The sequence below is a fragment of the Schistosoma haematobium genome, chromosome 1 (genome assembly GCF_000699445.3).
Source record: "Schistosoma haematobium chromosome 1, whole genome shotgun sequence".
Taxonomy (NCBI): Eukaryota; Metazoa; Platyhelminthes; class Trematoda; order Strigeidida; family Schistosomatidae; genus Schistosoma; species Schistosoma haematobium.
Genome location: NC_067196.1, coordinates 64,620,998 through 64,730,020, shown reverse-complemented (window position 1 = coordinate 64,730,020; position 109,023 = coordinate 64,620,998). Strand labels below are relative to the sequence as shown.

General features: G+C 32.7%; 2 protein-coding genes across 2 annotated transcripts; one reads left to right on the top strand and one right to left on the bottom strand.

The window, feature by feature from the left end:
- The first annotated feature begins 831 nt into the window (after positions 1-831).
- On the top strand, positions 832-64,214 carry COL4A1_2 (collagen, type IV, alpha). Its single transcript, XM_051209367.1, has 35 exons — positions 832-1,298; positions 5,932-7,667; positions 11,397-11,484; positions 13,109-13,178; positions 19,187-19,261; positions 20,659-20,793; positions 21,252-21,296; positions 21,336-21,398; positions 21,583-21,705; positions 24,697-24,732; positions 27,297-27,359; positions 30,284-30,475; positions 31,554-31,607; positions 32,268-32,330; positions 33,507-33,551; positions 36,221-36,340; positions 37,940-38,153; positions 38,298-38,438; positions 39,206-39,355; positions 40,598-40,776; positions 43,808-44,005; positions 45,224-45,440; positions 48,243-48,413; positions 48,506-48,610; positions 49,009-49,149; positions 49,246-49,554; positions 53,226-53,369; positions 54,355-54,662; positions 54,898-55,138; positions 56,132-56,239; positions 57,158-57,355; positions 58,405-58,509; positions 58,939-59,676; positions 61,617-61,903; positions 63,307-64,214. Exons 3-35 carry the CDS (start codon positions 11,456-11,458, stop codon positions 63,571-63,573), a joined length of 5,334 nt encoding a protein of 1,777 aa, XP_051074821.1. The 5' UTR covers positions 832-1,298; positions 5,932-7,667; positions 11,397-11,455; the 3' UTR covers positions 63,574-64,214.
- Positions 64,215-92,729: 28,515 nt separating this feature from the next.
- On the bottom strand, positions 92,730-96,646 carry MS3_00001862 (uncharacterized protein; the record flags this gene model as incomplete). Its single annotated transcript, XM_051209368.1, has 8 exons — positions 92,730-93,165; positions 95,451-95,570; positions 95,610-95,740; positions 95,794-95,921; positions 95,955-96,126; positions 96,163-96,248; positions 96,282-96,340; positions 96,379-96,646. 8 exons carry the CDS (start codon positions 96,644-96,646, stop codon positions 93,119-93,121), a joined length of 1,011 nt encoding a protein of 336 aa, XP_051074820.1. The 3' UTR covers positions 92,730-93,118.
- Between the last annotated feature and the right edge of the window lie 12,377 nt (positions 96,647-109,023).

Here is a 109,023-nt window from a genome sequence, read left to right as displayed (position 1 = left end):
TTATCCATCAGGATTCACTTACCAATCCATCTCCCTTTACATTTTACTTTCTTTTTTAGTTATTGTTCTTCTCCCACTGATCTCCCTTCTTGTTCTTCTTTTTCTTCTTCACTTACCTCTTTATATTATTTGTTTCACCTTAAATTTTTCCACAAATATTTAATTATAGTTATATTTCTTATTTTTGGATTGTTACATAGTGTTTATTGATTTGTTCATTTTGGAATGAAAGAATATTGATGCTTAATATAACCATTTGTTCAAATTATTCATTTATACAAATAACTAAAAAACTATTAACGGTTGATATTGTTCCGTAGAAACGAAGTTATGTTCCACAGCAACAACAACAACAACAACAGCAACAAAACATACGAACTTTCTTTTAAATTTAAATATTGTTCACTTTAAACAAAATTGTGAAGAGGAAAAAAATGATATATACATTTGAATTTTTAAACTTCCCAGAAAAAAACCCCACTGAATTGATCAATGAATGACTGAATACGAAGTATATAATAAAGGTAGAAATAAAAAGTCAAAAAGATTTATACATAGATGAAACAAAATCTCATCAAAACATTGAAAGAATTAACCATCACCAGCAACAACAACAACGACAGTAAAATCTATGAGATACTTTATTTCTTCATATAATTGACATTTGTATATACATTACTCTAATGTGTCAAATTCACTATCTTGTACATAAATAAAGAATGATAATATTGGCTATTTTTCAATGGTATAACATTGTTTCATTTTTGTCTTTCTATTTATTCATTGAAATAATGATTGAACTGTCATAAGTGGATTTTTATATTTAGTCCAATATCAAGGACAGAGTAAATTGAATATTCCAATCCTTCTTTCTTTCTTTCTTTCTATTTTGTATGCAAACATCTATTTCTTATTGAAAAAGAAGAAAAAGTTAAATATGAAATAAGTAAACAACTGGAAATAAGAATAAATATCATATTGTAAGTAAATATATAAAAGGGATTAGAAGGAATGACAGTGAAAGTATTAAGAATAGTATGAAGTAAAAAACAAAGTGAGAAAGATAAATAAGTGTGCTTTTTATGAATCCTTCTTTTTCCTTCTTCTCCTTTTTCAAATTATTACAAAAACAGTAATATTTCATCCGATATAGTTTACTTTTCAAGACAAATTATGCAAATATGTGAGAACAGATCTATCTAACCGTGTATAGAACATAATTCACTGAAGAAGAAAAAGGGAACAACTAAACATGTGTTGAATAATTCACTGAAAATGATAATTCTACTTGTTGTGAGGTAAGTTCTACTTAAAATGAATTTTGACATAGGAAAAATATCTCTTTCACATATATGTAAATCTATATCAATATGTGTGAAAATTTCTTTATTATTATTATTATTATTACTGGTAAGCTTTTCACCCCTAGACAAATATTTTAAAGTATTAACATTCAAACCAGAACAAAAATTAACATTAGGAAACGTAGTCAATTTGATTTACATAACAGTTATATTCTTCTGTACTTATGATTTATTTCAAGGGTATAAAATTAATTTGTCTAACATGTATATAAACAAATAAAGATATAATTTAATAGTTGAATTCATAAGTCAATTAATGCTAAATTACCATGGAAAACCTGGAATTATTTGGCGGCCCTTTCGTCCTTTCGTGGGACTTCTCAACAGTACGCATCCACGATCCTACCTCACGAGATTCGAACCCAGGACCTAATAGTCTTGCGCACGGACGCTTAAACTCTAGAACACTGAGCCAGTATCCACCGGTGTTAATGTCTAACTTCAACAAATTCACGAAGATGTATCGTTTGCTTTTATTGTTTTTATCAATAAAAAAATAATAAACAGTTTTGAAATCAATCTATTTCTAGAGATTATAATTTAATCCTAACAGTAAATGATGTATCATTATCTAGTGAAATATTGCCATTTGAAACATTTTACTGGCAAATGTTCAGTCATTTACTTCAAAAAAATAATGATAATTTTCATTAATTTGTTGTTTAGACTCATAACTTTAAGAAATAATTGTAAATACAATTGTATAGCTTTATCATGGAAAAGAACATTTTCTCTTCATTTAACTAACTTTTTCTTCTTCAATGATATATTAGATTATTTCTATTACTTGAAGAATTGTTTAGCTCTCTAAAGTTATGATTGATTAAGAATAATATTCAATCGCTAAAATTAGCTACATTTCCTTTGCAAAAAAAACAATGTATTTAGTATATCAGATGGGTTTTGTGGATATTATTGGATATTACTGGATGGCCGTTCAGTGCTTCCAGGTTTTTCATGGTGGTCTAGCTTCAACTGACTCGTGATCTTAACCATTGAAATTATTCAGTATATATTGCGTAAACACTGTAATTTTGTCTTAACACCTAGAATATTATACATTTTAAAATAACAAATTATAAAGGATAGTTTCCAAATATCGATCGGAATACTAAACAGTATAAATTGCTACTAGCTACGTCGAGGATATTAACACAAGAAGTTATTTCATAAATTTTATAATACAGTTTGAATTTATCAAAATATCTCTGAAAAATTCCCATTATTATTAAAACACAATATGAACAAAGAATATTCTTTTCAATGAATTTCTTATCAGTTTCTATAATTATCTCATCTCCATAATATTCGCCAGATTCAAGGCAGTGAGTTAAATCATTTAAAATTGTAATACGTGAATCAAGAATTGTTGTTTGTTATATCACATCGCATCGTTAATGTGAATTGTTAACTTGAATCAGTTTATAAGTGAAATGAATTAGATCAGATATAGTAGATAGGGGTGGATGCTGAATAAATTTCTCAAAAGGTTGTCAAGTGTAATAATAATAACAAGTTTGGGACATAAAAATGAACATTAATCACATTATGTCACCATATTATAAAATTTACTAAAAGGAGCGACTGAACATATTTCTTTTGGATGCAAAGCTCTGGCTTTTGGATCCGAATAGCAATTGCTTCAGTCGTCTGCAAGATTTTCAGTCTGATGGAATTATGTAGACTGCTGTTAACACAATATAGTATTGCGAAATATTTCTCCATGTTGATTGTATTTCTCCTTCTGAATTAAATGGGCTATAATGAAGCTATTAACCGTTTTGACTACACCTTTTCTTAACCACAGTGGGAGGTGCTCATGAGCCCGAATATACAAATTCCTAGATCATCTGCCGATATAACTTGCTACATAGGAGCAGTTGAATTGATGGATACGGAAAGAGGTGGCTAGTCTAAACAATTTATCTTTAAACCTCGGAGTGATCATTAGATATATGGAAAACATTAACTGTAGTTTAACTCCATTGAAAGTTCTTTGGACTGATCTGCTTAATTTCAGTCTTAGCATTTTACTAGGTGCATTGCCTATGAATTGTAAACGTATATACAGAGGCTTCTTATTCACAGTTAGGCATTCTCTATGCTCTCTTTTACTGGTTATGTGTTTATAAATTTCTCAAGCTATCTATTTTCTTTCGGGGTCGTGTATAGTGACTTTGTTTCATCTTCGACTGTATCTAGAGAGCATATGGTCTTGATTCTATGATACAGTGTCTTAATAAAGTTCCTTTTGTATTGCAGAGGAACAAAACTAAGAAAGTTTGTATATTGGCCCGTCCAAGTAGTTTTCTTGTTTATGTTTCTTCTTAGCGACCCGTCTTTTCTCCTCGTAAGTAGAATATCCAGAAAGGATATTCTACCCCCCATTTTCCTTCTCTCATGTGAATCTTATGGACGGGTGAACTGTACTGAATCGCCCGAGTGTTTCTATGAAGTCCGTATGGTCGTTACAAAGGATAAACGTATCGTCCATATATCGTCAATAAAATGAAAACTCGTAGATCTGTTATGCCAGTGGGCCGTTTTCTAGTTTAGGGAGAAAAATGTCAGCCAATATAGGACCTAAGGGTGAATCCGTCGCTACATCATCTATTTATCTATAGATTTCACCATCGAATTTGAAATGTACATTCATAGTACATTTTAGTAGTAATTCCCTGGTGATCTCCACATAGATTGTAGTTTCTACTTCTTGTTCTATAAGTTGTTCAAAAATATATTCTACAGTTTCTCTGAGTGGAAAATTTGTAAACAATGACGTCATGTCAAAGGACACCATCCTTTAGCCTTTCGTGTTTATGTTTTTAATCTTGTCAACGAATTGGAATACATCCTTAATATTATGCTTCACTAGGCGTTTGTGGAGTGGTTTTAAAACGGTTACTAACCCACTTACTACAGTATGATAAGGGGAATATTTTCAATTTATGTATAATGAATACAACAAAAATGATATATATTCTATATGATTGCCAAGGATTATCAACTACACAGCTCACTACCTCAGATTACGAAACGGCCGTCCAGTGCTTCCAGGTTTTCCAGGGTGGTCTAGCTTCAACCGACTCATGATCTTAACCATTGAGATATTTCATTATTGCCAACAATATAAACATAAATAATTTTGCATAAACTCCAGTTATGATTAAATATTTATGACTAATAAAATTTTTATTAGTAATAATATCACAAAAGAGTTCGAGTAGCACTATTTACATCATTCCAGATCTAAATTACTTTTGACATATTTATTAGCATTGCGATTATTATTTATAATGGTAATAATTGAAAATCAAATGTACTTTCTGTACTAAACAGATTAATTAAATGTAATTACTGTTCTAATTACTGTTGAATATATTCGAGGCACCTATCACTTCAAAGCCATACTTTTATTTATTTTGCTTCTTCGATGTACTTATATTTAAAGATCTGATTATAGAAATTAATGGACCACTTTTAACCAATAGATGAGATAATTCAATTCATTATGTTTGTAAGCTTTACAAATATATTTACAAATAAGAATTTGAATTTTGAAACTTAAGCAATTGAGTTCTTATTTTACTGGATATATTAAGCTTTTACTGAGAAACTGTAGCATTTCACTTCGAACTACTGAGTTACAATATATGACTATTGATTTGGCTGTCAATGAAGAAACTAGATGATACAGTTAGCTATTATATATATATATATATATATATATATAGAGAGAGAGAGAGAGAGAGATCTAACGTTGACACAAATTAACAGACAATTAATTAGTTGAACCATACGTTTAATTATATGTTCAAATATCTTACTTATTACCTACTTATGCCTGTTACTCCTCGTGAAGAAGCATAGGTCGCTCACCAGCATTCTCTATCCAACCCTGTCCTGGGCAATCCTTTCCAGATCTTTCCAGTTGTTATTCATCCTTTTCATATCTGATTCCATTTCCCGACGTAATGTGTTCTTTGGCCATCCCCTTTTCCGCTTCCCTTCAAATGTTCAAATAAACCTTACTATAATCTCAATTTGAAGAAGATTTATAACATTGCCAACTGCTTAATTCTATTTCTCGACAATTTCATCATCATCATCATCATCATCATCATCATCATCATCTTCTTCTTCTTCTTCTTCTTATTATTATTATTATTATCATTATTATTATTATTATTATTATTATTATTATTATTATTATTATTATCAGTAATCATTGCACCAAGTAGCATAAAATGGTAAATCTGATTTAGTATTTTCAACTTTAAATTGAAAAGTTATTATGCTTATGTGAATAGAGATTTAAAAGAAAGATTGCAAATGGAACTTATTACTAAACAGTAAATGTTTTAAAATTGGATTGGTACTTTAATTATTTGAAAAAATGTATGATTTAATATAGATGAATTTTAGTCATGTAAATAAGAGATAGTTTGACACGATGACTGTCTAAATGTAAAGCAAGTTGTGTAATTTCATCAATAAAATGTCATTATGTATTTAATGCATTCCATTTAATTCTTTTTGTTTGTTATTTTTATTAAAATGAATACAGGTGAAAAACTAGGATCTGGAATAAGCTCATCCAACAAAAATGTGGTTGACGTACATGGATGACACTTTTATTCTTACGAAAAGATATAAGTTAGATGAACTTCTTAGAAATTGTCCACAGTATATTAGATAACATCAAATTTACTGAAGAGATGGAATCTACCGAACACATATAGTCTTTTCTGGATTATGCGGTTGAAATAAAACAAAATGATTGTTTGGAACTTAATATATTCCGTAAAATAACTGAATTGGAAATTAGCACATGCTATTTCTACACGGGCGACAGTTTCGAAGAATTTGAAAAACAGAGCTCAATAGTTTGTCATTGAATCTAGTGATAGAGAAACTAAAATGCATTAAGTTATATCCACTTTGATGATGAATATTTATCTTAAAAACTTTATAAAAAGAAAGGGAATCAAAAGAATCAGAGAAAAGATACATCAAAAGAACAAGTGAACACGGTGGTGATCTTATATTGCAAAGAAACTTCAGAACATATCCAGAAGGGTTCTAAATCATCACAATATAGGACTATTCTTCTGAACAAACAATACTCTAAACACTAAATTACGAAGAAAGACTCATTAACAAAGAGGGAACAATAAAATAGTGAATATTAGATTAAATGCTGGGAATGTAGTGCTAAATATATGGGTAAGATATCACGAGAGATGAATGTGCGATTGAAGGGAAACACATTTCTGAATTTTCAGAAGATCTGAAAAAACAAGTCAGTGATAGCACTGTATGCAATAGAGTCGGGCCATACCAGTGATTTCAATGGCATAAGAATCCTACAACAAGGTTTTAGTTCTTACAAAGAGAGAATTGTAGTTTAAGTCCTACATATACGAGCAATTCCAAACAATGTTAATAGCAGAGATAAAATGCAATTAGCTGTTTCATGACAACTAATGATTAATAAGTAAATCTGGACTCATTATATTTTACTTCAGTTGATCCATTTATTATTATGTGGACAACAATGATTACTTTCACTTGTTCTAATCAGTTAATTTACTGAATATACAATAAATAACCATCTTGGTCAACACGATAAAAAAAATCTATTTGCCTACTTATCGTCATTTTATGCATGTCGTGACGTTGGATTCATCATCTCTGCTTGAAATTCTTGTGAGAATATCGAAGCGATCTCCACAGAATACACAGATGCCAAAAGAGATTGATCAATCAGAGTCCTAAACATCATTGGTAAGATTCAAGCAACCAATATATATGAATTGAAATTTACCCCACTGCACAAGCTAGTGAGTCACTCCACTCAGTAGCTAAGTGGATAACGTGGCGGGGTCTGAAGCAAAACTGTGGGTTTGAGTACCAGAATGAAAATCATCTCTGGGATACAGGTACATCCAGGTGACGAGTCCCAAACAGGACAAAACTCTTTCTGGATTCCATTGCTAGACACCAACGTACTCTGATCAAGACATTCATCAAATTATTTGATTTATCCGAAAACGCCTGTACAGAGACGATATATAATTAATCATTTTCTCGCTTCATAATTACATACACCAAATGCCTTATACACACAGTAAAAAATCTCACTTTCAACCTTGTTAACTTTGTTGGACCACTTGTTCGGCACATAATTCACCGGTGAACTGTTGATATATATTCGATAATTTTGATATCTGGTTATATTTCCTTGGAAAACCTTGGACCAGATTGCCAATTGAAATGTTGGATTTGCTCAAATTTCAATCGGTGAGATTTTTACAAATATAATTTTCTTTCTTAATTTCCAACTTCTTAGAAAATATCAATGAATTTTATGTACACATAGGTTTTATTTTGATGGCGTACTTCTTAACGTAACTCATATCCAGGACATTACAGTTAGTGAACGCATCAGTCATGTTTGAATTAAGTTTTATCGATACATTAAAATCTACTGGGTTAATAAATTATGTATTATGTGCATGTAGCTAGCTCCCTATAAAGCTCATAAATAGAATCTGTATTATTGGCTTTGAAAAAATGTGATTGAATAAAGTTGGTTTACCATTGTAAACAAAATCTCCCGGCATCACTTGCACGTTTATTTTAAAATCCTATGAAATCAGATCTTTTTATTTGCCTATTTTTATAGCTTTCAAAGTGCTTAGTTGGTTTTCTTTTGTTTCATTCTGCACATCATATCTTCATGTTCGAAGAGCATATCAACTATCGTTTTGTTTTCTCTTTCAATGAACTGGATAATTCAATTCTGGTTTTTCTCTTTTTCTTTTGTTTACTGTTGTGAAGTTTTTCTACTGATATGCTTAACTAGGATGTAAACATGTTATTTTCTCATAAATGAAAGAATATCATCTATTCAACCGATTTTCCTAAACACAGATTTGGAAGAGTTGTCTTTTTTACCGATGTCAATGACAATATTAGTTACAAATAGTAAAAACAAAACCGAAAGATTGAATTATAAGTTTTACTTATAAGGTAGAATTAATAGATAATCTAAAATTGTAGACTAAAATCATCCAAGTTAAATGCACGTATTTTATTAAATGGATCTTTTAATTCTGATCGATTTCTGATCATTTGTAATCAGTGATTAATTGTGTTCATTATTATGTAATTTAATGAAAGAGATAGAGTAAAAGATTTTACTAAGGGAATAAGTAACAAACCCTGTAAAAACAGTAGTTACTATAACAAATAGCTTTTTTTTAAAAATATATAACAGTGCAATATCTAGAATTTTCGAGCAGTATTCCATCCGTTTAATGGTTCAGTGCAGCATATAAAAATGTAATTTCCGCTTAGAACTTGATATGAATTATGTAAAGTTATTTACATATATGTCCTCTTTAAACGCGCTATTGTAGTTCATTCTGATTTGCCCGATGGAAAAAAACAAACAAATAAAGTGAACTTTAGAGCTTGGAATGAAATCACAAGTGAAACTTATGCTCTTAAATGCAGAATCTACTCATTAAATGAACAGAAAAATGCTAGATATTGCACACATATTGGACAATAAGAAGCAGATGAGATGCAAATTCAAAGACATGTTTTGTATCCCCTGAATCTCCATTTCTTATTTTTGAATTACCATTTGGTTTGTTGAACACATATGTGATTACAAGTGTTAGAAGTTAGTTATGTATTGTTTCTTTTTGTTTTTGATAATGAATATGATCAACAGCCAGTTAGTTGTATAACAGTCATATTTTACTTCAATAAATAATCAGAACCTTGTAACAATGTAGACCATTAACTAACATGGTGTTAAATTTATTTACATATTTCGGATTGATATTGATCACAGCTGGGTAGTTTTTCAACTAATTAACTACATAATTAACAAAATTGTTATATGGAACCAAGCCATCAGCTTCAAAAATTGTAACCCCTAGCATAAGAGCCTCATAAATTAAATATTATATTAAATAACAAAGTAATTAGTAATTCACATACAGATTTACAGCTTTAGTAGATTATATCAGACGCCTTTTATTTTCAAATGGCTCCATTATGATTCCAATAGTTCATTTTGAGGATTGTAATCATTAGAACTATTCACTTGAGCAGTACATAAATTTAGTCTGTAATGTTGTCAATCAAGTAAAACTTCATTCCTGACTAAAGTGCATTCAATTCAGAGGAAAAAGCCGAAAATATGGTAGTCATCAACTAAGAACACGAAATGCAATGGATTTGGATAAAATTGATCACGAAATACTTCCTCTTAGTCATAAGTAGCAATGTTATTCAACATGTTTAGCAATATGTATGAAGTAAATTATGAGTTATTCTAATCACCGTATAATTACAGTAGATTTTAGTTGGCTAAATATGTGTTAATCAAATAATTTTCTGGGTTGCCTTATCGTCAAAACACTAAAACACTCTAAATAAGCTTGATATAATGAGAGAAAATTTCGGCTTGACGTATGCACAATATGATCCTGTAAATCTTGATACCTGATCTAGATACGAGTAAGACAATACCTGTGCATTATTTCTGAAGATCGGGATATGATGAGTTTTTCTCATCAAATATCAAATTATTGTACATATGCTATCTTTACTCATGCTATTTATTTAAGTTTAAAAGAACGAAAGTGTTATGAGATCAATCTGAAATTGGAAAGAATAAATGTAGAATAATGGGCTTATGGTAAATGTGATATAATAGTTAACTAACCGTACAAACAGTTCTAAATATAATTTGCTTTAAATTTATGCATTTTTATCGTAGATATTGCATAGAACTATTATATTCGTTTTAGGGATGTCGTTTATTATCTGCTACTTTTTTCTTGTTTGAAATGAAAATATTCAAGCTAGGGTACTGTTGCTGCTAAATTCCGTACGATTGGAAATTAACCTATACCTATGATTTCATACTACTTGACTGAAAAAAGCTAGTAGTACATGTGTTTGAAGAGATGTTTTCGGGTATTTTCATGCTATTTAAACAAACAATATTTATTATTGTTCACCTTGAAATCAGTCTTATTATGTTTACCGATAGAAGTGTTTCAGATTACTTTTTGCCTTATTTTCAATACACTATAAGCCTATACACAACTATCGCATATTGTGTAGGCATATGAGGTCAGACAAAGCAACTGAATTAGGTGGTCGTCATCGTTATTATCATTATTATTACTGTTGTTTTCGTGTACACTCACACAATGGGCTATGGATTAGACAGATGAGAAGAGGACATAAAATCTCTAATGATTGGTAGGGCTATAAAATTTATTTTATGCTGTGTACTAGACAGGCACAATTGTAGCACTTTTCTCTTTTCTTTCTGTCTATTCCAATGTTGTTCCGTATAGGATATTACACAAAGTAATAAACAGTGAATCATAAACCGTAGGTAATCCGAATATACATCTATGTTTATATTTGTTTTTGCAATTGTGACATTTTACAGCATCAAATTTTTAAGTGAAATTCTCCATGAAACTTAGGTGAGTAGTGTTACATCTAACCTATGTGATGGCCTATTCGATGTAGCAGCAAAAGGAGATAGGGAAATACAAACATACATATGTTTCTAGGTCAACTAACGCAAACGGGCACAGATGTAGATAAATGTCAGTTGTACATATGTGTAAGTCGACACATAAACGTACAGAAATATACTCCTACAAGTACACTAGGTAATATATAAAGATATGTATATATATACATATATATCTATAATATAAGTACATGCATGCAAATGTGATTACCATTTTCACAGTATATTAACGATCAGGTCATGGGGATAAAAAGTTAAATCGATTATTTATCAGGTTATATGTGACAAAACTGGAAAAACAGTGACATCTAATTTTAACTGATTATCAATTTCATAGTTTAAAACCACCTCTGAATTATTTCCGTCGCTATAATAATTTTCTTATACAAATATAGAAAATTCAGTCTTGGAATTAATATTACACTTATATATTATTACATTTCACTTTTGTTCAGTTATTGAATATCATCTTTGAGACGATAAATTCAATTATTCTGTGGTCATATGAAGGATAATGTTCAAATTCCATGTACTGTCCAAAGTGTAAGTCGATTTTGCAAATTAATTTGAATATAAATCTTCTATTGCATTATTTCAATCCATGAATTTTTTCGAGTATATATATATATAAAGAGCACATTTCGTTTATTAGATAGGAAGTTAAGTGCCTTCAATTTGTAAAGAAAATCAATATGAAGTATTCAATGAATGCTATGCTCTTGTTATATTAATCAACGATGTGTATTTATAATTAGAAATTTATTTGATTTAACCGTGATAAATGTCAAGGTCATGACAAGGAGCAGAACAAATACTCTAGGCATTTAACAGTTAATCGTCTAATTGATGTATAAATTATCCTTATTTCATTCAGTTACTATCATTAGTTAATATCATAGCATGTACCGTTTTAAAAAAACCAATTAGATTTTCTCCCTTAGATAACTATGTAAATTCGGAGATTTGTAGGTGCATAAAAGTAGATTGTTTCCATTTGTAATTCATTATGATAAACACGATAATAACATGGGTAGAATGTAATTTTAAGGAACATTAATGGTCCAAATGGTACAAATAATTAACTGAAATACCAAACTTTCAAAGTATATGATGTGTGTATTATCTGTTGGTAATCATTAAATAGTTAGCTAACTAATTTACTATTTTTAGACTGCGAAATTTAAACTTTTTAAAAGATTTTGTGTAGATTACAACGATTTGAATTATACTTACAATTTGACTGTTTAAATTAAATCTTAAAAGTGATAACTCTATTGTTCACCACTTGAAAGGTGTACAGTTTGAAACAAAGTATTTGATGTGAAACTTATGTTATATTTTCATTGAATTAATCAGTCTTTTAAAGATTTTGTATATTGTAAAGGTAAATTCCATCAGTAACTGGTGTCAGTTGAAGAGCAAAAAGCGAAGAACAGCAGTAGCATTTCGGTTTAGGTCTTTTTTTGTGAAGAATAGTTGCCATATCATAAATGGTCAAATTTAAGGTATCCAAATCATTATAATACATGGGTTGCGTAGAACAAGCAATAGTGACAATAATGATAATATCAATCATTTGATTTTCTGAGCCAACAAATTGAAGATCTAAACAACACCTACGGGTTAGTATTACTACACTGAATATTTGAAGCTTCACGTTTCAATTCACTGATGTGGCCATTTTACAATCTTCAGTTTGCATTGTTACCATTTAACAGTTAAAGGTGCGTTCAACAATATTTGGGATGTTTAAAATTCCGGTTCAATAGCATCTGTAGCTTGATATATACACTTTTTCTGACATATGATTATTATATGCTGCTCATCAATACTGGGGTAATACAATGAATACTTGTTACAAAAGTACTCTTAATAATTTTTCTACCCTTTCTATAACTACAAAGGTCAATGATTCAAAGACTGAATGTCAGAATATTTTTACTCCAAATATCAGTTCAATTTCAATCAATACCTTTTTTTAAAACACATTGAAAATCTGTACATTTTGATTTATGTTAGCCTACTATTGTCCATTTCATTAAATAGGTTTCTCGGTTTCTTATATATGAAATATATTGAACAATGGATATCCAATTCTCGTATAATATTTTCGGTAACTGCGTTTACACACACTTATTTCTTCATTTTTTTTCTTGCCTACTTTCAGAAACACATTACAACGATTGTTATATTTAGTTGGATTATATCTTGTAGTAATTGTTCAGTCGGTGAGATCTGTAAGTTTTTGTTTGTTATAAGTAGGGTATTATTTATCGCTTTTGATATCAGTGATATAAACAAAAACCTTTTGTATTCATTGAAGAGTTTTTTCAAAACTGGGTCTTGTTTTCCAAGTGGATATTAGACTACCTCATAAGAAACATGATTGCCAAACTGATTTATGCAAAAAAAAGTTATGGAAAAAATTCGGTTCCATCATTTTTAGAAATAACGAAAATTTTTTGAATTAGACCGGAGAAAAAAAACAAACTTGTCTTAAGTTACAACTTTAAGGATCCAATATCATCCAAACAATGTTTCTACATTTTCTCAAATTGTTGTTTTCATTTGTACTGATTTTGACAGTTTACTGATTGATTCGCAAAATCAACGTTAACTCTTTTAAGAGTTCACTAAAAAGAACACTAACGTTTTAGTACAAGGAGAGAGAATACTGCATTCTATCGTATTTGGTCACGTTTATACTAATAACTCTTTGTGAATTCATATTTTTCTTCTTCAGAACACCTACAAATTCTAGAGATATCGTGGATTGGTGGAAGTTAGACATTAACACTGATGGATGTCGACTCGGTGGTCTAGAATAATTGATAAATGTATAAAATTAATACTGTCATTCCATATATTATTATCTAAATAACTAGAATTGTTTCATTTAAATCATGGAAATTACATTATAGGTTAAGTACAAAACAAATCAAGTATAACAATCATTACAATTATACTTCAGGCTCAGTATAATTTTGTTACCACAATAATTTTAGAGAAAATATTTCTGATTGTTGAATTTTGAAAATGTAATAAATTAATTATACAATTAACTAAGACTTGTCTTTAATGCAAACTATAATATCCAACAATCTCCATAAACCTGTATTCTTATTAAGAACTAATTTATAGAAATAATTCTGGAAGGTTTATTATATTGAGAATGCATGTCAGGTTAAATTTAACTATGTTTGGTGTGAGGAAGTTACTCATTAATGGAAGTTAAAGATGGTTGCAAAGCATAACTTATTGATTGAAAATAGAAATATAGGCAGCTCGATGGTGGTTATGTGCCCTCCATGTAACTTATAAGTTCTGCATTCTATACCCGATGGATTCAGACTCTTATCACTAAAGTGAAACGAATCTCTAGTGGACCATAGTTTCAAGCAGTTGTCTAACCAAGTTTACTCTTATGTAAACCATAAAATTCCACTGTTTATACAAACCTCTTTACTAATAATCATACACACATTTTCAGTTGATAGTATTATTATTTAGTGAGGAAATCGGTTTTTTTTAATGCAATAAGTTAATTTTTTGTATTGGTAACGTTTTAAAGTTAACGAATGCTCTTTTTTGATGTTACAGAAGAAACGAAATCAGAAAAAGAAAAGAATATTCTAAATGCCAAAAAACATCCTTAGTTGAAGATACATTATTATTATTAATATGATTATTATTATCTCAAATAATTTAGTTTTATGACACTTTATGTTTAATTGTTTTCAACAGTATGTAGTAAGTATTAAGATTGCTCAATTCAATAACAGGCAACATTGATTGCTTTTGATCCTTGCTCTATTATGTAACTAATCATTTCCATCAAAATGTGTAAATTAGCTGAAATATCTCATACGGTTTCACAGTTCAAAGGTTTAAAATGATTGTGATTACTTAGTATTGCGGTTTGAATTTTATTGAATTGAATATTTCTTAATTTTATCTACTGAACCTACGGTTGTATAAGAACTAGAGGTGAAACTATAATTAATGGACGACCTTTGAGCGACGCTAAAGTGACCTTGAGATTGTCCGCCTAATAACTAGGACCCAATGAGGGTTATAAACCTGTGTAAAGGCTTCGAATTGTGGTTTACATTTGACGTTTAAAGTTAGGAATAATATTTAGGGTTTGCATCACGAACTGACATCGGCTATAATGCCAACACTCTATTTTGCCAAATAGCTGAATGAATTTCTCTCCAAAATCCGAAACCTGTTATCTTATACCTGATTGGTTCGTCCATAAATTATAGTCTCACCCATCGTCTGTTATGTTTATGAATTTTACTGTCACTTAATTAAAATCTGATTTTTTTTCAGTATTATTTCAGTAACTGACTATTTTAATCTTCCATAAGTAACCCATTTTCGGAGTAGCTGGATGTTATAAGTTGACTTAAATAATTATTAGAAATAAATTAGTAATAACATTTAGTCAATTTTAGTCAAAAATGTAAAATATTAAAATAAATATAAATGATTGGAAAGGTAATTAACTCAGTACTTTGAAGTGTTATGGAATTATTTCCAAGATAAATTAGAAAAATGAGGACAACTGATTAATTATAAATCAGCAACAATAATAACAAACATTCTACGGTTCTCAGTAAATGCTCGTCTGGTATTAATTTATGCCGCAAACCAATAATATGAATTTACATTCATTTCCAAAACGAATAAATCTTTCATGAACCTTATCATCAAATTAAAAATGTTGGCTGAAAGCTTTTTATACACAGTTCACAATGATAAAATGAAGTTTTCTTAGAATGTTAACATATGGTATCTTTAAATAATGAAGATATTTGATTGCGCTTATTCATCTTATAGCTAATAATGGAGCTCATAAAACTTTGTTGTATCCATAATCTACTCTACTCAGATGATAGATTCCTGACATATGTTCTAGCATTCAATCAACCAGGAACTTTACGTGTTTATAAAATAACTATTGATAAGATCAACTAGCTTAAGTAAAAATCGTTCCTTTTCTCGTTTGACTTCTAGTTGTATATTGATTCAATTCACTCAATATCATGTTAGATGAAATTTGAAATTTTTATAATTTCACGTTATAACTTAATTTTTAGTATAGGGTTGTGGAGATTGTTCAGTGTTTGATTCAGATCATTAATGGATCAATGTTAGACTACCGCTGAAAGTCCGGAAGCAATGAATGGCTGTTTTTGAGTATAACACTACTCAGTAGTGAGCATCCACAACTTCGCATGCGGGACTCGAACCCAGGACCTTCGGTCTCGCACGTAAACGCCCACCATCTAGACCACTGAACTATCATCCAGCGGTGTTAATCTTTAACTTCAACCAATCCACGATTTTGCGCAAGCATCTTCACATCAGACATTGTTGAATTGTACTGGTCACGGAACCCCAGGAAATTCATCCACTAGTGAGGTGGGGTAATTGAAACTGTCAACATAGTTAACATTTTAGCATTGTTTTGTTAGTAGAAGATGCTTCGTAAAAAACATTGTATATCACTATCTGTTATAATTCTGAAGCAATTACATACACACATAGACGGGAATACAATTCAAAATAAATATGCGTTTATTTAACTTCTTACTTATAGTGAATACGTTTAAATGTCATGATTGTTAGAGTTTATAATTCTGAATGTAAACTTTTGACTGTTATTCTTGTCAAGTTGGAAATTCGAGATATTATATTAACAAAGAAAAAGTATTGAAGAAAAAGGTTAATTTTTTCTCTTGTAAATAAGAAATGGTTAAATTTAGTGCTACTTTTAAGTGTCAAGGCACATGACCTTGACATTATGTTGTAAATCGAATTTCTATTCTGTCGTATAAATAACTTTTTATATTATATTGACGTAATAGATTATTTAAACTAAAGTAAGCTTATAATATTGTGTAAACTAAGTCTTGAAACAAGACTGACGTTAAGATAACAACAATAGAGTCTATCATTCAATAGTTTCAATATGTGTGGTAACTTGACATCAATGTTTATTAACTGTGTTAAACTCTATTAATCTACATTTAGACATCAGATAATCAAATTAATTTAAATAATGAACAATAAGAGATTTTTAATAAAAGATATGGCAATATGGTATTATCTTTAGTCAAAAGGTATTCGGAAAAGTGAATGAAAAATAATAATAGTAATAATTCACTAATGTAGTTGGAAATGTGCATTTTCAAACTATAAATAATGTAATAGTTGAATTCATGAGTCAATTAAAGCTAAACCACTACGGGAAACCATGAGAAACCGTCCTGGGTTCGAATTTCGCGGAGCGGGATCGTAGATACACACTGTTAAGAAGTCCCACAGTATGACGAAACGGCTGTCCAGTGCTTCCAGGTTTTCCATAGTGGTCCAGCTTCAATTGACCCATGAACTGAACTATTAAATTACTATAATATCCATAAAACCCCTCTCTGATTATAAATAATGTATAAATATATGTGCAAAATTAAATATTTTGAAAATAATGTAATCAGGTAATCTCTTTGATAAATTTCGATAATGCAATAAGAAGATGAAGTTCATCGAAATTATGGGATATATTGACTCAATACATTTCGAACAATCTGATCACACATATACTTGTTAACACCACTAACAGTTCTAAAAGACTTCGTCTTTTCACTGCATTATCGAAAAGTAATCAGTTCAATTTATCTTTTTTAAAAGATTATTATCAATTAATAAGTAGAGTGAACATTTTCAAAGTTGATTTACCAATGTTTCATGTTCTGACCATTTGGCATAATATAAACAATGTACAGTTATTGTATTAAGTTTACTCGTTAGATTAAAATGAATGTAATACATTTGAAAGTACACATTTACAAAAGAAGATCTTTAAATTATTTTGAATGGTTTCATGGACAGCAAGGTTTTACTATTCATAATTGTATACATAATGTTTTCGTAAACTAAATTTCCGGTGAATTCCATATAAAAATCAGTTACAGAATAAAATATAAGTCTCGTTACGTATACAGCCTTCTCGTGGCTGGGGTGTTGTTTACGAAATTGAAACGACGAATAGCAAATGTCCGACTCTCCAACAAGGTTGATGGACACAGAGGATCCATCTGAGAGAGTTAGTTGGAAAACCCTAATTCCAAATCAGTGGTGCACATGGACTCCATGATCCTAAGGAAACAAATACTATATAAACCTATTGTTGGTCACTGGCTAGCATGGGACTGCATCTCCAGATGTAACTCCACTGCTTTGTGGATTAGACGTTTAGATCGAAGGCTTGGTGTGTGGCTCTCTACGAGAACCACCTGCTTCGGTGTGGGCACCCGTGCAGTAACATGGCCCACAAACAAATCAAATGACTTGTGTAGCGCATATGTATTCGGTGCCCCTTTGTACCAATATTTATGTGTTCAAATAAATGAACGTTTTTTAGAAAATGCAGTACACAGTAAACAAAACTTCTTCATTTTGAATAAAAGGTCAATGAAATCAAAGTAAATATATTTGAAATACGAAAATTCGATCGGAAAAAACAACCAAATTAGGCATGAAACGATTATGGTTCGAAAAATTATTTCACAAAAAGATTCCTAATTTAATATCTCAGTAAAACAAAACGTTTCAAAAAAAGCTTTGGACTGCAAACCTATAAGTGCACTTATAGTTTTAATGATGCCCACACCGAAGCAGGTGGTTCTCGTAGAGAGCCACACACCAAGCCTTCGATCTAAACGTCTAATCCACAAAGCAGTGGAGTTACATCTGGAGATGCAGTCCCATGCTAGCCAGTGACCAACAATAGGTTTATATAGTATTTGTTTCCTTAGGATCATGGAGTCCATGTGCACCACTGATTTGGAATTAGGGTTTTCCAACTAACTCTCTCAGATGGATCCTCTGTGTCCATCAACCTTGTTGGAGAGTCGGACATTTGCTATTCGTCGTTTCAATTTCGTAAACAACTGCCCAGCCACGAGAATGCAGTGAGTAGGACTTCCTGACATTGTCTGTATACGCGTGTCCATGTGAGAGAATTTGGAGAGAGAGAGAGAGAGCTGACTTTTACCACTCTCGACCGTATCAGGAAATGAGGGGGCTCAATTATTATCATTAATTTATAACATATGCTGCGATAAATGTCTGTAATATGTTACTAATTTAATTGTGACTTGATAAATCACTCTCATAATCTCTACTGTTACAGATGAAAGATATTTAATCCTTTAACTTTTTTTTCTTTTGTTAGCAGTCTGATCTAGATCGATGTGCAATAGTTTGTGCTCCAGAGAAATGTCAATGTGTCGGCCCACAAGGAATACAGGTAAATCTTTATCTACTTAAACATAATTTTGTTTAATAATTTATTTGATCAACTACAAACGTTTTAATAATCAGACTTTGTTAGTAAAATTGTTTAGAGCTATTAAGATTTTATTTCATCATCGTATCCATTAAATAATATTTTTATCCACGTAGTTATTTTCTATAGACATTAAATCCGAATTTAAATGGTAGATTTCATACCAGATTAACACCGAACTCATCTAATAATAGATATATTTTTGTTATATCCCAATGAGTAAAAAGATTATATTTCTGACGTTTCGTGACTTGACATAAGCCACTTATTCAGAGTAAATAAATATTCGATAGGTCCTGGATCCGAATCTCGCGAGGCGGGATCGTGGATACACACTGCTGACGAGCCCCACAGTATGACGAAACGATCGTCCAATGCTTCCAGGCTTTCCACGGTGGTTTAGCTTCGATTGACTGATGAATTCATCTACTAACGTATTGTAATATCTATAATACTCTTCCCTGATTAAAAATATATTTATTATTAACCTTTTACCCAATCCTCAATTTACTTGAAACTATCAAGTTCAACCTTGATATTGATACCTAAAAACCTGACTCATCTGTTAGATATTTAAATAATTTTAGTTATTCCATTGTCTTTATTTGTCTGTTAGATACTATTAAAGGTATAGTATGATATATGGAATGCATCTTTCGTATAAACATTCTTTTAGTACTCCACTGCACAGAAATAAATTTATGACAATTCAGTTGTGATCATCAGTGAATTTTGTTATTGATGACAGTAGGTTAAAATTGTGCTACCGAAACAACTAAAATATCATTGTATATGATTGATGGAATTCGATCAGCATATATGAGAAGATCTTTGACCGATAAGGGATACAGTTCTGGATCTCTGGAAAAACATTAATTTTCACAAGATTTAAGTAACAAACTATTGATAAGTATCAGTTGCAACATAAAGAAAGTTTTTGATGTCCTACTGATTGCCCCCGAAATGAAGAATAGCAATTATAAGTATTTCAAATATAAATTGTTTGGTTCATGGAATGGATTTAAATAAGAATTCTAAACAAATTGTTCCCATGAGTATTAATAATAAGTTGGTTGGATGAGTTTCTTTCTAAATAAGTGAAATGATACTTTCTCAGGTCGTTTCCACCTACTCGATAAGTCATACTGAAAGTGTCTTTAGTTTTCAGTTTTTTCGTTCAATAGTATATATTGGAACAACTATAATCACTTTTTTTAATAAACCTGTCCTAATAACGTCCAGATATTTATGGAAATTATGGTCGAAAATATTCATTGAGTGTTTTTATTACTATTATCCTTACCTAAATCAGAACTAATAAATGATTAATTGTTCTACAAATGTATAACTTTGAACAGGGGCAACCTGGTCCAATAGGTGTACGAGGTTCGGAGGGACCTCCAGGTGATGTAGGTCTTATTGGACTTCGTGGATCACCAGGTGAGAAAGGTGAACAAGGAATTCCCGGTGTATTGGGTCCAAGAGGTGAAAAGGTTTGCATATATATATTATATTAATTTTTTATATGATGAGGAATCTCGCTATTTATAACTTTATATCTGTTACATGAGAAACCTGAAATAACTAATTCTTATTAGATATCTTGTTTTTCGAATTATTAACAATCTTTAGAATCAATAGAGTACTCTTCTTCGGAATTGGTGTATGAGATTATTTAATTTTGAAAATGTCGACAAATAACATTGGTCTGGGTAATTTAAATGTTAAGTAAGTCGATATTAAAGCAGAAAATCCATCTACCTGTAAACGGAAACTGGAAGGTATCCAGCTGTAGCTAACCAAACAATATTTAATGAACATTCAATAATAAAGTTGTTATGGTCTGAAGTTGGTTAATTAGTTATTCACGATTTGTTTCAAGTCTGCTTGCTGAATAAAAGATCTCCATATTTTACCTCGTAACTTCTACAGAATTCTTTCAATTCTACAGGGTTTACCTGGTCAACCGGGTCATCCCGGTAACGATGGTGATCCAGTAAGTGTCTAGTTAAATTAAATGTTATACTTTTTAAAGGGTCATCCTGGTATGCGAGGAGAGAAAGGGGATAAAGGAGATAGTGGATGTGATGGTGAATCGGTAAGATATATAAAAATATATTCTTTACATGTTACATTTTTCATAATTTGGTTCTAATTATTATTTATTGAATTCTGATAAACTAATTAACTCAATCGGATAGAAATTCTCTTTAATACAACAGATTATTGATGAACCCGATTCCAAAGAAAGTACACTATTTATTTATTTATTTTTCGTTTAGGGAGATAATGGTGAGCAAGGTGAACCTGGAGCCCCAGGTATAATAGGCACACCTGGTGAACCAGGAACTAAAGGTCCTAAAGGATACACTGGAGGCTCAAGACAAGGATTAATGGGTGAGAAGGTAATTCATTCACTTTTTCTGAATTAATAAAACGGTTATCTTTATCATTTTGTATTATATAGAACTATTTTAGAAATAAAATTTCATTAGCTAATAAATTTTTGCATCGCATCAACAGTTGATTATACACTACGTGTCAGTACTTCTAAAATGAAGATTGAATTAATAATTGGGCGAATTTTATACAACCAGATCCCTTGATAAATTTAAACAGAGCAAGAACAACAAGGTTTGCAGAATAAAATGAATTCATTCTATTTGACAGTTTCTCATTAGCTGCATATAACCTAAAATAACAATTATTTATTTTGTGAAGTTTAGATAAATGTTCAGCATGTAACCAGAATCATAATATCACTGATTGAAACCATGAGTCAATTGAAGCTAGACCACCATGGAAAACCTGGAAGCACTGGATGGCCGTTTCGTCCCCGTACGGGACTCCTCAGCAATGCGCACCCACGACCCCGCACCCCGCGAGATCCGAGCCCAGGACCAATCAGTCTCACGCCAGGCGCTTAACCAACTAAACCACTGAGCAGGCGTCCAACGGTGTTAATGTCTAACTTCAACCAATCTCCACAAAACCCCTTCTGAGAGCCATAGTAGTCAGAAGAATAGAGATATAAAGTGTATGAATAAACATTGTCAAGGTCGATATGTATTTATACGTTGGGAGGCATTAATTAAGAGGTTATGTAAGGGTGATGAAATTAAGAAGTGATTAGGTAATCATTCAACATGATAAAATAGACAAATATGTGAACATTAGTCAGATTATGTAAGAGAGAAATATCAGAAGAATAATAAAAGGTTGGGTACAGGGTCGAAAAATTGAGATTAGCAAGGGTTAGCAGACAAACGTCCGATCATCATGGCAGGGTAAGACTAATCAAACTTTCCTTCTGTTTACATAGGTCAGGTTGGCAAAGGTTTGATAGCGATCACCTCTTGAAAACGGAGTAAGATAGGTGTTTTTTGTTTGTTGGTTATTTTGAATGCATCACTTACATTCTATTCGTGTCCACTATCGAGATGTCTGAGAATTGCACTTGTAAAGATTTTACTCCCTTTCAGACGTAGGTTCCTATGAACGTATTGAGAAAACCTTGTAGAGACCCTTCTTCTCGTCCTTCCTATGTACTTGCTATGGCAGGTACAAGTGAATTCGTAGATACAATTGAAGGTGACATCAGAAGGGTATTGATCTACCTTTGAATGGTATAAAGAACACCTGGTGTTGTATAGTGAAACTAAATGAGCAGCGGGGAAGGTTCAGTTTATCTCCGCTTTGACTCTATCGGTTCTTCCTGTAATCATATCTCCCTTGAACGGGAGGGGGATGAAAACAGGTTTCTTCCTAACAGTTGGTTGTTCATCATCCCTGGGATATTTTACGTATTTCGCAATAAACTTCTTCGGATATCCACTTTTTAGCCGTGAAAATGTCGGCCAAAATAGGCCCTAGTGGTGATCCCATGGCCAATCCATTGGTTTGTTTGTATGGTTGGTTGTTGAATTGGAAATGCATTCCCTTCATGCAAAGTAGTAATAATTTCCTCAGCTCATTTTCAGGCAAAGAAAGTAATTCAGATTGTTTGTAAATTATATTAATAGTTTCTTTCAATAGTATACTCGTTAATAATGAATATATATCAAAAGATACCATGAATTTATCTGATATATTCAATTGATCCGTTTCTTTGGAAAACTAAACATGTCTTTTAAACTATTGGTCGCCAGTTTTCTATGAATGGGTTATAATAATGTGGCTAGCTACCGAGCCAACTTATGATATAGTGAGTTCATAATAGACATTATGGGTCTGATGAGAAACTGTGGAAAAGAATAAATTCATTTTATTCTGCAAACCTTGTTGTTCTTACTTTGTTTAAGCAAATTAGGTCTTTAATTTAAGAAACTTATAAATTATATATGAAAATGAGTCTTAAAATGTTCCCGAAATTCAACTTAGAAATTTATTGTAATATTTTTTCATCTATTTTCAAAGAGGAACCCCGAATAAACTTGGTGATTAGGAATCTACAGTAAACTGTTTATTTGTTTTAGTATAACTGATAGTTAATTCATCAGTGCTTCCGGATACATTAAAACGAGTGTCGGGAAAGGTCAGGATCTTTACTTTCAACAAATATGGGTGCTCAGAGAAGGCTTATGAGCCTGCAAGTTTTGTATGGAATGATGAGATACTGGTTTTTGGGCCAAAAGTAATGGGTAAGAGAGAGAGACAGAGAAGTTTTTATGGGAGTATTAGCTATGAAATCCTGGAGTCACCACCAGATGAATCCCAGTAGGAGGATTTCCTAATTCTGTTCTCACTGATCAGCAGTCAAAGTCAAAGTTTCGAAAGCTGTTGGATAGCGTTGTAATCTTGATCATAAATGATTTCACCTGGACATCTCAGTTTGCTCTATAATTTTCTTCGCGGGCTGTGCTAGGTAAACTCTCAAGTCTTTGGGCCCCAAAGGGAGTATTATCAAGTACTGGAACTTAGAGTAGTTGATTAAAAGTTACCACCAAGAGCGGAGCTCAAGGTTCAATTCAATAATATACAGGGAAACTCATCCTGTTCGGATACTGTGAGGATTAACAACCTGATGGCTCTATCCTTTTCTCGACTGATGGAAGCTAAGAACCTACAAAGTCTCAGGAACAAATTCAGTGTTCCTAAAGCTACAGACACAATCTTTTGGTACATGTTAATATGTAGTACAAATATGTTAAACAGCTTCTTATTGATTTTCTTTAGTAAAAATTTAACATCATTTTGTTTGCGAAAAAACAAACTGCATTGTCCTATCTTTTTTATTTGTTTTCAAATGTAAATTAGCGAATCATTCTCACAGTTCACGAATGCAATATCCATGTTTACTTATCGTTATTAGTGAATATATATATATATATATATATATATATATATATATATATATATATATATATAATTAAATACTTTTTCTTGCTTATTTATAGGGAGATCCAGGTGACATTGGCGAACCTGGAGAAGATGTAAGTTACTATTACATACTCTGAGTTGTTTGTTTAATGTTAAGTAAACCAATGCTTCTTGTAATATCGCCCTAATGTATTGATATCGTGATGTTAGTTGTGATAACACATTATAATAACGAAACTTACGACAGATACCCTATCTTATTTAGAACTCGCCATTTAGATATATCTGTACTATGAAGAACGATTTCATCACTGAAACTAAGAGATACTTATAGTGACTCTCAAGTGTAATGAGTAATGATCAAGATTTTAAAGCATTGGGCGTTGAGTTTGAGTCTTATGTAAAACATCAATGAATGTATATGGGACTAATGAACTTAAATTGAGCGGTAGGTGTATTAATTTCAACAGTTAGTTACCACCGCATGTAATCAAGATTTAAAGGTATCGTATTGATAATTACTTTTCGATTTTTCTGACAGTTTATGTATGTTATTGTCTTCTTCATCAATGTAAAGTGTTAGTAAATAATTCGTCGATAATTTTACATACAATATGGCCCTCAAATGCCCTGGTACGGCCTAGAGTGGGGAGAGTCCACACACACTCTCTCTCGAAATGCTCTCACATGGCCACGTGCATACGACCACTGTCAGGGGAATCCTACTCACTGCATTCTCGTGGCTGGGCAGTTGTTTACGAAATTGAAACGACGAATAGCAAATGTCCGACTCTCCAACAAGGTTGATGGACACAGAGGATCCATCTGAGAGAGTTAGTTGGAAAACCCTAATTCCAAATCAGTGGTGCACATGGACTCCATGATCCTAAGGAAACAAATACTATATAAACCTATTGTTGGTCACTGGCTAGCATGGGACTGCATCTCCAGATGTAACTCCACTGCTTTGTGGATTAGACGTTTAGATCGAAGGCTTGGTGTGTGGCTCTCTACGAGAACCATCTGCTTCAGTTTTGGCACCTAGGTTGTGATTTGTGTGGTGCATATATATTTGGTGCCTTCTTGTACCAATGTTTATGTGTTTAAATAATAAATAATAATAAATACATACAAGATAAAATTAACGTCATAGAAATACAGCATTTACTGATAGGTTCTATAAATTAACTTCAAACTCTAATCTATGTCATTTAAACACTAAATTATTCCCAAGTACTAATTAATTTGAAAATAAATAATAATTAAATGAACAGTTTAGGAAAATAATAATTTTTCTATTATAATTCTAGTCTGGAATAATAATTTAGATACTAATTTAGATAATAAATCTTGATTTAGTACAGGTTGTGTGTAAGGTTTCATCCTTCTATGGAAATTGTCTTTCTAGATTTTGCGAAGTGATATGTCAAATCTGATGCTAATTGTTACAAAGAAACATTAACTAAATATAGATATACAATTGATAAGACAGTTTGTTCAGACTACTTTCTTATTCATGGGTAATTAATTACAAAACTGTAGATTGCTACCTGTATGAATTACGTAACCAGTGGTAATCAGTTTCATATATATTAATTCTCACTATTCATTAAAATCTCCATATGTTTACTTGATCCACTGGGAAATAGGTCATCAATTTCATCAAATTAAAATCTTTGATAAAATGTACTAAGGTTCCGTTACATTCATCTCTACCTGGTGATTAAAGGTCTAACTTCTTATATACACTGTCAGCCTTTGAAGCCCACTCAGTTAGATTTAAATCTATATGTTTAAAATAAATTCATAGATACACTGAAATGGTTCGGAAGATTAGTAGCTCAGGTGGATGACTTTGATGCGGTTTTTTTCTCAGAGCTGGATGGTTTGGTCGTGGAGCTTTTATCATTTCTCTGGACGACCTCATCAGCACACTTTAGCTAGAAGTGTTTACCTTTTTTTTACGTTGGTTAATTTCATATCCAAATTAATCTACCCATAATTAAATCCACTAGGATGTAAAAACGACTTCCCCTATCCATTTATTTTTCATCTGCTATTATTCTTAAGTGATTGATATCTTAATAAATGAGCGTTTTGCTATTTCTCTTACTGTCCTAAATTAATAATACATCACAGATATTCTAATAATTAAACAGAAACCTAGTTTATTTTACATGATTCCTTACTAAACAATATATAATTTTCGTTAAAAGAAGAATAAAATCTCACCTTTAGATAGTTTTGAAATTAATATGACTTGCTGATAAAATTATTTCTATCTGAAATTAAAAGCTATTTGACATTAGACAGTTCTTCACCTGGTTGTATTTCGGTTATTGATAATCTGAAGTCAGGCGCTGGGTTATAACTAAATGACAAATACATTTGATATATAAATGTCAATAGTAACCAAGAAAATGTTTAAAAATTACATTTGTATTTGTTTACAGTATATAATAGTAATAGCAACGCATCTGATATTCAGAGATCGTCTTTTATTTCAAAGATGCTAACAGAGGGTTAATCAGTCATTTTTGTTAATAACTGATATTGAATGAAATACATTTTTAACGAAATATGTTGTTTAATTAGCGTAAGAGGAATGCGTCATCTGGAATGTCTTCTAGACTTTACATTCATCTACAATATCATTTATTTTTGTTCTCTTATTCAGGGTTTGGCAGGACTTGATGGGGAAGATGGACTTCCTGGTCCACGTGGACCTCAAGGAGAATCAGTAAGTATTTATAGGGAATGGTAATTAAAGCACAGATCATTAGTTAGGCGTGTATATGTAAGTGAATACCATTAATACGACAGCATTTACCCTAAAACATCACTTTGAATTACCATCTATTTTGTACATAACCAGTGTATTTAAAAAAACCATTTTCTCGGTTACACATGGATTTCATCCCATTTTATTTCATTTTTCTCATTATCAAGCGTATTTTCATACTTTCGTCATTTTTCACTCACCTACAAATTGTTGTTTCTGATCAGTCGATTTTATTGGCACTTTTGAATAAGACTGATTAAGTATTATGTAACAATAAATAAGGATTTGCCAACTATGTACGAACAACTTTATATGAGATTCATTCATTTTTTTAAACAGACATGATACTATCCAGGAACTGAGTTTCTGGATAAAGTTATTCACATTATCATCAAGATGAAAACTAGCAAACCAAATATTAAGTAAATTAGCCTTAACTAATAAAAGTTATAAAATAAACAGACTTCAGATTAATCAAATGTTCATAATCTTATCACAAAATTTCCATTATTCATTTATTTCTTATACACGTTTCATATGGAATAAACAATAGTGATAAGAATACTGTAATCATTGAAATAATATCACTTATATTATGGTTTCTTTCTAAAAATGATGTAAATATTTTTCTAAAAGGCTCTTTTAGCCTTATCTGTCCTTGTCTGTTATTTGAATTGACATGTGCCAATTTGACATGACAATATATATACTTGTTCACATTTTGTATTAATAAGTCAAAGTACGTACTGTACAACTATTAGTCATGAAAATAAGACTATCCCTTCATCTTATTCCATTGACATATATTAATATTTGACAACATGGTTTAGTTAAGATGACTTTCTTTACCTAATATCCTATACAATCATATTACACTTATCAAAACTCTATCATAAAACTAATAATATAGTTTTTATCTCGTATATGCTCTTTAGATTATTCATTTCTATAATGCTTCTCGGAAGAAAAAATGAATTATTATATGGTTGTGTATGTATTTTTATAAATCACTGGCTGAATTGTCTCCAGTTGAAATCTTTATAGTATTTAGGATTGTTTCGACTACATTCAAACTACCATTTGTTTAGCGCAAAATATATTGAGCGAAAAGAAGTAACACTCTATTTTATAACTGTGAAAACGGGCATCTTGACAACGAAATTAACAATGATGATGTTACACGTAGAGACATTCATTCAGTTAAATCTTACACTATAATTCTTCGGTGTAGCATATAAATGTTGTGCCGAATTCTCATCGTATTCCACCTAGACTCAAAAGAGTAGGAGAAAAGCAAGTATGTTATTAAAACATTCATCGATTAAGTCACTAATAGTCAGTTGAAGGAAACGTGAGTTTCATGAATGGACTCTGTTGAACATGCTTAGACGATATTGTTGAAAAGCAGTTATAGTGGTAGAAATACATTCATTTTATATCATTATTGTAAGTATTGGTAAGATTTTCGTATTATATTTATGAATTTCCTTCCTCGACTTGATATATACCATATTTTTGTTCTTCATTACATTCCTGATCATATTTTCATTATTTCCATAAATCTATGATTTCCGCAAACCGATTTTGTAACTTTAAAAAAATTTGTAATATGCTAATAATTGGACAGATCTACCAAACTGTAAGGCAATACGTTATTGAGTCTGACCAAAATCCTAACCCATTGTTATAACTTGTGACTTGAGTGTCCTGCTAATGTATGACGTAATGATACCTCTAATTAGAGAGCAGTGGATTATCAACCAGACCAATGACGCATAAAACCCGTACTAGCAGTCTAGAGTCCTTATTGGTCCTGCTTTCCACCTAGCCCAGCCAGTCAAGTCCAGAACACCAATCTCAGCCTCTGTGATATGAATTATTTATTCCAAGCATACTCGGTTTATAAACCAACCAGACAGACCACATCGTACCATAAAATAGGAAACAACAGTTGTACAAGATTTAACCAAATGTGGCTATGAATGAGGGAGGTAGTATTCGACAGACAGGTCATAACTCAAGAATGGTAAATCGTATAATAACAGTTCATAGGTCAAAATAAAGCTTATGATAAGAGAGACAGGAATATGAACAGTTTAGTTATTTAACAATTATATGATAAAAATATACGCATATTATTGGTCCATCAATCGATACCATTCATTATGCTTATCGGGACATAACACCCATATAACTAAAAACTTCTTGTAATGTATTTTAATTAAGTGGTTATTTAATAACTCATTATAATTTGAAGATAATTTCTATCATCTAACGTTAATTCAAAATATAAATTAGCCTCACATTTCATATTTGATATCTAAATGAGGTAGACTTAACGATTCAAACTGCCGATTCATTCAAATGCATAAACATTTCAATTATCAGTTCGTATTGTGTACTAAGTACTTAGATTTTCTATGCTAGGAATTACCATTGATCATTCTCTTTAACCGAATTTCGTTTCTCATCATAAATACAACCATTTGCATTTAAATTTTTTAACAATGTTTTTTTTAGTTTAGTGATCTATTGAGTTAGGTTCAGTTGGAAGGAAACTTCCCCTACCGTTTGAGTACGACTGAAATCAGGTAGTAATAGATCTATTCACAGTTGTGATTCCTCAATAATCAGCACTCATGATAATGGCTTCTTATTCCTCCTTAGATGATATCAGTCTTTATGAGAGGCTATCTTTAAACTCCATCTTGTAAAATTTTTTGACCGCTACGAACACATATTTATCAGTTATCCATCAGTTCATTCACAAATTTGTCAATTCCTCAGCTTTATATCGAACGTCAAAATATTACACACCCATTTTTACTATAAGGATAAAGTATAAATGCAAAAGTTCATATTTATTATATTTTATGTTATAGGGAGCCGTAGGTTTGATGGGAGACATTGGTCCTAAAGGTGAAAGTGGAGTATACAATTATACGAATATAATTCCTGGAGATCGTGGTGAACCAGGTCCTCGAGGACAAGATGGTCAACCATGTGAAGATATGGACCGTGAATATACTGAAGAAGAACTTATCAGTTTTACAAGAGGTCAAGCTGGAGACATAGTAAGTCAGTCAAATACTAGGCATATATGGGTTGCAAATTAATGACTCTAATAAGGTTTAGTGACTAGTTTCCGTAGCACGTTTTCTTTCAATTAGTTTCTCTCTAATTCTTGTATTTATAAGACAATAACTATTAACTGAAAGTTAGGTTACATCATTTTAATTATAAGGTGGTATTCTAGTTTTTCAAAATGTCCGTTTCAGTAAATTCCACATGTGGAGCACTTGTTGCTATTTAATTACAAAAACAAAGTAGTTTAATTTAATAAAATTTTCAAAGGTTTGAATATCAATAGAAGTCCAGGTACACCTAGCTGATGAATCTCAAATTGGTCAAAATATACATCCTGAATGGGATTGCCAGCCACAATCCAAATGTATGTTAAAATATGTAACAGGAAATGAATATCATGGCATTCTTTTAGGGTGAATATACATCAACAAAAAATAATCAAATTCTGATCTTGGATACCAAAAGTTGGGTAATACAAACACTAAAGAACTTCAGTTTTAAAATACGAAATTTATTTGCCCTCAATTTTTTTGGGGGGAATCAACGATGGATGGTATTTTATTGTCTAAGTGTTCCAGAACTTGTTCTTTCAGTGTATTGATTTACTTAAATACATGAACATTGGTAGGAAAGCAAAACGAAGAAGATATGTAGATTGTGCCAACTGCATTTGACAAAGCGTGACTCATTACATATAGTCATACAGAAAACTAAACTAAAGACATATGATGAGTGAAGTAAGCATACACTCATGTAAAAACAGTTAAGGTTATAAATGAGTGATTGACATGGTCTGGGCGTGTGTTGGTAATGTACAAAGAAGAAAAATTAAATGGTCTATTCAAAAACCAGAATAATTGATGTAGGCTTGACTGGAAGTAGATGCTATAACTAAACAACTGATTAGCTAAACGGTCGATAATTTGTAGTCTCGACACCCGAAAAGAGCATCAGCTCTCTTTTAGATCCAGATTGTCTTAAAGCCTTAGCATAGAGCTTCCTACCATTATTTACAAATATATATAAAAACTGTTCATATTGTTTTTAACGTTTGTTTTCATGTAGGGTTCACCAGGACCTAAAGGTGACAGTGGAGAGTCAGGTGATAAGGGTGATATGGTAAGCTCATTTTATTATAATGTTAAGGAAAATACCAATTATTAAAAAAAAACTCTTTCTATAATTTAACTTATAAATCCAATATACTAATAACATGGTCGATTTAAATCAAGTATTTTAGCAACTGAACAGAACCTTAGAATATGGTCCAAATTGTAAGATTCAAAAAGTAAACCCAGAAATTATTTAGAATATAATGTCTCATTCACCTTTTTTGTCATTCATTTATACAGTATTTTTACAACAGAATAAAGAACAGGATGTATGAAGCTAAATCATTTCAAGTAAATAACTAAGGAGATTTACTTGTTACTACGATCTAAAGTGACTAATCATTCCTGCCTATTTGTTGATTAATGAATGATGAGTAAGCCGTAGTCATCCATCGTTCAGACAAACTAGTTAATAACCTGAATTTTCTTTCAATATTACATGATCCTTTACTCAGATAATTGGTAACTAGTTATTTCAAGGAATCGGTTCAGTGAATCAAATCGACACGTCAGTCACCATCCCCGTAGTCGTGTTAGAATCTTATTGAATAAATTACATCATTTTAACAAATAAATTATTGATGAGTTTTTCGAATTACTCTATTATATTTATAAGATAGTTTATATTTCTACTAGATTATTTATATTTTTATAATAAATAAAATAGGGTTTACAAGGTGAAGAAGGACCAATTGGTGAAAAAGGTGAACCTGGTGAACCCGGACTAGATGTAAGTTTATTTAGAGCTATTAATTTATTTAGGAGAAAATGATTGTTAACAAAAATATTACGATATTTGTTGCTTTATACCAATTATTTCATGAGTCAGGAAAGTATCATCTATATTAAGAATAAGACGGTTATAATCAATGGCGTCGGATGGTTACAAATGTATTGAAGTTGAATATTTGATCCATTTAATTCTAACACAGTGGTGAAACGGTTCGATGGACACCACAAGACCATGAGGGTTTTTAGTTTTATTCCTAGTTGAGTTGTGAGTCTTCATTGCTGATTCCCACATTAGGATGAAGCAGCAATTCAGTGTTCACTGACCTTTAATTTTACCACAAATAATACCAGTCCATGATGCGAACCACCCATATGTTAAACTAAATGGTTCTACATCGTCGTGTACATGTAATGATCATATTTTGTAAGCAATCAACTTTAAGTCATGTTCTAAATAGATTACTACCAGTTTATTGTTACGGAAACACTAGTTAACACAAGATTTAATTTCGAAACAACTTAGAAAAAGTAAACGACTGCATTCAAGTTTTTAAGCAAAACTGATAGAAGTCCTACAAGTTAAATAAAAAAGTTCTAAGAAATTTTTATCGTTCATTTATTCATTAAAAAAAAGCTTATTTCATCATAGAGTTATAAAAATTTCGCTGTTTATTGCTTTCTTCAACAATCTAAATTCATAAACTCTTGAATTCAAATTGTCCTTCAATAAATGACCATCCCAAGACATAAAAAGTTGTGTTCATTTGCATTTTCTAGATCTATGATCCTGTGAAAATCCGATCATAAATATTTCATCAGAAGTGTGTTTTTATTTGTTTTCTTAAGAGAAAATGGGTCTAAGAAATAAGATTGTTCTTTGGTTATGTATGAACATGTTATTGAAGATTAATAAAAGCATCATGTATATATCTACGACTTAAATATAGTAAAGAAATAACCAAGTATTATACAATGTGATCTCATAGCGTTTTATAGAGATAATGATTTATTTAAGTAACAAAATTTAAAAATTATAAATCCTAACATTATTTACCCTTAAGGGAAATGGTTAGCATAAATAACACGGTGAATGTTTTTTCTTTTTTGTTTATAGTATATAATCAAATAGTATTATGATAATCCTTCATGTCATTTCTTTCTTTTATGTTACAAGGGTGATCCTGGAGAAGATGGTAATGTGGGACCGATTGGACAACCAGTAGGTGTATTTGTGTATCAGTTAAAAGAAATTATCTACAAAATATATTTCTAGATTCTATTATAAATACTTACAGTTATTGAAATGCTTTAGAAACACAAGAAAAGTTTTCAATTGTATTACTACATATTGTAAAAGATGACAATACAGGATTTTATTTATTTATAGTGATGGAATTAATTCAGTCACTCTTTTGCTAATTTATTCAGAAGTAAACAAACTAACTATTCTATGTACTAGATTGTTTTGTATAATTACAAATAAATATTAATGAAGAATAGTTCCATGAAAATGATCATTTATTTAGGAGTGGCAGGCTTCAAAATGAAATCATAGAGTTCTGACAATAAGCCTAACAGTTTCACTTCACATAAACTGTCAGTCATTGGGATATCATTGATGATGTTGGATGATGATCGTGAAGTTGGGTTCCAGCTTGATGATTTAAATACAACAAGATCATCCCATGACATGAAGGTTATGGATTTAAGTTGGTGTAGGCTCGTGAGTACATATTGTTCTGAGGTCCTAAATTAAGATGAAACAGCTGTAGAGTTCTCATTGGTTTTAATGATTCTTCAAATGATGTCAGTCCATGACAAAAATAATTTTCAAATTAAAGTGATTTTCATCAGATATTGTATAGTTTGATTAATGAGTAAACAGTGTCAGTGCTCGTCACTGTATGAATTGAAAGAAAGTCCTCATATACTTAGTACTAAAACTATGTTGCATTAATTGAGGTGATGGTAAATAGTGAATGTGGTCCATTAGTTGCATTGTTTTTCCTAAATGCATATTAACTTTAACAGATTCTGATCTCCTTGTAGTAACTATAACATTATCCGATTTAACCCTCATATAATACGTGCACCAGTGTTTTTACTTCTTCTTTATGGTTACTATCAATAATTTTTTCTTAACTACTCCTATCATATGGTCTTCATTTCAACTTTCAGATTAACTGTTCACAATTACTTTTTGTGTTTTAGTCACTGAATATTTTCAACTTTTCATACTCTCCTTTCGCATAAGCACTATTCACTTAAAAAGGTGAAGATTTGTGGCTCAGGACTTCCACAAAAGAAGGAATGTTTGAGTGAACATTCAATTTCAGTTCATTTTCTATGATCATAAATTAATCAAAATTGTGTTATAATGATCAGCGTTCGATTGAATCATTCAGTGTTACGTACTGATGTAGTGAATCTATATTTTGACAAGTGGAAATCAGTATAGAGAATCATCAGACCAAACAGGGGAACTAAATGTACTACCTTGAACATAAGAATACTATTTCTTGAAGTTAGATATATCTATGGCTTTTTTCGTTTAGAAGAGATAATAATGATGACTTGTTGGAATTATACGAAACATTTTTAAACTGTAGAATGGTTCCACCATTTTAATTCCACAGTACTTTCCAACCAGATAATAAAGAATGGTATTATTTCGAGATCTAGTCACTGATTTTTTCCAACCACTCATGCGAGTGTTCATCAGAATAAGGTTTTTAGAATAGGGATTGTGTGAATAGCACACTAACTCTAACTCATTTAATGCTTAGCTGTGGAGTTTCTTCCTCTTTCTATGAAATATTTAATAAACAATAAACTTCTTAATTCCCTGGATACTATTGCTATTATTACATTATATTCACACGTTTTCACTGTACTGATTACAATCCACCAATTTATATCATTTCTCCAAATGTATATGGTTAAAATAGATAAATATATATACTAAGTACTATATCTTGTTTATATAACTTTTTAACTTGATTAGGCATTAGTTTTAAAATTCTAAGAATTTCACCACTATTTATGAAGATGTATATATGTGGAGGAGCAGTTGTGATTTACATATACAGCTGATTAAAGGCATACCTAAATGGCTACAAAAGCATATAAATTACAGTAGTTAACCAAAGATTATGTGGATATGTAATTCGCCATTTTCCAACTTTCCAACATTAGATCTGTTTAGCCTGAGCAACAAACAATATAAACTAATTCATTATCAGTTAGTTAATTCAGCACTTACCATCAGAGAATGTAATAAGAAGTGCGTCATTTAACCCTTTTATCCACCTACTCACTATATCATCAGATAATATCGAAATACATTGAGATCAAATCAGTTTGTAATTTCATCAGTATTGATCGTTGATTTAAGTTTGGCCACTATTCAATGTGTTATCTTTAATTCTTCATTTGATTTTGTTTACTTTTCTGAAAAAAACGAGTTTTCCTGGTTTCGTTAAATAATTTTCTGTATAAAATTACCCCTAAGCCCTGTATAATATATCCGAGTTAATGTAAACAAAATTAAAGAGTAACTACCGATAACAATAATAATAATAATATTATTATCATCAATAACTTTCGCAATACATCTGGCACATGAAAAATAAACTGACACAGTAACTATCGCGGTGAAAAAGTGGAGAGCGTGATATACTTATGACAGGTGCCAGTCATAAAACAGTACCTCAAAGGAATAGTTATAGTTAAACAGATATAGATAAGAATTCAAGCTAAAGACAGTTTATCTGTCAGTAACTTTATTTATTTTCATATTGTCTGTTGAAATCCATTTTGTTTTATGTTGTGATAATTTGAAATTTTTAATATTTGTATTATTATTTTGTTTGATCTTGTTTAAAAAAGGGTAATTTAGGTTCTGATGGTCCACCTGGACCAGAAGGTACAATTGGTGATAAAGGTGATCGAGGTCCACATGGTCGTGATGGTTTACAAGGTGATCCAGGCCAAGCTGGAATCCCTGGGGTATGTCCTCGAATCATCTGATTACTTTTAGATTTCTGATTAACTAAACTGATATATAGTAATTATTTTTATCCTCATAATATCAATAAAATTGAAATAAGTTCGAATATACCCGTAAAATAATTCTCAATCAAAAGTCGGAAGCAAGTTGTGTTTGGGAAAACAGTTGCTTTCAGTTACTTTCTTCCTAGAATATATAGTTTTATCAAATACATAAATATACTACAGTCGTTAATATACTGGATTTATAAATATGGAAAATGACCCATTGTGTCATCGAAGAAGAATAAAAACAATTCAACGAAGAGAATCTTCTTTTTGATAATTTCATTTACATAAGCTGAAAAACCGTATTCATAGTTAATTTATTTTCTAAAAATAGAAGTCTATGATAAAATAACTTGATGTGATGTCATGTAACGAGTTGCTTGCAAAAATCAGATATTGAAAGGAAGTTACTTAATTACTGGCTAATGGAAAAATTATTGAAGTGAAGATAATTGTCCACTTGATAGGTTATGGTAGATAGAAAGGGTGGTTAATATTATGGCAAAATGAGGAATTGGAAATACTATTATACACACATAGGTTAGGCTTGAATTAGTCTTTAAATATATAAATGTTATATTTAAAATACTCGTTGTTAAGCTTAGACGAGGCAAAATAATTAAAGAATTAACAGTTGCTATAGTGTTGGTAACTTGGAATTTAATTTGGTGTTTGCGATGATTTGTTTGATCTGAAGACAGTTTTGGATTTTCGACTGGGATCCACTGGGGAACTATCGTGATTTGAAATTTGCATAAAATTAACATCCATGTATACAAGCCTAAACCTATGTACATTCTAACCTTAACAGGTGAATAATGTCTAAAAACTACTGGTTCGTCGTTTTACGACAATTTGTTTGGGTACTTAAACTACCAAGCCTATGACTTGATATGTTACTTACTATGACATGTTCAGCCATAATTGAGAAACTAGCGGTTTAAACATGAAATACACAAATTATTTGTAAGAAAGTAAAAGACCTTCCTGTCTTACTCGTTCTAGTTTCTCTAAAATAGTCTGCAGTTTAACAATTTTACTATAAAATTAAGTCGTCATCATTTCAAATGATTATTCATGTGTTTATTTATTGGACATAGTTAATGACTGTCAATCGTAATTTATGATTTACGATTTTCACAAAGTATGCACAAACAAGAAACATAATATTAAATTTACTTCCAGATTAATCGGTTGTCCAAAATAATTCAGATTTGAGTTGTGAGACATTTCATTTGTGAACCCATATGAAAATAGGTATGTACCCAAGAACAGTGTTTTAAAAACAAATCTTATGTTCAATCATTATACTTTACTCCAATGGATCAGGTGAATTATTAGGTACATATTGAAGTAAAGCGAATGCAGAACATTATTTGAAATTTGAATACATAAATTGTTATTCTAAAATAATCCAATAATTTACTTCTCTGTATTTTTTTCAATCAGTTTTTGATAAGTTGATAAGTGAACTGTTTCTCCTCCAATTTCTTTATTCATCTAAATTGATTGTTTTTCAATTGTGTATCCGTTTATTTCCTTTTTTTTAAGAAAGCTACTTGTCCAATCGAGTTTTTCCCAAAAGGTGATAAAGGTCTCCCAGGTCATCCTGGTGATAAGGGAACTCAAGGAGAACCTGGCTTACCAGGTGATCAGGGAGAAAAAGGTGTCCCAGGCGATGAAGGTCCGAAAGGAGTAAGGGGAAGTCAAGGTAAAATTTGTGAGCCTGGTCCACAAGGTCCTGTAGGTGTTAAGGGTTGGTATGGTAAGTTAGTCTAATGAATTCATCAATGTAAATTTTGCAAATTTCTATGCACAGCTTTACTTGATATTAAGTTATTCATCATAAATGTTAGTGAAGTATATGACTACTGTAAGCTACAATAATTATAAGCTCTTTATTTTACAGGAAAAAATGGGGCACAAGGACAACCTGGAATTGATGGAGATCCAGGACAACCAGGCCAAAGAGGGTTACCTGGAGATGATGGTTTTGGTCATTTAGGTGAAATTGGTGAGGTTGGTGTGGAAGGTTTACGTGGTATTAAAGGTGAGTGAAAAATAACGTCATTACAAGAACTATTTAATAGACGGTAACGTTTTAATCATTTTTTAAAACCTCTGTCTTCATTGAAGTCATCCAAGCTTCAAATCAGAGTGCTTGCTTGATAGGATTACTGAAATTCCTGTTGATAATACTTGACTATTTTGTTTGAAATAATACGTAACTTTTTGTAATTTGCATAAAGTGCTCTATAAAGTTCCATCGAATCCTTTCTATTTTATTTGAGATAAATACTGAATAGTATTATTACTGTACATGCAATATGAGTTCGGTATTAAGGGTTATTTAGTTATTTTCAATGATTCATTAAGAGTAGAGACTGATGAATATAAAGTTGCCTTTACAAATCGGTTAATTACTCAAGCTCATTACACCCAGAAATGGTTATCTAGTGATAAAATGAAAATGAAAGAAGTTCGTTTGAATACAGTTTGGTGGCCAGGACAAATAGATAGATCTTGCAAAGATTTTCTGAATGTAAAGGTCAAGTTTATTTAAGTGAATTCCAATGGCCTCTGATTTATGTAGGTGGTGACACTTGAAAACATAAAAGAAGTTGGACGTGATTCGATATACTATTCTGAATGCTATATTTGCATCAACTTAGCAACCTCTGTCAACTAGATGTTTGAGGATAAAGATTTTTGTTGTTCTACTTTGTCCTTTGCTCAGCCATTTAGGGTAATGTTTCGAGACACTGTAATGAATTTGTCTTGTTGATCTTATTACATAATTGTTATTATGTTACTAAGGTGAATCTGGTGAAGAAGGTGATCCTGGCGAAAAAGGATTTGGTGGAGATAGTAATATCGGTCCAGTTGGTCCTCGTGGTAAACCTGGTGATGATGGAAGCGATGGAGAACCTGGAAAACACGGCGAACCTGGACCTCCAGGTCCAAAAGGTATGCCTTATGATTTATGTTTATCCTGAAAGTTGTTTATTAGTAAAGTAGAAAAATAAAGAACATTTGTCAAATCACGTTGCAAAATGAATTGAAGAATTGTTCTTTTTCAAAGATCTGAAAGTGATCTGAATTATGAATTTCAAATAAACTAGAGAATAGTAGAAAACCAAGAAGTACTAGATAATTGTATTATCCAGGTTTATTAGTTCTAATAGGTGTGGATATATAGCAACACACTGAATATAGTAACTAACATGATAACATTCAATAAATGAATAGGAATTCACTGGTCTACATTTCCAAATTCTGTTAGCTGTGATACAGCGATATCTTTATTCAGGTTCAACAGTGAATGATTATTTTACTCCTGATTTGATAGACTCCACATACTTTAATAGAACTACGGAAAATCAATATGAACTATAGCACTCAATTAGTATTGATCGTATTCGATTATTAATTATCTTAAATTTAATATCATTCACCGAGAAGTGTGGTACTTAATCATAGGAAACAGATGAACCGAAAGGTAATTATATGGAGACATTCTTTCAAGGGAATCATGAAGAAGTATGATAGACAATAATCTAATGATAACATTCCTAATTTTGGTGTTCAGTACAATGGACTAACGGTACAAGATGAACTTACTTTTCCTTTCAAAGTTCACCAAGAATTTCGAGTTTTTGAACCTAATCATTTATAAAAACCTAGTTAAAAAGTTCGATTACCACTAATGACTAAACAACATGTGTTCGGTCTGTGCTTAGTGATCATTTAGTGTTTAAATATATTGTTAGTCACTCGTTTTTCGTTTAGTTCAATTATAAATACCGTGATACTCAGCGACTCGAGTTTAAAAGTCACAGTAATACCAATAACCTCATGAATGAAAATACGCGTTGTTGATAAGTTTAAAGCACCACAACATCTACCTACATTCAAGGAGTTCTGACTATTTTATTTAACTTATTTTTGGATGAACTATTTTCATAACAAGTTTAGTAATTTAAATTTTATACAAGGAAGTAGATGTATATATAAGCAAAAGAGATAGATACATAAGGCAGAATTGTTTAGAAGTCAGAATAATTATTAAAACCATGCACTAAATTATCTACTTAATCTTTAAAAGAAACATAGAATTTAACCATATTGATAAACTGAGGATATTATACTTATCTGTTCAATTAAGTTGATAATAATGATAATCTTCCAATTTTATTTCTTTTCTTCTAGGTGAACCGTTAACTGCTTGTCCTTTGTGTAAAGACGGTGATGCTGGTGCACGTGGAGAAATAGGGGATCCAGGTGAAAATGGTGAAAAAGGAAGTGATGGTATGCCAGGTGATAGAGGTGATATGGGTCGACTAGGTGAAGATGGTTTAATCGGTCTACCGGGAACCAAAGGTGAAAAAGTAAGTTATCTCTTTACACCAACTCATTCCTCTGTAATGTTATAACATCACGAACATCAATTTGATCTATTTTATATCATAATATACTTAGTAAGATGTTGGGTGGTTAAACGAAATCTACTGTAAAGCCTGGATCTATATATTTTATTGATTAGCACTCAGTACTAAAGTGCTTCTTCATTCTTAACACGAAGTGGTACTTCCCCTCCTGAGTGGATGTATATCACTCAGCATCAAAATCAGAGTTGTTGTTGTGCTATTAAATTATTGACTGGCCTATTATGACCATCAATAACAGTATAATTCACAAAAAGAAGCAATTACAACAAATCACATTATCTTATTTCAATGTTATGGATGCAATTGTCAAAATGAAACTAATTCTTTCTCACAGTAAATGAAAAAAAAGGTTTATTATTCTTGAAAAAAAGAAAGAAAACTGGAACATTTCATGTTCCAGTTTTCTTCATTAATTAATAGTCATAATTACATGTAATTCATCATCTTTTTAAAAAAAAGCAAAACAGAAAAACAGATTGAAATGAATCACTGTTGTTTGGATCAAGGAGAAGAAATTCATAATTTACAATCATGATCAGATAAATGTAACGATAGTTTTGTCAATCAAATTACCTACTGCAATAATAATCATAATAATGGAAAACATTTATAATAAAACAAATGGAAGTATAATTTGAAACTTGTAAGAAATTACGACTATAATGAAAATGAAATTTATCGCAAAAGTTTGATAAATTTCTAAGGGTAATGCCTTATGCAAACTGATAACAAATTTTGAGAGCATTCCATAAAATCATCTTGGAAATTATAATCAACTTTTCACTTATAACTAATTTAGTGATGAAACCTTTGAAGATGTTTTGGAGTCTGTATAGTTAGTTACGTCGAGGGTGGTGCAAGGTGACATTGAATGAAGATAATTATGTAGACATCTGTCCTCATTCATAACCTGATTGACTTCACAAGTCTTTTTCAGTCCAATTTCTAGGGATTATTTTTAAAACAATTTATTAAAGAATTTGTAGATCACCAATGTAGGTGATTTATGTGGATGATCGACGGTATAATCGAGTTGGAAGAGGATAGTATAAGTTCATGGATTACGTCAAATTCACAACTCGTGGTCAGTATCTAACGTAGATTACCCTTTCGTGTTATCTGTATACTGTGGCTTCTTTGATGGCTCTATATAACAAACATGATAATAATGGATAACCATATTTATACGAACAGATAAGAGAAATACAATGTATAATTATTACCACGAGAACCAGCCTATGAGGTGCTATTAATTGATCCTCGTTAATCATCCCTGCCCTTGGCGATGGTCGATAAACTGTCTAGAGTTCGATGATCTGTCGCGTAGCGTAGAAAAGGTTCAGCTTGATATTCGATTAGGCTATGGCTCAATGAGATCTTGCTGGCCTTGCAAGTTATGTGTCGATTATGAACAATGATGATACTTCTTCAACCTTATTTAGCTATCTAGAGATTAAATGCTCTCCGCTAAACCGATAACCTTGGTTTCGAGCTCTGGCTGGTTTATGGATGCCCACTTCTGATGAATCGTATATCAAGAGGAAATAGCTCCTCATTGCTTCCTAGTTTTCAATACCTGTCCAACTTTAATCAGTCCTAAATGTAAATGATAGATATCAGTTTAGTTTTTTTTATTTGCTAAATTACGTAAGCATTTTGTATGTACTTAGTATGAATTCAAGAATAATTAACGATGGAAATTTGTTTAATTCTAGTTTGTCATATCCGTAACTACTGCAAAAGTGTATCTTTCCAATCCCACACAAACTGCTAAACAGTAGGCTTGAATTTCTGTTGATAAACAAACTTGTTTTACAATACATGATACCTATAACGTACAAATATATTCACTTATTCAACTATTGTGTGAATGAATAGCATTCAGAAATAAAACATTTATTACTCATTATTATAGATGAGTCATAATAGACATATCATTATTCAGTTTTTATTGACCTTTCCCTTACATATTATAAAATCATGTATTAGAAACTACATAAAATTACATCGTTTTAAGCACTTATCTTACTTTTTACCTAGTGAAATGATTAATGGTTTCCCTATATGTATCACCATTTGTAAGTTAATAAAACTCCAATGTTCGTTAATGCGAAATGCTGTCAGAAGAAGCTATAGTCTTTAGTATTCATCCGTTTATGGTAGTGTTCATATTACTTCTGGCAGATCTGATTGAAAGATTAGTCTGATTCAATAAGATATATATCTACACAAAAGGATGTTATTCTTCAAAAGAACGATGTGGTACATGCCCAGACTGAGTACATGTGTGGTAATTTTGAACATATACAAATAGATTTTAAGTGATTAAAAGTAAACAGTATGAAAATTTTGACCTACGTCCCGTGTTTTCTCTCATGTTTTGTTTTCTAAAATTGATGGTTAAATTTATAAGTTCTATTATTTTTGTCCTCTAGTACTGCATAATGTGTTCCTCTGATGGAAAAAAAAATACAAAGTCGATACTAAGTTAAGTGATCTAATATAGTGATTGAAAGTGACTGAGGAGAATATCTGGGCACAGATTTTGAACCGATTGACTCTTGTTGACCAAATGTGTCTGGATTTTGGAGGCAAGTGAGAGGAAACACATTATCCATCTGTATTGAATATAGTTTCATGTAATAAATTTCATTTTCATTTATTTGCCTAATTGAATCTAAAGACTGCTGTATAGGGTCCGTTGTAGTTCTAATGCTTTATTTTTTTTACATAGAACCACTCTAATAAATGTTTTTTAGTTCTACATGTTTATAGTATATCATTGAACAAATCAACACACGTTTTAAATATTTCATGATTAAAATACTCAAATAAATTGTTTTAAGCTAAAGTTACCTTCATCAATATTGAACAATAATTAATAAAATATCGCTGATGTCAGTAAATGACCAAATTTTAATTTGATGGGCAAAAATTTGATTTTTACAAATATTCACGTATGAAATTGTAGGGTCGTATTGGTGAAGATGGTTTTAATGGTGATCCCGGTGAACCTGGAGAATCTGCTATTGTATCTCGGGTTGTAGAAGATGTTATTCCAGGCGATGAAGGTGATGAAGGTCATGAAGGTAGTATTGGTGATATTGGCGATAGAGGCGATGAAGGAGAACCTGGTCATGTTGGTGATGAGGGTCTTAAAGGACAACAAGTAAGAAACCTTCTCTTCAGTTAATTTACTAAACAAATTGTTTAGATTATGATGACATAATGAACTAATATTGCCGGTAATAATCACTTCTCAAAAGAGTAATCAAAAATGAAAAATTATTTATCTTCACTTTAATAAATATTGTAAACTCTTAACGCACTTTGTAACAATTTCCGAAAAGTAATTCATATTATTCGAAGACATATTTAAAGTTGAATAGTTCACATTGAAGTATTTGGTTGTGATCTGATAATCTTAGCTATAAAAATGAAAATTCATTATTATACTAAAACTGTGATCAAGTATAAATCACACGAAAATACGGTCATTTAAAATTCTTGGATATCTGTATCACGGGTTCGTATGTCAGCAAAATATCGTCAATTTTGTTTGGAAATGGTCAATTGCAAGTAGGTTTGAACTAATACTAATTAAATCAGTTGATAAATAAAGTCTAAGATCTCAAAATGATATGGTTTCGAATAGATGAGTAGAATACCTTGGGTACTACCTGGTAGTTAGGTACTGTTAACTTATGTGCTCCAAGAAGAATGAAACTTGATTTTCGATCTAACTACTACCACATATGAATGTGAAATGTAAAAGAGACGGTAGTTTGCGTAAAACATTACTGATAAATATGTATGAGCTTTAAATAATGGTGCTCAGTGTCTATATGAAGAAAAATGGACTTATTGATCAGAAGTCCCGAATTTTGACCAAATGATCTCAGGTCTAAACTCTGCTTATTCTTTTTTGATTTGGGCGAACTAGTCGTATCACCAGCCATCACGAAAAAAGAATGTACTTTGTAATTCATCAAACTAAATAACAGTAACACTTTGTTGCGTTTTATTCAGACGTTTTATACTCTTATTAACTTCCCCACTATTAAAGAGTATCAAAATAAAATAGAGACATCCATTCACTGCTTATCAATATTCAGTTATTTTCATGTCATTTTCAGTTTGCGACAGAGTCACCCCTATCTGTAAACTTCTTTCTTAGGAAATAGCACTAATCAAATTTTTTCACATCTTAATCGTTGTATTTTACAATCTGTTCTCAGTTGTAGATCAGTTTTCATGTTGTTATTCTATGTTCTGTATACTGACATAGTTTGTATGTCTCATTCGAAAATTTGGTAATTAATTCGGTTCCAATAATTACTTTAAGACTATAGCATAATAACCATTATTTTCTACAAAATCATTACAGGGTACAGATGGTGAACAAGGACCAATTGGTGAAGTTGGAGATGATGGTGACGATGGTGAAACAGGTGAAGATGGTATCGATGTCAAAGGTATGGTTGGTGAATTGGGTGAAAGGGGTGATGAGGGTTCAGTCGGTGAGAAAGGTGAAAAAGGCATAGCTGGAGTGATGACCAACTGTACAATTGATTGGAGACAATTAGTAGCAAAAAATGAATCTGGTAATAGAAAAAAACGATTGAAATTTTTAAATACATCTGTAATTTATAGACAAATTGAGATTTTAACTGGGTTTTTTTAATAACGTTGTTTCAAGCAAATAAAAATCTATTAATGTCATCTGCTTAGAATATTGGCTATATGGTGTTTCAATCTAAGATGCTTACATTTTACTCTGCCTTTCTACAATAAAAAAAGCAAACATAGTTTTCCAGTTTTCCTCCAACACGTATATTTATTGCATTTATTGACCTTTTCAGGTAACCATTCTGTAATTATAGAAACTAACAATAAAATAAGACATCCTATCTAAACTGCTTACGCTTATTAGTGTGAATTCTGTATGGTTATCAATGAAAAGTTATTAATTTAAAGCATTCACAGTGGTTCTTATTAATTCTAGTTTACTCTCGAAAAATAGTTCATTAATGCTCTAAATTCAGTTATTCTTGAAGTCAGGAATCAGTTAACAATAAACATATTAAGATATGACTAAAAAATTCATCAACTTAAGGTCGTTATACTTCGAATCAGCACAAAATTATGTAGTCTGATAAGAATGAGCATAATCGAATAATAAAATCCATGAGATAGTGTTGAAATTCACTATTCAGTGGACGACAGAGAATGAATATATTTCCCCAATTAAAATTGATTTTAAGTTATTCCATTTACGCTCACTATCCCTTAATGAAGGTTGTCACGCAGACCACAGTCAAGTAGTCTCCACCACCTGACACAAATCCATCCCAAAGTCAGTAACTTCAAACAATTATATGTTTTAGTTTGGCCACCAGTGAACATCTTACAACTTACTCCTATGCCGTTCAATATATTAGGTCTAAGTAGATCGTCATTGTACGTGTCCTAGCCATCTAAATTAATGAAATTTAATAGTCTCACCAATCAAGCTATCATCCCTACCCAGCTACCATCTCCTCATCGCAGCATTAACCACTCGTACATGATCTATAGTTTGATTATGCTTGTGGATCAGTCTTTACAACCTATTCATTTGTTGAACATTCGAAGGTCATGTCACATAACCATGAGATAAAGTAAAGAGTACTGATGAACAGTACATTCACTCTTTTGAGGAGGGCAACAAACACCCTGTCTACACCAGAAATTGAGAAAATTAGCAAAATCTGGGTAAGTTTTTTTGTATTCATGTTGAGATCTTGTCAGCCACCAACTTGCCAGGACTGATGAGACTTCCAAAATGTGTAAAATGATCAATTTATACAGAACGGAACCTATTATTTCTTAACTACTAGTTACGATTATGTTCAGAGTTAGAGTTCCCTTCAACTGCAGTAAATATACCAATCTTAATATAGAATCTAAAAGCCAAATTTATCTTGTGTGTGAGGGACGAAATGAAATAGTTCAGTATTAACTGATTCCTAAACAATAATCTTTGGATTCCAGATTTACCTCTTGTCCCAATTCAACTACATGCTGTCTGAAAATCAAGTGATTTGTTATTCCAAAAATAAATTACAAAGTTCCTTATACTTAGCGAGTGAATAAATGTAAAACCATTCATATGATTTCTGTATTATATTTGTACTAATATTTATCGGATTAAAGCACCAAAACATTTATTCCACACGAATACAATTGTACATTGTAGTCTGTTACGGAAAGGTTGACTTTCCATTCTTAACTGTCTGTGCACTTCGACTAAATAACTGCTGACACATTAATCGACTAATAGCGCAATATATTCAGAAGTTGAGATGAAGTGTGTTAGAAACAGTTTATTTGGAACGTTCAGGTGACGCAAAAAGAAAGTGAGAGAATCAATGAATACTAATTAGCAAACAAATATGTATGTAAGGGAGAATAAGTTATTGAACGTTCAAAGCAGTCAATGTTCTAGCTGGTCAGAGAGATAAGTGTTGGCTGAAACCCATGCATTCGATCATACATAATCACTTCTACAAGAATGCATGTACATACAGAAGTATGGGTGAATTATTACGGACTAAAAATGTCCATACGATGAGTAGGTTCACTGAGAGGTATAGTCAATTTGAACATGTACAAGCTTATGGATATGTAGATAGGGTCACTTATAAACCTACTTCACTCAATAATAAACGGTAACTTACATTATTACACTAACATAACGGATATTTCTTGAAAAAAAAGACAACTCAACTTCTCAAAATTTAACAGATTGACATAAATACTTCCATAAAAAAGCAATAAGGCAAGAGATAGTCTGATTTATTAAATAAATTTCAAGTAGTGATAATTGCCTACCATAGTTTCATTTTATTTTTTCCAGACAAAATATTCTCTCGTAATTTCAGCATTTTTTCCTAAAATAAAGACCTAACTTAATTAGAATGGTTACAGTCATGTTTTATCTTAGGGTGGTGAGAGATTTGAGGAATTATTTTGGACATTATTTCAGTTGAACTAAACATCTTGATAAATTGTATTGTGATCTGAAACCTTTAGCTCTTTCTTGTACTCCTTATCCCATAGCCTATTTCGACATTATCACTTATTTTATTCCATTAGATTAGTCATAGGATTAGGAAATCTATAATTTTATTCATTCAAATTTTAAGTTACTTTACACGAATAATCATAAAGCATCACTATCTGCTAAACGATTTCATTTTTCTTTTTAAGTGAGTTGGTTGAAAATAAGTTCTATTCAATTGTATAACAGATTTCATGTTTGTAAGTATGAATATTATGTTCTTTAGAATACTAAATTATCAGATTGATGAATAAAAACAGTTGAGATTTATGAGTACGTTTACTTTGTTTTGGCATTTATTCAGAATTGATTGGCGACCGTGGGGAGAAAGGAGATGATGGTGAGGTTGGTGAAAAAGGCTCCCGAGGCATTGATGGACGAAAAGGCGAAATAGGTCAAACGGCAGCACCATCCGAACGAGGTGAAACTGGTTTTCCAGGTCCTGATGGGGAAAAAGGAGATCCGGGTCCACCAGGTAGGATTCACATGATTTTTATCAATAAAATTCTTGCACTTAGAAATCCAGATCATCATTCCATTAAACTTCCCATTATATATTTAATGTAGGTATTGAAGGTCCTCAAGGACTTCAGGGAGATCCTGGTCAAGTGATTGATGGGATCGAAGGAGATATCGGTGAACAAGGTCCTGAAGGCCCAAAAGGATTTAAGGGTGAGTAATAATATTTCATCATATCATCAATTACAAATCTGGTTTGTTGTAGACTAGTAGATTAAAAATCGACGATATTTTTAAAAGGTGCATATCATTTCCAATTAGTAACTCTTGCTATATTTCTCGTCTTAAAGCGGATTGAAAAAAACAGTGGTAATTTAACTAGACCAATAAATATGAATAATATTATTATATTTCTTTTTGTTATATGTTTTTGAAAGATCTAACTCAAAACTCTTGCTTCTTGTAACCTAGAATAGCCTGTTTTAGGTTTTCAGCATGAAAATACAAAATCAGAGTTATGAAGTACATCGATTTTACCAGTGACATTTTACTTAAGAAGACATTGCAAATACATAAAATATTATAAACCTCCTTTAATAACTCTCTTACAGGGGAAGAAGGCGATGTGGGTGATAATGGTGATTCACCAGAACGTATCAAGGGTGAACGTGGACCCGACGGTGAACCTGGAACTGAAGGAGACGAAGGAGAACCAGGTATTCCTGGACAAAAAGGAGAACCTGGGGCTGAAGGTACGCACTCAAAGTGTTAAGAATATTTTATAATTAGTTACATCAGTGATTAATATGCATGAAGGCCGAACTAACTGTAAATATTATCATTTCAAGCCGGTCAGCAAGGAGAAACTGGTAGCCCTGGAGAAAAGGGAGATTCTGGACCTAAAGGTCTACCTGGCCCTAAAGGAGAACCCAGTTCGGATATGGAGTCGGGTGATCAAGGTCCTAAGGGTGAACCCGGTTTAATGGGATCAGAAGGAGAAAAGGGTGGTGCTGGTGACGTTGCTGAATGCAATGAAGCCGGTTTAATCGGAGATCCTGGACCTGATGGAGCAATGGGAACAATTGGCATTCCAGGTGATGATGGAGAACAAGGAGAAGATGGTGATGTTGGACCGGAAGGAGAACTGGGTCCTGATGGTGAGTTAAATTAATATCTTAACATATTGTTGGGTCTACGTATTATGACTAGTCAAAAAGATATCATAAAAATAATGGCACTAATCTTAGTTAGACATCTGTTAAAAACCAGGAAACACTGGACGTCCGTTTCGTTCTAGTACGGAACTTACCAGTGAGCATCCGGAACCCTACAAGGGATTGATCTTAAGACTTTTGGGTCGCACAGCGAGCGCTCAACCTCTAGACTAATGGACCTTTATTTAGTGTTTTATATATTTGACTGTGATTAGCGACTTTGTGAAATCATCTTTCAATGTCATTGACGGAGTAACTGATCCGTACTCGACATGGATGAACCCCAATAATTACAGCGTCTCATTAAGGTTCTAAGGGTTACGTCTCCAAATTAGTCAATGGCAAGCACATGTCAAATTGTCATAGGATTTTCTGGATATGGTTGAATTTTGTAGAATACACTACCGACTAATCTTAGTTAAACATCCGCTGAAATACATGAAGCACAAACCGCTTAAGTACGATATAGAAAAGTTTTATTGGCTACCATGGGAACTATATACGTTGAGTCACAGTGTACTTTCGAACACCATGATATCTCTTTCGATTATTGGTTAATCAGAGTCAAATCTTTCGCACGTCTACTTCGCATCATAGAGTAAAAGAATTAGAATGGTAGGAATGTTCAGTGATTACTTTGAAATCCGTTTTTCCTAATATGAAACTGACACATTTCCATCAAATTTAACAAAAAAACTTTTACATCATTTTGTTGAACCTGTAACAGATCAATACACTTAGTCTTTCATATTGTGTGCTTATCTACAAGCCCACAAAGCAATCGAACAATAAATCGCCTGATGAAGGTAAAAGTATATTATTCTGACGGTCATAAATGACCTACCAAATTAAGTTAGATGATATGAAAGATTGGTGTGGATTTAAAGCATCGTTGCGGATATTTAATTATTTATATTATCTTTTCGATTAGATTTCGGATGGATTGAATGATGATGCGTTTGCCCAATAAAGTGTTAGGGTTATGAGTTAGGATTAAGGATATAAGGATTTCTAGCGTGATTACAAACATAGAGACCTAATAAGTTCATTAATCGCGCTAAAACCATAAATCTTTTGTAAGTTTATCATTTTGATTTGCAACATGAATCTCACAAAACCTGTAATCTGAATGGACAGTGTTTAGTTGGTTTGATTGAAGGTCACTCTTGACGCCTCATAACCGTAATTATAACATACTTTTCCCTTAGATCTGATTGTTCTCGTTTCTTGTTTTTTCTATTAGTGTTCAAATGTAGAATTTTTACTCGTGCAACCAATAAGGCTAGTTGACTTTTAATGTTGCTCCCCCTATCTCTCTCTCACAAGAAAATAGTTGTAAATCGACTTTCGGACTGATTTATAGTTTTAATAATGTTCGAGTTCTATCTCCTTTTAATAGTAACCTCGGAAATCTTACATTTTGTTTATCTTATTGTATAATTTTCAAACGTTAAAAAAACATAATCCAGATTGATGAGTCTTTGTAAACAATTTTGTTAATCTGTAATTAAGTCGGTTAATTCATATTTCCCATAATTATCATAATTATTGGATGAAAATTCGCAAATAATAAAAGTATAAGTACTACGTTCAATTTAGTCTAACGAGTTCCAGGAATTCAGCATTGAGGAGTTTACGAAGGGAATAAAATCACTAATTACTTTTATAATTATTTTAAAAACCCTGAAAACAATTATTATTTGACAATCATCTGATTTTTAACAGAGAAATATATGCAAAATCAGATAACTTTCAAGGTGAGTAGTTAGTGCTGACTTGATATATTCTTTTTAACTCCTGAACTACGGAAATGAAAAGTTAACCTAATCAATTTATTATCGAATTCAGTTGATTCAAATGATATGGAGCGATTTTCGATGATCTTACGACCATGTCAACACAAAAGCTAATTGACTTAAGGTTAATTATACTGTACTAATCTAAATACAAATAATCGTCATCATTTGGATGCCAAAGTTATCATGGTCAATTTTTTATGCTTTAAATGAAATTTGCAATAAAATCAGTCAAAATTGTATTTACTCATTCTTACTTATGTAATTTAAAAAACTCGTCCAGATTATTTTAATTGGAAACTTTTAGTGAACATTGAACTTCATTGAAATCTCCGAAAATATCCACATCTAGTCAATATGTGATATGAGCTACTTGTATCCACATAAGTAGTATAGAACGATGGTCAGACATAAAATGTATTTCAGTGGAATATCGAGAAGGAAAGAACGGCAACAGAGAGCAATCAGTATGAAAATGCATGAACAATGAAATCTAAGACGATCGACAAAAGGAACATTCAAGTTTGAGACAATTGATTGAAATTTTGCAAATTAACTATTTAAAACAATTAGTCCCTTTGATAAATTTCGATAATGATTTAGAAGACGAAGATTATCAGAACTATGTGATATATTAGCGCAATACACTTCGAACAATCTGGTCACACATATACTTGTTAAGAGCATTTATATATAAAAATAAAAGGTCAACTAGGCAGGAAACGGGGTAAGAGGAGATAAGGATAATGATAAGAGTAATAATAATAATAATGTGAACACAATTTGAAACCTAATCACTCTGCATAATAAGCCAGGGTAGGTTTAAGGTAAGAACAAACTGTGTTCGAACACATAAAGGGGGTTTGAATTTTCGTATGGCTAAGGCTTCAATAAACCTTAGTATACGCCCTTTTACACTTTTATACAGCACTACAAAAGCTGAATTTAGATCAATCTTGTGTTGTTGTCCACTACAAATGTTGTTTATCGTCCAAGTTGACTTAATAAATTTGTAGATAACTTTTATTAAGTTGTTTGGAATTCAATAGTTTTATATTAGATGTAGACATGGGTTTTAATTGAGCTATTCGACTTTATATCTTAACTATATATTTAATCGTTATAGAGACATACAAACAAACAGTTTACAAATTAAAGGAATACTAAAAAAAACGTTTTTTGAAAGTTTACGAAACATTTGAAAATCTGATTAGGTGAATTGAATGAATTGTATATAAATTATATAATTGGTTATGATATTTATTCACTTGGAAACTTATCATACTAAACAAAATGTACAAATTTCATCATACACTTTCAATAACAAAAGGAAATCAATCACAATATTTAGTTGAAACAAACGATTATTTGATTATCTTACGAACTAGACAACAGTATAAATGTAATGAACAGTAAGTTAAGTGTACAATAAATAGAAATAAAGTAAATGATGATTTAGTTGAACAGACATTAAGAAGATTAATCTTTTTACATTTTGAATGCTGTGAAATGTTTAGTAATATCAGCTTCAGAAAGAAAAAAATAATCAGAAATAATAATTAATCGGTAACACAGATAGGTTGTTCTCTCATTTTCTTTATGTTACATAATTGTAGGTAATCAACTGTATGTTGATGAATGAAAATTATCCTTAATGAAATAATTAACTTTAATTTAAATATTGTTGTAATGAATTTCTCCACTACTTTTAATTGTTTTAACCATCATTATATAGTAGATCGTATTTACACATATATATATTTGTGTGAAATAACACCGTTTTGTTGTTTTTTTTTTTCTTTGCGTGTTGATTTTTAGGAGAACATGGTGAGATTGGCGATATAGGAATAGAAGGTATTCGTGGTATTACTGGAGAAAAAGGTGAACCAGGTAGTATGGGTGATATAGGTGAAAAGGGCTCTCCTGGTCCAGAGGGTGAAACTGGAGATATTGGCCCACAAGGTAAAATCAAGTTTACATAACGATTTTCATTTTCATTACTGTATGACTTTTTCACCATTCTAAAACAAGAACACTTAGTTTCATTTTAGAGGATCTTGTATAGTTCGTAAAATTAACGAACAATTTCATTACGAAAAATGTAAATGGTTAACAGGAGTAGTTAATATAACTAAAGCTTATAGAATAATAATATTATTTTAAAAGCTTAAGTGCTTAATATATATAGCTTGAAGGTCATTAGTTTGAGTTTAACCATTGTTCAAATATTTGTTTTCTATATACGTCAACATTCATAAATTATTTTCAGTATAGGGTTATAGAAATTGTTTAATTTCATTGAAATTATGAATCGATTTAAGTTAGGGCTCGATTACGGGATCGTGGACACACACTGTTGAGGATTCCACATTTGGATGAAACGCCCGTTCAATACTTCCACGTTTTCAATGGTGGTCTAACTGAAATCGATTCATGATTTCAAAAAAAATTTTAAACTAATTCAAGATTTATCATTGTATTAATTTTTATGAAATCTTTACAGGTTACCCACTTTTAAGAAGCCTACGAGTACGAAGTGAATATTTTTTCTAATTATTCAATCCAGCAATAACTTTTGGAGTATTATAATAAAAATTAATTAACGTCATAACAACATTTCCGTAAATGAAAGGTAATTATGTATCCTAAGATGAATCACTGTTTACAAACTAGAAGTAATTACAATAGAAGCATATTATTTGCAAGGTGTCCTACATAGATAACTACAGTGAAAATCAATCATCTAGTTTCCAAAGATTTTTAAGTACTGTTTGACACCAACAAAATCTTGATAATCTAATTAGTATATATACAATTGAATTGCTATGTAATTTTCACATGGGTTTCATCCACTGATTTTTAATGAATCACTTCAAAAGTGTGCTGCGAAGTCAATTTATCTGCGTATAATGTACGTTGATCATTCATCTGGACTATTGCATTGTAGGCCCACAGGGTGCGGATGGTTCTCAGGGTCCAACTGGTGATCCTGGACCGAGTGGGGAGTTTGTGGAAGGTGAACGAGGAGATACTGGGCCAGATGGAACTCAGGGAGAACAAGGTGAGAAGGGTGAACCTGGTCCACCTGGAGAAGTTGGTGAAACAGGTCCTACCGCTGAAACTCTACCCGGTATCAAAGGGGAACCTGGACAACCCGGTGAAGATGGTCAGTTAGGTGAACCTGGGTTAGATGGTAACGATGGAGAACCTGGGCTAAAAGGTGATGAAGGTTTAGTGGGGGAGCCTGGGTCAAAGGTAGGGATTTTCTTTTTAAGTAAAACCATTTGTTACTTTTCTTTATTGAGAATGACATAATCGTGAGAGTATTTTATAGTTTTAAGCCAATCATGTAGTTTGTTTTAACAATATATGGGGTCTAAAATGTCACCTAACTTATAAGATATTTTAATTAAAAAATAGTGCTTTAAAAATATACGGTAAATTTAACAACCATCAGATTAACTACTAACCAAGGTTTTTTTCACTTCAGGGTTCACGTGGTCCACGCGGTAAAGTCGGGAATGTTGGTGCAGAGGGTAGTAGAGGAGCCAAAGGAAACGTTGGTTCTGAGGGTGAGCTGGGTCCAGATGGTGAAAAAGGGGATAGGGGGGAAGCAGGTGATATTGGTCCTCCCGGTAATACGACTGCTGGACTCAAAGGGAGGGAGGGACTGGAAGGACCTCAAGGAGTAGAAGGTCAAGCTGGTGACTTAGGGGAACAAGGAGAATCAGGTCTGTAGAACTAAAATTGATGGTTATGTGTCATATTGACATCGGTTATTTAAAATAAGTATTCATTTTTTTGGATATTTATGCCTAGAAATTACAATAATCAATGTTTTTATATTTCAAAGTCTTTATTAAAATAATAATCATCCATAAAATCGAACAATATATGTTACGTTTACTTAATCTCGATTGTGATCTATAGAGTTAGTGAAGTTTGCTTTGCTTTCCTCAAACTGAAATTCTTTGCCTGTTCCACTTTTGTGATCATTTTTAGTCTGGTTAACAATGTAATACCAGTTTTTATGTTTAGTAATATTTTTTGATAAGTTTCTGAAAGATAAAAAGGTTCTAATTATTGTTTGTCCTAATCTTATAGACCATTTCTTCGCTCATAACCTTCTCCTAGACAATAGGACTCATATTTTAGATTTAAAGCTTTTAGTAGTTATTTGTCTGTCCTTAAACTATACTTGAGTATGATTAATTGGGTAGAAGCGGACAATTTTCCACATTTAAACAAACACGAGTATCGTCTATGTAACTCACTAATTTCGATTGGATTAACATGTTAATTTCACCTTTAATATCGTTCAATTATAATGGTTTATATCCGAATCCTATAATCATATAAATCAACTAATCTGTTCTAGTTCATCTTGCTTCCAGTAATTCTAAAATATACCGTTAAAATTCTCATTTTTGGGGTTATAAGTTGGAAAGTTTGTATTGGCTGTTTTAAACTCTAAAGTGGTGTATAAGTTACCAGTTCTATTTCTCATGCTATTCATTATAAATCAAAACAATTCTAAAAATGTTAGTTTATATTGACAGAGTCTATTGAATAGTCTATTTCTAGCAATTTAACTTTAACATATATTATTAGTCAATTGCCTTTTTTATTTACTCAATGTTATTTCATTTGATTTGACAAATTCAATAATCATTTATTACTAACTCCATATTTTAAAAATGTTATAATATGTATGACATTTCAAGGTATACCCGGTGAAGAAGGTGATCAAGGTGATGAAGGACCAACTGGTGAGACTGGAGAAATCGGAACACCTGGTTTAGAAGGTGATATAGGACCTGAAGGAAACGAAGGTAATGTAATTCAGCAGATAAGCACAGTATTTAATTAACTGAATATTTGAAATGATTTATCTATGTATCTTAGCTCTAAGCCAAATATTTTGTATGAGGGATAATCATACAATGCAACTGTCGAGATCGGATTATATGAGACAGAGCTTAAACTCGCAATCTACTGGTTTCAAGTCAAGTGATTTTACTTATTAGTCATATTCTTTAAGGAGAATTTCTTGCTCATACTATTTATTAATAAATGATAGGAACAATCATCTGTTTCATACTTGTTTATCATACTCATGAATATGCTTAATCATATAGTCTATCCGCCATTGAGGCCAAGCGATGTATTCTGTGTTACTTGTTTATTTTCATCGTGATCCAGACTCTATAATCCATACTTAAGCTTACGATAGTATTAATACATACAAAATCTTCACAATTACTCCAGGGATTTAATTTTCTAAACTTTCTAAAACGTTGAACTTGTCAGATTAGGAAAATTTTATACAAGAAATTGTACTCAGAATTTCCCATCAAATCATACGGTCATTTTAAAAACAAAACCATTAGTATGAAAGACACTAATTGACGTATACTTTGCAAGATATCGAGAGATAGATTGTTTTATTTAAGTTACCTTATCAGATATTGAAATATTTTCATTTATTATCAAAGTAATCATATGAAAAATTATTCCAGACAATGCTTTAGCTTATTCATTTGGATTATACCACTCAGCCATTATCTTGAATATAACTTCTTGAATTCACTTAATTTCATCTAAATTAATCAAATTATTTATCACAGTTACCTGAAAATATAAAGCTATTTCGCATTACCAGTAACAATAGATATATCTTTAGTAACTGTTTTTTGTTTTTACAAGTATTTGGTCATGGTATTTTCTGCTTTCTACTCACTGTATTTAAGGTCCAATCGGAGAGCAAGGTTCGGAAGGAGATGTTGGTATGATAGGAGTATATGGACCAGAGGGAGAAAAAGGCGGACCAGGTCTTAGAGGTGATTCAGGTGAAGCCGCCAAAAACTGTTCCATTGGGCCGAAAGGTCAACAAGGTCGACTAGGCCCACTGGGGTTACCTGGACCACAGGGACCACCTGGCGATCAAGGTTTGTAGAATTTTAGGAATATATATTAATTTGGTAGTGACAGCTCATTAATCCTTAATGTTGATCAATTAAAAACATCTGTAATTTATCACTACCATTTTTTTAGCTGTCATTCCATCCCGTCTAACATCGAACCGCTTCTTTTGGAAAACAGAGACATCAAACAGAAAAACGTTAGCATATTTACAAAGAAACTTCATGATCAATTTTTGCCTGGCTTTATATATTGGAAATAATAGTTTGTATATTTCTTGAGACTTAAAGATATACAAGATCAGTCATTGGTAAAGTTGAAAGGTCGCATCACTATAAGTAAGAACATTAAGCCAATGAGTAAAGTTGTATGAATATAGTCCTAAACTGAGAAATGGCATGTTGTTGTTAATATGATAATAGAAATAACGATCGCATGTGAACTAAAGAAAAATTGACTGATACTTTGATAGGAAGAGGGTTCGGAAGAACTAAACGTAGAAGAGATTAATGGTGAGTGTTTATAATTTTTTGCTTAAGTAGTATTATAATACTGTTTTTCGCTAGATCAAACAAAGTATCTCGATATATCTGCTTGGAACATACAAGCTTGGTTTTTCTAGTTGATCCTGATGGTCTTCGTTATGTAGTAGAGGGCTAATTTTGGGTTTTCTGGTAAACTATTCGGTACTTGGTTTGAAATAGAAAACATTTCTATCTCGTTATGATACTTACCATCTATAAGATGAAGAAAAAGAGCACACTACGAACATGATATTTTTTCTATCCCTACCATATATAAAAGTTGGTGAGCACCCAAAGATTACGATACCAAAGTACAGCCGATGTCATTCTTTCCACATTAGCAGTTATGGTAATATACGTACGATGATGAATTCACTGTCATTAAGTATATATCTTTTAGCATGAATATTGATAATTACTAGGCATTCGAGTATTTTTAGTATTCCTCTGGGTTCGTTGATTTAGTTTTATTAATTAACAATGTACTTTCAGTTGTAGAGTATGCGGATTATTTTAAACAAAATAACAATGTTCTTTCATTCTATAAAAAGGACTACCTGGGCTACGTGGTAAAGATGGTCCACCAGGGGTTGGAGTAATTGGAGCACCAGGGGAACTTGGTGATACTGGACACATCGGTCTACCTGGAGAAGCAGGTATTGATGATCTATTTTTTATGTCTATTTACTTATGCCCCTAATATTATATTATGGATGTATAGCGAAATGCTTTCTGCAGGAGATACTTTAATCAAGTGCCCATAGATCTTTACAGGATAACTATAAATACATTAATCTCTCTAATTCTTTGTGAATTTGGTTAAAATACTCAGTCATTTGAGTTATTTTCCTTTTAAGATTGAGTAACAGTGGTGATAAGAAAATCTGTTTCATAAATGATGGTATGTTCAGCTCATTATACTGAAATTAAAAATCAGTTTATCAAATAAACGGTAGACAAGGGTAAGTGATACGTTGTTTTCTACTGAGCTATAGCTCTTAGCACCAGATCTCACTATTATTTTAAATGAAGTAATTATTTATTGATAACATTATTAAAATAGCGTTATTCTTACTACCTTCCAGGAGAACCAGGTGATCAAGGTCCTGAAGGCCCTTCAGGTTTGGCCGCTCTTACTGGTGAGCCAGGAATGAAAGGAGAACGAGGAATACCAGGAGATATTGGGGATCCGGGGGTGGGAGGTGTGCAAGGTCTTCCTGGTTACGATGGAGAAAAAGGTATACAGGGATCACAAGGTTCATCAGGAATAGATGGAATTGATGGTATTATGGGACCAAAAGGGTTTTCTGGAGATCAAGGTCCGTCAGGGAATCGTGGACAAACTGGTGATCAAGGCGAAATGGGAGAAGCTGGTATCCAGGGTCCAAAGGGAGCTCAAGGAGTTGCAACAAGAGGGGAGCTTGGTGAAATAGGTGATCCTGGGGAAAATGGAGCTCTTGGAGAACAAGGAGACCCGGGTCCTGATGGTGAAGTGGGGGATGATGGAGATATTGGTGAAAAAGGAGAAAAAGGTCAACCTGGACTAGTAGAGGGTGAGAGAGGTGAAGTAGGTGATGTAGGGGAGCGTGGAGATATTGGAGAAGTTGGACCTCCTGGTCCTCTCGGTGATGTTGGCCCCAAAGGTAAAAATGGTGAGAAGGGACAACCAGGTCAAACAAATTACTCCTCTATATTATTTGCTCGTCATTACCAGACGCCGTTTGTCGATGACCTTACATGTCCAACTGGGACTAATAAACTGTTCACTGGTTACAGCTACGTTATGGGAGGAGGTGTGGATGATTTAGTCAGTATGGATTTAGGTAAAGCAATCCAAATTACATGGATAAAATACATCCTGTGGCATTTTTTTTATAAAATTGTTTCTCTGTCAGACTATTAAGCCATATATGAGTATGTTTCTCATGTACACTCAGAATAACTAGGCATATTATCATCCTAGAGAATTTGAACTGGTATAAAAATATTCTGTAAATTGTAATATTTCCTAAATTTATAAATGAAATCAGCCTGTGTATTGACAATCATTGTTGATTTTACGAATCACTTTACATTGGAAAAATATTAACAATCAATGGATTTATAGTTCAGATGAATATGTACTTTAAAGGCAAAAAGTAGTTGTTTTTTTATCTCTCCCAACATAAATAAACCTAATTAAGTTCAAATATATTTCTTGTAGTTAATAACATTAATTGTTGTTGGAGAAATTCATTTTATATTATAGTATGTGTTCAACAGAGTGTAGTGAACAAGAACACAAGTGGGGACAATCGAATGCATTTGAGCACAAAATTACAGAATATTTCACTAAAATCTGAGAACTATACATTAAATAGTTAATTCGCAAAATTTCAATCAATTGTCTCAAAAATGGAAGGTTTCTTTTGTCCATCATCTTAGATTTCATTGTTCATGCATTTTCATACCAGTTGCTCTCCGTTGCTGTTCTTTCCTTCTCGATCTTCTACTGAGATACATTTTATGTCTGACCGTTGTTATATACTACTTATGTGGATATAAGAATCTCACACCACAAGGGTAATGTAATTAATGTTAAATAAGTCAACGATGAAATCAATAGTGATTTCAAAAACAAACATCAGAAAACAAGTCATCGATAGCATTGAATTCAACAGATTCTGGATATCCAATTGATTTCAATAGCATAATGGTCTTTCAAAAAGATTTTGTATTGTATGGAAAGAGAGCTAAAGTCTGACATATATGGGTAAACTCAATTGATCAAAATAGGAGAGATGGAATATAATCAGCTATCCCATGATAACTATTAATTAGTAGGAGAATCTGAATTTCATTTTACATTTTATTTTTTTCAATTAGTCTTTTATCATGTGGACAACAATGACTACTTTTATTTGTTCTAATCATTTAATTTATTTGAACATACAATAAACAATTAGCTGGTTTAATACAACAACACAAACTTACATTAACTGTTTATTTGTTTTCATTTTTTACATGCTGTGGCATTCGATTTACAATATCTATCAAAATGAGGCGCTTTAGACACATTGAAGTTTCTCACATCAGATCCACACACAATTTCTTCACATTAACTGATTCATACACCCAGTGACAAATCTCACTATCATCATTGTTAACATTATTAGACAATTCGTTTAGTATACAGTTAATATGTGAACGATGTATTTATAGTTGAGAATTTTGATATTTGATTATTTCCCTTGGAAAAACTTGGACCAGAATGCCGACGGAAACGCTGAATTCGTTTTAAGTTCTATGGCTGAGATTTTTCACAAAAATAATTTACTTCTTAATGGTGTACCTGTTGTTTTTAATCAATCGGTCATTTCCTTCTCCCATACTGACACTTCATATAGCTCTGTTTCATTGTATCATTCTATTCGTTGTATAATTATTTGGTGAAATATTTCTTACTCGTGTCAAAGTTAGAAATATATAGACTGAAATGAAAATGAAAATGGGAAGTGACCACTAACACCCTTTCAAGTTTTTTCTAAATTTAAAAATCTAGTATAATATGTATACTATCTTAGTATGGGACTAATATTCTTTAGGTCACATGTTAAACGGTGAATATTAATTAGCTTGTCAAATCGTTCCTGAAAATAAGATTCCTGAGCTGTCTCCAATAGTCGGCCTTCAGTATTTTAAACTAAAAAACAGCATTTACAGTCGAGTAATTGGTTAATCGTATTTTTTTGATACAAATGGACTTTTCAAAATTCATATTTAGGTACACCAAGTTCATGTTTGTCAAAGTTCAGTTCATTACCAATGACTCAATGTGAAAGAGATACAACTTGTCAATCAAGTATGAGGCATGAACGATCCTACTGGTTGGCCACATTGGTACCTCGATCTGAACAACCGATTCCAGTAGATCAAACGGCTGATCAAATTGCTAGATGTGTAGTCTGTGAAGCTCCTGCACATGTGTTTGCTTTTCACAGTCAAGGTGAAACATTACAACCATGTCCGAATACTTGGACTGAATTGTGGACAGGTGTTAGTTTAATACTTGTAAGTTATTTGATATTTTCGGAATTCCTAAGACGGTAAAGGAAATCGATAGAAATCAATCATCACCTTTTAAAATCGACGTAATTTCTCGATTTGATTATGAAATAATGATTTGAATTAATACATTCAGAAAGTTTTCTTTATTTCTAGAATGGAGGGTTTTCTACGGTTTCCAGCTCATTTAGACACAAAACATAACCATGAATATTTACTTTTCTGCATTTAACATAGTCCCATTATTTGTCCAGGGAGAAAATTTTCTCTTGGAAAAAAGAATATCATTTGGTGATAAGGATTACATTCGAAATTTAGTTGTTTTTAGATTACTTATCAAAGGTTAAGAAATTAGTGAAGTTTGAGTAAATCTATTTGGGATGTATATTAATTCATTTGTAAATGAATAAAACTTTATATTTACTCCTTTCACTTGTAATGTACTTTCATTCCATCAGCTGTTTAAGATTTAAGTCAATGATGTTTTATTCATATGCTAGATATCGTAATCAATATGTACTTGACATAAACAAGTAACAGTGATATCCATTAATTTCAAAGTCTTTTGATTAGATCATATTATCTCCTCAACTGCTTTAATCAGCATAAGCTTTAGATTGTTCAGTCACTGAATAATAACAAATGTCATTTTTATCAAGTTCTTAGTTCGGATCAAATTTTACCGATCATGTCAAATAGTGGTCACTAGTCTGAATAACTCAACATCGCTTGATTCGAATAACTCAGTCGCAAAATCTCGGATTATGAAAATGGGTAACCTCGGTTCAAATCTTACAGGGAGCATCATTGCCTTAAGGTTTTAGATAAACCTCAGTGGCGAGTACTAATTAACGCAAAACCAGGAGTTCCTGCCGACTACCCCCAACTACCTAACATCACAGTAAAAATTTTGTCTGTTAAAGGGAAGAAACTGGTTAAAAGTAATATTCCATCAATAATGCAGAGTGACACCAGGTAACGGACCATTGAAAACTAGGGATATCTGTCTCCCCTCACTTCCTGAATTAGTAATATGTAAACATAACCTCATATAAGATTGAACTTAATAGCTTTGAGTACTACGACGAGAACCATATTTTCCAACCGCTGATGTGGAATAAATTGTTTCACTCATGGGGAGGATGAAAAATAGAATGTAACAATTGTCCACCATTTTTTGTTTTTTTTTCCAGTGTTTGCTAAACCTTGACTAGATCTATATTCGAATTGTCATCTTTAAAAATCACTCAACATAACCCATTGTACCCATAGTTCAGTTTTGGGTTTAGCGTTCTTGTTCTAATTGATATGTTCCTTTTATTAAATGAATATTTGTAATAATTCTTTCAAATATACTTTTAAAATAGTTTAACTATGCTTTTACTTCATCTCTTTATAATTATTTCTAGCATACTTCTGGTGCTCATGGTGGAGGTCAACAATTATCTTCACCTGGAAGCTGTATGGAACATTTTCGTTATTCACCAGTTATTGAATGTAATAATAATGTAGGAATGTGCCATTATTGGTCAGATGCAAAAGTTTATTATTTAAGGGCTCTTAATCCAAACATTACACAATTTGAGAAACCAGTAGGTTTTGTTATGAAAGCAGCTGAAGGGCCAGTTTTGAATAATGTTAGTAAATGTCGAGTCTGTATGAAAATCCCTGCTTAAATAAATAGTACTCATATCCATAGATGAATAAATATACATACAGAGTATATACATTTGTTGTTTCAAAAACTATAAATGATAGGAAATAAAATAAATGAAAGAATAATATCATGTCGACAGGTTAATTAATCTTCAACATTTATATCCATATATACTCCATTTCTTATTATATTTTTCTTTCTGTTTTTCATTCTTTCTAAAAATTTTCTTTCAACTAACAATTTTTATTCATTATTACCTGGTTATTTTAAAAGTTAATTTGTTTTTTTCTCCATTTTATATTCTTTTGTTTAAATAGGCTACTTGATGTTGATACCCTTTAATTTTTTTTTTGAATTTATTCTGTATTATTATTCGTTTTATTGAAAATGACACGCTTTTTTTAATAAAGAAAAACAGAAATATCTTTGCTTATATGTGCTTATTGATTTTGATTTTAAATTTTTTGTTTAAAACAAAAATTTAAAAGCGCCATATTCGATTTTAGTCATAATAAGCATGATATATATGAAATACAATATGATATAGAAGAATGATCAATATTTAATCTTTTGAAATATTTATAACAATATTCACATACAGATTCTTTCATATTATGAATTATATTGATAATATTTAGTAGTAATAATAAAGGTTTTTACTGTAATTTAATAATTTTTTTCTTTCTAAACTATGTATGTGAATGAATGTATGATTTATTTAAGTAGTATTTTTCGAATTTAAACATTTTATAAGTAGTTTATGTTTAAAGTTAGTTAGTTTACCGTAAATATTTATATATTTTATTAAGAAAAATCTAATTATAAATACTGAAATAACTTAGTTTCATAGACATTTTAGTAGTAGTAATATTGAAGATGTTCTACGCCCTGTCAGTTTTATCCCATTTCAATATGTTTAGTGAACAAAGAACACAAGTGTGGACAATCGAATGCATTTGAGCACAAAATTACAGAATATCTCACTAAAATCTGAGAACTATACATTAAATAGTTAATTCGCAAAATTTCAATCAATTGTCTCAAAAATGGAAGGTTTCTTTTGTCCATCATCTTAGATTTCATTGTTCATGCATTTTCATACCAGTTGCTCTCCGTTGCTGTTCTTTCCTTCTCGATCTTCTACTGAGATACATTTTATGTCTGACCGTTGTTATATACTACTTATGTGGATATAAGTAGTTCTCGCCATATATGGAGGTCACTATCATTAGTTAGTGTAAAAATAACCTTTCTGCTTTTGAGATTCTATACTGAAATGTAATATCTGATATTGTCAGCTGTAATTTGATTTTTAATTTAGTCATTCTATCATTTAATTTCAAAGGTTATTGGATGTAACATTCAAATTAAATGTCAAGAAATTTATCACTTTAAAAGCTGGAATTTTCTGTGAATGAAACTACCATTCATGGTACTAATAGATACGAAACAGTAACATTAAACTATTATACTAAGTTCTGTCAAATGAATTTAATAGAAATTTTTAAATCAAACTTCGAAAGGTTATGATACTCATGGTCCCAAGTTTGTACATAATTCTTAAATCTATACGTCTATACGTCTATAATATCCTCTCTTAATATTGATCGAAATGGGAACTTATACTTCCCAGCATACATAGATGCTTGTTCTAGATACAGACTTAATAGACTATGATCCACTAATGAGGTGGGATATACATGTCTTGTTTGAGTTATCTGAACTCACTATTGTTTTTCACTCGTTATTCATTACGAGAATATACTCATATATAATCATATCAAACATGATATTATTTCTCATTCTGTGTTAGTGTGCGACTTTACACATTACTATAAGTCTCTTATTTGGTACATATTTTAATTCAAGTTATCTTTGACACCTAAATCGGATAAAAAAATCCCCGCTTTTAATCCCTTTTTTGTTTTCTGAGTTAGTTGGCTTTATTAATGAGCTTCTAGTGTCATTATGAGCTATTGTGTCGGAATCTGGTTGAAATATAAGTGAACTTTTTTAAAACTACTCCACAAGTGCCGAATAAATGCATTCTTACCACATAGCTATTATTAATTGACTTCTCAGAGTTTATTTTCTTCACATGGATCTACATATATGTGGTTTGTCTTATTAGGTTAGCTTGTGATCATGTGAGTAGGTAACCTTGCTCGTATAGGTTGATATATCAAATCTAAGTCGACATCTCAAATAATCCAACATTACCAAAAAGATCTGCTGAACGATAAGGTCTTTTTCATTATTTCATGATTTAATTAAGTAGTAAAATTTTCTGTCTATGATAAGAATTGATATTTTTTATTGTCTTGTTTTCTATATACGTGTAGAATATTACTATTGATAACAGAATCCAGACCAATGCATATGCTGTTGCTGTCACGACAGAAACAGGCAAACAATATTGATCTTCATTATATCAGAGCAAAACTTTTGTAAGTTTATATGTAGAAAAAAATTAAACCAACACCAAAATTCACTGCTTAATTTAATTTCTATTCATTCCGATCGTTTCGTTTTCTTTCATTATAGGACATTTATATTTCTGGTCACGTTCATTACCTTCAGTGGAATTCCTTTTGCACAATCGGTATGTAGTTTATTAAATGAATAAAGTTTTATTTTCATTTATGTATTTTCAGCAATTTCGTCGAGATATCGATTGTTCCGTAAGATGTGATTACAATTTTTGCAGATGTTTTGGACCACAAGGACCACAGGTAAGCAAATTTATCAAATGAATTTTCATTTATATTAATTGTTATTGAGAAACTTATTTTTCTTTCGAACTTTTTAAAATCTTGTATTTAGGGTGACCCAGGCCCTCGAGGTCCACCTGGACCTATCGGTCCTAAAGGTTATCCAGGTGAACAAGGACCACCGGGACTAAGAGGTATGAAAGGTGATCCTGGACAAGATGGAGTTGATGGTCCTGTTGGAGAAAGAGTAAGTATAAAGAAGGGTTATAATTCATTTATTTATACCGGTGACGCACATGTTTCAGTATGAAATAATCAAATAGATGATGGCGATTGAGATACCCAAACAGTATAAATGACTTAAATACATAAATTGTGTTTAAATAGCCCGTCGTTTCATCTAGGATTCCGGTTCGAACTTCTTCAATGGAAAATGTTCATTCAGATTTTAACGAGTATTCGTATAAAGTATAAATATCTGTATAATTGACACCATTATTGTTTTGTGCATTTAAGCTGTACACTAATATTCACTATGAATGATGAATCAATGAAAGTAAAAAGCTCATCCAATTCATCTGGATCACTATATTTCCACTGTTTTTAACTTCAAGTTAATTTAATTTTTGAGTATATTTTTAATCAATATTTAACATAGTAATACATTGTATAGTATAATTCAATATTAATATCAACATTCGGTGAGACTATAATTTATGGACGACCTTTGAGCTAGTCTGACCCTGAGATTATCCACTTAATATCTTGGACCAAATGTGGGTTATAAACCTGTGTAAGGAATTACAATTATGATTTGCAGTTGATAGTTAGTAATTAGACTTGGGGTTCTCATCATGAACTGACATCAGCTATAATGCCAAGACGCTATTTAGCCAAATGGATGAGTGAATTTTGCGCCAAAAATCCGAGACCTATTATCTTAGACCTGATTGGTTCGTCCATAAATTATAGTCTCGCTCAACATTCTAAAGTAGATGAATGATAATGTAGTTATGTCGTGCTAACCATTGGAAAATTTTTATTTTCGTTTGACTAATAATTAATATATTCACATACTGACAATATAAATTAATGATAAAGTTAGACAAATTTTATGGTTAGCATACAAATTACCATTAACTTCAGTCTATTAAGAAAACTATGGAAATTGCGTAGTTGCTGTTTTCCTAAATTACTTGATGTATTTTAAGGAAGTAATTGTTGCCTAGTTGGTTTATGCTGTTTACATATGATCTTGATTGTATAGGCTTCTTTTCACCGAATAATTGTTCATATATCTATCATTGTTTAATATAAATCAATTCATTCAGCTCTGTAACAAGAATCTCCCAGTTTTATACGTGTTGAGGTCTATAAACTATGGTATTTTAGCGTTTCCTCTCTTATTTATGTGGTTGAGTGAGTTAGAAACTACAATAACAAAAAAGATATTTAAAATAAAACATTGAATGTAAATTTATTGTAGTTTCTCTTGGTACTCGGTGTGTACTTCAACTAACCACTACAAACTACATGAAACTAATTCATTTATAAATTTTTGAACTGAAATTCCAGTATCTTTTTGTTTCAACCTTATATTATTATATATGTTATAGGAACCATTATTTTCTTATTCTTTGTTCGCAGGGTCCATCAGGGGATTTCGGCTCACCAGGAATGCATGGTGAACATGTAAGTAAGAAAAACCTATCAAGAATATATCTCTTTTGACTAACACTTTAAAAGTTGTTTTAGGTATTGAAAAATATTTATTTTTGTATTTACAAAATTTAAATGATTTTTATTGTTTACTTATAGGGTGAGAGTGGAGAAACAGGTGAAAAAGGTGCCAAAGGTATTGCTGGTTGCCCTGGAGGAAAAGTAAGTGTTGTCTCCCTCCACACGTGATTCACTCATATGGTGAACTAGTAGTACATAAAGTTATTCACTTTTCTCTTCATTGTAATTTTTACGAGTTTTTATACATTTATTTATTATGTTTATTTTGCATCACGACAACCTAATTATCGATTCAAAATCCGTTATTATATGAGAGTTCATTCACTAAATCTCCAGCTATATATTTATACCACTGCTTCACTCAAACTTATTTTATTGGTGTTTTTTTATTAGGGTGATCCAGGTGAAAAAGGTGAACCTGGAAGACAGGGTATGGATGGTGACCGAGGACTGCCTGGTATCGATGGTGAACGTGGTGATCCTGGTGAATCTGGATTTGGGAGACGAGGACTACCAGTTAGTTCTGTTTTTAATCACACATGTAATCGAGAATTTCAGAAACGATGTGTAAAATTTTATCCGTTATATTGTTTTCGGCAAATATATATATATATATATATATATATATATATATATCTTGGTGGAGTTTTGTTCTCTGAGCTGGATGGTTTGGTCGACCAAACCAAACTCCACCAAAATCATCCACCTGAGCTACAAATCTTCTCCACCATCTCAATATATATATATCCTAAGTCCCCTATAGCCCATAACTGACTGAATAGCCGATATTCATTTACTTTTCAAACTGAATGGTAATTTGATTAGTTGAATGGTCGCTAATGTACACATTATTTCCAATATATTTGTATACATATGTGGTCTGTACTATAATACTTTTATATTCCGCTTTTAAATATGATTGTCTTTATTTACGTGTACATCATGCAGTTGATTCTTGCTTCCATTTGTTTTTTTTATCTAATCCTTAGGGTCCGAAAGGAGAACCTGGTAATGTTGGTCCAAAAGTGAGTTAAGTATTCAAAAAACTCAACAATTTTATAAATCACACTGATTTTCATGTAACTTATCTATGAGCATTTAGAAAATAAGAAACATCCAAATGTTTAAAGAAATTGTTTTTAATGAAATATTGTGACATATCATTAGTAATGTGTAAAGAAAACATGGATAACAGTTTGTATTATGCATACAATAAATATGAATTTGACAAGAAACTGCCGTGATTTTGAAAGTAAGCAGATATACAAAAGACTTGAAAGTGGAGCATTAGTTAGCTAGTTGAAGTTAGTACAAAGCATTTGACTCTACATTGGTGTTTCTCACATAAACAAGATGGTTACAGTTTTAGAGTTTGTTACATTAATAATGTCGTTTCTCATAGCTAGGCAGACAAATACATTTTTTTCTCGAGAAGCAATAAACTCGGAAGTTATAAAGTTGTTACCATATTTAAATAAATAAATAAATGACTTTTAGGTAGATTCTTTATCGAACACATTCAACAGTACATTTTTGAAGTTTTACGGTACATTGGAAAAAAGAATAAATATCCATTTAGATTACTGATGAAATGATTAAATTACTGGTCGAACCTTAGATACAATCATCCATTTTTTATCTAGTTATTTTTACTATTCTTTTAGGGTGATGATGGAATTCAAGGTGAACGTGGTGACCCTGGATTGCCCGGATTAGAAGGAGACAGAGTAAGAATATTCTACAGTTTATCTTGCATTAATTTTTTGCTTTATTCTTTATTTAAAAGTGATTTAGTCATATTTGAAAGTCCTGAGTAACTATTTCATCTTGTTTTTGAGACTTTTCAGTAGTATATATTCACAAATAGATGCTTTTGTATCAGAAATGATCACTATATTATTTCATTAGTTTATTCAATAATGTAGAACGTGATGACAGAATTTGTAGAGGTAGAAACAGTTTTCATAGTTTACTATTAGATCCTAATATCGTTTCACAACTATGACTGATCTTGATTAATTAGCTAAATGTATATTTTATGTAAATTTAACTTTTGAACTATAATGTTTTGGTTGATGGAGCTTCAATATTTAAAAGGATTACTTTTCACAGTCAATTGTACTATTTTACTTTTTCTGTAAATAACTGATAAATCATGATTTTCTTTAAATACAAAGTTCTATTTCTTGAATAGTTACTTCAGTTAGTTACTACTGTTATTCAATCTATAACTGTTTTCGTTCATGAAGTTTGTTCTTGCATAGTCACTGTACATCGATGAATTAAACTTCGGTCTAACTAACTTAACTTAAAATGAGTTAATTATAAACTTTTCATGTTTGCTTAAGCTTAAGCATTTTTTTTCAAAAAACTTTTTCTATTCTTTTTTTTATTCAAGTAACAGATATACAGGACGAATATTGATTTGTGGTGGAATCTTAAAAATGCCATTAAATACGTGAACTATTAATTTAAATGAACTAAATAGACAGCCATAATAACTATGAATCTGAAATTGTAGAAAAGGTTTGTAGTTTAGGTGAACGATTTCGATGGAGTTTTGTTCTCTGAGCTGGATGATTTGTGATGATGATGTCGTTCAGAAGAACGATGAAGGATCTATGACCAAACCATCCAGCTCAGAGAACAAAACTCCATCAGAAACTATGAATCTGTAATGATATGCAAATAAAAAGTTATATATTGATTGAATTAGGTATATATGTTACATAAATGTTAGTGCCATCCACCTAATTAAAGCACAATGAGTTGAGTAATTTTAAAATGTCGCTTTTTGTGTGCACGATACTAATATTGCTTAAACAGAGTAGTAATGACTGAAATCCGATTTCTACTGTTCTGCTTAATTAATAAACAGGTTTTTATTCATGTTTTATTTTTGACTTAACTGGACTGATTTGAAAGAAATTTTAATTTTTGTAGAATAGTCTAAATTTTTGGATAAAAACTTTCAGAATGTATTATCTTTCGATTTCTATGATTTATAATCTGGGAATCTTCCTCAATAAAGTATATTTTTGAAAATCTTTATTTTCGATAACAGGGTGAAGATGGTGACTTCGGTGTACCTGGCGAAGCTGGTGAACCCGGAGAAAGTATCATTGACACTTATACACCTGTAAAAGGTGCCCCAGGTGCACCTGGGGATCCTGGAGATCCAGGCAGAAATTGTTCAGTTACCACGTTGGAACAAGGCCGTAAAGCTCTAATTGGACCTGCTGGCGATCGAGTATGTGTTATTTTTGATAAGTATTTATTTATTTTACAGAATGTACGTAGTTTGTCACAGATTTGCACAAAGCTATACTTTCCATCAATCTCAACCTATCTATTGGATTAGTATAATGTATACAGAGAACCATTTGGAATTGAAATAATTAGAAATGGGATAAGCTAAATCTTATCCCCATAACTTTGTAGGCCAGTCCTGACCGTCATCAATTGGTATCAACAGATTATGATCTCATTCTCAACCATTAATTTATAATGAAATCAATAATTTTTTTAATTCCTAGAAATCCAATGTTGTTTCACTTATCTATATTACACATATTATGAAACCTTATTGAAACCACAAACCGATCAATTTTAAATCTGGAAGCCTTAGACTGTCATTTCGTCCTAGTGTGGAACTCCTCATCAGTGAGCATCCGCGCTCATACGCGGGACTCGGACACTTGATCTTTGAACCACTGAACCAGCATCGACCTGTGGTAATGTTAATGCTTATGGTTTCTGTTAGCGGGACATAGACTGGATTAAAGCATGCTCAATACACGATTGCTTTGCTGCACGCTGATTGGATAAGAATTAACCAATCAGCGTTAGCCAATACCTAGTGAACACTAGAAATTTGTGCATTTGTGCTACTACTGAAAAACACTAGAAATCTCATGTGAAAAACTATAAATATAATCTCTTTTCCTGTTCAACCGTGTTCTGCTTTGAGGATTTGTCGAGTGAATCGGTGTCTGAGAATACTAAGCTGGGTTATAACCGTAAGAGAGAATTATAACAGTTTCGATGAAATTCAACATTCTACACAACCCCATACTGAAAAATATAATGAAATGTTGAAAAGCATTAAAAATGGAAAATTTACAAACCTTTTTTTAAATCTTTATTTTTGTTTTTAATAGGGTGATACTGGTCCTAAAGGCTATCCAGGTTCCAAAGGAGCGAAAGGAATAAGAGTAAGTGTATAGAGTCATTTACAACTGTATTGTTTGTACTTATGTTACTATGAGAAGCCTATTTCATATTGCGATAAACAAGATTTATCCTTTAGTTACAACTGTTTGATCATTAAGTAGGGGTCATTGTCATGTTTTTTTAGCCCTTTTACTACTGACCGTTTTCTATAGATCAAGTAGCACTCAGGTTGCTAGTCTACCTGATTTTATATCACGTGCTCTAGGTTGAAATTACGGATGTCCGAATGTAGTCGATAGGAAATTCTAGACCTGGTTTCATGCTATTTGACACTAATCATCAGGGTATTTATGCAGCCCTGGATGGCCTGGTGCTTCCTGTCAGATTCGACTCTATGTCACCAAGCTTCACAATCCGAAACATTGCCACTGGGAAATTCCATCTTTGACTGACCTTCTGTCTTACAGCAGATCAGAGTCAAAAAGATCTTCAACCACCTAACGTTTGCCTTTTAGTGTTAATGAACTTGTGTTCCATTTTGAAATTGAATCATTAAAACTCAGTTGATTTGGTAAAATACTGAGATGACTGAGTTATCCAAACTTATTATATGCCCATGAAATTATTCCCCTAATTCTAACAAAATAGAATTTTAAAGACAACACCACTGGTCAACTATTCTGGTACTTGAATTTCTAAATTGAAGTTTATTTATCTTATAGACAAACGGGAGTGGTGTGACTGAATTAGTTATCTGTCACATACCAACTTATCAATCAAGAATAAAATGTATGGCATAAAGTAACTGATAATTCGGCTTGTTGTAACAAAGATAAAGTTATTTGTTTGTGGGGAAATACGTTGCAACTTGTTTTCACAAATCTTTTGAGATTCTTTTCAATTATGTAATGAAAAAACTATTAGTACATTCTTTATCCAAGTATTAAACGTAAGCAGTTGTGGAAATACTACTTGCGGGTCTGAACACGATAGAATAAGTATGATTTTCCAAAAGAATTCCTCAAACCATAAAAGATCATCATTGTTCCAACATATTACACGATAGTCTCATTGGAATAATAATAATTAACTTCATTGTCTAAAACTGGTTATTGAATATTTTATCAATTTTTATATAGGGCATAGATGGAACTATTGGTTTGCCGGGAGTGAAAGGACTTCCAGGTCCCGATGGGCCGCTGGTAAGTTAAAAGAATGATAAAATAAATACGAAATTCTATATTTTTAAATTAAACGTTTATCTGAAGATTTTGTGATTGTTAGTAATACATACATCTGTTTTACTATCAGCGTTTTTTTACAGTAGTTAAATTCTGAGTTGAAAATAAAAATATATGTACTGAGTCATGATATAAGTGACGACAAATCGGGTGATACCAAAGGATGAATTATTCAATAAGAAAATTACTGAAAAATGTATATCAATTAAAGCACTGATGGTAAATAAATATCTGAAAATAGGTTTGGTACACTTTACACTACTTACTGTTTACAAGTAGTATGATTTACTTTGCTATTCCTTTCACCATTCTTTTCCAGGGTCCTAAAGGCATTAAAGGAAGTGCAGGACAACCTGGTGTTAAAGTAAGTTGACCTGTCAAATTATAAAGGTGGTAATAAACTGTGTACAGAATAAAAGCACATTGTTTTACTTGAAAAACATCATAACAAAAGACGTCATTCTGTTATTGGGATAGTCCACAAGTTTTGGTTAAATTTTGTTCACAGTCAAAAATTTAAAATTTCTTGTTAGCACAGATCTTGTTATATAGGCTAATACTACTCCGCTTAATAGTAGATTTATCGTCAGAACCAAGTGATTTTAAACAAGATTTATCGTTACTAGGTACTTAAGTATTGATAATATTTATCTATTACTACATCATAATAAAGAAACTGGAAAGTTCAAATATAATTGGAAGTGAACCTATTTTATTAATCTAAACTGACATCAAGATTAACATTTTTCATCATACTGAATAAAAGAAAAGGCTACGAATGCCGCACTTTTAACGACAAAATGTAAAAACTGTTATACATGAGCCAGTTATTTGAACTACAACTAACGAATCCTTCGAATAATTTGATTTAGGGTGGTCAAGGACGTGATGGTTTGATTGGTGATCGTGGTCCTCCAGGTCCTAAAGGTTTACCTGGAGATCCAGGGGCAGATGGACTACGTGGATTTGTTGGAGATCCTGGTGAACCTGGGGTAAGTAAAAAAATCTGTTTCGTGTAAACCTTGATCTCTGTAATTACATTATTTTATTCTCATTTGGACTGAGGTCATTAGGTTCATGCCTTCATTAAATATAGAAGGTTTCATTGATAAGAGTATTCATCACAAAATGTCCCGTGTTAAAAAAACGCGTAATCATTATTGAGGGGCTTTATCCTAGAAAAATGAATGGCAGATTAAAATAACTAATTTACAAAATGTTCGTCATGTTATTGGAAATTTTAACACAAAGTCATGTGTTAAGTTGAGAGGCTTGTGGAAGTTAGATTTGGAAATAGTTCAGATCACGGATTGTCATCGACTGGAGAACCACTGAAAATCAGGGACCATTGAGTATCTGAGTAATGGAGTTTGACTATGCTGTGAAAGACAGTTATCGTTGACAGTAATGGATTACAGACATACCAGGTCGTGGATTAGCTGTAGTTAAAAATGCAAATCAAGAAGTTCTACAGCAGCTTTCTATCTGAATCATGGCCAAAGCATGCTTCTTAGTTTGATTTATTTTCAGGTAACTGATGTATACTGTTAAGAAGCTTTAAACTAGTATGTAATCGGTGTTCATTTTCACCTAGTTTTCAACGTCCGTCCTGATGATTCCAGTTAGTGGCTACAATTATTTCCTCCGCAAGCATTTTAGAAATGGCACTAAACGAGAAGTTGAAACGAAAATACTTCAGTCACAAGACTATCCATTTATGAGATAGCCATGTTAATAATTATGATGACATACATATGATGCGAAGGCATCAATAGCTTCTGTGATAACTCTGTGAATGTGCCTTTATAACACCTCAAAATTGTTTCAGATTAACTATATTTTCCTCATAGTAAACAGTTGGAAACTAAAAACATGTTTCTACAGTTATGAATACTATTCTGTCTAATAAAAAACACTTTTCAACTCATTTTAATGCGTTTCAGGGTACCACAGAATGCACAGGTATTTTACCTGGGAGACCTGGACAACGTGGTATACCTGGAGAACCTGGAGAGAAAGGATTTCCTGGAATTCCTGGATCCATAGGAGACAGGGGACTGAAAGGCTTGGTTGGTCCACAAGGACCGGTTGGCGACCCTGGATTTGACTGTCCTATTGGACCACCTGGTCCACCGGGTCCAAAAGGATCACCTGGTAAATAAAATATTTAGTTTGAAATGATCCTCATACACCTAATATTGTCAGTAAATCCCAATCAGACGGATGGTTATTATTATACCTGAAATCTGAATAATAAGAATTATTCTTATAACCAACAATCTTTTACAAGTATCACAAGATACCAACTATCTAACTCATACTATATTTTAATTTATTTCTCAACATTTATAAATAAAAGTAAATTTATCGTTCACCACATGATGATTTCTTTCAGGTGATGACGGACGAACTGGCTTACCTGGATTACCTGGGAGTCCAGGTGATGATGGACTACCAGGTGATAAAGGAGAACCGGGTATTGGCCACAGAGGTGCATCGGGTGATCCTGGAGATAGAGGCTATGATGGGCCTCAAGGTGAGTTGCATTTCCATAGTAACTGAAGTTTTAAATCAAAAGCTTAAATGATAAGTAGCGAACTTTTTAACATACTTTCAAATCTATGTTTTTAGACCATATATATTTGAGATAATTATAAATTTTTTGTTTACTTTGGACTAGTCAAGAGATCCTATATTAATTACAACATTAATTTTTTGATACATCTGCTTACTACATTGAAAAGTTTCGTTAAGACTTAACGATTTATCTGACTTAAATCATTCAACTGATGTCAACAACTGATAGTCATTATTCTAATGTACGGTTATAGATTTTACTCAAAATATTCGATATTATAAATACGAATAGTTTTATGATAATAAATGATTCGAACACAATAGTTTTAAACTCACCATTAGCATGATTATTAAATTAATTATATTCTGAAAGAATTACAGAAGATACTCTGATTTGAAAGCATGATCATTTTGCTACATAAAGGGACAGAGATATTAGGGTAATTTATCGGAAAAGACGTTCACTAATTGTTTTAAAAGGATGCTTTCTTAGTAGGAGGACTATGACGTCATGTCTGAGAAAGAATAGTATAGTGAAGGTAATTCATCTACAACTAGATAGAAGAAAACAAAAACACAGAACAAGGAACAATAGCTAAAATTATTGTGATAAGTCTGTTTTTACGTATGTCTTTGATTGTTTTGTAGCTTATTGATTTGAATATATTTTATTGAAATTAATGAAATTAACTATGGATAGTGTACGGGTAAAATATCAGTAAGAGTGGGTAAATAATAAAGGTACCTGATAATAACAGTGAATATATGTTTAATATCTCTGTAATTCCATTCATGGAGTGGAATAGATATATGTGTATAAGGAATTCATCCTATTGTATTTTCTTACATTGCTTCAAATATACAATTAATTTTATTAAACATATTTCTGTAAGTATCCATTTTTATAGTGTGTTGATGAATTCCAGTTGAATCATGGCATCTAGACAGTAATATATATCATACTTCAAACTAGTCTAGCATTCTTAGTTTCTTTCATATTTTACCTTCAATTTGAATTACTATTTATCTGATCTTTGTTAAAGCTCTGGCGTTATTACTTTGGCAAAAGTTATAAAAACATGGACAATTTCAAACAAACAAGAAACTATATAGCAATGGTAATATTTTTAATCTAGCAGAACTAAGTTTATTCGGGCATCCATCTGATGTTAGGATAAACATATGATCAAACAACACATATTTGTATACCTACTCTTCAAATTTACCTATATACTTTGTCATGTAATAAATCGTTGTCGATTTTTTCTTAAAGGTCCGAAAGGTCCTAAGGGTTTAAAGGGTGAACGTGGATTGCCAGGTACTAAAGGATCTGGTCGTCCTGGTCCACCAGGTGAAAAAGGTGAACGTGGATTGGATGGTTTAGCTGGCAAACATGGAAAACAAGGTCCAATGGGGCCTCAAGGTCAGTTAATTATATAAATTACTGAGGAGTGCTTCTTAACTTTAACATGGTAACGTAAATAACTATTGTATTAAGTAATGATGAAGAAATCATATCAATACGTACGGATTAAAGCTCATAATGTAAAACCGGTCGGAATATTGATAAACTTTCACAGCAAATGGTTTATGAACACTGTTCCCTATTAGCTGATAGTAGCTCGTGAAACTGAAGTAACTGATTGGCTATACTTAATAAGTAGTAACACGTTGACCAAAAAATAAATGATCGTTTCAGTGATGAACCAATAAACTAACCTACTATTAGCATTTTAGCTTAGAAAATAGCTATCAACATACAAGTGGTTTAGCCGGAAAGAAGTATAATTCCAAGTTTTTGAACATATAACTGATTAGTACCGAATAATATTAAAACTCACTGTATGCTTGGTACATTACTGCTAATCCTGAATATTTAGGTGAACCTGGAGAACGATGCAGTGCGTGTATACCTGGTATACCTGGGGCAAAGGGTGAAAAAGGTGATATCGGTCCATCTGGTCTTCCAGGTCCACGAGGTCGAGATGGTGCCAAAGGAGAACGAGGAAGTCGCGGTGCTCCTGGGAATCAAGGTCGTACGGGTTCACAGGGTTATGAAGTAAGTTGACTCAGATGTTAATTTTACCGTTTTGTGTTAAGACATCTTTTCGTTCGATATAAAGAACACAGAAGGACAAGATCATTTACTGACTTCAGCCTACAAAACCCCAAGAAGTACAAATAAATAACCACTCGATTTTATCATGAATAATTGTATCTAGTTTATTATCAAAATATTCACATTATAACAATTTGGTTATTGTAGTCGACATAAGGAGGACCGAGTTCAGACGTGCGACCTACTGGTCGAAAGTTGAGTACTTCGGTCAATAAGTTGCCTTTCCAGAAGTTGTTTCACCAATAATTCATTAAAGTTTATTACTTCTCTAGATTATATAGTTACCCTAAATCGTACTCTAATGAAATGCTTGAAGGAACTAACTAGGACCAATACTCTAGAAGTTATTTTGTTTTTGTCCCCATGTGCGAATGTAAATATTGTGTGATATTTACCTTAGATAATCAATATAATTAGTTATTACACATATTAAATATGTTAATAATCGTTTATACGACTACCTGACATTACCATTACTTTATTTTATCGTTAGCTGTACATAAATTTCATCATGTATTATTTGATTTCTCAATCTTTCTTTAGGGTGATCAGGGTGAACATGGTCTGCCTGGACCAAAAGGTTTCAAAGGTGAACCAGGTGAAACAAGAACAGAATACACTGGAATTCTAAAAGGCCCTAAAGGCTATCCAGGTGTGGATGGAGTCAAAGGCGACAAAGGGATCAAGGGTATTATAGGCTCTCCAGGGGAAAAAGGAGAACGTGGATTAGAAGGACCACAGGTTGGTACTTGTAAAAATTACTCCGTTATATGCATTATTGACTACCTGTAGGATTTTTAGTGCATATTTCAATAAATCTATTTTCTGTTGATTTATATAGAATAGATGTAGCTCATATTTATAATGTTGTCGGATATTAAAAGGTGATAATTAATTTGTTTGTTAATACTATCTAAATGTGAACTGTTTTTTCCTCTTCAGGGTGACCCTGGTTTACGAGGTTTACCTGGACAGAAAGGTCCTAAAGGTATACTAGGCGAAAAAGGTTACAAAGGTGCGACAGCTGATGTTAGATTCGGTGATAAAGGTGAAAAAGGTCAACCTGGACGTCCTGGATTGAAAGGTGAATTAGGCGATTCTGGAGAACCTGGAAATTGTACTGTGAATGTTATTCAAAGTCGTAATCTAACTGGTATGTTCATTAACAGTTCTTTTAGTGAATAAAGATTCTAAAGACTTTATGGAACATAAAATCTATTTTCTAACAACTGAATAAAACTTAAACATTTTTCTCTTTTTAATGAGAAGTTAGAGAAAGAAAAGTACCAAAACTTCATAAATTTTATCAGATCAATATTTTAAGTGACAAATAAACTTAAATGGGTAATTGAATAAAATATGAAATGCTTTTATTGATAATCTGAATTTTCGTGAAATCAATAGCACTAGCTTAGTTTCGTATCTAATAATTGAATATACGAAAGTCTAATTTCTAAACTAGTACGATACAATTACCCCCTTCACTGGTTATTTTCAAATTTGAATACAGTAGATCAAGATGGCCTGTATACGCATACAATGTGAGAGATGTAGTATTTTTCGAGCAAGTTAGTGTTCAATGACTTAACTTAATTGTACGATCCGAGCTGCAAAACATTCATTTTCATATCGGACTAGATGTTGACGAATATATAAACTATCTAACAATATATAGACTGATAATTCTTGCTAAATGAACGCTCGATTCGACTCCCTAGCTGCTTTTAACAACCCTAGGCTGAATTTACACATCAATTTGAACACAAGAGAACAAAACATCATGCGCAAAGCTAAAGACTGATGATAAGGATTTATTTGACTTGTAAAATAAATAAAAATGATTTTAAAAAGACACCTATTTTTACATGATTTATTTACAGTTAAGTTAGCAATCATATTTAAATAAACTGAAATAAGTAGTATTTAGCAATTTAACAACGCAATAATTTACTGTATGAGCACATATTTTCAGTGAGTTTGTAGGTATCATTACCAAAGTTTGATTTGATCATTTTTAATAAATTGATCGTTGAGCAGATTGTTATAAATAAAAATAATATATTTGTAATATCCCAATGAGTAGAAAAATGAGATTTTCCGACGTTTCGTGACTCAGTGTAAGCGGAGTGTAAGAGAATAAATTCCCTGAAGAAGTAGCTTACACTGAGTCACGAAATGTCAGAAAATATAATTTTTCTACTCATTGGCATATTACAAATATATTTATTTATTTGTTTACATATTTTCAGTATTATACAATTATACATCTATAATCTCTCTTAAGATGTGAATACATTTTCATATATCATTTTTATTTTAGTTGATCAAGCTATTAGCCAAAACGACAGAGTTAATTGTTTTTTTAAACAAAACTTTTTTTATGTACTACTTTCTTTTCTAAGTCCATCAAACCCATTCATTTGTTTTTTAATATCTACTTCTTTCTTGTTTAGTTGAAAAAGGTGATCGTGGACCCAAAGGTGAACCTGGACCAAGAGGAGATAAAGGAAAACCAGGTGATGAAGGTCCACCTGGTCAACCTGGAGATAGTGGGATTAGAGGTATAAAAGGACTCCCAGGAATACCTGGACCAGCTGGAATAAAAGGAATTGTCGGTGAAGCAGGTAAGATAAATTTAATCTCGAACAGCTACGTCAATAGTATGTTATCTCATATAGAAGAAATATTTCAATAAACAAAAATAAATCTTATCATCCTTCTGTAATATTATCCCAACCACAACTATTGTGTAGCGGATAGGACATCTGTCCAACTTCTTAAACATTAATGAAGATACATTTATTGTCCAAATTAATGATCTGTAGCTTCTCACACAGATGATAATAAAAACAAAGGTGTATGTGGTAATCAATATTATGAATTCTACTTTGAAAAAACTCACTACTAACTGGTTATTGTAGTGGCTTTATTTTGCGATGCGTAATCAAAGTCAAATATTGTTGAACCATTTTCTACATACTAACTACTAAAATTACTAAAGTTGTATTAATCATATAGTATTGTTTCACTATACATATTAGTTTACCTTTTACTGACCTCCTAATTGGTAAAAGAGTTACTGTTTCTTTATAAAATGTTAATTTTTTAAATAATTTAACTTGAACTCACGACTCTAGTTTCATCTTTTAGGTGATCCTGGTGAACAGGGTAGCCCAGGAGAACCAGGGTTCGCTGGTGTTACTGGGGTGAAAGGAGATGTAGGTGATATTGGTCCTGTAGGAGATCGTGGTTACCCAGGTGAGACTTAAGGAACTGTAAAATAACTGATTTTGAAAGGTATATCATTTTAATCAAAAAAGTTCTGGAAATTTTAAGAGTGAATGGGTGTGATGTTTTATTTAAAGTTGGAGATATTCAGATTAAATTCTTTATATGATTAAATGTTGAGAAGAAGATGAATAATGGTTTGGATATCATCACCAACACTTCTATATGAATCAATTTATCATTGAAAGGTGAAAAACATATTTTATACATTGCTCATATGTTGAATAATTGATCTATTTTTGAATGCTACAGGACAAAGTTTCTATACAAACAATAATTTTAATAACTTCCACAGGTCCAAAAGGAGAAAAAGGATTGCCTGGTCAACCTGGAACTGGAATCCCTGGAGAACGTGGTGAACCCGGGCGGCCAGGTATACCAGGTCCTAGAGGTTCACAAGGAGACCCTGGTGTGATTGGTGATTCAGGAGATCCAGGTAAAAATTACGTTGTAGTTAAGAGTATTATTATCCAATCATTTTATTGCACTTTTGTGAAATAGCCCATGTTTTAAGAGAAATATTATGTTTTAACGCCGTTATTCAAGTAATTGCATGCACTTTTAAAATAAGTTATTAATTTTGAGTTGTTTTTAATGAGTTAACATAAAATACATTTGCTTATTTATTTATTTATTATTATTAATATCATTATTATGATCAATAGGATTAGATGGAAAACCTGGATTAGCAGGAGAACGTGGAGATTTTGGTCTACCGGGACTTCAAGGTGATCCTGGTCCAAGTGGTGGAGCTGGTATTAAGGGAATTATGGGTGATCCAGGAGATAGTGGAGAACCAGGTGTGTTTAATCAACAGATAAACGTGATTAAATAGTTATGTGTGCCGTTTTTATTTAAACGGTATCCATTTTAATAAGTATTACGTTTGTTAGTGAGGTCAAAGGTAAAATTCTAAAAAGTGGAATCAAGAAACTTTAAATACTGATGTTTAATAAAGGAATATGAAATATGTAAGTTATGTTTAAGAAACATTTCATTTATAAGTAATAGATCTGTCTTTTGATACTGGTTCAGCTACTGGAATTGATTTGAACCTGAATTATGAAGTATGGTTCATTGTAATCTAACGCCTGTTTTTGATTGTTACTTCCGAAAGTGAAAATTGAACAACTTTGAGGCAGTGCATGAGTTGACACATATTTTACTTTGACTAACTTACCACTTTTAAAAATTTTGATACTAGTAAGGAGTAACTTAAGTCTAAGTACAGCAGCATATCAAGGGAATTTCTGGTAAAATATAACTTGTTAGTAATATTATCTTACTACAGAATTAATTATACCTCCTATATTATATTTTAGGTTTGCCTGGACGTCCTGGTATACCTGGAGATAAAGGCAGATGTCTCGGAGAAGCGGACAAAGGAGAACCTGGACTTCCTGGTCCAGAAGGTCCAGAAGGTCAAAAAGGCGAACCTGGACTAAGAGGTGCGAAAGGAGAGAGAGGACCATCAGGTCCAATAGGACGGACAGGTAAGTTAACCGTCATTATTTCTGAACTAGTGCATTTATTTTTAAACTATACTCAGTTTATCGCATATCACCCTAAAACTGTAGGCGGTTGGATGTACATGTTAAAGTACTTTTTTCTTTAAAAATTATTTATTGAAATTTGAAAAGTATGTTAATCCATAGTTTAAATTTGAAGTTAAACACAGTTAATGATTATTCCTCCTCAAATCACTTAAAATTATTGAATCTTACTTTTACATTTCCTTCTTTGCAGGTGAAAAAGGTTTGAGGGGTGAACCAGGCTTACCTGGACCAGATGGTCCTTCGGGCGATCCAGGTCCTCCTGGCCGTCCTGGAACTACTGGTCCTAAAGGCTTTGAAGGAACACCTGGACCAAAAGGATTCGAAGGACCACCAGGTAGTACATTGAGGCGTTATCTTTGTATTTGATAAGGAGATTGATAATTTTTATAAGTAACTTATAATTTTTAAACTTTGCAAATATGATGCAACGGAATGGATTTATATGGTAAAATGAATACTATTGAATAACGCAAATGAATAAGAAGTACGACTGGCTTTCTCAGGACTCTGAACAGCAAGAATGTCAGAAAGCAACGTCTAGCAAGAGAACATAAAGATTAATTACTTCGCAAAAACATAACACTTTGTACGCATTCTTAACCAACTTTACTTGGAAAAAGTGATTGAGAGTTTGAGCTTGTTAATCTAAAAACAGGATGGATTATTTAATGGAAATATTCTAATAATCAAGTAACGGAACGAATTAAAAGCTTAAGTGTAGAAACTTTTATCTTATTTATCAACAGTGTGGTGCTGAGAGTTTTTTAAAGTATATCCTGTTAACACGAATAGACAAATACGATTTTTTGTAGTAACCTAGGTTACTTTCCTTAAAGACACACATGGTCAATATCGTCATTAAATATTCATTTGTCACCTATACCTAGATACAGATTCCTGTGAAACAGCGAACAGTTAGATCTATCATTTCGCCTTAGATTTAAGCTAAGATAGTTGTATCAGACAGATCACTTAATTATTAATCACTTAGTTCTAACTATTTAAAGTAACCACTTGTCTTCATGAGTTTTTCAGTTCATAATACTTCATTTGTATCATCTATATTTACGAGTGGAAAAAAACATTATAGGTATCGATATTTTCCAGTGTCCGATTCGTACGGAGTCTTTTAGTTGAGCGTAAAACTCTTATACGTAAATTTGTGTATTATTTCAGAAATATCGAGATCTATCACCATCATTTTAACTAAACTCGTTTCCTGGACATTTTTTTGACCTCAAATATGATACCTCCACCTATTCTTTAGGAGGTTGGTGATCATAATCATTTGATTACTGACTAAATGCCTACAAAAATGAGATTAATGTTACAGATTTTTGTCCACATACAAAGCTAAGCCTATTTAACAAGCAATCTAATAAATTATATTTCATCATTTTATGAATGTAGGTAGTCCTGGTGATGAAGGTCAACCGGGTCCAAAAGGTGAATCTGGTCTTCCTGGTGCAGAATCATTTGGTGAAAAAGGTGATACGGGAGAACGAGGTCCCCAAGGTGATGTTGGAGAAAAAGGTTCTACTGGAAAACCTGGTTTACGTGGACCTCCAGGTGATGCAGGAACCAATGGTCAAGCAGTAGTTGGAGATGTTGGTGATGTCGGAGATATCGGCGAGAAAGGTCTACCAGGGATGCCTGGAGACCCTGGATTACCTGGACCTAAAGGTTCCCCTGGAGTAATAGGTTTAATTGGGCCAAAGGTACGTAGATATCATTCCTACTTCTCCAGTTGTTCACCTGACCAATGTCTGCGCTTGCTTTTTTCAAGATATTAGTTACTTTGCTCTATCTTAACTGCTTTTGTAACTTCTACTTTCAGGGGATAGTGGGAGATCCAGGCGTGCCAGGTTTGCAAGGTCGTCCGGGAAAACCCGGTCAGGAAGGCCAACCTGGCTTGCCAGGTCCTAAAGGTTTTCCAGGGGGGAAGGGTCAGAAAGGTATCAAAGGGGAACGTGGTGAACCGGGAGAAACAATAGTTGGCCGTGATGGGGAACCTGGTGATATGGGAGAACGAGGTATTCCTGGACTTCCAGGACCTAAAGGGGACAGAGGATTTCCAGGTCAGATAAAATCTGTGACCATGTACCATGTACTTATAATTTTTTTCTCAACACAATTTTAATTCATATATTGGCTGTTTCGATCTTCCCATTGATGTTTGAGACTGAAAATGATCAGTCTGTTTTGGCGTTTGTGCATCCATCTCTACTTGAAATTTTTGCCACAATATAATTTTATGATTACCATTATTATATTCATTCTTCTCACCACAATTTAGGTGATGCTGGACCAAAAGGCTTACGAGGTTTGCCAGGTAGAGTGGGTGACAAAGGTCAGATGGGAGTATTTGGAGATAAGGGTGAACCAGGTATCACTGGACTCGATGGATACCCAGGTAGAAAGGGAGATAAAGGTGAATCCGGTGATATTGGACCTATGGGTGATCCTGGACCAAGAGGACAACCCGGACCCAAGGGTTTCCCTGGAGCTCCTGGTCAGTGTTTACCAGCTGAGGAAAGTCCTATTGGAGATCCTGGCCCACAAGGTCCTAGAGGGCCACCGGGTGAAAAAGGTTTAACAGGTAATCATAATAATATATAGTATTTCAGAGTAATTTATAATACTTTTTAATATTCTGTTGAAACCCTTGTAAGAACATGATCATTCTTCGATAGTAAGAATATAGAAACTAAATGATTGCAATGTAGATAAACATATCATACAAGCTAAAGAATTCAAGTTTATAAAGCGAAGCATAAAATTCTATCAAGTTTCGTAATTTTACAATCATTTAGTCATGCGTGGGAATCAATCGCGAATTTTTATTGAATTCATTTCTAATTTGACTCAATGGGGCCCAATAAATATTGGTTTAAGGGGGAAATTCATTGAAAGTATTTTAAAAATACTGTTATGATTAAAGGTTTAACTACATTGACTTCCTCGTAATATTTGTGTATGGGAACATAGAATATATTATCAAGTTCACTATGAGGCAGTTGTATTCTTTTGAGGAATAATACTCATTCGTATACTATTACAAACCCTATTCCTACGTAGAAAAACTTCTTACTAATGGTAATAAGGTCTCTAAGGTCTTATCATTGTAAAAATAATCACAGTCAAATCCTGCAGTAGGGGAGGAATTTCAGTTCTCGTAAGTTAAAAATATGAATAGTTTTCAGATTGTATTTATTATATCCTAGTTAACATGAAATCTGATATTTCCGTTACTATTATTTCTTCAATTCTGATGTTATTAGGGCTACCGGGTAAAGTGGGCAAAACTGGTGATCCTGGTCCACCTGGAAGAGGTATTCCTGGTTCTAAAGGTCAACGAGGTGATCCTGGACTTCGTGGACTTACTGGCAAGTAAAGAAAAAATTCACTGATTTCTTATACATTTTTTTACCTAAACACAATAAGTTAATTGAATGTAAATAAAATGTAATCACCAATAATCAAATCTTTTCATATGTTAGGAAAATTAATCATTGTAGATCAACACCATTATATATTCCATCAATGTATGATCTTATTGCACCAAGTTCTTAGGAAAGAATTGTTCTTCAATAAATATGAATAACACTGTTCATACGTTGGTGTATTTGAAATACGGTAATAGACACTTGTTAATATCATCCAAGAAAATAGTTATCCTATTTTTAATACTATTCATGAGTAGTCTACAATAATAATGTAAATATGCTTAGTTTCAATTTATCCTTCTTAATAGATGATTACTTAACTAAATTAGCTTTGTAAACCATAAGAGCAGGACTGAATTTGAAGAGGAAATAAAAGCATACAAAGTTTAACAGCTGGGACAAGGGTAAGATCTGTTACCTAAATGTTTCATCAAGGTTTTACACTTCTATATTCCGCTTCAAATTTCATAACTACTAATTTGAACTATGTGAGGATTCTGTCTAAATCAAGAATTATTACTACGATAAAAGTTACTGACTAGGAACTCATTTGTATTCACCTTACCACAAGTTACTCCATCGATTTCCCGTTATGACTATTTGGTCCTCGTTCAAATATGACATCTTCTATTTAATCCAGGTTGTATTTAATTAGATTGTCTTTGTTTAAATGCAACAAACTTCTTCCCTCATTGCAGAAGTTGATTTCTTATTTTGTGCAGTTAATGATAACTGACGATAGTGATATCCTTTTACTAACGTTAGATATTTACTAAATGTTTATATATAAATATTTGTCTTAAGGGATTCGTGGCGAATGAACTCAGATTCCAATATTCTTGATGTACATTTTTGAATGCTCACAATCTGTGGCTCATAAACTTCCTTGTTTCCTTCTTTATGGTCATAAATTAGGTCCAAAAGGTGAACAGGGTGAGGCGGGAGATCCAGGTGATATGGCCCTACCTGGTGCTAAGGGTCAAAGAGGTTATCCTGGAATTAAAGGTGAAAAAGGTGAAGTGGGGATGCCGGGAGATATTGGCCCAAGAGGTCCTATTGGAGATCCAGGTCCCCCAGGGGATGTTGGATTGCCAGGTGACGACGGAAGACCAGGGTTATTGGGCCCTAGAGGTGATAAAGGAGATACTGGTTGGCCAGGAACAGTTGGAATGAAAGGTGAAGTTGGAGATGTTGGTGATCCTGGACCAATAGGTGCACCTGGAATGCCTGGAGAAGATGCTATTGGTCTTCCTGGAGTCAAAGGAGACAAAGGTGAACCAGGAGCACCTGGGCAAAAGGGTATGATTGGGGAGCCGGCACTACGGGGATTAAAAGGAGCTAAAGGAGAAATGGGATTGCCCGGTCCCACTGGTAGAGAACCTGGAGAACCAGGGCCGAAAGGAGATCCAGGGTTAAAAGGTACTCCTGGTGATATTGGTCCAAGAGGTGTGCCTGGAGATGTTGGACCCCCCGGACCTGAAGGATTCAGCGGTCCTCCTGGTCAAGCATTACAGAGCACCTACTTGTTCACAAGGCATTTCCAAAATCCTGACACTGAACCTGTATGTCCTCCAGGTTCACAAAAAATATCAGACGGATATAGTTTTGTAATGGCTAATGGAAATGGTGAATTAGTAACCATGGATTTAGGTATGTATTAACTATTTATTAGCCTTTGAATCTACAAACTGTTTTGTTCTTTTGTATAAATTTTAGATAGTGAGATGAAAATAATTTTATATCCCAAAACATTTCTTTATGTTCTGAGATGTTTTTGTTTTTGCAACAATGTTCAACAAATACTTCTGGGGAAAGATCCTCGCTACTTGAATAGTACAATGTATATTCGACTGACTGAAATATCTTAAAAAGCAACATATGTGTTTTACCAAAAAGCTAGAATGTATTACAACTAAAGGTCAGTAATCGATTAAATAAGATATCATTGTCATTCACTGCTAGATGTCGGTGATTGAAATAATCGACAATGATCATTTATAACAGTTTTGCTCAGAGAGTAAGGGAAAAAAGGGTTTTGTGTAGGTATAATATAAAATCTATGGTAAAGTCATTTTTAAATTTATATGTTACAGCTCAACTTACAACTTAATACAAATCTATTTAAGCCAACTTGCCCACTGTTCATTACTACATGTTATTTTTACACTGTTAATAAACAACTAGACAATTTAATTAAAATCTGTAGACAAAATTCCACGAAAACGAAATATACGGTATGGTACATTTATCTAAAATGGTTCACCAAGGTTTTTATTGCTATCATACCTGTTTGTTTTGATAATCACTTACAACTCATGTATTAGATTCTGATAACTTTTTATATATTCAGAACAAAAAAATAACTTTCGTATTCTTAGTATATTGGGAAGTAGAATTTTTTCCTATTTTTATTTACTTACCAGCTAATACGAATAATTGCGAATGTTTATCTTTTTTCAGGTTCTCATAGTTCATGTTTAAGTATGTTCAGTATAATGCCATTTTTCCAATGCCTTCGCGATGGATCTTGTCAACTTGGTGTTCGAGCTGATCGCTCTTACTGGTTAGCTACCACAGAACCTCTTCCAATGATGCCACTAGATGTAAGCGAAGTTACTCGAAGAGTTGCTCGTTGTGTTGTCTGTGAAGCACCAACACAACCTTATGCTTTTCATGCACAAGCAAATCAACTTCAAGAAGTTAACTGTCCAGAAGGCTGGGCAAGACTTTGGGATGGATATAGCTTTGTAATGGTGAGATTATAAATCTATATACTTTTTCGGTTGAACAATTTTAACACTGTAAAGTATAGCTTATTAAATCTATGCTAGGTAAACAATATCGAACACACTTCTAAGCCACCCACATGTACGTAAATAATTTTTTAAAACCTTGGGCGAAGTAGAAAATACAAATGTGATCACAGTGCCACCTAATCATTTTTTTATATGAAGAGATATCATAGAAAAGCGTTTTGTTCATCTATATTTTTATTACTATTTTGTAACAAGTCATATTGGTGTTTCTCTACAATTAAGAGTAATGGTCTGACAGAATTCAGTATGTATCAAGTTTCTACGGTGGTTTGAACTTTTAAATCTACCTTCATTATATTTTCATCCAGAGAGACAGATGTAATGCTCCATAAATTATTCATCCTTTTCACTTTGTTCAAATGTTTGTAAAGTTTTAGTACCAACTATCGCCATATATTTAAAATAATTGGTATAGATATTTTCTTCCGGACATTAGTTCATATTTCGTTTCTTTTCTCTGTCTCATAATTTTTATTACGCGAGATCATTGTCGTTTAGTCGGTCTTTATAATCATTAGTAATATTCAGAAATAAAGTTTTATTTGAAAAACAACCAGTGATGTTTATGAATGAATTACCACTTTACTTAAGAAGAATATATGACTTAGTCTTATAGCTGTTAGTTATTAGAGTCATAAATTATCTATTAATACCAACGGTCTTCAAAGTCCTTCCAGTAAGAAAGCTAAAAACACTTAATAATTCGGTAGTTAAACGTATAACTTATAGAGAACAAAGCTAAAAAACCAATCTATCATCACAAAGTATAATGAATGGAAAAGGTTTTGTTCATGGACACATAGGAAACAAAGTCTAACTAAGATGCATTATGTCCAGTATGTAAAACAAACAACTCTTAAATGATTTATCCCTCAAAACCATGGTATTGGAACTGAGGATTAAAAAAATGATTTTATGAATACATAATAAATATGTCGTTTTAAATATTCTTTTTTTTAATAGCATAGTGTTGGAAGTACTGGTGGTGGTCAACAACTTTCATCGCCTGGCAGCTGTCTTGAATATTTCAGTTATTCTCCATTATTAGAATGTAATAATGGTATGAGTTTGTGCAATTATTGGTCAGATGCAAAAGCTTATTATCTACGTCATGTTAGTAATAATACAGAATTTCAAAAACCAGTCGGTCAATATATTACAGATCATTTACCAGATGAAACTAAAGTACTACGTGAAATAAGTCGATGTCGTGTTTGTACTAAATCTCGGTTCCAATCATATTTTGTTTAGTTCAAAGGAAGATATAAAGAGTAAGAAGAATAAAATGAAAATATTAAACATTTATGCAATTTTTTATGAAATGAAAATGATTGTTTCAATTTATTGTGCATTCATTCAGGATGATATATAAAAATATATATGTATGTTGCTTGATAAATACTTGCCTCTATTGTTTTTATCAACTTATTCTAGATGCTTATTTCGATTTAACTCTTTTTCTTGAAACAAAAAAATTATATTTTCCGTTCATTAATATTACTTTCTTGCTTACTTTGATGTCGTTTCTGAACTCTTTCCCTCCATGCAAGTGATATATCCATGTATTTTATTGCAAGTATATTTGTGTTTTATTATGAATCTGATCATTACTATTATTATTATTATCAATAGTATTATAATTGAATAAAATAGAGAATCTTAAAGCTTCATAAAAAGTCTTTGTTTCCATAATATCTCTTATATTGATTATCTCATTTACTAAATGAATCAGATACAAGTTTCTGCTGATGAATGTTTATTGTAACTGTTCTTTTTAATTTAATCTTTACAAACTTGTTGCGTGTTATATTTTGTTTTAAGTGATTATATCCGAAATGTACGAATTTAATTTTTTAGGGATTTTTCTTTTAAGATTATCCAATGAATGGACTTTTCAAAAGTATTTGTTTCCCATTCTTTTCGATCTTTATCAATTGTAATCACAAAATATTATCTAATGTTAAATTTTAAATAATGAAATTCATATCAATCAAAAATAACTTTTGGATTAACTAAAAGAATAAAATTTTAATCGAGTGATAGAAGTTAAAGTTCACTATTTATACACGATACACTTTTATTCATTGAACAAGTTGTAAAACAATTTATTCTCAGATTATCCCCAACTTGTTTATTTGTCGATATGAAAAGTCCTTAAATCATATTGATTTAGACCACAAGTTATTAATTATTGATTATATGTGGTCAAATATAGGACATTACTATATTTTCTTTGTGTTACAGAAAAGATTTCTATGTAGATTAATGCGAAGCAAAATTATTGAGGTAACTCATTTTTGTCAGATCGTGTTACAATCCTGTGTTGGCTACTATTTAAAATGGTTTTACAAAACTAATAGTTTAAACATCCAAATATTTCGTAAACGTTTACTCACCGTACAGTTTTTACATTACAAATTCGAAAGTAGCGAATGTCACCAGCAATGAGACTAATTCCTGAGTTCCTATAAAATAGCCTTTTTCTCTAGCCTCGATTCATTTTTCCGCCAATGTAGAAGGTTTGGAAGGCATTTTTGAATATTATTCGTAGTTAACTAAGCCCTTCTCTAAATTTAACGAAAACCTTACGATGCTGTGCATCTTAATCTTTGAGAACCACCAGTGATGGTTATATCATGTATTATTGTACCATAATACCACTTGAAGTCAAGTAATCAGCCATTATGTTCATACCAAACAGGGTCTACACACAACATTTATTAAACTTTCCGATCTAAGTTTTTGAATAGATTATAGTTTTACTACCTTTAAAACTCCTAAGCGTTTGTACCTGTTCAGCAGTTTTCGTCTAATGTGGTTCCCTTTCTGATGAACAAGTAAAGTGACTTTTTGAAAATTCGGTAGCATCATTTTAAAAAGCATTATAATACACGTCAGGAAATATAACGTTTGCTACATATACTTATTAGTAAACGTATAATGAAAGACTTATTCCACAGTCGGAAACATTCTTGATCGAGACTAATGTTTTGAGAAGCAATGAATATAACTTATTTTAATGCACTAATGTTTAGCTACTCAGTTATATTATAAATATCTGAGATAGTACTTTCGTCTCACCGTTTTCCGAAATTGAGTTTCTGACAAGACTAACTATCGTGACAAAACTATTTGCTATCATGAGCGTTTTAGAGTGGCGTGATATTCGTGGTGCGAACTTCCGCCATTTCTAATCGAATAACCAAAAATACCGTCAAAGTCAAAAACTACTGCTACATCCCCAAGCTTAAGTTAAGGATTTTGATACCTATGTTTGCACTATACAGACCATAATTATCTGGTTTTAGACATAAATTATACTTAAAGTGAAAAAAGTCACTTGGACCATAGGCATCTGAAATAAATATTCTTAACTTGATCATTCACCAAGGATTCATTCCTGAATGTTGCTCTGATAGTTCATTTTTCAGAGCAATTTGGATTAAATGCGCTTAATTGTTTGCTACAACGTCATAATTAATAATTTGCTCTTGATTTAAAAATGATAGAGATACCCAAATTGTATATTTGGTCTGAGGAGAGAGCAAACTCAGTCTATTTCAATCCAAAGAAACGCAAAACAAACTGGCTTGTGTTTACAAGGCGGACTTCGATTAACCGAGAGGTGTCTCGATGTTTTAAGCATAGTTCAATATCAAAAAAAGATAACCTTCGCTATTCTGTTCAGAGCAGTTTTCTGTATTCTAAAGATGGACGTTTTGTGTTCCTTTTTGTTTGATTTTGTAGAAAACGTAATAGCTTGTGTAAAACTTTTAATTCTAAAATTTGCGAATTATGTACTTAACATGTTACAGTATATGACGTATAAAAATTATTTACAGCGCGACTATAAGTTTTTAAAACTGCGAATTATGTGTTTCATCAGTTTTCTTCCTTTTATTCTTCATCTATAAGGCAATATTCGTTTTCAATACCAGAAATGGCTAAAAAGGATTTTAAAAGTTATTATTATTCACTCAATAAGGAATAACATTCATTCCAAATCCAGAACACGTCATAGAATAAAAAACTTTATGATATAAATGTTTCGACATTTTTAATAAAATATCTGAAATGAAAATTAAATAATTGTTGGTAGTAGTAAGTCTCAGTAATATCTTGTAATAACACAACCCTGAGCTTTCTGTGAGGTGACGTATTTTTTACTTTATGAATATCTGTTTCCTGAACATCCTGATGAGAAATTTTTCACGGATTTTTTTACTCTCATTAGTAAACACCAGTGAGTTGTGAAAACTCATTTGGGTTCATATAATTGGAAATTTTGCTTCATACTTGACGGAGAGGCTTTTGCAGATCTACAAACCCTTATATATCTCGGCAGAATTATTGATGAACATGGTGGATCTGATGCAGATATGAAGGCGCGGATCGGCAAAGCAAGAGCAGCATATCTACAACTGAAGAATATCTGGAACTCAAGACAACTGTCAACCAACACCAAATTCAGAATTCTCAATACAAATGTCAAGACAGTACTACTATATAGAGTGGAAACCTGAAGAACTACGAAAGCCATCATCCAGAAGATACAGGTGTTTATCAACAGTTCCGTTGGCCAGACACCGTCAGCAACAACCTACTGTGGGGGAGAACAAACCAGATTCTAGAGGAGAAAGAAATCGGGAAGGAGCATTGGAAGTGAATAGGACACACAGGGCAAGCCCTCACCAAGAATCCTCAAGGCCAAAGGAAAAGAAGAAGACCAAAAGCACATTACGCCGGTAAATGGAGATAGATATGCGAATAATGAACAAGAATTGGATAGAACTAGAAAGGAAGACCCAGGATAGAGTGGACTGGAGAATGTTGGTCGGCGGCCTATGCTCCATTGGAAGTAACAGGCATAAGTGAGTAAATTTCGCTAATTTAAAGAAACCTAAAACTTGGGACGCTTACTAGGGTACAATCTGGAGAACAAAATGATTTACCAATCCAAGAGTGAATTAAGTGATAGCAACAACTTTTACTCAAAACATACTTGTTTACCAACCTTTTTAAATCCATGAATTGCTTAACATATTCAGAGTACATTTACTACGAATCAAATACAAATCAGTATATAAGTAACATATTTGTGACCCCAGTATTCAGTAATGTACCATTTGGAGATTAAACTTAAGCGCAATACTTGAAGGCTTTAGTACGACGGTAAACGATGTTCACAAAGTGTAATTAACCAGAGAAATGATAAATAATAAAAGTTACATTGATGTATGGGTAAGGAAAATAATGACTGGATGTTTACCCAGTCAGACTAATGGATAGTCTGACAAATCTTAGATGTGTTAAATATTGTCCTACCCTTATTATTACTAAAGTCAGTTGTCGACGTGGAAATATACTCACTTTCTAGTCGGGCCAATCACCTTTTCTTGATTCGAGTTGTGTTGAAGTCCTGTAAAATGAACACTAGGAGGGCATCTAGTGTACATATTAGTCGAAGGTAAATTTGTGTTCCATTGGTTTAAGGAAGCAAACTGAGAGTTATTTCATATATGTTAGTTATCTTGCTGTTTATCATTAAAATAAGTCCTGGGAATTAAAAAACATTGGTTTTAAAAACACTATTACAGGTTTTTCTGTTATTTCACAATGTTCCATCTGTACATTCCGGTACAGACTTAAAACTGACTACAGTTTTTATGCCATTGTAAGTCCTGGGAAAACAGTATCGTAATTTTTATGACAAACGCAAGTACAGAATTTCTAGTTCCTTTAAAATTCTGAGTATTTCCTTTAATAATTGGTCTTTATGTGACAACTAGCTCATTCATACAATTTTTTGGGTGTTTTATATATATGATGCTCATTCAGTTAACTACTAGTCTTTTCTTCCAAGAACTGACCTGGTTAGGTAAACCGGTCGATAATGTGAGCTAACTATTTGTCCGACCACCGTAATCATACCACTTATTTTATCAAACCGTTTACACATCATAACGCCAAACATGACATTTATAAGAATCATGACTTAGACACATCTGGCTATGTAAAGTCCTTAGGTCTGTTACTGATCACTCACAGTTTTTAAACCAAGCAGGTGTTATTGCAAGTCCCACCTGAATGTCATCCATCAATATATTTACCATTGTTAAAATGTAAATAGTATTCTAACAGATACTATGCATTCAGTACCATAAATAATTAAGATTTTGTGTTGTTAAGATGAAAACCAATTTGTTTTAAAATTTGAATACACTCTTACTTCTCTCATAACAGTACGTTTCTTGAGAGAGCCAACTTTCATTACAGCATGAATTATATGATTGAAACCCAGTATTCATGTTTGATCCATTTTCGTTTCTAAAGCTGCTGAACGAATCGTCTTTAATTTTGCTGATTTTAGCAAATTTGTAATTTTTACCTTCAAATAGACTATGGAAAGCTGAGTCATTTAGGTTTGGGGAATTTTCTGGGGTAAGGAAGTTTTCACTTGCAATTAAACATTTAGGAACAGTGTCTCTTGCATAGAACAGTTTACAGGCATCACATAGTCTACAAAACGAATATGGTAATAAAATCTGTCATGTTTGTTGGTGTTTTTTTACCTTGGAAGAGACTTCGGACCCTGCGGAATATTCGAGTCAGTGGGCTTTAGATAAGCTCGAATAGCTCCTCCATGATGTGGAAGTCTGTTTCGGCCCCATACAGGATGTGATGGAAAAATACTCATTAGCTTCATCATAGTAGAAAACAAAACCAAACATACTTCTTTGCAGCATCTATAGCTAACCACAGCTCGATAATCCATTCTAGCCCATAAAGCCTCTTTCTGTCGAGAAAAGCTCGATATTTTCTGTTGCCAAAATGAGCCAAGAGCCCATGGAAGAATTTCATATTTGTGATCCCCATCATCTTCTTCTATATCATGCACAAGATACCTTGATCGGAATGTAAAAAAAAGATGTCACACTCACAGACAGCAAAAAAAGTTCATTCGATTATATTCTTGAATTGAAAGATTACATCTTTTAAAATAGGCGAACACATAGGCGATCGCAAACTAAAATATTCGATGAAATTTCCATAAGCTTACATTGTCCGCATATTTGAAGCACATGTCGAAGGCAAGAAACTTTTTAATTGTGGTATCGTCTTTGGATTAAAGGAAATTAATACGAAAATTATTATACCCAGCAAATGGAAAAATGCTATCATTTCTGTTTCTTTAACTACATAGGCATTCAAAATATTCTCACGTAATTTTTGGATAGATGGAGCCACGACGCAAGGACTATGAGTAACACTGTTAGGGCCAGATGACTGAATTATCTGAGATTTCTTAGATATAGGTGTATGCCTGTAATTCTTCCGTTTTTTGTTACAAAAATTATTGTTTTCACTAGGCCTCTTGCATGGATTACGCTGACGACTTATGCTATCAAACCATGCGATAGACATATGACCAGCTAAACGCGAGAAAAGAAAGTTTATTCACAATTGACCCTTAAGTAGTTCGGTAGATTAGTTAACTGTGCTTCAGAAAAACAAATGTATCGAAAGAGAACAAACATCAAAAATTGAGTTGCAAATATATCTCGCTGCCTATAATGTTTGATTAAATGATATTTTATTTTTTTCAGAGAAAAATGTTGAAGCTTTAGGTATATAGGGTGTCTGTCTAATACCAGTGGATCGTCTATTCTTCCAGCTGGATATCCAATTGTGTGATAAGGTAAGAACTGCTACAATGGTTTTACCGTCAAACATTATAGTGTTAGACGTTACAAATGTATGATTCTAGGAGAAGAGTTTTTATTCTTAGCATAATATGATTAGTGTCAACAATACCTCGTACATGTACAGTAACTGAGATAACGTTACTATATGTTGCCTGACGACGAACAGGAAGTTGTTACATGAAACGGATCAAAACTGTATGATCAGAAATGTGAATGAAGGTTTGAAAACCTTGTATTTGCAGAGTATTGCTGTTTGTCTGCTTAGACTTTACTAGAGGATGGCAATATTTTATCGGACAGATGTTTTTCAAGCATCAGTCTAGTCATGGAATCCTTAAAACAGTTTTTAACTTTATCCTGATTTACTTTTAACGGAACATTATATATGCAGGTGAATCGAGTAACAAAAGGATCCCTCGTGTCCTGATTACAGCCAACTTATTTGTGTCACATATATAATCAAATATTTTCGCCAATGACACTGAACCGCGAATGCATATGATATTTTATTGTCGTAAAAAAGACCCACCTAAGACCTTTTACTAAACTGACGAACACATTTATCTCATATTAAACCCACGTACGAGAGTGCAAATGTAAATTTCGAGCTACCGTTTTTAGACCCTCCACTTGAAAAAAATCTAACTGAAGCTCTAAATCTAGCCATCTACCGAAAACCAACGTATTGAAATCGTTATACTGACTCCAATTCAGCACATCCATACGGTGTAACAATCTCTCTAGCCCTGAATTACTTTGTAAGTGCAAACAAGATTATTACATCTGAAGAGGAAAAACAAAAATAACAAAAGCATATAACTAACATCTTACGATATAATCAATTTCTTATGAATATTGTTAGAAATGCAACGAAATCACACGTTTTGCTGCCAAATAATAACCTGAACAAAATGCCAGGGATTGACACTGAAGTCTCACCATGCCGTCATGGTGTAGCAGAAGGACTTCTAGGAGTCCTGAAACAACACAGAATTAAAGTATGTCATAAACGACGAACACTCTTCGAAATGCTGTAGTTCACTTAGAAGAAAAAATCGCCGTCAAGTCAATACAGAATTTTGTCTACAAATTAAGGGTTGTCCGTTGTGATTCCTACTATGTTGCAGAGTAAGTCCATGAAATCTTGACTCGAGTCAAAGGATATCTTAGGCACACGAAGAAAGCACTAGTAATCCCATAAAACTGAAAAACCTTCAAATTAGATCGAAGACAGTAGTGGATGACATTTTCAATAACCATCAAGTGGATGTTAAAAATATCAAAATAATACAACAAAACTTTTCAACTACAAAGAAAGGAGAGTAGCTGAAGCTTTCCATGTTTTGCATAATCCTATTGTCCTTAATAGAAAAGAACGCCACACTATCCATCCAACTTGGCCCATCAGTTCGAGCTGCCGTGTCTGATTCTATTCACATCGTAAATACAAATTCAACTCTATCCCTTTACATCACGAATGTCAAATTTTTCCATCATTTAACACACACAAAAATACACAAACGTGAATCATATATATCACCTTGGCCGGAACGACATGATATCAACTTAGACTAGTTTTTGATTGGTCGCACCAAATATTCTTGCTTTACTCCTTTGTACTATTTAAACTTGGATTAATTTAATTGGTTTATTTATTCTCTAAAGAAGTGGCAAACATCTAGTTACGAAAATTCGAAAAATTTAAATATTTAATTTTTTTACTCATTGGGATATTAATAATATTTTATTTTCATCTATAATTATTCATACAAAACTCAAGATTTTGAAATTATCCAGTCAAACCGTGCCGATGGCATCAATAAATATGATTAAATGTGACAAATATAACTGCATTTCGGGTTTTTGATTCATAGTTGAAATATAGTAGATAGAATAATTTATATCAGTGAGTATCAGCACTAGTAGAGACAATAATAATAAGCAAAGCTGGTTAGTCAAATAACATTATGCTTAGCTTGTTGTTTAACCGATAATATTTCATATGTACTAGTCATGTTCTGGTTTTAGATTCCTATAAACTTTGAATTTATTCCCAACACACGTAGGTAAGAGATTGACCAACATGTTATTAGATAGCCAAACAGATGTGACTATGTTATTTAAAGAAAACAAGGGTTAGTACATCAAAAATTGATGGAATGCATAAGATTAATCGGTGGTTAGTCGTTTGACGTATGAATAGCGCAACTGTTTCCTGCCCATATCAATAACAAACAGATGAAAAAGTCACATGTCTGGTAAGACTCAGTTTTGCCACAAAAATGCGCGAGCTTTTATACATTTAAAGAAAGGTTTTGTCACATAAAAAACCTAGTCATAGAAGAACGCATTTCGGCCGTTAAAACCTACACAAGACTGCCATTAAAATGTAAATAAATCATGGGAACAGGAGCAGGTCACCACAAAGACCGAGATCCAAGTCACAGAACAGGTTACCAATGTCAGGTTCAGTCAGCCGCCGGCATAAAAATAATCCCAAAATATGGAAAAAGATAACACACTTAAAAGTCGTGACGACCGAGATGAGGAGGACCTAAATATTCGCTCATTATGTGTTAGAGACAGAAATTCAGGCTTGAATATTTTGGTGAATATGGGGGCTGCACCTAGTGTCATTCCTCAGAACAAAACAGAGCTGGGTCAAAAAACTATTACAGTATCACTACAAGCTTCCAACAAGACTAAAATCGCGACATTTGGCAGAAAACGTTGACACTAGACTTAGGGTCTAAAAGGTGATCCCCCTAGGTGTTAACCGCAGTTGACTTGTATATAGCGTCTCTGGGAATGAACGTTTTAGGGAGATATAAACTTCTGGGCGATAATAGTAAACGACGTTTGACACTTACAGAAACTTCGAATTAAACAAAGGGTGAAGGATGGAATACCACTTCTCAGAATTTGTTATCGATTTCGCTAGTAACCAATGCTAAGTTTCAAGATATACTCGAGGAACCTAGAAACCTAAATGAATCTAATCCTCATCCTTCCAACGGTAAGCTAAAGGTAATTCACACGATGAAAACTAGGGATCAACCAGTCTTACTAGACCCAGGGGGCTAGCACTAGATGAGCTTAAGGTCGCTAGGGTGGAACTGGACTACATGCTACAGCAGCCAATTGTCCATCCCTCCGATAGCATATTGGCATCTCCTCTACACATGGCCTCAAAGAGAAATCAAGGCAACTGGCCACCCCGTAGACTTTGCTGATCCTTTAGTCGTCGAATCTTACTAGAATGGTACCCAACCCTCATATCCGAGATTATAAAAACGGCTTAAAAGTATCACAATGTCCCGGCATCTGTGGAAGATATCCCTCAGACAGCTTTTACTACACGTTTTGGACTGTTTGAGTTTTTACGCATGCCAACTGGTCTGAAGACGTCAGCACAAATATTTCTAAGATTTATGGACAACCTACTCCGGGATAAGACCTGTGCATATAATTCGTTAATTGCGAGTTCGGATTTACAATCTTATGAACAACACATGGGAGTAATGTTAAAATGGCTAGATGAAAATGAGACGAACATACGTCAAAGTAGGTTTTCTGGTGTTTAAACTATGAGATTTGCCAAACACACAATAAACTCACAAGAAACTACATCAATCGAAGAAGAAGCATGTAACATCAGGCAACACCCTGTACCAAGTTCTTCAGTATTACTTGGACATTTGCTAGCTTTAGTTAGCGTTTATTGTAGATTCACGCACATCTGCATATAATCAGTAAAGCCTTTGATAGATTCTCTTAACGGAAAACCGAATGATTTTAAGCTGGCTTCTGAGGCTCCTGAGGTTACTAAACAGCCAAAAGATAGACTATCCCAAGAGTCTTTCGTGCCGGTAGGTAACCCTCGTGCTATTGATAGAAGAAACCAGACTAGTAGTGAATAGGTCTTTGTTTAGTTCTTCGCGCAGTCACAGTGGAACGTGGGATTACCTGTTCAGACAAACAAAGCCTCTGAACATTCAATATAATATAATCGGAAATATGACGCCTACACAAAATAGGAAAATGAATGAATATTCGAGCTCTACCGTTCTGACATATACTTGGTTGTTTGAGGTCAACTCTCAACCAATCAACCTAAGCTGTTACAAGTCCACATTAACTCAGCCAAATTACCATGCTTCAATCGCTTCGATAGAGTGGGCGCCATCCTTAATCGACCTGTTGAAAACCTTTGGCAGCCGACTGAATTCTACTCAAAGAGACCCGTTCTAGCTTAGGCGGAATATTATACTTAACGATGGAAAGTTCTTGTGATCTTCCTAGCCATTCATCATTTCACGTAAATGTTGGAGTGAAACGAATTCATTGTTTATACGGATGATAAACCACCAATCAATATATTAAATATAGAGTCGGTATATATTCTCCTCGAGAGATCAGAAACTTTGATCATAAATCGCAGTTCACGGGTGATATATGACATGCCAAAGGTTGGGATGATCACGTCGGGCCTACCAACTTCGTGCTGGTAGATAGCCCTCGTCTTACCTATACGAGAAGCCAGACGTGTGGTTGAACAGGTCTTTATTGTGAACGTGAGGCAGAACAGATGGGGCACGTGGTTCTCTCTTTCCAACACACAAGGTTTTCAACATTTAATGTAAAATAATATGAAACATAATGCCTACACAAAGTAAGTAAGCAAATGAATACCTGAGCCATAATATTTCGATATTACCTAGATGTTTTCGGCCAATTGTCAATCAATTGACCTACGACGTAACACAAGCAGATAAAGATGGTCTAAGTGGGCTTTGGTTCATACTATTTTGCTTATGTTTTGCGCTTCGCGAACCATGCACTTCTGTCCACATTATCGCCAACCTTCGTTTTTGACAGGATGTCTTCTAACCATACCGAACAATGTGTTGCAGTTATTAGCCGCTTGAAGTTTGAGATCTTTTCTGCTTTTCTTGGAGAGTATCAGTCCAAACCAGTTCCAAGTACTTCGTTTCTGAGTCTTAATGTTTACTCACAAGTAGTCTGTTAATCAGTAGTAGAAAAGTCAGGCGCATTTATCGAGATCATGTTGTGACGATTTCTGGTTCCTTTTATTTAAATAATAATAGCGCTTTGAGATTAGTCCCTAATAATTGTGCCGAAAGACATTTGTGTTGCATGTTTCAAAGGAATTTGGAGTGATTCTCTGGCAGATATATATAGCTTGTGCTTCAAATGGCTGCACTGTTTATACTATCCTTATTGCTTGGAGAAGCTCACAATTGACACACGTCAAATCCGGTGTCCTAATTGCATTTCGTCAGTTTCGGGAATTTTGAGAATGAAGATTACAGTAGGAATGAGGATTACGTTTTGGAATTCCCTCTCAAACAAACGGAATACTTGGGACCGGTGTTTTTATCTACTTCTAAATTCATGAAGTGGGTCAAAATGATGTGTAGTCGTATCAAAGGTAGGAATACATATACTGCACTACAATGAAGTTCAAATAAAGGCGTAAAGTCTTGATGTTACATCGTGGTCAGGAAAAGAGATCACCCTTCCTGATGATTGGAGGAAAACACCTTTTAATACAATTCTAGGGGAAGTGGAAACTAACAGGAACTTTGCCTCATCAGTCTATAATCAAGCGTTTGATATCTCAGTATCTTTTTCTCTAGGCGTCATTAAGATGGCTTCGTATTACGGTGTGACTCGTGGGAAATTTAAACGTTATAGTACGGTGAATCGACATGTTAAATAGAACGATAACCTTTGTTAACAGAATTCATTTGGATACTCCTTGAACGGTAAGATGGTTTCAAGACGAGTGTGTGCAATTCTGCCATAGTTTATGAAGCCCATCAACCATGGCTTTACGAATGAAGTTATAGGACGATATCGGAACGAAGAAAGTACGTATGATAAATCAAACTGCTTTGACACTGTGATTTCTTGATTGAAAAACTTAACCTCATCAGAAACACCATTGACAACAATTGGTAACCAGTTCAGATGCAATTATCACTAGAATACGGTTGTATTAAAAGAGTCGAAAGTATAATAAAATGAATAGTGCAGTAACTATTCTAATTTGTAGAACTCGAGCGCTGCTGCCACTATATAGTCCAAGAAAGAACGAGTGACAAAGTGTAGAACGAGCATGAGCTAACCACCAACATGAGGACCGTTCCTTTACAACCCCAACCGTCTGTGTGGAGTAGGGAGGACTTACAACAGTATGTTTCACCCACTCTTATCTGTTGGTTAGCGACATTACGGTCAAGTCGAAAAAGGTTGGGTTAACACACATTGCGGCGCAGCGCACTGGTAGGTGTTCCTGTAGCCAGACTTCATCGCGCAGCCGTATAGATTTTACTCAGAAATCAAAATGAGCTCTTTCTTCGACAGTCTCAGTACACTTCACTTTTTGCTCGACACCGTAGGGATAGTGAAATGCCACTTAACCCTAGCCAAGTCATCTGACAGTCGGGTCACAGAGTATTAAACGATTCATCGACCCCCATCAAGGTCAAGGACAACCGACGTTCATCAGTTGATTGCACTCTATAGACTGGCTCATGAGGTGGTGGTCGTAATCCCTTCCTTATACTTACTCTTACTAACGTATTTCTGTGATAACATCCTTTGTGTTATACGGCCTTCACAGAGTTTATATTACCACGATAAGACAAAAGGGTTATCAACGTTAGGTGCTGACCGTGAGGTGTGTATTTGACGTTAGGCGGTTGGTCAAACCGTATTCGTCTTACTCCAGGAGGCCCTCAATCATTCGACACAGATCATCATGGACGTTAGCGATCAACACCACCGCCTTGTTCTTACAGCCTTTGTGGAGTCCCGGTCAGTCGTAACAAAATCACGCCACGTGCCATTCAGAGGCCGCACCGTATCATCCCTTTTACTGTCCCTGCTATGTTACATTGCATAGGAGCCAGCAGAACATCACCGCTTATCGACAGCCTGCTTGAATATCTGGGCTACCTGTTCCTGCCATCTAGATATTTCAACATATTATTTGTTTCTTTTTTGTTTCAACAGATCATTATGTCAGTTAATTGCATAGCTTTTTCATGTTCGTTCGTGAAAAGTTCACGATCTGTACAAGTTAGGAAAGAGAACAATCAGAGATACTGTGGTTGTTGGTAATATACATCGAAAATAATGTACATTATTCAGATTCAGAATGAAATAAAAGCATGAAAGTAGGAGCAACAAGTTACTAAAAATTAAAGACCTTCAGATGAAGTATCAATAACCAATTGTCCGTGTTCGAAAAACTACGTATCACTTATTCAAAGTAAAATTCACCAAACATTTCCCAAAAATCTTCCAAACACCCCTCTTAATATTATATCCCCTAGCTTCTCGAAATAGACGTACGAAATAAAATGACTAGGGTGACGAATATAACAATTTTTCTTTAAATCCGAAGAATTACAGTATTTGTTGAAAACGAACTCTTTATTTAACATTCTTAAAACTATGATTTTCATTACATGTAGGGCAAAGGGAAAGGGTGGATCGAACATATTCCATATCGTTAAAAATTCTATTTACCTTTTCAATAATTATTTTCATTATCATGTGTATTTCCAATATTGACCCTTGTTAATGTGTCCTTATCGGTGTGAACCATAATACGAGGTCCGATTGTATACAACAACGTTCAACAGTTAGATGTATCCGTGTTTCAAACATCTTTCCAATTTAGAATATTTTATCCACTGTTCTATACACAACACTCGAATATTCACAGTGGTACGGTATATCCTCGTTTACTTCATTATTGGAGATATCAGTACAACTAGCGAAATCCTTCCTTACTTTAAAAGCGGGTTATAATACTCAGCAACTCTTATACACTAAAATGTAATGATGATTATTATCTACTGGTGTGACATATATAAAACATCCCCATGCAGATACTAACTTTCACGAATTGTTGATAAACATATTTTCGATTCTTTCGCCCTAGTTTAAAATCTTCGAAGATTATTTGAATCATGAGAGAGTATTGTTCTCTGAGCTGGATGGTTTGGTCGTGGAGCTTTCATCGTTCTTCTGAACGACATCATCAGCACACAAACCAACAAAATCACTACAATCAATCATATGCAAACCAAAGGAGGAAATGAAAAAAACCGAACATCATTTGCAAAATGAATTGTGCCAGCTGCGAAGAACACTACATCAGACAAAGCAGACTTGCTCTTCATCTTCGCCTACGTGAACATCGATTGGCGGTCAAACGCCATGACATATCTTCACTTATATCAATGCATGCGTTCAACTGTGGACACGCATTCTACTGGGAAAATGCTGAGATCTTAGATAGAGAACATTTCAAAAACACCAGATAAATTTTAGAGGCTTGGTACTCAGGCCACGCAGCAATCAACAAGTACATTGAAATCGATCCAATTTATCAACCAGTCATAAAAATTATGAGCAAACATTGGACCAAAATCCGAACCTATGGTAGATACAAATAAAACAAGGAATTAAACAATGTCAGGTTACAGGTCAACAATAACCAATCAAAGTCGTGGTCTACGGGACAAGCTGGGAGTCATATATGGAGAAACTCTAACACTTCACTTCTACTTGAAGTTTGTACTGATGATGCCGTTCAGAAGAACGATGAAAGCTCCACGACCAAACGATCCAGTTGATAGAGCAAAACTCTATCAAAATCACCCACTTGAGCTACAGATCTTCGCCATGACTTGGGCCCGCCGAACATTACATGAATTTCAACTTTGGCATCAGAACGATATAACTAATTGGTTGAAACAGTAGAGCTTTGTGGATAGGTCCAGCAAATCCGAGAGCCGACTAGGAGGGGTTGTATGCTTGTTTTAATATTTACAATCAACATCAACCCTATCTCAGTGCATGTCAGTCACGAATTTTTTCATGGATGATCACAGAGTATCACTGAGCATATTTCATTCTCCAGACACTAATACCATCGGACTATTAAGCCGTGACAATGTACCTCAGCAAGTAGTTTAATCAACAAACGTGGAAGCGCATCAAAACTCACATTCGGGGCTTACCATTGGAATCTTGCTACATCGTAAATAACAATGACATCGAGTTTAATGGTAATAGAGACCAAAATGCTTTCAAATCTTTTAGGAGAAAGCTGCAAAATTTAAAGCATCAGCACAGGCACCATGGTGTATATAGGCTCCACAGTATGCTAAACGAGATTGACAGAAATTATTCATCCCAGTGCAAGTATCTCATGAATATGGAGAATAAAGCTTTAGCTAGCAAAAACCCAGACTTATCAATACTTCGGTTTTCAAATCCCTCGTGAAATTGAATCCTCTTAATACAACCATATTCTTCATAATCAAAGGCAGCATTGTCGACGACCCTGATACTATTTGTGAACAATTCAGTCGCCATTTCCCACAATGCTACAACTGAGAAACATAAACCTTTATCAATGCGCTTACAATGTTGTCATCTGAGTATCTATTCACAATTGGTTTTACATCTATCAACATTAGGCAGACAATAAATGCCCTGAAAAAGTCTTACGACGGTAGACCTGATGGTATTCCTGCATCATTCGTGAAATACAGTAGTAGAGAAGTTTCATTATTCTGTTTAAAACTGTTCAAATTATCTATGGAATATGGTTTCTATCCATCTGTATGGAAAACATCTCTTATCACCCTTATATTCAAAAATGGGCCACATGGTGATATTGCTAACAACAGGCTCATTAAATTGAGTCTGTTCTATCAAGAATCATGGGAGAAGTCATCCAAAACAGACTTTATCAGTATTTTTCTTTCGGCAAGCCTGATTAGCTCAACTCAACATGGGTTTATGACTAGACTCCCATGCTCTACATCGCACTTGGAATTTTTTGGTTGAATTATCCGGAGAAGAGATGTTGGTCAATCGGTGATAATTGTGTGCTTCGATTTTGGCAAGGCCCTCTTCTCCTAAAACTACCTTCATTTGGTATACAGAATCCCATTTTATCCTTGTTCGAATCTCAATAGTAGAATGTAACCAAATCGTTTGCTTTGCATCTTACCTCTCTAAACCTATGAATGTAACCGGTGGGTTTACGCAAGGAATTGTGATTGGTCCATTACTCTCTCTCCTTTCCATTAATGACGCGTGCTCACCCTTTTAACATGGCAGACCTTTCCGCTTTGTTGATAACCCAAAAGTGGTTTATTCATCCTAGTCTCCTGCCAAAGAAAGTTATATTTCAGCGGTAATCCAAGAACACATAAACAAGTTATACGAATAGATTTTTTCGTGGAATCTGTCACTGAATGTTGACAAGAGTTGATCTATTTACGTTGGCTCCAGTCCTAACCTGAATCTGGCTCTACACAAACACGTAGTGAGACTCCTCAACACTATTCATCACTTGGGTTTGAGGTGTGAAAATAGTTTTAACTTTTCCAAGTACATTGCATCTCAAGTATCCAAAGCAAAAAAGCTCATTGGATTCATGATGGTAAGTTTCAGTAACATCGAATCCGGATTACTATTACATACCAATCCTCTAATATGGCATTCTAGATTACAGTAATTGCGGGCATAATGATTTGATGAAAACTAAAGGTGTTCAAAGCAGATTCACTAAGGCTGTTTTGGGGTACTCATACAAAAAGGATTACCACTAAAGACGTCAAAAACTCAAGTTAGAACCTCTATGGATCAGATGTATTAAACCAAACTTTGTCCCTATCTACAGGCATATAAATAGTATTTCTTATTCTTTGGCATCCACTCCTTCGTACTCGATCATATCGTCCCATAGCCTGCCCAATAACGAGAATATTATATCGAATCCGAGAACCTACAAAAACATACACCAGAATTTCTTCGTTGTTTGCCAGTAAGATTTATTTTTTGATTCGATTTGTAATAAATATATCACCGTTTATCCTTATTCTGTTTCGAAAGCACACTTATTAAATAATTTACATATTTCGCGTTTCTCTTTGTCTTTTTTTCTTGAAAATCAACTCAATATTCTTCAAAATTCTACAGAAAATTCAAATATGGCAAATCATATGCGAACGTTATTAAAACTTGTGTATAATCCCATTTCTGAAGGAACTCGAAATTGTTTTTTTCATAACATTTACATACCGATATGCTGTTTGTGAATAATAATAATAATAATAATAATAATAATGATAAAAAGAAGAAGAAGAAGAAGAAGAAGAAGAAGAAAAATACAAGGTCAGATCTGATATTGAGATGCACAGCGGTTATTTTGACTGTGCTTATAACAGCTAGCAGCCAAACTACACATTCCCGCATCACCAAGTCACATGGTTTTACAGATAATTTACACACTACTTTTCGTAACATCTCCAAACATTGAATCCATATCAGATCAAATTCATTGAGGTCACTGTTGACTTCCAAAATAATATTGACTGGTTTACAACTAGATAAAACACAACACCATAGTATCCTAAACACATGTACAGATAATTTTATTAAGCCCTATTGGGAGTCATCTTTCATGCTAAAAATGTAACATAGATGATCTCTTGTATCCTCAAATATATTGTAGCTGGATGAGCGATTTATTTCAGCGAAATATACAAACCTATTTGCTACAGATAAAACTACTGATATAATCTGAAAATCAGATCCACATTCTTTGTATAAGTGATGGGCTGTTTTGTTGACTGGTATTCAGATTGAAGGAACGATCGTCTTCTTTTTAGAGACCACAATGTTACCGATAAATTCTGCTTTGATCCGTTCTTAAAGCATTATCGATTGATATACGTGTGACTTAAGACCCAAATGACAGGAAATCCGAATTCCGATTCTGGTAACAAAAATTTATTCATAGACTGCGAGTAATCAACCCAAATATATTTTTTAAATATTCGTTACAGAAAACTTCACAGCAAACCTTCAATTTTTGGGTTTCTTGAGTAAAATTTCCAGTGCTAAATCAAAACAATGTGACTTAAAAATTTCAAAGGTCAAAATTATAAACGAACGAGTTCAAAGTCTGATCATATTCAATATATTCAAAACCCGGTGAAAACACTGGCATTCACGGGAATAATTAATAGTCAGCCA

Excerpts from the sequence above, each read along its gene's own strand:
- COL4A1_2 (XM_051209367.1), top strand. The coding sequence starts at position 11,456 with ATGTTCAAATTCCATGTACTGTCCAAAGT. Across the intron at positions 44,006-45,223 it reads AGGGTCTTAAAGGACAACAA|GGTACAGATGGTGAACAAGG; the intron begins GTAAGAAACCTT and ends AAATCATTACAG. Across the intron at positions 61,904-63,306 it reads CAGGTGTTAGTTTAATACTT|CATACTTCTGGTGCTCATGG; the intron begins GTAAGTTATTTG and ends AATTATTTCTAG.